General features: G+C 45.0%; 1 protein-coding gene across 1 annotated transcript; it reads right to left on the bottom strand.

The window, feature by feature from the left end:
* Window positions 1–1,729: 1,729 nt before the first annotated feature.
* LOC147736646 (collagen alpha-1(XII) chain-like) lies at window positions 1,730–78,134 on the bottom strand. The gene is made up of 5 exons (XM_086953410.1): window positions 78,077–78,134; window positions 69,873–69,968; window positions 67,832–68,023; window positions 52,050–52,196; window positions 1,730–2,376 (listed from the first exon to the last, which is right to left on the bottom strand). Exons 1-5 carry the CDS (start codon window positions 78,120–78,122, stop codon window positions 1,772–1,774), a joined length of 1,086 nt encoding a protein of 361 aa, XP_086809536.1. The 5' UTR covers window positions 78,123–78,134; the 3' UTR covers window positions 1,730–1,771.
* Window positions 78,135–144,179: the final 66,045 nt, after the last annotated feature.

Here is a 144,179-nt window from a genome sequence, read left to right on the forward strand (position 1 = left end):
TTGAAGATTTTGCTTAATTCTTTATTAAACAGCCTTCAGCTGGCGCATATTCAGAAATAGACACTGAAATGCAACAAAGCAGAAATATAGGTGGATTGCAAAAAAAATATAAAATGGCAGGAGTACAAAAATGGGAGAGGAAAACTCAAAGGTAAATTACAAAAAAGCAGAATACGCGACCAATCAGGAAACAAGACACAACAGGGTGGTAAAAGTGTTCGGCCTCCAGATAGGCCCATTTTTACAAAGACACTTAAAATCCTAAATGGGGTCATTTTATTCTATTTCAATTTCTCAGTGGATGGTGTAAGGAGGGGGCATTATCTGCTGGTAAACAACAGGGAACACAGATCAGGAGATGCAGTTGATAAGTGAGAAGATTCTGGTTTCGGATTGGACAATCACTATTAGGGGTCACAGGTAGGGTGCCAAGTTAGGTTGTTCTGACTAAGTTTCATTTACTATTCTCGGTGCTGACATTAGGGTTGGGCATAACTCGTGTAACTCAATGCTGTGAAGTCACACAGAATGACCTCAAAGATTCCACAGGATTATGCAAAATGACACAAGAAAAGTAATTCTTTATTTAGTACTATTTTCTTAGAGTATATACCCGTTGCGTCCAAAATGAACGAGAGGCTGCATTTTGCCTCAAGAAATATTGCGGTATGCAACAGAACATGAATAGCAGTGCAAACAGCCACTCACGCTCGCTAAATGTGCTCTTGGGGTAAGATTTGCCACCAACTTTCTCCATACATCCTAAACCCTTAGGGCCCAATTCACAGAACTAACTTAAGACAAAACCCTAAACTTACTACCATTTTGGTATTCACAGAAGGCACTTACTCATTTTGGTATTCACAGAAGGAACGTACTCATTTCGGTATTCACAGAAGGAACTTACTCATTTTGGTATTCACAGAAGTTAGGATTCCTAACTTTAGGACTCCTAAATGCCTTCTGTGAATACCGAAAGTCTTAAAATTTGGATTTCTCTGAACTTTACTACTACGCCAGGTATAATGTATGCAAGGGGGGCGTATTGACGCAAGAAAGGGTCATGGAAGCGAAGCAGTGAAATCTATGAGATTTCACTGCGCCACTTCTAGGACTCAAATGCGTCAATTTCTTACGCCTGCCTCACAGCAGGCGTAAGACTGACGCAGGCCCTTTCACATGCGGCTTGCCCCATATGAAAGGACACAATGCTGGAGTTGCGTCACTTTTGTGACACACTCCAGCAATGCGTCACTTTTGCGCCATACAGATACGTCCGAAATACTGACGTATCTGTAACTCATTGCACCATGATGCGTCATACTATAAATATGAAGTATCATTGGTGTCGCAAGGAGGGTGCAGTGAAAAGCGACGCACCGTGCAGCGATGCGTCACTTTTCATAAATGAGGCCCTTAAAGTTCTGCAAACTCCCTGAAATTTGAAAAAGGCGCTAAGATCCCTTTTAAATCACATGCACACTGTTTTTTAAATGCGAGGAAGTGAGAGACAACTGCCTTCCATTATTCCTTCAGGCACCACCACCTGCCACCTTCCCCACTGCCGGAAGTCCGAGGGCGGGATTTCCGGCTGTGAAGAAAGTGAAAGACACCCAAGGGAGACTAGTGCGATTTACCCTTCTCCCTGTGCCTCGTCATGAAATGGTAAATATTAGCTGTGACACGTGTTCTGTCGCTTTTATTCTAAACTACAGAGCTCTACCTGGACCCCCACCTTGTGTCCCTTGAAAGAAGCGGGAGTGTCTCCCTTTTATACCCGCAGGTTGTGTTGTATAGTTTTCAGTTTGTACTGGACCCTGAGGCAGATGGACTCTGTCAGCTCCAGCAGCATTTGATGAAGCTCTTCAAAGTCGTCCCTCATGAACACGTGGGCTGCAGCCGGGGGGCTGGTGACGGCCTCCAGCTCAGTGCGGCTCCCACCCACAGCAAAGACCTCCACCCCCGCACCCCGGAGCTCCAGGGCCGGACCTGTGACATCATCCTCTGACCCCCGAGGTGTGATGAGGACCAGGACTCTGGGCACGTGGGCTCTGGCCCCCCCGCTCTCGACCAGCACCTCCCGTCCGACGAAAGAGAGGGCGCGCCCAATATAAACACGAGGGTCCATCCGTTCCAAGGTCCCCAGAGAGTCAATCAGGACACTGAAGTTGTGGGAGTCGCTGAAGGGGACCTCTATCCGGGCATCAAAGCCGAACAGGGCCAGGCTGAACCGCACCGAGTCCTGGGACACGTGGAAGCTTCTCAACAGATCTTCCAAGAAGGACCTCAGGAGGGGGAAACGCTCGATCTCTACAATGAAAAAATTATGGACTAAAAGCACCACGTCCGCCTTTATATCCATCCGACCAGAGCATTCTGTGGAAAGAAAAATAGAGACGGGTCAGAGAGGAGCGGACAACATGTGCAGAGGAAAACAGGGATGAGGCTGGGGGAGCCGGGATTCTGCCTCACAAAATATCCTGTGAAAACAATCACTGCACAACCTGTGCGCATGAATATAATAAACACACGCCAGCATCCACACTGCACTGTACCCAAATACACACCAGCATCCACACTGCGCTGTTACAAATACACACCAGCATCCACACTGCGCTGTTACAAATACACGCCAGAATCCATACTGTCCTGTACCCAAAAACACGCCAGCATCCACACTGCGCTGTTATAAACACACGCCAGCATCCACACTGCGCTGTTATAGACACACGCCAGAATCCACACTGCGCTGTACCCAAATACACGCCAGCATCCACTCTGAGCTGTACCCAAAAACACGCAAGCATCCACACTGCGCTGTACCCAAATACACACCAGCATCCACACTGCGCTGTTATAAACACACGCCAGCATCCACACTGCGCTGTTATAGACACACGCCAGAATCCACACTGCGCTGTACCCAAATACATGCCAGCATCCACACTGCGCTATACCCAAATACACGCCAGCATCCACTCTGAGCTGTACCCAAATACACACCAGCATCCACCCTGCGCTGTACCCAAATACACGCCAGCATCCACTCTGAGCTGTACCCAAATACACGCCAGCATCCACACTGCGCTGTACCCAAATACACACCAGCATCCACCCTGCGCTGTACCCAAATACACACCAGCATCCACCCTGCGCTGTACCCAAATACACGCCAGCATCCACTCTGAGCTGTACCCAAATACACGCCAGCATCCACACTGCGCTGTACCCAAATACACACCAGCATCCACCCTGCGCTGTACCCAAATACATGCCAGCATCCACACTGCGCTGTACCCAAATACACACCAGCATCCACCCTGCGCTGTACCCAAATACACACCAGCATCCACCCTGCGCTGTACCCAAATACACGCCAGCATCCACCCTGCACTGTACCCAAATACACACCAGCATCCACCCTGCGCTGTACCCAAATAAACGCCAGCATCCACACTGTCCTGTACCCAAAAACACGCCAGCATCCACACTGCGCTGTACCCAAATACACACCAGCATCCACACTGCGCTGTTATAAACACACGCCAGCATCCACACTGCGCTGTTATAGACACACCCCAGCATCCACACTGCGCTGTACCCAAATACATGCCAGCATCCACACTGCGCTGTACCCAAATACACACCATCATCCACACTGCACTGTACCCAAATACACAACAACATCCACACTGCGTTGTACCCAAATACATGCCAGCATCCACACTGCGCTGTACCCAAATACATGCCAGCATCCACACTGCCCTGTACCCAAATACACGCCAGCATCCACACTGCTCTGTACCCAAATACATGACAGCATCCACACTGCCCTGTACCCAAATACACACCAGCATCCACACTGCACTGTTACCAAATACACACCAGCATCCACACTGCGCTGTACCCAAATACACGCCAGCATCCACCCTGCACATTACCCAAATACACACCAGCATCCACCCTGCGCTGTACCCAAATACACGCCAGCATCCACCCTGCACTGTACCCAAATACACACCAGCATCCACCCTGCGCTGTACCCAAATAAACGCCAGCATCCACACTGTCCTGTACCCAAAAACACGCCAGCATCCACACTGCGCTGTACCCAAATACACACCAGCATCCACACTGCGCTGTTATAAACACACGCCAGCATCCACACTGTGCTTTTATAGACACACGCCAGCATCCACACTGCGCTGTACCCAAGTACATGCCAGCATCCACACTGCGCTGTACCCAAATACACACCATCATCCACACTGCACTGTACCCAAATACACAACAGCATCCACACTGCGTTGTACCCAAATGCATGCCAGCATCCACACTGCGCTGTGCCCAAATACATGCCAGCATCCACACTGCCCTGTACCCAAATACATGCCAGCATCCACACTGCGCTGTACCCAAATACATGCCAGCATCCACACTGCCCTGTACCCAAATACACACCATCATCCACACTGCACTGTTACAAATACACGCCAGCATCCACACTGTGCTGTTATAAACACACGCCAGCATCCACACTGCGCTGTACCCAAATACATGCCAGCATCCACACTGCGCTGTACCCAAATACATGCCAGCATCCACACTGCGCTGTACCCAAATACACGCCAGCATCCACACGGCGCTGTTACAAATACACACCAGCATCCTTACTGCCTTGTTACCAAATACACCCCAGCATCCATACTGCGCTGTTAACAAATACACGCCAGCATCCACACTGCGCTGTACCCAAATACACGCCAGCATCCACCCTGCGCTGTTACCAAATACACACCAGCATCCATACTGCGCTGTTGCCAAATACACACCAGCATCCACACTGAGCTGTTACCAAATACACGCCAGCATCCGCACTGCGCTGTTACCAAATACACACCAGCATCCATACTGTGCTGTTACCAAATACACACCAGCATCCATAATGTGCTGATACCACATACATACCAGTGTCCATACTCCACTGTTACCAAATATTTCCCAGCATTCATACTGCCCTGTGACCAAATACATGCAAGCATCCATACTGCGCTGTCACCAAATACACACCAGCATCCACTCTGCGCTGTTATCAAATGTAAGACGGCTGTGGAATCGCGTTAAATAAGCAACGGTTGTGCTGTCCTTGAAAAGGGATATAGTGAATGAAATACACATCCCCTGACATTGTGGGAGCTGGTACGCGGGCCCGTGGCTCCCACTTGTCACTCTATGTATACAGTCAGATGTCCAGTGAGGAGATCTATGACCTCGGAGCCCTGACAAATTTTCGGTATAGAAAAAAGGCAATTAAACATGTTGGCCTACTTAGAACGGGTATATAACATGCTTTGTTTTTAATATTGGGCAAGCTCACGATTTTGGATTAAAGGGTCTAATTGTGTATGTGAGTCTTAGCTCATTTTTATCTTGTTTGAGACAATTTGGTCTCTGCCACTTCACTGGGTCTTGTTTTCTTTTTTCTATTACTGATTCTCTCATTAGGCACACCTCTACACATTTATTTTACTGGACACTATACATATTTTTCACTCTATATGAGAAAGTTGCCGATGATGAATATGTGGGCAAGCTGGTGAGAACCTGCCACTAGTTCCTCTGGTGGTGCGCACGTGAGGCACTTTCTCTTTTTCACACACATTTTTGGTGGGACACATATTCTAATGTCAATTGGATGTGTTGTTGTGAGTGGTCTGACATACACCTGTTTTGTGATTCCTTTTTAAGTTAACCTAATATTCTGGGCATAGAGGACCGTACTAGACTGTGTAATTATTGAAACAATTGTTGGGTTGAGGTAAATACCCCCTGACTTCGGTCCTACTAAAAAGAGTGAGGAGTGCCCTGATAGCCAGATTCTTGTTGTTTGAATAATTGATGGGTGGAGGGTGATCTAGCTTAAAATTTTCCCTCTATAGCTCCTTGTTGTTTAGATGGAATCTAGGAATACCAGTGAGCATCCTGAAGAGCTGGTGGGGGAGGCAGAGAATTCAGTTGGGCAGCTTGAGGCGCCATTGGGCCCAACCGGGGAGAAATTACCTTCCAGGGTGGGCAGCCATGTTTCTTCCAAGGGCCTGTCCCCTTGAGGGCTGGAGGACACGGAGAGGGAGAGAGTGCATAAGTTGGAGCTAGCCATGCTCAAAATAGATGGTCAGAAGGACATAGAAGGCAAGAAAATAGAAGATGGGATGGAATTAAAAATGAAGAAGTTAGCCTTAGAGGAAAAGAAAATGCATTTTGAACATGAGAGAGTGTTGAGGGAATTGGAAAAGCTTAGAGGCCCCTCCCTCTGGTGGCAGCGCACCACTGGTGCCTGTAGAAACAAGGGCCTACATCCCCAAAGAAGTAGTTAAGGATTTCCACAAACATGAGGATATTGGTCAATGATTCAGGGTTTATGAAGCTGCAATGTTGGCTCAATGGGTCCCTGAGAAGGATTGGGGTGTGTTGTTATGAGGCCGCTTTGTTAGTGATGGGCGGCACACCTTGTTAGATTTACCTACAGAGGATAACGTGTCGGATGGCCACATGAAGGGAGCCCTAATGTCCAGAGATGCTTTGACCCCAGAGTTGTACAGACAAAGATTTAGGAATTGCAAGAAACTGGAGTCTACGTTTAAGGCTCTTTTTCCTAAACACTCTGTGCATTTGCTGCCCCTGTCTGTGCTCACCTTTGACCCTCCATTTTGTGATGTTGTTTTCCCCTGGTCCGCCCCTCCTCCCGCCACCGCCTCCCAGCTGCTGCCCCTCCCACGCTCCGCCCCTCCACCATCCATTTATGACCAATGACCTAACGCGCAGCGTCCACGCGCAGCGTTCGCGCCCCAGTCGCGCCGAAGGTGCGCCAAAGGTAAGCCCGTCTACGCCCGTCCGCGCCTGGACCGCGCCCAGCGCCAGAGCCCCTGGTCCTCGCAATGCCCAGCCCCCCCGCATTACTTACGGCGCCTCCACCCTCCTAGCCCTTAACCCCGGCTGACTCCCCAACTGCGTCCAAGCCGCTCCCGGACACCTCCATGGACCCTTCTCCTGCTACTCCTGCAAGTTCGACGGCACCAAGAACAACTCCTCATCTACGAACACACAACAGATATCCGACCCCACCCACCTACAATGCATCCTGCTCAACACCCGCTCGGTCCACAGGCACGCCATTGACCTCTGGAATCTACTAAACACCATCTCTCCGGACGTCGCCTTCCTAACAGAAACATGGATGAACGCCACATCAGCCCCAGACATCACCATTGTCATCCCGGAAGGCTATAAGATCATTCGCAAGGACCGTACCGGCCAAACAGGAGGAGGCATCGCTATCGCCCATAAGAAATCCATCCGCATCTCAACCAGCTCAGACGTCAATCTCGCCAACACTGAACACCTTCACTTCCAGATCCACATCGACCCCAAGACCACACTCAGAGGCACCCTCCTCTACAGGCCACCAGGACCCCGCGCACAATTTAGTGAAGACATCACGGCTTCGTCACTCCACACGCGCTCCCCTCCGAGGATTACATCCTTTTGGGAGACCTCAACTTTCACCTTGAAAAGTACAATGACCGCAACACCACCACCCTTTTGGACAACCTCGCCAACCTCGGACTTGCGCAACTTGTCACTACCCCCACCCACATCGCAGGTCACACACTCGACCCTATCTTCACCTCCAGCAAACATGTCTCCTTCAGCCACACCACTACTCTCCATTGGACGGACCACAGCTGCGTTCACTTTACCTACAACAAGACCCCTACCAACAACCATCCTCAACCCACTCTGCGTAGAAACTGGAACAAAATCACCATCGACCAGATCTCCTCATCGCTTCTTCAAAACCCCCCTGCCCACTCCTCAAACCCCGACCAAGCAGCCACTAACCTCACCCAATGGTTATCCAACAGCGCCGACATCCTAGCACCACTGAAAAAAACGACTTATCAAACTAGGCAGCAAGAAGGCCTCCTGGTTCAACGATGATCTTAAGAAATCCAAGAAACTCTGTCGCTCCCTTGAGAAGGCCTGGAAAAAAGACCCAAACACCAGCACCAAGGACACCTTCAAAAACGCCACCCGCATACACCACCAACTGATCCGGAATGCCAAGAAAGCCGCTTTCAAGGACCGACTAGATAGCAACGCCCACAACAGCAAGGAATTATTCAACATCGTCAAGGAATTTACCAACCCCTCAGCCAACTCCAACGACATCACCCCCTCTCAAGCCCTCTGAGACTCCCTAGCCTCATTCTTCCACAACAAAATTGCAGACATCCACAACAGCTTCGACAACCGACCCGAAGACCAACCCTCCCAACCCTCTGCAGGACCCCCACCCCCCTTGAACACCCTCAATGACTGGAACCCAATCTCCACTGAGGACACCATCCGTCTGATGAACTCTATCCACTCAGGATCCCCCACAGACCCATGCCCTCACCACATCTTCAACAAAGCTGATTCCATTATAGCTCCGCACCTCCGAGACGTCATCAACTGCTCCCTCAACTCCGCAACCTTCCCGGAAAGTTGGAAACATGCCGAACTCAGCGCACTCCTGAAGAAACCCACAGCTGACCCCACCGAACTCAAAAATTACCGCCCTATCTCGCTCCTTCCATTCCCGGCCAAAGTCATCGAGAAAGCGGTCAACAACCAGCTCGCCGCCTTCCTCGAAACCAACAAATCCCTCGACTCCTCACAGTCCGGCTTCCGAGCCAAACACAGCACTGAAACCGCCCTCATCGCAGCAACAGACGACATTCGAACTCTACTGGACGATGGAGACACAGTCGCCCTCATCCTCCTCGACCTCTCCGCAGCCTTCGACACAGTCTGTCATAGCACCCTTCTACAGCGCCTCAGAAACGTCGGAATCCAAGGAAAAGCACTGGAATGGATCACCTCGTTCCTTACCGGAAGAACCCAGAGAGTCCGCCTTCCACCATTCAAGTCAGAGGCCACTGAAGTCATCTGCGGCGTACCACATGGATCTTCACTCAGCCCCACCCTCTTTAACGTATACATGAGCCCCCTCGCGGTCATCGCACGCCAACACAACCTCAACATCATCTCCTACGCCGATGACACTCAACTGATCCTATCACTCACCAGAGACCCTAACACTGCCAAAACCAACCTGCACGAAGGAATGAAAGAAGTAGCCGAATGGATGAAGCACAGCCGTCTGAAACTGAACTCAGACAAAACAGAAGTCCTCATCCTAGGCACCTCCCCCTCCGCCTGGGATGACTCTTGGTGGCCAGAGGCCCTTGGAAAAGCACCCATCCCGACGGACCACGCACGGAACCTGGGCGTCATCCTGGATTCCTCACTTTCGATGAACAGACAAGTCAACGCCGTTTCTTCATCTTGCTTCAACATTCTTCGCATGCTCAAAAAAACATTTCGCTGGATCCCCACCGAAACTATAAAAACGGTCACCCACGCACTGGCCACGAGCCGCCTGGACTACGGAAACACCCTATACGCCGGTACCACCGCAAAACTCCAGAAAAAACTCCAACGCATCCAGAACGCTTCAGCCAGGCTCATATTAGACATCCCACGTAAAGAACACATCTCTGGTCACCTGAAAAACCTCCACTGGCTCCCCGTCAATAAGAGGATTACTTTCCGCCTCCTAACCCACGCACACAAAGCACTTTATGAACTTGGACCCGAATGCCTCAACACACGACTGTCCTTCTACACCCCCTCCCGCCAGCTACGATCCTCCAACCAAGCCCTTGCCACTGTACCTCGCATCAACAAAACCACCATGGGAGGTAGATCCTTCTCCTACCTGGCAGCTAAAACCTGGAACTCACTTCCCACTCACCTTCGCCTTACTCAGAACCACCTAGCATTCAGAAAGCAACTTAAAACGTGGATATTCGACAAGTAACTCCCCACCCTTCTTCCAGCGCCTTGAAACCCTCTGGGTATGTAGCGCGCTATATAAATCTCTTGACTTGACTTGACTTGACCACATGGGTAGAATATGTGTCTTTCTTTTGCAGAGCTTTGGATGGTTGGGTGAAGGGTAGCAAAGTGGATAATTATGAGGCGCTCTATGATTTGTTTGCATGGGAGCACTTGTCCAATAATTGTATTCCAGAGCTACCCCAGCACCTGATTCATAGCAGGCTGACTATTCCTAGGAAGCTTGCTGAGGAGGTGGACTGCTGCGTGAGCATCCAGGTCCACAAGGGTCGCGTGGGAGACTCAGCCAAAGGTGGCAGGGTCCCCAGCAGAGGAGCGGTGGGTACAAGGGTAAACAGAGGGTGTTCCAGAAAGGGCCCCAAAGTAATCCCCAAGGGAAGGGTTTCTAGCCTCCCCCTGAGAGGAAGCCAGGGGCCCGACAGATAAACCTGTTTATAAGGGACCCCCAAAATGTTTTAAGTGTGGTGAGGCGGGCCACTGTTTCTATGATCCCAAGTGACCCCTGAGAGAAAAAAACAGCATCCATAGGTGCACCACCCCGGCAGATGACGAGTGTAGCCCTGGATGAGGAGATGGGTGCCCAAGGTGGCTGAGGTCCCGCAAAAATGTCCCTAAACGCTTTAGGAAACTCTAATTATGTTCAGTGTCCAGCACCTACCCCTTTTTAATGTAGATTGGAGTGGGAATAGTAACTTAATTAGGTTCAGTGTCCAGCACCTACCCCAATTTAATGTAGATTGGAGTGGAAATAGTAAATTAATTAGGCAGTGGGTGACATCAATGGCCATAGAGTGGAGGCTCTTAGAGACACCGGAGCCAGTGTGGAAGCTGTCAGGTGTAATACCACTACTCTTATCGTTTTTTCAATTACCCGGTGAGGCGAGCCCTGTGGGGCTCTCGCTTCAGGCTCCAAGCGCCCGGCGCCCGCTGGGCCAGACCCTCTCCGGGGACAGTGGCAGATGGGAAGTTTGACTAGGGCAGAAAACCTGTCAAACAATAACGCAGGTTTTCTTAGGCGAGCTCAGGGAGGAAAGAAACCTCCCGCTGAGCAGAAGGGCAAAGGCCAGCTTGATCTCTATTTTCAGAATGAATACAGACCGTGAAAGCGGGGCCTCACGATCCTTCTGACTTTTTTGGTTTCAAGCAGGAGGTGTCATAAAAGTTACCACAGGGATAACTGGCTTGTGGCGGCCAAGCATTCATAGCGACATCACTTTTTGATACTAAGTTGTTGGCTCTTCCTATCATTATGAAGCATAATTCACCAAGCGTTGGAATATCACCCACTAATAGGGAACGTGCGCTGGGTTTAGACCGTCGTGAGCCGGGTTAGTTTTACCCTACTGATGATGTAAGCCAGCCGAGGGTGCGGGTGCTGGGGAAGGCGTCCTCCGGGTACCGGAAGGCTCTCCCCGGCCTGGCTAGGGTTTGGAAGCTGGGACCAGGCCCGAGCTCGTGCTCTGTCCCAGTGTTCCAGGGTGCGGGAGCCCCCGTCCTGCAAGCCAGCTGAGGGTCCGGGCATTCATCGGGGCCCAGGGAGCCTCTCTCGTGCCTGGCTAGGGTTCGGAAGCTGGGCCCGGGCCTGGGGCTTGAGCTCTGTCCCAGGGTCCCAGGGTGCAGGAGCCTCCTGTCCTGCAAGCCAGCCGAGGGTCCGGGCGTTGGGGAAGGGGGTCCACAGGGGCTTGGGGAGCCTCTCCCCAGCCTGGCTAGGGTTCAGAAGCTGGGACCGGGCCCGGGGCTTGTGCTCCGTCCCAGGGTGCGGGAGCCCCCTGTCCTGCAAGCCAGCCAAGGGTCGGGGCACTGGGGACGGGGTCCACCGAGGCCCGGGGAGGCTTTCCCCGGCCTGGCTAGGGTTCGGAAGCTGGGACCGGGCCCAAGGCCTGTGCTTAATCCCAGGGTCCTAGGGTGCAGGAGCCCCCTGTCCTGCAAGCCAGATGAGGGTCCGGGTGCTGGGGAATGTGGCCCACTGGGGCCGGGGGAGGCTCTCCCCGGCCTGGCTAGGGTTTGGAAGCTGGGACCGGGACCTGGGCTTGAGCTCCGTCCGACAGGCCCCGGGGTGCAAGCCAGCCGAGGGTGCAGGTTCTCCCCTGCCTGGCTGCTTTCAGAAGCAGGTACCGGGCCGGGGAGCAGGGGTTGCTGGCCGCGGAGCGGAACAGAGTTTTCTGCCCACCCCTACTGATTACAGTATTGTGGATTTTTGTTGTTTGGTCTTGTGTTAAGTCTAGTAAAGATTACTTATTTTTGTAAACTGGTGTGGTGTCCATTTGTAGTGTTTTCGCTGTATTATGTATGTGTTCACAAATGCTTTACACACTGCCTCTGAGATAAGCCTGTCTGCTCGTGCCAAGCTACCAAGGGGTTAAGAAGGGGTTATCCAGGAGTGTACCCCCCCTTTCCTTGACTAGAAGCAAGGGTCCCTATTTGGTCAAAGTTACCTACCTCTGCCAACTATAGACCCCCAATTCTAACACTCTCTAGAGTTCCAAAACCTACTGATTAATTAATACGATATAGATCAAAACAGGTAACACTCGGTGAAGATGTATATGTGTGCCAATTTTACATAGGTTCTGGAATTGACAGCAGCCCAAAGGCGGATCATTCCAGTCTAACGGGTTCAGAGTTAGGAGATTTAGATTAACATAATCCCTGCGTATCATAGTTTAATTAGGAATCCTGAAAGATTTCTCCAGGTTGTGTTGAGGAAACACTTGTGGTCTAGAATGGACCTTTTATATCAAATCACTGAAGGTTAAAATTGACCAGTGAGGCAAAATAGGACCGATTGAATCGAAAGAAGCATTGGAGTAGCTTTCTTCCATAGTAAAGTGCAAATTGATGGCTCCAGCAGGATGTGTGTAGATTTGAGGGGCGTGAATATTAATATCTGGGTGGATTGGAATGCCGTAGTTAACAAACAGGAAATGCTACCTTTGTTGAACAAGGCACAGTAGTCTTCCACATTGTATTAAGCGGATTCCTATTGGTCTGGCATCAAGTTCAGTAATGTTTAGAGCTTGATTAGTTACAGTTTTCAAGGTAATTTGATGCTGACATTGTTCTTTGCTATGTTATCTGACACCAATGTTAGAAACTCTTCAAACTTCTAGTTCTTAATGTCATCAGCTAAACCAGAACTAGGAACAAAATGTAATGATGCAGTCATAGTGAAGTGAAAGCATCTTTATTGAAGTTTAAAGGAAATGTTTGAAAAATATACAGAAGCCAGGATTAAATCAAATCTAGATTACTAGGCTGGGTAAAAGGTGAGATTAATCACAAATATAAATGTCTATCAACCTACAGTATATAAAACGCTACAGAATTTAAGCATTGTTTTCTTTAAACCTAGAATTCAATACAACCTGTAACCATAAATGCTGGGTTTCCCAGTCATTGTATGTTTTATCCTACTTTTCACAGGTCTCTGCTGACATCTGCAAGGGGCACCTCGTCATAGCTTGACAGGTTTCAGAGGTTATGAAAGACTCCCAGTGTAAGGTACGGTGATCCTAAAGTGTCTAAGAAGAGGGGATGTGACCTTGTGGCTAGCTTTCTGAAATAGAAGCCTGGAAACATATGATCCTATTCCAGTTTTAGCACAAAAACATTGTAATTCCAGTCAAATCAATTTATAGCCCTGTTCCACCAATTGGAAATGTGTGTGTAAGAACCGGGACCACCAGCTCTCCAGGGGGTAGCATGGCTCGAGCGGGAAGGCAGCCAGGGGCTTGCGTGTAAAGCAGCTACTTAACACACTCATCCAATGAGACACACAGTGGGCGCAATAATGGAGACCACACCAGTAGTTGTATTTGTAAATCAAGTTCTTTTATATAGCCTTTGGATCAAGCAAGTAATGCATTTAGCAAATCATTGGTATTTCATTTACGCATTCCATTAGGCAGTTTCAGTAAAGACTTGTCATTAAAGTAATAACCAGCTCATCTGAGCAATGAAACATTAAATAACACAGCCTGTCGCAGCATACTCTTCAGCAGGCAAAGAGGGTACTTTCATAAACCTGGAGGATCCTACAAGAAGCGACCATAGCATTGCAGTAAAGTACCACATTAAACCTCCTGTGGATGCCTTCTAAACTGTACTTCATAGGAAGTGATAAAACATTTCATCAGGTACTTACAGTACAACAGATAACTTCAAAGAACACAGCCACAAGCATTTCTTCTTGTGAATACTGATCGTTTTGCGACCCAGAATCCGATCATCAGAATACCATTAGAATTAATCAATACACATCACAGTTTGATCCCTTCAGGAGCTGTAGAAGCCCGCCCCTGTAAGAAATTCAGTACAATTGAGTAAATCACCCTTCCATTAATAGGCTTGTAAATAGGGTGTAACCATGAACTTTTCAGACTGGATACCTGCATGCAAAACGATATAGGGGGGAAAGTGTCTATCCCCAGACCACCTAGTTCTCGAGGCACAATGGAGGGGGGGGGGGGGACAACGGGGCCCAGTCTTAGTTCACCCCGGGGGAGGGGCGACCTCGGGCCTCCTGGGGACTACCGCCCTCCTCCCCGGGGGTTACCTGATGTTCTTCGGCCCTCCGGGGCCCTTGCGAAGTCTCCGCTTTCAGGGAGGGGTCTGCGACCCTCCGGGGGTCTCGCTCGGCCCGGCGCGGTGCAGGGTGGCTTCTGGGCACCGGGGCCCGGGCAAGGGTGAGATGTGGGGCTGAAAGGAGGGGGCACTCAGGCTCCACGGCCCCCTCCGCGTTGTTTATGGGTCATCTCAGGGCCCACCGGCCAGGTTCTGAGGCCGGGGCTGAGAGGATCGTGGCCGGGGCGGCTCCAACCAACCGCGTAGCCCGCCTCGAGGGCGCACCTGCCTGAGCCAATGGCAGCGCGGCGCCCGGGGGCGGGGCAGAGAAGCTCCCCGGTCACGTGACACGGGCACAGCTTGTCTTCGGGCCTACCGCGGCCCAACGTGTGGAGAACGGCAGACCTCTCCTCACATACGGGGGCCGCCGTGGGGGCAATTAAAGCTGGCGCAGGTCGCCACAGGGGAGTCCCGTCGGCCGCGACGAACGCGCGACCTCCTCGGGTGCCTCGGACGGCACGGCAGCCCCGGGCAGCGGCGGTGAGTGGGGATAACAACAGCGCCTCGCGGCGGCGATGACAGGCTCCGCAGCGCTACTCTTGGGGCCCAAATCAGTCAGCTCAGGAGAGCGCTTGGTGTTCCGGACAGTTAGGAACCAGTGCTTGACGGTGAGGGGAATCAGGCAACAGCGCGGGTGGAGAATTCCAGTCAGAAATGCCACTTGCTCAGTCAGAACAGCGCTGGGGCACAAAGGGAGTAGATTATAGCGCTTTCTACACAGCTTGGCAAGAACTGTAGGCTGGATGGGTAGTAAAGCAGTTCAGTCAGGGGGAGACCAGGGGGGCAAGGTGGGCCCACTGCACGCAGGGGGTGAGCAGGGCAGCACAGTCCAGTACCTGGTCGGTCCTCCAGCAGTCTCTGGTCACAGGAAAGCAGTTTTCTTGGCGCTTGGATGGTTCTGCGCCCTTAGTTGCTTGTTTCTTGAAGTTGCTGAGGAGAGGAGGGGGTTTGAGTTGAAAGCTTGAAGAGTTTCTCCTCAGTCACTGCAGATGGACCCTGGGGTTCCCTACCACTGGGCCAGATCAGGGGGCTAGCTTGGGACACCTCACCCAGCTTAAGAGGCAGCACCTAAATCCTGTCACTCCCAGTGGCATAGGTTCCTCACTAGGCCCTCCCGCCTAAAACTCCTGCGTGGGTTCCCCAGGTCAGTGATGCTCCAACTAACTAGAAAATGTTCCCTTCCTTGCTTATATAGCGTCAGTTGGCAGTTGGAATTGGCAGTTGGTGTCACCTCCCCTGATCTGGAAGGTTCCAGGAGCTTCTAGGGTGTTCGACCATTCTGGCTATGGGCAGGCTGCAATGGCAACATTGTTGGGAGTCCCTGCCAGCTCCTGGCAACTAGAATGCGCATTAACAAGACCACACTGCAGTAGCAGGTGCCTATGGCAGCCATGTTGAGGGAAGAGGGCACCTGTACCTATCATTGATTTCAATATTACACAGGGCATTACAACCTCGCAGGGCCTATACAATTACATTATAAAGGGGGCACATCCTGAATTAGGGGAAGCAAAAAGCAAAACATTTCTGTGAAAAGGGCCAAGTCCAACACATCTCCCCCCCAGCCAAAAGCCAGGGTAGACCAATCATCACCTTGATTGTCTTCCCTGCTTGGGGCGGAAAAAGGTGGACGCAGGCCCGTTACTTCCATGGCATCTGCCAGATCTTCACCATTCAAACCATCCCACTGGTGTTCCCTAGTGGGATGTGGCCAGGACTGGCCTCTAGACAGTCCAAAAGTCTCTGGCCCTAACTCTCTCTCAGAGTGGGGGACAGTAGCCCCAGGCCCGTAGTACCATTTGACCACTCTCCTTCTCCTCCTTACAGCTCCAAACTGCCACTTCTCGTCCCACCTGGAGTCCAAACCCTCAGGTTGAACTGGTGACAGGGGCGAGTCCTCCCTCCCCCTGCACTCCCTCCCAGAGTTCCGCACCCTCCTACCCGGAGAAGTACCCCTGATAGTCACATCCGGGGGACTCTGATTACAGATGTCCCACCTGCCAGGTCCGGAAAATCCTCGACCTGGCCCCCCAAACCGGGATCTGCGCCCTGTGGCTGAGCCGGAGACGGAGGAGAGTCCTTCCTCCCTCCGCATCCCCTTCCAGAGTTCCGCACTCTCCCACCGGGAGAAGTACCCCGGGAAGTCAATTCAGTAGGGACCTGGATTACAGGTACCCCACCCTCCAGGTCAGGAACTCCTGAACCTGGAACCCCAGTCCAGGATCTAAACCCTGCGACTGGTCCGAACCCCGAACCACTGGAGCTCGGATTACGGATGCTCCGGGTTCTACTGGCATGAGGGGATCCCTTTTACTAGAAGGCACGTCAGGACAGCCTAGGTTCCCAACCTGGGGTCCCCTTATGGAACTCTCCAGGCCCTGTGACTGCGGTTGGGGCACCTCGGGACACCTTCCCGTCTCACTCCCTCCTGTAGATGGGATGTGAGGCCCTACAACCCTCTCACTTTCCTGGGACCTAGCTGGGCTTCTCCTCACCTCTCCCGCCTCGCTGGGTCGGAAGATCCCGGCACCACTCCCTTCAGGATCACTCCCACGAACCTCGGGTACGCTGCCACCATTAGGAGTTTCTGATGCACTTAATTGTAAAGCTTTCAGCTCCAACTCCTTGAGCTGAAGCTCGTGCGCCATCCTCCTCTCCTCCATTGCTAATCTCTCTCTTTCCATAGAAAACTCTCTATCTTCCCTTTCTCTCTCCCTCTCGTGCTCCAGCTTAGCAAGCTCCAATCTCAATCGCCTCTCCCTCCTCCTGTCCTCATACACCTTTGACGACGCACTCCCCCTAGATACACTACTCCCCGCACCGGAACGTCTTCCTGGCAATACATTGTCTGACATGTCAATGTTGAGTAGGCCTGGGTCTTCCTGAGTGTCCGCCTCCCCGTGTGTGACCTGTTCCCCATCCTCTTCATCCTCTTCTGGGTGGGCCCTTACCCATGCCCTCAAGGCGGCACGGAGCTCTTCTTTAACAGCTCTCGTCCCCACAGGCACCCCCATCCCCTGACAAAACTCCCTTAACCGCACTACAGTGTACCTATCAAGGTCAGCCAGCGGGAACTCCATTTTGCCAGACAACCTGATAGAAAAATTCTATGACGTAGGCAATAATGCTGAGTCAACACCGGTTCCTACACACTTTGCAGACTTAGACAGTGGTGGACAATTAGGTTTGCTTGCAGCACCACAGGTGTCCACTTAATTGCAGCGCACTCTGTCCCACTGGAGGGTGTTAAGTAGCTACAGGTCCTGGATCCCACCGCTCGCCACCAATGTAAGAACCGGGACCACCAGCTCTCCAGGGGTTGCATGGCTCGAGCAGGAAGGCAGCCAGGGGCTTGCGTGTAAAGCAGCTTCTTAACACACTCATCCAATGAGACACACAGTGGGCGCAATAATGGAGACCACACCAGTAGTTGTATTTGCAAATCAAGTTCTTTTATATAGCCTTTGGATCAAGCAAGTAATGCATTTAGCAAATCATTGGTATTTCATTTACGCATTTCATTAGGCAGTGTCAGTAAGACTTGTCATTAAAGTAATAACCAGCTCATCTGAGCAATGAAACATTAAATAACACAGCCTGTCGCATCATACTCTTCAGCAGGCAAAGAGGGTACTTTCATAAACCTGGAGGATCCTACAAGAAGCGACCATAGCATTGCATTAAAGTACCACATTAAACCTCCTGTGGATGCCTTCTAAACTGTACTTCATAGGAAGTGATAAAACATTTCATCAAGTACCTTCAGTACAACAGATAACTTCAAAGAACACAGCCACAAGCTTTTCTTCTTGTGAATTCCGATCGTTTTGCGACCCCAGGATCAGATCATCAGAATACCATTAGGATGAATCAAAACACATCGCAGTTTGATCCCTTCAGGAGCTGTAGAAGCTCGCCCCTGTAAGAAATTCAGTACAATAAAGTAAATCACCCTTCCATTAATAGGCTTGTAAATAGGGTGTAACCATGAACACTTCAGGCTGGATACCTGCATGCAAAACAATATAGGGGGGGAAAGTGTCTATCCCCAGACCTCTTAGTTCTCGAGGCACAATGGAGGGGGGGCCAACGGGGCCCAGTCTTAGTTTACCCTGGGGGAGGGGCGACCTCGGGCCTCCTGGGGACTACCGCCCTCCTCCCCGGGGGTTACCTGATGTTCTTCGGCCCTCCGGGGCCCTTGCGAAGTCTCCGCTTTCAGGGAGGGGTCTGCGACCCTCAGGGGGTCTCGCTCGGCCCTGCGCGGTGCAGGGTGGCTTCTGGGCACCGGCGCCGGGACCCGGGCAAGGGCGAGATGTGGGGCTGAAAGGAGGGGGCACTCAGGCTCCACGGCCCCCTCCGCGTTGGTTATGGGTCGTCTAGGGGCCCACCGGCCAGGTTCTGAGGCCGGGGCCGGGAGGATCGTGGCCGGGGCGGCTCAAACCAACCGCGTATCCCGCCTCGAGGGCGTGCCTGCCTGAGCCAATGGCAGCTCTGCGCCCGGGGGTGGGGCAGAGGAGCTCCCCGGTCACGTGACACGGGCACAGCTTGGCTTCGGGCCTACCACGGCCCAACGTGTGGAGAACGGCGGCCCTCTCCTCATATACGGGGGCCGCCGCGGGGGCAATAGAAGCTGGCGCAGGTCGCCACAGGGGTGTCACGTGGGCCGCAACGAACGCCAGACCTCCTCGGGAGCCTCGGACGGCACGGCAGCCCCGGGCTGCGGCGGTGAGTGGGGATAACAACAGCGCCTCGCGGCGGCGATGACAGACTCCGCAGCGCTACTCTTGGGGTCCAAATCAGTCAGCTCAGGAGAGCGCTTGGTGTTCCGGGCAGTTAGGAACCAGCACTTGACAGTGAGGGGAATCAGGCAACAACGCGGGTGGAGAATTCCAGTCAGGAATGCCACTTGCTCAGTCAGAACAGCGCTGGGGACAAAGGGAGCAGATTATAGCGCTTTCTACACAGCTTGGCAAGAACTGTAGGCTGGATGGGTAGTAAAGCAGTTCAGTCAGGGGGAGACCAGGCGGGCAAGGTGGGCCCACTGCAGGCAGGGGGTGCGCAGGGCAGCACAGTCCAGTACCTGGTCGGTCCCCCAGCAGTCTCTGGTCACAGGAAAGCAGTTTTCTTGGCGCTTGGATGGTTCTGCGCCCTTAGTTGCTTGTTTCTTGAGGTTGCTGAGGAGAGGAGGGGGTTTGAGTTGAAAGCTTGAAGAGTTTCTCCTCAGTCACTGCAGATGGACCCTGGGGTTCCCTACCACTGGGCCAGATCAGGGGGCTAGCTTGGGACACCTCACCCAGCTTAAGAGGCAGCACCTAAATCCTGTCACTCCCAGTAGCATAGGTTCCTCACTAGGCCCTCCCTCCTAAAACTCCTGCGTGGGTTCCCCAGGTCAGTGATGCCCCAACTGACTAGAAAAAGTTCCCTCCCTTGCTTATATAGCGTCAGTTGGCAGTTGGAAGTGGCAGTTGGTGTCACCTCCCCTGTTCTGGAAGGTTCCAGGAGCTTCTAGGAGGTTCCAGCATTCTGGCTATGGGCAGGCTGGAATGGCAACATTGTTGGGAGTCCCTGCCAGCTCCTGGCAACTAGAATGCGCCTTAACAAGTCCACACTGCAGTAGCAGGGGCCTATGGCAGCCATGTTGAGGGAAGAGGGCACCTGTACCTATCATTGATTTCAATAATACACAGGGCATTACAACCTTGCAGGGCCTATACAATTACATTATAAAGGGGAGACATCCTGAATTAGGGGAAGCAAAAAGCAAAACATTTCTGTGAAAAGGGCCAAGTCCAACAGTGTATAATGTGAAAATGTTTATTGCAAAAATGTAAAACCCATACCTTGAATCCCAGCTGGATCCCCACTAGGTCTTTGTTTCAGTGTATGCAAATTAGGGGTAAAATAAAATCGTGAATCCAGTATTTGTAAAGCGCAAACTACTCACCCTTATGGGTCCCAAGGCGCTGGGGTCCATCGTAGAAATTAAGTGAGCTATTGCCCAGAGTCACAAGGTGCTGGCTGATCCGCCGCCGGAGCCAGGGATCGAACCATGAGCTCTTTGCTCTGAAGTTAGCTGCCCTGACCACTGCACCACACCTCCCCATGAGGGGCACAACTAGCAGAGTTACGGAAAACTCCATGACATTCCACAGAATTCTGCCGATAGGTGTAAAATATGCAGCTCGCACTATAATTTACCACCGGTAACGTGAGCAGCGCTAAAAATCAGCACAAACTGCACCGTGTGTTGCGCAAGAGCACTCGGTTATTCGTGGTGATGTTGCTGGTGCTCAGTAGAAAATCTACTTGAGTGGCAGCAAATCTACTCCAATGGTAGCCCTCTGGCCACAACTGCTCGCAAGCGCCAGCAATCACCTACGTTAGAAAATTGTGCTAGGAGATGCCAATTCTCACTCACTCTCAGCAGCTCGCATATTCTGGAGCCTCAAATGAGTAAAAGTCAGCCTGATAGCCATTGCCGGAATTTGGACAGAACTCTGTGTTGAAGAGTAACCCGAAGTGGCCACAATTCTGTCAATTCCACGGGTGGAACAGAATATTTCGCCCACCCCTAATGTAAATGCATTTCATATAGTTATCTTATGATATAATGGCTTGAGTGTATGTAAAGGTATCACATGTAGTTATCCTATTATAGCAATGTTTGAGTGAATGTAAAGGTATCTCATGTAGTTATCCCATGATATAATGGATTGAGTGTATGTAAAGGTAATTCATGTAGTTATCATATGATATAATGGTTTGAGTGTATGTAAAGGTATCTCATGTAGTTATCATATGATATAATGGCTTGCGTGTATGTAAAGGTATCTCATGTAGTTATCCCATGATATAATGGCTTGAGTGTATGTAAAGGTATCTCATGTAGTTATCCCATGATATAATGGTGTGAGTGTATGTAAAGGTATCTCATGTAGTTATCCCATGATATAATGGCTTGCGTGTATGTAAAGGTATCTCATGTAGTTATCATATGATATAATGGCTTGCGTGTATGTAAAGGTATCTCATGTAGTTATCCCATGATATATTGGTGTGAGTGTATGTAAAGGTATCTCTTTTTTTTAAAAATATTTTTTATTCCACAGTTGGAGCAAGTTGACAACACAAGGAAAAAATTAACAAATTATATAGTTAAAAGTTAACACAATTAACACTAGTAACACTTCGCTATGTCACGTATCTAAATGTTCATTAATTACACCCCAGATCAACATGCCAAGTCTCCGTTTTTTTACCCCTTTTATGGCATAAAGACTCCATTCTAATTCATACTGATTATATAATTTGGCTCGCCAAAATTCGAATGCTGGAGGTTCCACTTGTAACCAATCTGATGCGATACACAAACGTGCTGCAGTTATAGCTACAAATAAAAAATGCCTATATTTATATAAAGCAGTTCCATTTCCCACATTTTGCCCTACACCTAATAACATAAGTGCTGGGGAAATCTTAACAGTAGTATGAATAATCGTAGTGAGAAACTTTTCTCTGCTAGTCAAAAATTGATGCAGTTTGCTACAACTAAAAAATATGTGCTATCGGCGCTATCACTCCCACATCGAAAGCATCATATAGTGTGCCCCATTTAATTATCCGCTCTGGAGTATAATATAATCTAAATACGGTCTTAAAGAATTGAGCATTTAAATTAGCAGACAGAAAAGCTTTTTTAGACATCAAAATCGCATCTTCTATTGACGAATCCGGTTCCCTCAGCTGAGCCTGCCAATATATGTTATGTTTCTGTAAATCATCTGGTCTATAATGCATCAATATGTTATATAAAATACCAATTTTTTTCCGAGATTGGATAGCCTCGACTAGGGCATTAGAGACTGGTTGAATGTGCTTTCGGGTTAAAAAATCCCGAACTTGAAGGTATTTAAAAAAGGAAGTATTAGTCAGTTGGTATTTTAGTACCAAATTCTCATATGTTAATATGAGCCCAGTTGGTTCAAACAAATCCCCAATTTGCGTTATGCCACCCGATGCCAAAAAACAGAAGGGAGTATTTTATCTGCATTAAAGGGTGTATAATATGCGAACTTCCCTCGCTTTATCATTCTGGATACCTTCCTCCAGACTTTAAAAGCTGATTCCAAAACTTTAAATCGAGTTCTTTTATAGTAGTTACCTTCAAGTTCTTTATATAAACAACTCCTGGCTTGGTTCCCTAGAAGTAAATAAAATATAGATGGTGCTTCAGCCACTTCCTCTACCTGCTTCCCAGTTAATGGTAAATGCATTCTTTGCAAAAAGCATACATAAAAATACAACAAAAAGTCAGGAATAGCTCGACCGCCTCTTTCAATAGGAAGAGTCATCAATCTCATCGCCCGACGGGATTTCCCCGGGGCCCAGAGAAATCTCGCACATAAATATAGTAGTTGTTGCGAGTAGTTTAAAGGAATCTCAAAGGGGATGGCTCTAAATAAATATAATGCTTTTGATAAAATACTCATCTTAATGATATTACCTCTTCCAATTATTGTTAACTGAAGACGTCCCCATCGATCTAGAGATTCTTTTATATGTTGTAGTGTGGTGGCCCAGTTAACATCTACTATGTCTTTCATAGATGTCTTTATTTTAATACCCAAATACATTACTTCCGAGACAACTCTGGGGTCCGTGATTTGTATGTTGTCCGTGCATAAAACTTGTGTTTTTGAGGAATTTAATTTGTATTCTGAGACTTGACCGAATTCATAGGCCAGCCGCTCAATCTCCACTAAAGCCTCAACCGGATTCACTGTCGCCACCGCAATATTATCCGCATATGCGAATACTGAGTGCAAGATATTTTGCACATTGAATGGTTTGATATGCGGACTGTTAGATAGTCTATTTAAAAAGGGATTTATAAATAAAGCAAAGAGCAACAGGGAGCAAGGACACCCTTGCCTAGTCCCTCTTGTAATTTTAATCATTGCCGATTTCTTACCCATAGCAGCTATTCTTGCGTTTGGAGCAGAGTATAACACCTGGATTGCTGTTAAAAATGTTACTCCAAACCCTGCTCTATGCATAACCTCCCATAAATGATCGAACGCTTTCTAGGTGTCTAATAAAATCAGTCCTAGTTCTCGTTTTTCTGCTTGAGCAATATCAAATAAGGTGATGACTTTGTTTATGAGTGTGACAGTTCCTCTATTAGGAATGAATCTGTGTTGATTTAATGAGACTAACAGAGTAATAACTTTAGAAATGCGATTAGCAAGAATTTTAGAGTAGAGTTTACTATCACAGTTGAGTAGGGAAATCGGGCGGTATGAACCAGGCATCTCTGGGGGCTTACCCTTTTTATTAAAAACAATGGTGGCGTCATCCCATGATTTCGGTGCCTTACGGAGTTGTGCTGCTCTGAAAGTATCAAGCATAATATATTTTAGTTGGCCAAAAAAGAGTTTATAACTTCTCCCGAAATATAGTCCGGGCCTGCAGCCTTCCCATTTGCCAAGCTTTTTATGGCAAGTTCTAATACTTCCATAGTAAAAGGGCTGTCCAGCCATTCCTTATCGCTTTCACTTAGTTGTTTAAAACTCCCTAGGCCTGGTGATAAATCTGCTCCCAAAGCTTGCTGCTGCATATATAATTCTGTGTAGAATTGGTGCAGAATATCAAGTATTTTCTCTGCATCGTGATGTAAATTACCATTACCATCTTTTAAATTGTATGTAAAGGTATCTCATGTAGTTATCCATTGGTATAATTGTTTGAGGGCATGTAAAGGTATCTCATGTAGTTATCCTATGGAATAATAGTTTGAGTGTATGTAAAGGTATCTCATATAGTTATCCTATAGAATAACGGTTTGAGTGTATGTAAAGGTATCTCATGTAGTTATCATATGATATAATGACTTGCGTGTATGTAAAGGTATCTCGTAGTTATCCCATGACATAATGGTGTGAGTGCATGTAAAGGTATATCATGTAGTTATGTTTTGGAATAAGGGTTTGAGTGTATGTAAAGGTATCTCATGTATTTATCCTATGGTATAATGGTTTGAGTGTATGTAAAGGTATCTCATGTAGTTATCCTATGGTATAATGGTTTGAGTGTATGTAAAGGTATCTCATGTATTTATCCTATGGTATAATGGTTTGAGTGTATGTAAAGGTATCTCATGTAGTTATCCTGTGGTATAATGGTTTGAGTGTATGTAAAGGTATCTCGTGTAGTTATCCTATGGTATAATGGTTTGAGTGTATGTAAAGGTATCTCATGTAGTTATCCTATGGTATAATGGTTTGAGTGTATGTAAAGGTATCTCATGTAGTTATCCTATGGTATAATGGTTTGAGTGTATGTAAAGGTATCTCATGTATTTATCCTATGGTATAATGGTTTGAGTGTATGTAAAGGTATCTCAAGTAGTTATCTATGGTATAATGGTTTGAGTGCATGTAAAGGTACCTCATATAGTTATCCTATGGTATAACGGTTTGAGTGCATGTAAAGGTATCTCAAGTAGTTATCTATGGTATAATGGTTTGAGTGCATGTAAAGGTACCTCATATAGTTATCCTATGGTATAACGGTTTGAGTATATGTAAAGGTATATCATGTAGTTATGTTTTGGAATAATGGTTTGAGTGTATGTAAAGGTATCTCATGTATTTATCCTATGGTATAATGGTTTGAGTGTATGTAAAGGTATCTCATGTAGTTATCCTATGGTATAATGGTTTGAGTGTATTTAAAGGTATCTCATGTATTTATCCTATGGTATAATGGTTTGAGTGTATGTAAAGGTATCTCATGTATTTATCCTATGGTATAATGGTTTGAGTGTATGTAAAGGTATCTCGTGTAGTTATCCTATGGTATAATGGTTTGAGTGTATGTAAAGGTACCTCATGTAGTTATCCTACGGTATAATGGTTTGAGTGCATGTAAAGGTATCTCATGTATTTATCCTATGGTATAATGGTTTGAGTGTATGTAAAGGTACCTCATGTAGTTATCCTACGGTATAATGGTTTGAGTATATGTAAAGGTATATCATGTAGTTATGTTTTGGAATAATGGTTTGAGTGCATGTAAAGGTACCTCATATAGTTATCCTATGGTATAACGGTTTGAGTATATGTAAAGGTATCTCATGTAGTTATCCTAACGTATTATAGTGAAGGCAGGGCCTTGATTGCGCACATTGCTATGTTAGCATAGGCTTACTAGAAGTGTAAATGCCTTTTTACCTTTTTGCTGCTTTTGCACACAACACTTCATGTAACTGTTATTGTAAGATACCTTTCCCCATCGGGGACAGAAGCCTGGCAATACCTTCTACACGTTGCCTCTGACTACTGGGCTTCTATTTCTCCTAGCACCTGAGGCGGAAGCCGGGTGACAGCCTACTTGTGTAATTTTAATAATCTCACTGTTACAATTGTTTATTATTTGCGGCGTAATTTAGCGTTTTAAACTTGATTTTGTTTAAACTCTCACCGCACTGTCAGCGCGTGTTCTCCGTGCTCACAGACGATTAGGCTCTGTGGCAGGAGACGCATCTTTAGCCCCCGCTCGCTCTCCAGGTCCATAAACTACAACTCCCAGCGCCCTTGCGCGATCGTAGGGACTACAAAGGGAGGAGTCGCCCTCTGGTTGCGAGATACCTTTCCCCATCGGCGACAGAAGCCTGGCAATACCTTCTACACGTTGCCTCTGACTACTGCGCTTCTATTTCTCCTAGCACCTGAGGCGGAAGCCGGGTGACAGCCTACTTGTGTAATTTTAAAAATCTCACTGTCACAATTGTTTATTATTTGCGGCGTAATTTAGCGTTTTAAACTTGTTTTTGTTTAAACTCTCACCGCACTGTCAGCGCGTGTTCTCCGTGCTCACAGACGATTAGACTCTGTGGCAGGAGACCCGTCTTTAGCCCCCGCTCGCTCTCCAGGTCCATAAACTACAACTCTCAGTGCCCTTGCGCGATCGTAGGGACTACAAAGGAAGATGGTTACCACTTCGTGCAGCGAACGCAAACAGCGACCGCGCCATTGTCGCGCCGGAGTCGCGCCAGAATCTAGCCCGTCTGCGCTCGTCCGCGTCTCGGAAGCGGACGGCGCGGCGAGAGAGGCTGGCTCTAGGCTCATGTATTCGGCTGCTGACCTCCATTCCCTTAGGAAAGGTAGGGGTGTGTGTAATGTGATCTTTCCTGGGTGATGGCGAGGCAAAAGGCGATGCCAGGGATGCGGGTGGATACCAGGGAACTCCCCGGTGATGGGGGCTTTTAGCCCTAAGGCCAATGTGAATTATAGATGTCTTTTACTTAATACTCGCTCGTTGAGCAAACATGCTCTTGATATATATGAGCTTTTGACTGTTGAAAAACCTGTCTGCCTTATGCTTACTGAAACTTGGCTAGGGGAGACTTCCAATCCGGACATTGCGACAGCTATACCTCCTGATTATGTAATATTTAGACATGACAGACTTAACGGGAGGGGTGGAGGGGTGGCGATTGTGGTCCAGAGATCTATCTCATGTGTGGTTATCCCTATGGAAACCATTTTCGGCTGTGAGTCCCTGGCCTTTTCCATAGCCCTATCTCCCCATCAAGCTTTCTCTGGGCTCCTGGTCTATAGACCACCGTGCCAGATGGGCTCCTTTTATGAGGAGTTGCAGGTGCTGGCCTCGGCACTTTGTATGAAGACAGAACACTGTATTGTGCTTGGGGATTTTAATATACATATGGATGTGGAGATGGATGGTGATACGATTAAAATCAACGATATCACAGCCCCTTTGGGACTCATCCCCCAGTTGGCTGTCCCGACTCCTAACAAGGGCCATACCCTTGATCAAGTGTTCTCTACCATTCCACTTGCTATGACCAGCCCTGTTCCTGTCCTCTGGTCGGACCATTTTCTGATTAGCTTTCAGATCCTGGGCACCAGTAAATTTTCCTGCGCAACGTCGAGCTATCCTAGGCGGACTGGCCGGGCATACCATTGGGTGACCCCTGATGCTTTGGCCCAGGCCTGCCTGGATCATCCTTGCCCCTTATCAGGAGACCTAGAGAGAGATCTCGACTTTCTGCAGAAATGGCTAATGGAGCGATTAGACGAACTAGCACCAGCCATTGCTCCCCGGACAACCTTTAGGTGGGCCTCCGCTCCTTGGTTCACTGAGGCTTTGGCGCTGTCCCGGCGCAATTGCAAGGTAGCAGAGAGGCTCTGGCGACAGCCGTATGATCCTAGGGCCAAGGCTGCCTATAGGGCTACCATTAAGATCTATCAAGCTGACATTCTGGCCGAAAAAAAGAACTATTTCTCAGCGAGAATTGAGACTGCTTCTAGTAGCTGCAGGGACATTTTTACTGTTGTAAAGGAGTTTATAACTCCTAAGGCAAATGCGTCGCAGCATGAGTTTTCTGAGCCGTGGGTGACCTCGCTAGCTAGCTTTTTCACAACTAAAATCAAGCAGATTCAGGACTCTTTTTCATCCTTGGGCCCGAGTGTTGTCACTACTCCTGGGGACCAGTTGACTTTGATAGCTGGAACTGGGCCCTCTCTCTCGGAGTTTCCATCTCTCTCTGTCTCTGCCTCCCCGGATCTCTTAATTAAGCTTAAGTCAGGCTCACCCTCTGACCCTTGCCCCGCTAAATTTCTGGCTAGGGTTGCAGAGGTTTTAAATCCGCTAATTAATCCCATACTTAACCTATCTTTGACTAGTGGTGTGGTTCCCGCGGTTAGGAAACAGGCGATGGTTGTTCCACTCCTTAAAAAATCGGGTCTTGACCCTGAGCTCCACGCCAACTATAGGCCGATTTCCCTCCTGCCTGCTCTCGCAAAGATAGCGGAAAAGCATGTGCACACTGTGCTTTCTACTTTCCTTGAAACCCATAGCCTGCTGCACTCCACCCAGTCTGGCTTTCGGTCTAACCTAAGCACCGAGACGGCGCTTCTGGAGGTCAATGAGGCCATTAAAGAAGTGCTGGATGCAGGAGGAAGGGCCATGTTGGTAATGTTGGACCTGTCGGCAGCTTTCGACACCGTCCCCCATGAGGGTCTTCTCAGCAGGCTCCATGAGATCGGCCTGAGGGGGACTGTGTTGAGCTGGTTTCGTTCCATTCTAGCCGGACGCCGGCAGGTGGTCTGGGCCCCCCCTTACTCAGCCGAAGTACCGCCTCTGGAGGTCGGAGTTCCACAGGGCTCGGTTCTGAGCCCGACTCTATTTAATATCTTTCTGACCCCTTTGGCGGTGCTGGTGGAGTCCTTTGGGGCCCAGATCGTGTCATATGCCAATGACACCCAGCTCCTTTTTTTCTTGTGGGAAGGGGGCTGAGTTTGACGGAGAGAGCATCCGTGGGTGTCTTGGGGCTGTTTTCGAATGGTTTCAGTGAAACAGCCTCAAGTACAACCCAGATAAGTCAGAGGTGCTTTTTTTCGGGTGTCAGACTGACCCGAGCTGGCAGGATTGGTGGCTGGTGAACATGTTCCCTCCCGCTTCTTCCTCTCTGGCCGCTTAGAACTTGGGGGTCAAAATTGATAACAACTTGTCGCTTATGTCCCAGATCCTTGGTTTGTCCGGCACTTGTTTTGGCCTCCTCAAAATGCTGCGACAATTTCTTCCCCTGCTCCCGCTTGAGCATAGGAAAACCACGGTCCAGGCTCTGGTGTGTTCAAGGATGGATTATTCGAATGTCCTATATCTGGGGCTTCCCGAATATCTACTCCAAAGACTCCAGGAGGTCCAAAACTCGGCTGCACGGGCGATTTTTGGCCTACCGAGCCGAGCGAGAGCCTCAGATCTTCTACACTCTCTACACTGGCTACCTATTCGGAAGCGGATTGTTTTTAAAGCACTTACGCTGGCACATAAGGCACTCCATGCTATGGGAGCGAAATATCTTCAAAAACGTCTTGTTTTCTACAAGCCAACTAGATCCCTAAGATCGGAATCCCTCGGCCTTGCCGTTGTTCCTGCTGTCAAGAAAGCAAGGGCTGGGGGGCGTTATTTTAAACGCCTGGCGCCCCAGCTATGGAATACTCTTCCTTTGTCACTCCGCTGTACTTCGAACCTGCTGATCTTCAGAAAGGGTCTAAAGACGTGGCTTTATGCTCAGTAATCTACTTGATCTCTTTCCCCTTTTTTTGCCTGCCTTTTTGTAGTCGGTGTGGGTTTGAAAGCACCGGGACACTCCTTGAAGTAGCCGAGCGCTATATAAGGCACCCATAACATTAACATTAAGTTAGGCTGCGAGAATTTCTTCGCATGAGAATGTCTTATTTTCCACGCCCCTAGACTTACATTTCGACCTTAGTCTGCACAGTGAGTGTTGATGCCTCCAAGGTTATCATAACAATGTTAGGTGTTGTTCGGTCGGATCGGCTCATGCTCTAGAGACTACATGCACGCAGCTGCAGCTAGCTGAAATTCTGGTGCCTTTAATATTACACTGCATACATGATTTTAGACACTTGGAGAAAAATCCGTTACCAGAGAGCGAGAGCTTTCACAGATCCTGATGTGATTCACCTATGCTGATCTTGGAGGTATGGGGTCCCCTATTTAAGCCTTAGAGTACTTCTTTATTTTATAAAACACTAGCAGCCCGTCCCGACGTTGTCCGGGTATGAATTGCTGCCGGCCAGTAGTATATTGTTTTGTAGGATTTCGTTTTGATAGCATTTCTTATCTGTGACAGGCCTGTGAAACGCTCCGATTCACAGTGCACTGCTGATGCACTTAAGAGTGCGCGTTCAGTAGTGTGTGAACTCGAGTTTCCCTACTTTATTTTTCCTTACAACATTATATAGCGCGAACTCGACAACATGGCACAAGCACAATTTACATTACAGAAGAACACATTCATTTGTGGTACACACGGGGAGACAAAGCGATTTGCCTGGAATCACAGGATGTTGAGCTGATGCCGAGATTTGAGCTCCCCAGCTCTAAAGTTCGCAATTCTAGAACTTGTGGCGGGAGGTGTATCTAAAAGTGTATGTCGGTGCTGGCCATCACTGAGAGAGACCTGTGCATTTTTCAAATCGGTGGTGAAAAAATATGAGTATGTTGCTGGAGATGTGGGCCGCCGTGCCACCAATGTACATACCGGGGGAGGGTAAATACCCATTATTCCGCAACTTTCTTTCCGCATACCATCACTCCGCATACTTTCATTATGAAAGCAGCATGACTCCGCAATGCCATTATAATTAGGGCTCCCGGTTTTATGGTATTTATTTTTTTGCCATTTCCGTCTGTATTTATCCATATTTATTTTGGGGGCATTTTTTCTGTATTTATCCACATTTATCTTTGTCACAAGCAAAGACTACGCTACACCTAGTATTTTTCCACATTTTTTTCAGTCCCCAAAAACACATGTGCAACTGCTTGTACACGGACACAAGAGCTGAGGGAACAACAAACCTCGCTGCCTTCCTCCTCACTAGCAGACTCTACTACCATCCTCCTTGCTGGCAGTCTCCTGACTAGATTTAAGTAGATTCAAATGCAAATCTGTCTTGAATCCTGTGCAATCCCGCTTGGCTTTCTTCTTTTCCCTCACAACAGACTCTTCTAGGAACTTTAACAAAAACATTTCAAAGCCCATAGGTTTAAATTAACTCAAGTCAAATACTGGTAGTGGCTCATCAGCAGCTGGAACCGTGGTCCCCGAGTCTGACTGAATAAAATCTTTATTCGGAGTGAACCATGAAAGACAATAAAAAGAGCACATATAATGCATAAAATAAATAAATAATGCTTTTCCAGCTAAAAAGTAAAATTGTTAAAATAGCATTACAGCGACCATTGTAGAACGTATGTGGTGTAGAGATGGCATAGTAATAAGACCCCTACAACATTCAATAAGTAAAAGTTTATGAATTATAAGAAGCTAAAATTATAAAATATCTATGCAACAGCTAGTTCGGAGCAGGGTTAATGCAACGATCACAGAAGGATGACCTCTTCCCTCTTTCTGATAATGAATGCCCTTCTCATAAAATGTAGCACCCCATAGCATGTTTCTTTTACAGAAATATTCTGTAGAAAAACTAGGCCTTCCCTATGGGTTCTCAATTCTACCCTCTGGAGAATGTTTGTGTGCACACCCCCATAGACCTGCTCCATATGACCCTGCAGAAATCCGATTGGTTTTGTACAAGTTAAGCAATTCTTTTGTTGATTCCTGTTCGAGCCTGTGGGGAAATCTGAAGATTGCCTCAATGTGCCTATTAAATTGTTGTGCTCTGGCGGTTAAAAGCGAGTTCCATGCAAGAGAAGAGCGGAAGAAGCGCCCTAAATAGTTAAAATAATTCTCTGTCTCCAAAGCTGATTTCCCCGTAAAAAAGGTTTTTGCTTTCGTACTGCGAGGTCTGCAAGTCATGATAAAAGACTTGGAATAGTTCACCCCAAGATTCAAATTGCAGAGCAGAGCTGAGGGCCGCTTAGAAGGGGTGAGAACACACAAGAAAGCCTCGTTAGCAAATAAATGGTCTTTTAACGACCTGTGAAGTACTCTGGTGCCACTGTGTGTGTGTTGCCGCGAAGCTGTCTCTGCCGGGCTGACACACACAGGATGGGGGGGGGGGGGGGGGGGGGGAGGGGAGTCAGGGGTGTCTGAAGCTCTTTAATCCCATGGGCGTAGCGCGCCATTAATCTGTCACCTGAGGCCACATAAATACGTGCCGAATTTAAAACAAAGGCTGGGGCAGCAACAAAAGGACCAGGCGCGTGGCATCTCTGGGCTGTAGCACTGCCGCCTGGCAAAATTTACTACTATTTTACCGTTTTTACATTTAAATACAGACAAAGGAAAAATTGTTTTCCGTCTGTATTTATATGTAAAAATCCGTTTAAACGGAAAACCGGGAGCCCTAATTATAATGCATGGCGTTACATTTTATATGCTTTTACCACGCATACATTTACAACGAAATTCGTTGTAAATGCATAAATGGTAAAAGCATGTTTTTTTTAAAATGTTTGGATAAGGTAAGTATGGGTATAGGGGTATATGTTTTGGGGTACTGAGGTATAAGTTTTGGGGTGTTTGGGTATTTTAAGGGTTCAGATGTAGTTTTGGGTTATGGGGTATAGGGGTAGTTTTAGGGTTTAGGGATAGGTATGGGTTTTGGGGTACAGGGGTATTTTTAGGGTTCAGGGCTAGGTTTGGGTTTTGGGGTATAGGGGTATTTTTAGGGTTCAGGGGTAGGTTTGGGTTTTGGGGTACAGGGGTACAGGGGTATTTTTAGGGTTCAGGGGTATGTTTGGGTTTTGGGGTGCAGGGGTATTTTAAGGGTTCAGGGCTAGGTTTGGGTTTTGGGGTATTGGGGTATTTTTAGGGTTCAAAGCTAGGTTTGGGTTTTGGTGTACAGGGGTATTTTAGAGTTCAGGGTAGGTTTGGATTTTGGGGTACAGGGTTATTTTTATGGTTCAGGGCCAGGTTTGGGTTTTGGGGTACAGGGATATTTTTAGGGTTCAGGGGTAGGTTTGGGTTTTGGGGTACAGGGGTATTTTAAGGGTTCAGGGCTAGGTTTGGGGTACAGGGGTATTTCTAGGGTTCAGGGGTAGGTTTGGGTTTTGGGGTAGACAGGTATTTTAAGGGTTCAGTGCTAGGTTTGGGTTTTGGGGTACAGTGGTATTTTATGGTTCAGGGCTAGGTTTGGGTTTTGGGGTACAGGGGTATTTTTAGGGTTCAGGGGTAGGTTTGGGTTTTGGGGTACAGGGGTATTTTAAGGGTTCAGGGCTAGGTTTGGGTTTTGGGGTACAGGGGTATTTTTAGGGTTCAGGGGTAGGTTTGGGTTTTGGGGTACAGGGGTATTTTAAGGGTTCAGTGGTAGGTTTGGGTTTTGAGGTACAAGGGTTTTTATAGGGTTCAGGGCTAGGTTTGGGGTTTGGGGTACAGGGGTATTTTTAGGGTTTAGGGATAGGTTTGGGTTTTGGGGTACAGGGATATTTTAGGGTTCAGGGATAGGTTTGGGTTTTGGGGTACAGGGGTATTTTTAGGGTTCAGGGCTAGGTTTGGGTTTTGGGGTGCAGGGGTATTTTTAGGGTTCAGAGGTAGGTTTGGGTTTTGGGGTACAGGGGTATTTTAAGGGTTCAGGGGTAGGTTTGGATTTTGGGGTATAGGGATATTTTTAGGTTTCAGGGCAAGGTTTGGGGTTTGGGGTACAGGGGTATTTCAGGGTTCAGGGTAGGTTTGGGTTTTGGGGTACAGGGTTACTTTTATGGTTCAGGGCTAGGTTTAGGTTTTGGGGTAGAGGGGTATTTTTAGGGTTCAGGGGTAGGTTTGGGTTTTGGGGTACCAGGGTATTTTAAGGGTTCAGGGCTAGGTTTGGGGTACACAGGTATTTTTAGGGTTCAGGGGTAGTATTGGGATTTGGGGTACACAGGTATTTGAAGGGTTCAGGGCTTGGTTTGGGTTTTGGGGTACAGGGGTATTTTATGGTTCAGGGCTAGGTTTGTGTTTTGGGGTACAGAGGTATTTTTATGGTTCAGGGGTAGGTTTGGGTTTTGGAGTACAGGGTATTTTTAGGGTTCAGGGCTAAGTTTGGGTTTTGGGGTACAGGGGTATTTTTAGGGTTATGGGGTAGGTTTGGGTTTTGAGGTACAGGGGTATTTATAGGGTTCAGGGCTAGGTTTGGGTTTTAGGGTACAGGGGTATTTTTAGGGTTTAGGGATAGGTATGGGTTTTGGTGTACAGGGGTATTTTTAGGGTTCAGGGCTAGGTTTGGGTTTTGGGGTATAGGGGTATTTTTAGGGTTCAGGGGTAGGTTTGGGTTTTGGGGTACAGGTGTATTTTTAGGGTTCAGGGGTAGGTTTGGGTTTGGAGGTACAGGGGTATTTTAAGGGTTCAGGGCTAGGTTTGGGTTTTGGGGTATAGGGGTATTTTTAGGGTCCAGGGCTGGTTTGGATTTTGGGGTGCAGGGGTATTTTAGGGTTCAGGGTAGGTTTGGGTTTTGGGGTAAATGGTTATTTTTATGGTTCAGGGCTAGGTTTGAGGTACAGGGGTATTTTTAGGTTTATGGGGTAGGTTTAGGTTTTGGGGTACACAGGTATTTTAAGGGTTCAAGGCTAGGTTTGGGTTTTGGGGTACAGGGGTATTTTATGGTTCAGGGCTAGGTTTGGGTTTTGGGGTACAGGGGTATTTTTAGGGTTCAGGGGTAGGTTTGGGTTTTGGGGTACAGGGGTATTTTAAGGGTTCAGGGCTAGGTTTGGGTTTTGGGGTACAGGGGTATTTTTAGGGTTCAGGGGTAGGTTTGGGTTTTGGGGTATAGGGGTATTTTTAGGGTTCAGGGCTAGGTTTGGGTTTTGGGGTACAGGGGTATTTTTAGGGTTCAGGGGTAGGTTTGGGTTTTGAGGTACAGGGGTATTTTTATGGTTCAGGGCTAGGTTTGGGTTTTGGGGTACAGGGGTATTTTTAGGCTTTAGGGATAGGTTTGGGTTTTGGGGTACAGGGTATATTCATAGGGTTACGATGGGTTAGTGTTTAAGGGTGTTGGGGTATTTTAAGGAGTAAGGGAGGGTTATGATTATGGGGTGCAGGGGTATTTAAAGGGAGCAGGATGGACACCCGAAGCTGGAATGTACAGAACCTGGGAAGAAAAAACAATGAAATATTGGGCACAACGCTCGCTTTTTTTCCCCATAATCCCGCGCCCCGCACACGCCCACGCCCCCAGCACATGCCCACAGCACAAGATATGAGACATGGCATGAAGGGCGGAACGTACCACACGCCCCCAGTGTTTGTCACGCCCCCAGCACACGCCCACAGCACAACGCAGACACGCCCACAAGGGACTACTTTGCTGGCACGGTTCTTTTACCTTTTAAATGTATATGGTGGTGGTCTGCATAGCCTATGTCCTTCTGCTGCAACTGTCCTTTCCAACGCTGTATGGGTGTTCTGATTGGTGCTGTGGTTACTGAGATTACCCGCCTCAAAGGTTTGGGCTCTCTCTTTATATTATTAGTATAGATAGTTCCTTTCTTGTGAGGCACTCGAGGACCTGTTTCCACCATCATTATAATATGATTTCTGTTTTTGTGTTTTATGGAATTGTAACAATGCTGATCGTATTATTTTTAATCATATGCCTGCTTATGTGAGCAAAAGTACTGCATCGTAGAGCACGTCATTAAAATAAACATTTAAAACTTTACAATGTCTCTTTTTTACCCATGTTGTGGACTGGTATGAGAATAGCAAACGAAAGAGTGTTCTTGAATCCCACCATTCCTCAGAGTAACCTATGTCGCATGTTCTGGGTTGTCTAATCATTGGTTACTTTGCTATAGGACGAAAAGCTAATGTGACACTGATGCTAGTCAGTTAAGGGTTCTATGTACTGAGGTGAGTTTTTCGTTCAGTGTAGGGGTTTGAGTGTATGTAAAGGTATCTCATGTAGTTATCCTTTGATAGAATTGTTTGAGTGTATGTTAAGGTATCTCATGTAGTTCCTATGGTATAATGGTTTGCGTGTATGTAAAGGTATCTCATGTAGTTATCCTATGATAGAATTGTTTGAGTGTATGTTAAGGTATCTCATGTAGTTCCTATGGTATAATGGTTTGCGTGTATGTAAAGGTATCTCATGTAGTTATCCTATGATAGAATTGTTTGAGGGTATGTTAAGGTATCTCATGTAGTTCCTATGGTATAATGGGTTGTGTGTTTGTAAAGGTATCTCATGTAGTTATCCTATGGTATAATTGTTTGAGTGCATGTAAAGGTATCTCATGTAGTTATCCTATGGTATAATAGTTTGAGTGTATCTAATGGTATCTCATGTAGTTATCCTATGGTATAATGGTTTGAGCTTATGTTAAGGTATCTCATGTAGTTATTCTATGGTATAATGGTTTGAGTGTATGTAAAGGTATCCCATGTAGTTATCCTATGGTCTCTGATCCACTGCCTCAAGATGGAATAAACCTTCCAAGCCATGGTTTTCAGATAAACTAAGGAAACAAAAACAGCTCTGTAGGAGAACAGAAAAACAATGGAGACAAAATTATAGTAAAGATTTGAAAAAGGAGTACCCACAGGTACTAGCCATCTATAAAAAACTAATTACTGAAAAAAAAGTAACTATTTCACCACGAAAATCCTGGCTTCAAAAAACTCAAGTAAAGAACTTTTTGCTACCGTCAGAAAATTGGCAAAACTGCAGACCAAAACTAAATCTGATAATAACCCAGATTTCTGCAACATGCTAGGCCAGGCTTTCGTGGATAAGGTGGAGTTTGTCTACAGAACTTTTTCCAACCTTCCCAATGAACCACCCTCTAGCAGGAGCAACCTGCGCTCAAGTTCACATTGCTTCTCCTTCTCGCTCCCAACCAGAGAACAGATCAATGAAATTATAATAGGCACTAAATGTGGGGCACCATCTGATCCTTGCCCTCCCCAAATTTTCCATCTTTTCCCAGAAAAACTGAGTTAAATGATCTATTCTCTGAGATCATACTTCACGGGAAGTTTCCTGAAGCATGGAAGACAGCATCTGTACTACCTTTGCTGAAAAAAACACACCTGGACCCAGCTGACCCCGGTAATTATCAACCAATCTCCAGAATCCCGTTTTGTTCTAAGGTTCTGGAGAAACTACTAAACATTCAGCATTCAGCCTCCACCTGCACCAATAATTTACTCGATCACTCACAATTCGGGTTTAGAGAGGGCCATGGAACCGAAACTGCCTTAATCACTGCAAGCGAAGAGCTTAGGAAGACACTGGATGAAGGCCGCCCTAATTTTCTTAGATCTGTCGGCGGCCTTCGACACCATCAATCATAAAATCTTAATCATCAAATTGTCTGATATTGGCATTCAAGACTCTGCCACAACTCTTTTAACATCCTATCTCACGGAGAGATCCTTTAGAGTCGAACTAAATGAATTCAGCTCTCAAACTTTAAATCTGCAATGTGGAGTACCGCAGGGCTCGCCCTTGAGCCCTACGTTATTTAACATTTACGTAACACCTTTGGCCGTTCTGATAAGACAGTAGGGGTTCTCTGTAGTATCATATGCAGACGACACGCAGGTAGTCGTCTCAGTAACAAATAATGTGGAGGAGACTGCCGATCGCTTCAACAACTGTATGCGCCATGTCAACTCTTGGATGCAATCCAACTGTCTTAAACTTAACGGCAATAAGACCGAAGTGTTGCTGCTGGGCGCCAACCCCCTAGCCTGGACTTCGAACTGGTGGCCTTCAGAGCCTGGTGATTGCCCAACACCCGTCTCAAAGGCAAAAAACCTTGGGATTATGTTTGACTGTAGGCTGATGTTTGACAGTCAAATCAATTGCCTTACTTCCAGTTTCTGCGCCATCCTCAAAATGATTAAGAAGATTTGTGCCTTCATTACTCCCGACGCGCTAAAGACAGTGGTGACTGGCCTTGCCATCTCCAGGTTGGACTACGGCAATGCACGTTACTTGGGGATCCAGACTCAATTCCTAAAAAAAACTACAACGACTGCAAAATGCAGCAGCAAGAATGATTCTGAATATCCCTAAACATGAGTCAGTCTCCCGGCAAATAGATGCATTGCACTGGTTACCGTATAAGAAAAGAATAGAATTTAAATCACTATGCAGTACCTTCAAAGCACTCCAGGGAAAGGGCCCCTCGTACTTGACATCGTGCTTAAATACTATGCACCATCTAGTAACCTCAGATCTGCACAACAAAACTGCTGCAAATTCCTGGGTTCAAACAAGCACGTTGGGGAGGTAGGAGTTTCTTGCTGAGATCTGCCAAATCCTGGAACCTTCTTCCAGTAGCAATTAAAAACAGCTCAGATCATAAAGCCTTCAGAAGGCGGTAAAAACATGGTTGTTCCAATCTGACCTCTAATGTTACTCAGATGCTAGCCTCACACGTTTCTGAGTCATCAGCGCCAAGACGCCTCCAGGCATTTCCTGCGCTCTATAAATCTAAACGTCAAATCAAAGCAAATTAAAATCATGGTATAATGGTTTGTGTGCATGTAAAGGCATCTCATGTAATTATCCAATGGTATAATGGTTTGAGTGCATGTAAAGGTATCTCATGTATTTATCCTATGATAGAATTGTTTGAGTGTATGTAAAGGTATCTTATGCAGTTATCCTATGGTATAATAGCTAGAGTGCATGTAAAGGTATCTCGTGTAGTTATCCTATGGTATAAGGGTTTGAGTGCATGTAAAGGTATCTCATGTAGTTATCCTATGGTATAATGGTTTGAGTGTATGTAAAGGTATCTCATGTAGTTATCCTATGGTATAATGGTTTGAGTGTATGTAAAGGTATCTCATGTAGTTATCCTATGGTATAATGGTTTGAGTGTATGTAAAGGTATCTCGTGTAGTTATCCTATGGTATAATGGTTTGAGTGTATGTAAAGGTATCTCATGTAGTTATCCTATGGTATAAGGGTTTGAGTGTATATAAAGGTATCTCATGTAGTTATCCTATGGTATAATGGTTTGAGTGTATGTAAAGGTATCTCATGATATTGGACCAGTGTTTCCTGGTGGCTACACCCATGCAAGCACGATCGGATCCTCGCTAGGCGTCGGAGCCCTCGTCGGAGCCTGTGAGCGGCAGCGGCTTTTCAGCTCAAAACTGCGGCGGTTCTTGAGCGGATTCTCATCGAGGAGCATTGCACCAGTCCGTTTTACCGGCTCGGCTCCAGTATCGACGTTGGCTGACTGCTCCTCTCTCGTCTGAGCACTCATTGGTGGGACTGCGGTGTCGGCGGCTAGCTGCTGGGGACGCTGGGGACGCTGGGGGATCGCTGGTTTCCTTTTGCGAGGTAAGGCGCGCTGGGTAGGCCTCTTCCCAGCTCGCGCTCGCATTTGAGCCTCTTCCCCCCTCAGCGTTCGTCCACCCACCACTACTGCTACGTTGAATTCTTAAAGCACATCTTCCCCATTGCTCATTGCTGGCCGTTGCTGGTCCCACTGTGCTATTGGGGGAGAGAAAGGGAGAGAAAGGAAAAATCTTGACTTTGATGCTAAACTTCTTGGCTACGGAGCTTGTTATCCCTCATTCCACCTGCACATGGAAAAACGGTAATTGGCATTGGTAACGGAGTTTGGGGAAGGGAAAAAAAAAAGCTGAGCCAGAAGTTTATTCTCTCTTCTCTGAGTGACTGAGTGACCGAGTAACCCTGCGCATAGTCGTGAACCCTGAGTATCAACATCCAAACATCCAACATATCTGGGACCCGTGCTTGTAATCTTGCTTGAAAAATTTGAATAAGGTAACACGTGTGTTGGAGAAACTCACATTTTATTGCATAACTCATTCTAGAGAATCTTCACAGGATCCTTTCTTATATGTATATGAATACATGCAGACAATTAAAAACAGCCATTGTGAGAAAGTCATACCTTTTGCCTTGAGCACCGCCATTCATTTTCCTGATACTGGTGGTTATTGACTTTGATTGTGCCCTGGGCTCTGTTAACAAGACCCATGCTCTTGCTCTGGCTAAAGTTTATATGGTAATTAGGTGTAATTACAATTAGTTTGATAACCTACCTGGTGCTCCAGCATTGCCCAAGTGACTCCTGTTGCCAGCGCTGACCCTCTTGACCAGCAGCCGGGCTTTGCTCCGCCATACCTCTGTCTGCAGCGACCGGCCGGGCTTGGCTCCGCCGGTCTGCCTACATCCCCCAGGATCCCACGGGGGGAAGTGACGACACCCAGGCGGCGCATAAAGCATTGTTAGGTCCCTCGTCCCGCGAGGACGCGCGCGGGACGCGCCGGACTAAGGCCGGACAAAGGGTGGACAGTCTAAGACTGGCCACGACTGGACTGGACCAGGACTCTTACAAATTCGTGCCGCGAGGTAATTGGCCTTTTGAGTCTTTGTTATTGACTATCTAAGGGACTAAGGGTTAATACATTGACACTTGCAAATTGCATTAGCTTGTTATACTTTATCTGGGCTTTTCTAGCTTTTAACATGTCGAAACAAAAAAACCCCATTGCTCCCGCCAACACCATGGACAACTATTTAGTGCAGGTGGTGGCAAAAATAAATAATGAACGGAGGTCCTCCTTGGGACTTAGTACCTCTCCAATATGTTCCCAAAGAGAGAAATTGGGTTTGACTGAAATGGATTCTGATATTACAAATGTCATAGAACTATCTACACATCACAATAATGATAGCCCATTGTTAAATGTCTCGACAGAATCGATGGTTTCAAATCTAGACACAAATGTTGACATAATAGTGGGGGATGATCTAAATATCTCCCAACATGAACAAGAGATAGTTGAGGAATTCATCTCTTCACCAATGCCTGTCCCTGCGCCAAGAGCAGCTAGAGGTGCCACTAAGATTCCCCCTAAAAGAGAAGGACTGCGGTCTAGTAGGAAAAGACCAGCAACCCCCCCAAAAAAAAGTGTCTCAGAAGGAAAAGGGGAGGAAGAAAATGGCAGTATAGGATGGGATGATGCCATTATGAATAAGCTCATGGGTATGCTAGACACTAAGTTGACTCGGATAATTAAACCTCTTCTATCTAAAATTGATCACCTCACTGATAAAGTCAACAAACTGGAGACCCTCCTAAAAACTACCAATGATAGTGTGGGGGAAATACCGAATCTGGTAATGGGTAAATTAGACGAAAAACAATCGGTGGGAAATATACCAGGGGGAACAGAAGATATACTAGCCCCTACTCAGTCAACTAGATTAAATCCTAATATGCAACCAAACAACCCTATAGTTGTGGGCCCCCCAATAATCCCAGGGAATACCATAGTTTCTGACTTTAATTTAGAAACAAGTCCTGTGGAGCTAATTGTAGAAGCCTCACCCCTGATCCTTGTTCTTGCTAATGTGCCAACACTGAATATAGGTCAGGTCGAGTCACCAGATTCCCTATTAAACAAAGCACTGCAATGGCTGAGCAATAATATGCACATATCTCCGTGGGGCAAACAAAAGCTGTCAGATGACTTGTTAACAGCAAGACGGGTGAAATGGATAGGGAATAAACCCAAGAAATTTGCAGGGGACTGTGTTGTACTAAACTTTAAGGGCCCTGAAGTACTACCGGATATCCTGCTTAACATATTCCCCCCCCCCCCCCCCCCCCAAGGCAGAACGGCAGAAATAATACCACTCACGTTGGACTTCTTCTACAGTAGAAGAGGACTCGTGGCAAAGCCAAGTATACTTAGGACTAAGTGGTCAGTTGTGGGAAATAGAAGGGCTAGGGATGGCCCTATCTGTGATTGGGGGCTGAATCTGGAAAATCGTTTTTCGGCTTTATCTAATTTAAACGAATGCGATTGACTCGCAAGGTGTAAATCTTTGTCTCCTAAAACACTGAGAATACAAACTAATAGATTGGCAGATAACATGGCTTGCACACAACCTAACAAGCAGAAAATAGGATACAGGGAATTTCGATCCTCAATTTCTGGAGAGCTAGACAAAGAACCAGAGGGTATAAATAGAAATAGGGAAGCGGCAGGGATTGAGGCAGCATTGACGGGCGGAGAAATAATAATTGCTGACCCTGATGTAAATATAGATAATGTGGAGAAGGGCCAGACAATGTCATATCAAGAAACATCATCTCTGTCCCTCGTCTCATGGAACATAGCAGGCGTAGCAAATAAGATTGCTACACCAGAATGGGTTGATTTCATTGACCAACAGGACATTATCATGTTACAAGAAACTTGGTCACTGAACCCAGTTTTTCGCCAGGGGTATCTAAATTTCCACATACCAGCAACTAGAAATCGTTTGGGACGCCCCTCTGGAGGCCTATTAATTTGGATCCGCCAGTCGCTGAATTGCTCAATAACGCAAAGATCTGTACCATCTAATGACATTTTAGCACTTAACGTTAGATGGGAAAATGGCCAAGAACTTGTCCTGTTTAATGTTTATGCCAGGGGGGTGGGTGGCGGTAAATCCTCAGAGGTAGTATCCATTTTAGAACAGAATATTGAAATGTTAACACTCCAATCCCACATTATTGTGGGCGGGGATTTTAATGCCACCTTTGAACCCTTGGGTGAAGAGGATAGGATTCTGTCCGAGGAGGAGGACACCAAGTGGGGAATACCCCAGTTGGAGGTGCCTGCTATTAAAAAATGGAGTGCGGTGGCAATTCAGCTAAAGAGTCTCTGCTTAGCAAGAGGACTGAGAGCGGTAAATGGGCGTTCGTCCTCTGATCTAAAAGGGAGCAATACGTTTGATAACGGCCGAGCAGCTAGTAGAATTGACTATTTGTTATTAGATGTAAGGGCCTGGAACAAATTGATAGATATGGTTGTGGAAGAAAGATTGGAAAGCGATCACAATCCCCTATGCATGACCCTTTACTCCTATTATGAGACATTGGAGCATACCAATCAAAATGAACGGGTGACGCAAGATGTTGTATGTTCAAACAATCAATGCCACCTGAAACGGAGAATGCTGATAGAAGATGTAGCAAAACTAGAGGTCCTTAAAAAAACAGTGATAGATGAACAACATCAAGTCCCATTATGGGAAGCTTAACTTCCAGGACTATATGATGGAGGTTCATAAAAACCTCTTCTGCAAACTCCAAAGCTTCTTCATTAAAACAGTAGATTTAAATAAAGTCAAAAGAGAACAACCAAGACAAGGATGGTATGACAAGAGCTGTAGGTTGGCACGTCTTAACTTAAGCACTGAATTGAGAACGGGCAATGCCATAGCAGTTAGAAAGGCGAGAGATAGCTATAGACAGACCAAAAAACAAGCTAGGAAACGTTGGGACGAGGAATGCTGGCACAAACTGAAACAGGCTTGCACAGCTAAGGATTCTAAGTTATTTTGGGCCACAGTAAAATGGGACAGGGGAGGGACAGCCGCGCAACCACAAAACTATGTTGCTAAAAATAAATGGACTGAGTTTTTCCAACCGCAGTATGCCCGAAATCCAGCCCATACTTCCGACCCCCCCCCCCCCCCTCCACCTGTCTTTTTCAAACATCAAATATTTAATGAAAAAGATGTCAGCATGGCCTTGGATTGTGTTGACCAAGTCTTTTACTTCATAGCCATCTATTGGAGAAATGTCACACTAAAAAAGGGGACATTGTATGCAGTTTTTGCGGACTTAAAAGCTGCTTTCGACCTGGTCCCAAGAGAAAAATGGTGGCAGACCTTGGCTGATGTAGGCTTAAGCCAGGAACTACTCACCCTGCTTGTGCGCCTCCATGAAAACAATTTTGCTAAAATTAGGTGGGGCAAGCAGGGAGAAGTAACTGAGCCCTTCCCGGTGGAGCGAGGGGTAAGGCAAGGGTGTGTCCTCGCCCCAACACTATTTTCAATCTATATAAATGGTATTGTTGATCATCTAAAGAAATCACCAAGTGACGACCGTATCCTATGGTAATGGAGGCATGGATCACTACCGTTAGGGGTATTTGTAGGCAAGTGGTCGTCTTCCATGAGCAAATCCTGCCCTGGGTGTGGTGCGTCCAAGGAGGATGAAATGCATATGCTCTTCTTCTGCCCTGCCTATAGAAAAGCTAGAAAGTACTGGATTGTACCGCTATGCAAGAACTTGGGTTTTGATAAATGCTCTGTTGCATTGAGAGTTCTCAAGACAGATACATCACCACATATAGTTTTTGCACTTTCAAAATTCCTTTTAGCAATGTGGTCCAAAAGATCCACTCTTATTACAGTGACACCCAAGGGTGATTTTATACAGTGACTGTGTACATTTCATGTCAAATTCATTTTATGTTTTTTATGTATACTGTTTTTACTGTAATCTTTTATGACTGAAAAATGTCGAAATAAAGATTTAATGAATGAATGAGATATCCTATGGTATAATGGTTTGAGTGTATGTAAAGGTATCTCATGTAGTTATCCTATGCTATAATGGTTTGAGTGTATGTAAAGGTATCTTATGTAGTTATCCTATGGTATAATGGTTAGAATGCATGTAAAGGTATCTTGTGTAGTTATCCTATGGTATAATAGGTTGAGTGTAAGTAAAGGTATCTCATATTGTTATCCTATGGTATAATGATTTGAGTGTATGTAAAGGTATCTCATGTAGTTATCCCATGATATAACGGTTTGAGTGTATGTAAAGGTATCTCATGTAGTTATCCTAAGATAGAATTGTTTGAGTGTATGTAAAGGTATCCCATGTATTTACCCTATGGTATAATGGTATGAGTGTATGTAAAGGTATCTCATGTAGTCATCCTGTGATAGAATTGTTTAAGTGTATGTCAAGTTATCTCATGCAGTTATCCTCTGATAGCATTGTTTGAGTATATGTTAAGGTATCTCAAGTAGTTATCTTGTGGTATAATGGTTTGAATGTATGTAAAGGTATCTCATGTAGTTATACTATGGTATAATTGTTTGAGTGTATGTAAAGGAATCTCATGTAGTTATCCTGTGGTATAATGGTTTGAGTGTATGTAAAGAAATCTCATGTAGTTAGCCTATGGTAGAATTGTTTGATTGTATGTTAAGGTATCTCATGTAGTTATCCTATGGTATAATGGTTTGAGTGTATGTAAAGGTATCTCGTGTAGTTATCCTATGGTATTGGGTTTGAGTGTATGTAAAGGTATCTCATGTAGTTATCCTAAGGTATAATGGTTTGAGAGTATGTAAATGTATCTCGTGTAGTTATCCTATGGTATAATGGTTTGAGTGCATGTAAAGGTATCTCATGTAGTTATCCTATGATAGAATTGTTTGAGTGTATGTTAAGGTATCTCATGTAGTTATCCTATGGTATAAGGGTTTGAGTGCATGTAAAGGTATTACATGTGGTTATGCTTTGGTATAATGGTTTGAGGGCATGTAAAGGTATCTCATTTAGTTATCCTGTGATAGGATTGTTTGAGTGTATGTAAAGGTATCTCATGTAGTTATCCTATGGTATAATGGTTTGAGGGCAGGTAAAGGTATCTCATGTAGTTATCCTATGATAAAATTGTTTGAGTTTATGTTAAGGTATCTCATGTAGTTATCCAATGGTATAATGGTTTGAGTGAATGTAAAGGTATCTTGTGTAGTTGTCCTATGGTATAAGGGTTTGAGTTTATGTTAAGGTATATCATGTAGTTATCCTATGGTATAGGGTTTGAGTGTATGTAAAGGTATCTCATGTAGTTATCCTATGCTATAATGGTTTGAGTGTATGTAAAGGTATCTTATGTAGTTATCCTATGGTATAATGGTTAGAATGCATGTAAAGGTATCTCGTGTAGTTATCCTATGGTATAATGGTTAGAGTGTAAGTAAAGGTATCTCATATTGTTATCCTATGGTATAATGATTTGAGTGTATGTAAAGGTATCTCATGTAGTTATCCCATGATATAACGGTTTGAGTGTATGTAAAGGTATCTCATGTAGTTATCCTAAGATAGAATTGTTTGAGTGTATGTAAAGGTATCCCATGTATTTACCCTATGGTATAATGGTATGAGTGTATGTAAAGGTATCTCATGTAGTCATCCTGTGATAGAATTGTTTAAGTGTATGTCAAGTTATCTCATGCAGTTATCCTCTGATAGCATTGTTTGAGTATATGTTAAGGTATCTCAAGTAGTTATCTTGTGGTATAATGGTTTGAATGTATGTAAAGGTATCTCATGTAGTTATACTATGGTATAATTGTTTGAGTGTATGTAAAGGAATCTCATGTAGTTATCCTGTGGTATAATGGTTTGAGTGTATGTAAAGAAATCTCATGTAGTTAGCCTATGGTAGAATTGTTTGATTGTATGTTAAGGTATCTCATGTAGTTATCCTATGGTATAATGGTTTGAGTGTATGTAAAGGTATCTCGTGTAGTTATCCTATGGTATTGGGTTTGAGTGTATGTAAAGGTATCTCATGTAGTTATCCTAAGGTATAATGGTTTGAGAGTATGTAAATGTATCTCGTGTAGTTATCCTATGGTATAATGGTTTGAGTGCATGTAAAGGTATCTCATGTAGTTATCCTATGATAGAATTGTTTGAGTGTATGTTAAGGTATCTCATGTAGTTATCCTATGGTATAAGGGTTTGAGTGCATGTAAAGGTATTACATGTGGTTATGCTTTGGTATAATGGTTTGAGGGCATGTAAAGGTATCTCATTTAGTTATCCTGTGATAGGATTGTTTGAGTGTATGTAAAGGTATCTCATGTAGTTATCCTATGGTATAATGGTTTGAGGGCAGGTAAAGGTATCTCATGTAGTTATCCTATGATAAAATTGTTTGAGTTTATGTTAAGGTATCTCATGTAGTTATCCAATGGTATAATGGTTTGAGTGAATGTAAAGGTATCTTGTGTAGTTGTCCTATGGTATAAGGGTTTGAGTTTATGTTAAGGTATATCATGTAGTTATCCTATGGTATAGGGTTTGAGTGTATGTTAAGGTATCTCATGTAGTTATCCTAAGGTATAATGGTTTGAGAGTATGTAAATGTATCTCGTGTAGTTATCCTATGGTATAATGGTTTGAGTGCATGTAAAGGTATCTCATGTAGTTATCCTATGATAGAATTGTTTGAGTGTATGTTAAGGTATCTCATGTAGTTATCCTATGGTATAAGGGTTTGAGTTTATGTAAAGGTATCTCGTGTAGTTATCCTATGGTATAGGGTTTGAGTGTATGTGTCTCATGTAGTTATCCTAAGGTATAATGGTTAGAGTGGATGTAAAGTTATCTCATGTAGTTAGCCTATGATAGAATTGTTTGATTGTATGTTAAGCTATCTCATGTAGTTATCCTATGGTATAATGGTTTGAGTGCATGTAAAGGTATCTCATGTAGTTATCCAATGGTATAATGGTTTGAGTGTAAGTAAAGGTATCTTATGTAGGTATTCTATGGTATAATGGTTAGAGTGCATGTAAAGGTATCTTGTGTAATTGTCCTATGGTATAAGGGTTTGAGTTTATGTTAAGGTATATCATGTAGTTATCCTATGGTATAGGGTTTGAGTGTATGTTAAGGCATCTCATGTAGTTATCCTAAGGTATAAGGGTTTGAGTGCATGTAAAGGTATTACATGTGGTTATCTTTGGTATAATGGTTTGAGGGCATGTAAAGGTATCTCATTTAGTTATCCTGTGATAGGATTGTTTGAGTGTATGCAAAGGTATCTCATGTAGTTATCCTATGGTATAATGGTTTGAGGGCAGGTAAAGGTATCTCATGTAGTTATCCTATGATAAAATTGTTTGAGTTTATGTTAAGGTATCTCATGTAGTTATCCAATGGTATAATGGTTTGAGTGTAAGTAAAGGTATCTTATGTAGGTATTCTATGGTATAATGGTTAGAGTGCATGTAAAGGTATCTTGTGTAGTTGTCCTATGGTGTAAGGGTTTGAGTGTATGTAAAGGTATCTTGTGTAGTTATCCTATGGTATAGGGTTTGAGTGTATGTAAAGGTATCTCATGTAGTTATCCTATGGTATAATGGTTAGAGTGGATGTAAAGTTATCTCATGTAGTTAGCCTATGATAGAATTGTTTGATTGTATGTTAAGCTATCTCATGTAGTTATCCTATGGTATAATGGTTTGAGTGTATGTAAAGGTATCTCGTGTAGTTATCCTATGGTATAGGGTTTGAGTGTATGTAAAGGTATCTCATGTAGTTATCCTAAGGTATAATGGTTTGAGAGTATGTAAATGTATCTCGTGTAGTTATCCTATGGTATAATGGTTTGAGTGCATGTAAAGGTATCTCATGTAGTTATCCTATGATAGAATTGTTTGAGTGTATTTTAAGGTATCTCATGGAGTTATCCTATGGTATAAGTGTTTGAGTGCATGTAAAGGTATTACATGTGGTTATCCTTTGGTATAATGGTTTGAGGGCATGTAAAGGTATCTCATTTAGTTATCCTGTGATAGGATTGTTTGAGTGTATGTAAAGGTATCTCATGTAGTTATCCTATGGTATAATGGTTTGAGGGCAGGTAAAGGTATCTCATGTAGTTATCCTATGATAAAATTGTTTGAGTTTATGTTAAGGTATCTCATGTAGTTATCCAATGGTATAATGGTTTGAGTGTAAGAAAGGTATCTTATGTAGGTATTCTATGGTATAATGGTTAGAGTGCATGTAAAGGTATCTTGTGTAGTTGTCCTATGGTATAAGGGTTTGAGTTTATGTTAAGGTATATCATGTAGTTATCCTATGGTATAGGGTTTGAGTGTATGTTAAGGTATCTCATGTAGTTATCCTAAGGTATAATGGTTTGAGAGTATGTAAATGTATCTCGTGTAGTTATCCTATGGTATAATGGTTTGAGTGCATGTAAAGGTATCTCATGTAGTTATCCTATGATAGAATTGTTTGAGTGTATGTTAAGGTATCTCATGTAGTTATTCTATGGTATAAGGGTTTGAGTGCATGTAAAGGTATTACATGTGGTTATCCTTTGGTATAATGGATTGAGGGCATGTAAAGGTATCTCATTTAGTTATCCTGTGATAGGATTGTTTGAGTGTATGTAAAGGTATCTCATGTAGTTATCCTATGATAAAATTGTTTGAGTTTATGTTAAGGTATCTCATGTAGTTATCCAATGGTATAATGGTTTGAGTGTAAGTAAAGGTATCTTATGTAGGTATTCTATGGTATAATGGTTAGAGTGCATGTAAAGGTATCTTGTGTAGTTGTCCTATGGTATAAGGGTTTGAGTTTATGTTAAGGTATATCATGTAGTTATCGTATGGTATAATGGTTTGAGTGTGTGTAAAGTCATCTCATGTAGTTATCCTATAATAGAATTTTGTGAGTATATGTTAAGGAATCTCATGTAGTTATCCTATGGTATAATGGTTTGAGTGTAAGTAAAGGTATCTCATATAGCTATCCTATGGTATAATGATGTGAGTGTATGTAAAGGTATCTCATGTAGTTATCCTACAATAGAATTGTGTGAGTGTATGTTAAGGTATCTCATGTAGTTATCCTATGGTATAATGGTTTGAGTGTGAGTAAAGGTATCTCATATTGTTATCCTATGGTATAATGATTTGAGTGTATGTAAAGGTATCTCATGTAGCTATCCCATGATATAATGGTTTGAGTGTATGTAAAGGTATCTCATGTAGTCATCCTCTGATAGAATTGTTTAAGTGTATGTCAAGTTATCTCATGTAGTTATCTTGTGGTATAATGGTGTGAGTGTATGTAAAGGTATCTCATGTAGTTATCCTATGGTATAATGCTTTTGAGTGTATGTAAATGTATCTCATGTAGTTAACCTATGATAGAATTGTTTGAGTGTCTGTTAAGGTATCTCATGTAGTTATCCTTTGGTGTAATGGTTTGAGTGTATGTTAAGGTATCTCATTTATTTATCCTATGGTATAATGGTTTTGAGTGTATGTAAAGGTATCTCATGTATTTATCCTATGGTATAATGATTTGAGTGTATGTAAAGGTATCTCATGTAGTTATCCTATAATAGAGTTGTGTGAGTGTATGTTAAGGTATCTCATGTAGTTATCCTAAGGTGTAAGGGTTTGAGTGTATGTTAAGGTATCTCATGTATTTATCCTATGGTATAATGATTTGAGTGTATGTAAAGGTATCTCATGTAGTTATCCTATAATAGAGTTGTGTGAGTGTATGTTAAGTTATCTCATGTAGTTATCCTAAGGTGTAAGAGTTTGAGTGTATGTAAAGGTATCTCATGTAGTTATCCTAAGATGGAATTGTTTGAGTGTATGTAAAGGTATCTCATGTATTTATCCTATGGTATGATGATTTGAGTGTATGTAAAGGTATCTCATGTAGTCATCCTATGGTATAATGATTTGAGTGTATGTAAAGGTATCTCATGTAGTTATCCTATGTTAGAATTGTTTGAGTGTATGTAAAGGTATCTCATGTAGTTATCCTATGGTATAATGCTTTTGAGTGTATGTAAATGTATCTAATGTAGTTAACCTATGATAGAATTGTTTGAGTGTCTGTTAAGGTATCTCATGTAGTTATCCTTTGGTGTAATGGTTTTGAGTGTATGTAAAGGTATCTCATGTATTTATCCTATGGTATAATGGTTTTGAGTGTATGTAAAGGTATCTCATGTATTTATCCTATGGTATAATGGTTTTGAGTGTATGTAAAGGTATCTCATGTAGTTAACCTATGATAGAATTGTTTGAGTGTCTGTTAAGGTATCTCATGTAGTTATCCTTTGGTGTAATGGTTTGAGTGAATGTAAAGGTATCTCATGTAGTTATCCTTTGGTATAATGGTTTTGAGTGTATGTAAAGGTATCTCATGTATTTATCCTATGGTATAATGGTTTTGAGTGTATGTAAAGGTATCTCATGTAGTTAACCTATGATAGAATTGTTTGAGTGTCTGTTAAGGTATCTCATGTAGTTATCCTTTGGTATAATGGTTTTGAGTGTATGTAAAGGTATCTCATGTATTTATCCTATGGTATAATGCTTTTGAGTGTATGTAAATGTATCTCATGTAGTTAACCTATGATAGAATTGTTTGAGTGTCTGTTAAGGTATCTCATGTAGTTATCCTTTGGTGTAATGGTTTGAGTGTATGTTAAGGTATCTCATGTATTTATCCTATGGTATAATGGTTTTGAGTTTATGTAAAGGTATCTCATGTATTTATCCTATGGTATAATGATTTGAGTGTATGTAAAGGTATCTCATGTAGTTATCCTATAATAGAGTTGTGTGAGTGTATGTTAAGGTATCTCATGTAGTTATCCTAAGGTGTAAGGGTTTGAGTGTATGTTAAGGTATCTCATGTATTTATCCTATGGTATAATGATTTGAGTGTATGTAAAGGTATCTCATGTAGTTATCCTATAATAGAGTTGTGTGAGTGTATGTTAAGGTATCTCATGTAGTTATCCTAAGGTGTAAGGGTTTGAGTGTATGTAAAGGTATCTCATGTAGTTATCCTAAGATAGCGTTGTTTGAGTGTATGTAAAGGTATCTCATGTATTTATCCTATGGTATGATGATTTGAGTGTATGTAAAGGTATCTCATGTAGTCATCCTATGGTATAATGATTTGAGTGTATGTAAAGGTATCTCATGTAGTTATCCTATGTTAGAATTGTTTGAGTGTATGTAAAGGTATCTCATGTAGTTATGCTGTGGAATAATGGTTTGAGTGTATGGTAAGGTATCTCATGTAGTTATCCTATGGTATGGATCCAGCCCTCTTGGACCTACATTGGATATCTCTGAGTCAGGGGTTTACAGTGTTTCTCCATTAGATATTCATGGTTTCTGTTATGCCACGTTATAGGGTTTCCAATCAATTTGAATATTTCCCTTCCTTTATTACATGTTCTCTTTGCCCTCTAGCTCACATTTCTCTGAGATCTTTTGTTCTGGACATTTCTCTCATTTCAATGGGGTTTTTGATATATAAAAGGCAGGAGACCTGTCATTAAAATATATTTTATATAAAGTCCACTTACCTGCGCGGAGACATAGTGTCTGTCTCAGGTAGGGCGATAAACCCATCCAGGAAGAGGAATCTTCAGTTCCAGGCTTGTGTCTTACACAAGTGTTGTCCTGTCCACCGGGTCCTCCTTGTTTGTCATGTTGGTCACACTGGGTCACTGCTGCAGGGGAAAAAAGAGAGGAACTGCTTTAAAGAGGAAGAGACCGAGAGAGAGAGAGAGAGAATGTGAGAGAAAGAGAGATGAAATTAGAGGTCTCGGAAGAAAGAGAGCTACAGGCAGAGAGAGCTAAAGAGAAAAGAAAAGAGAGTAAAAGAAAAGTGAAAGCAAGAGGGCCATAGGGGAAAGCTGAGTATAGAGAGAGAGAGAGAGAGAGAGAGAGAGAGAGAGAGAGAGAGAGAGAGAGGAGAGAGAGAGAGAGAGAGACAAAGAGTTGAGAGTAAGACAAGGAGAACATGAACGACAAAAAGCAACAGAACTGGCACACAGGGAGTGATAAGGGAGAATGAGTGAAATTCAGACAGAGTGAAATAAAGGGGTGAAATAGTGGAAACAAGAGAAAGAGGGACAAAGGTAGATCAAGAAATAGAGAGATAGAGGGGGAAGAGAGTGAGAGCAAAACTGAAAAAGAGTGAAGGAAAATGAAGTATGTAAAATATTACTCTTTTAGTATTATTCCATTATAAACTCAATTCTTCATAAATACTTTTGTAAATCAGCCCCAATGTGTTTTTGAATCCTGGCTATACTGTCCATATGCATAAGGTGGGAGGGAAAAGATAGAGAAGAGGTTAATGAGAGAAACAGAAAAAAGTAGAGAGAAGAAGAAACTTCAGAGTGAAAGAAAACAAGAATGGAGGAGAACCAGAGGCAGAATGAGAGAAAAAAAGAAACTAGAAAGACCGGAAGATATAGAGAAAAAGAGGCTGCGGTAGAGATAGAGAGAAGGAGGATGAAGAGTGAGAGAGATGGAGGAATCCAGAGAGAGATAAAGAGAGAGGGAAATATACAGGAAGAGTGAAGGAGGCAAGGACATTATTCAAGGCCAGCAAAGTGGCAACAATTCTAGAAAACGTTCATTGGCAAAGAGGGTATGAGATGCAATGTCCACACCTCACACAACGGCAGCGAAGCAGATAGAATTAAATGCCAGTTTTTGCTTGTGCATAAGTTGATATTCTGGTGATATTAATATTAACCCTATTATTATATTGAGAGTAGAGACCTCTTGTTGCCGTGCATCTTTGCCATAAGACACTTCTTCGGCTACAACACCTCTCTTCATCTGGGCAGAGAGTCCCTCTCAAAATGCAGGACTGATTTGCAAAGTTAACTTACACTTTCAAGTAAGTTTACACTTTTTAGTAAGTTACCTACTTTGTGGTATTCACAAACTGCACTTTTGTAATAACTTACACTTTTGTAGTAACTTACACTTTTGTAGTATATCCAGCACTACTGACGGCCAACCACTGGTATTGCAACACCCTTCCATAGTAAATTCAATCCCATAGGAAAAAATATTAAATGATTTTAAATAGATACAAATATAATAAAATATACATTAATGTTAACATATGTGGAGTAATGCATATTTGTTATTTAATTGTACAATATTTAGGATATTAAATACTGATATTTAAATACAAATTAAATAAATGAAAATATGTACCAACTTCCAGAAAACAAAATAAAGAAAACAACCCTAACTTTAAAAAGGTTGCTTGCAGAGCTGCCATTTTCAGCGAATGAGATTAATGCACCAGCATTAACTGTCTCAGTACATATAAGCCGTGCCCTCAGGATATATTTGGGCAGTACATGATCTAGTTCTTGAGGTTGGGGCGGGGTTACTGGAACTTCTTTACCCATAAAATGAACTCCTTAGCACAGTGCTCCAATGGGAAGCCATCTACACCCGTCTGCAACCAGAATATATCCAGAACAGCTACTTTGCCGGTAGGAAGGTAGGATCTGCTTTCATGGTCACCCCCCCTTTTTGCTGGTGTTCCTCTGTTTTGTGAAGAGTTTGATTGGGATCCTACCAATCAGGCCCTCAGCCACTGTGCGTCCTCCCTAAATTTGACAATGGTAAGTACTTTGGCACCTTCCCAGTTGGCTACTACTGGTGTACCCATGTAAGTCCCTAGTATATGGTACTGAGGTACCCATGGCATAGGTGCACCAGGGGTCTCCTGTGGGCTGCAACAAGCAATGTGACACCCATGGGAGTCCACTTAAACTGTGACTACAGGCCTGCCATTGCAGCCTGTGTACGTCGGTGCTAGCACCACTCACAACAGATATCATTTTCCTTATATCTGAAGTCAATAGACTAAAAACCTATGCCACCCTTAAAGCAGGCCTTTTGCCCTGAAGAGAGGGTGCTAGGTTATAAGTGTGAGGGTGCCCTGTATGAGCAGGACACCCCCTACAATCCCTGGAGTCTATTCTCCAGGCTTTGTAAGTGGGGTCAGCCATTTAATACACACAGTGAACATCAAGTCAAATACGAGATGACTAACTATATACTGGCTGCAACGAAACCGGTCATGTTTGGTATCAAACATGTTGGAATACTGCCCAACACCAATTCCAGTGTGGATGTAGGATCCCATGTACTGGGGGGCTCCCCTTGGGTGCCTCCCTGTATTCAAATTACCAACCTTTCAGGGTCTAACAGCAAGCTAGTGCTGCTTCCGACCTCAGGCACGATTCTGTCCTCCTGCTGCTAAGCTGAGCTTGAGCAGGGAAAGGTAGAACAAAAGGTGTCCTGTCACAGAGAGGTGTGACCACCTCCTGTTGCAAGGATCCTGCTCATACACAGAACTGTGCACTGAGACCCAGAGCATCAGTGAGTTGTGGTGTACCAGAAACTCACCTCAGTACCTAGAAAAACCCCAACCAGCTAGCATCAGTGTCACATTAGCTCTTCGTCCTATAGCAAAGTAACCAATGATTAGACAACCTAGAACATGCGACTTAGAACAAACTCAGGAATGGTGGGAAGTGAGAACACTCTTTCGTTATACTCTCATACCAGTCGACAACAGGAGTAAATTAGAGACAAGGGTAAGGTTAAAATATTTATTTTAACAACGTGATCTCAGTTGCAGTATCTTAGCCAACATAAGCAGACATATGATTAGAAATAATATGCTCAGCATTGTTACAATTCCATAAAATACAAAAGGAGAAATCATATTACAATGATTGTGAAAACGGGTCTTATAGCGCCTAGTTTTAACACCCTCCCTATATAGGAACTATGTTTATAAAACTAAAGAAGGTCTCTTAGGCTTGTTTGGGGACCCCTTTACCTTTCCGCTCATTAAGAGTAAATCACATCAGGATCAGCAAAAGCTCTCTGCACCCCTAGAACATAACATGCGTGCAAAGCAGGCCTTAGGCCACACAACACTCCCAGACAGGACTTAGTGTATTGGGCTGGGGAGGGGGCGATTGCCAGCACCACCAGTCTGCTTTGAAGGGCACATTTGGCGCCCACCTTGCATACTCCATTTTGAGCCAGTCCATGGAGCCATTGGCACCTGCTCTGGCACAAAACTTTCCTCTGGGAAGGATCCCTGACTCGTCCCAACCCTTTCCTTAGGGTATTTAAGGGCTTACCTGTGGGTGGCTCTTCATATTCGTCATGGGACAAGATTCAAATCTGAAACCACTTCAACTTCAGCCGTCTGGGCACCTTGGACTTCATTGGACTTCGCCTAGAACTGAGACTGCATCAAAGAAGACTCCTGCTGCTCCTGGTCTCGTCATCCTGCCAGTCTTCTGCTTTGCCTGTGCCTGTGCTTCATCCAGATTCTTCTCCAGGCCTGTGGGCATCAAAGACATCCAAAGTAATCTTTCTTGGAGTGAAGGAGTCACTCCCCCTCATCTGCAGGTACTGCAACAAGGCTGACCGGTCTGCTGCTCCTCCTGCTGGACTCCGAAAGGCTCAGGAACACAGGTGGTGCTTCTGCAACTCCCTCAAGGCCTGTACTGTCTTCGCAGCAAGTTTGAGGCCAATATCCCTGGTCGGAACCGCTGGAAAAGGGCCCCAGTGCATCACATCAACTTACCGTTGCCAAGGCTTGTTGACTCTGTCCTCCAGTGCTCTTCGAGCTACAAGAAGCACCAGCCTCCAGCATCTCTGCCTGAAAAGATCTTTGTCCTCACCACATCTTCTGCACCCTGGGCTTGTATCTTTGTTGAGCTGCTTGAGGTCCTCCTGCGACTCCTGTGCCTTCGGCCTGTGGGTCCTCTTGAGGGTCTTTCCTTTGGCTTCAGTGGGCTCCTCTGCTCGCTCTGGCCTGGACCAACTCTCTTGCACCTGGTGAGTCCCTTGGACCTTGCTGGTCCCAATGCTGCACCTTTTTCATTTACCATGTCTGTTGCTGCTGCCAAGACTTGTGTTTCTAAATTTGTATTTTTTTTATTGCGTTTCAGTTAAATGCACATAACAAAACAGTTAACATGAATTGCCCACTGATATTGATACATGTGCAGATAACATGACTTATGGTGATACACTTTTCACATGGAACCAATGTTGCTCATCACAGTATACTACAGTCTTTGTTCAGCCGGGGATCAATCCGGAAGGGCAAGGAGGTACGTCGCCATCGGTGCCCAGATGTTTTTGGTCTGGAGGCGCTCGGCAATTCCTCTGCATATGTTTTCATTTGGTCTCTACAATACGCTATGTCCTTATATTCCCCCTCTAACTTAGGATATGTTCTTTGACCCCAATGTTTTGCAACCCCTCTTTTAGCCAGAAGGAGACTAACCGCCATGCGCTTAGGACAAGCCATTTTCTGTGCTTTCACGTATCCAAGTAGACATATTTTTGGAGTACATTGATCTGTTTCAGACACCACCTCAGTAAGGATGTGTGCAACCTGCTCACCGTAGTGGATTATCCGGGGGCAGTCCCAAGCTAAATGTAGAAAATCAGCCCCTGGGGAGCCACATCAACTAAAATTATCATCCTTCCTAAGGCTATGTCTCTGAAGTCTGAGTGGTGTGTGGTACAACTGATGGAGAAACTTAGGGGCCCATTAGGATGTCGGGTGCATGGCGTTGGCGATCCGCCCGACATCCTTGTCCGCCCGCCAACCATTTACCACGCCATGTTACTATGGCGGAGGGGACTGCGGTGGACGGAAACACCGTCTGCCGCTTTTCTGCCCCGGTCGCCTTGCGACCGGGGCAGAAAAGGGTTTATATGGTGGTGGTGTCTATCAGACACCGCCAGCCATATCAGGATGGGCTTTGTCAGATGCCTTTCCGTGGCAGCAATGCCGCCACGGAAAAGCATGCGGTCTATACTTGGTCATGGTGAAGGCGAGGTGGGGGGTGCACATTATGGGTACCTGTGGTACCCCCCTGCATTTGCATACACAATGTGGCAGGCACCGCGCAGTGCCTGCTGCTTTGTGTATGCAAATGCATAACATGAATTTCTAATATTGCGGCGGGTGCTGGTGTAAACACCGCCCGCCGCAATTTTAAACATGCATGATGCGCCTGCCAGCGTGTCCTCCACTGTGGATATACGTTGCTCGGCCTTCATTATCCTGGACGATTGCTTGTCCAGTTGAGTCGCCATGTGGTCAATGCGTAGGTTGATCACATCAATTTTGGTGTCTATAGATTGAAGGCTCTGCTGTATCGCCACCAGCGTGGAAACCAACGCCGCAGATCCATTGGGCCGAACAACCTGCTCTGAATCAGACATCGCCTCTCCACTGGGTTTGGCCACCCTCTTGGCCTCAAATGTGAGATTGATGCTTGTCCGTTGTGCCCATGTTTCACTGATTAAGGCATCCAGTGGCCTGGCTGCATAGCAGTGAAGGAGTATCAGTGTCCTTGTCGGAGAGAGAATGCCCATCCATGTTACCGCACACACTCCAGGTCTCCGTGTAGTTTTGATGTTGTCCATGACTGCCAGCACACACAGTGTGCTTTAAAGATTTTGACTGCAATGACAACAGGGTTGTCTTCGGTATTTTACTGCTGAGGTCAGCTCTCACTCTGCTGCTACATTGGCGTGTTACTCCGAGATGGCCACAGAGAGAGCCTTAGTCTGGGGTTATGTCACTGAAATGGGTTCTCTATTGGACTGTGGCTTGTGAAAGAAATAAGGGCGAGAACAAAATGGAGACTGTCTCACTCAAGGGCCCTCCCCTCTTGTATGTCTATTTGCAAAAAGCCGGAGACCCCTGAGATAGCCCCGTTCCTTGCATGTCGTTAATGTCCGTGCCACTCACAGTAGGCGTTCAGATATCCGTTTCTATAATCCGTTGGCTCCGCATATATCTCCTTCAGCTAATGCAGGTATATAGTTCTCACCATGTTTGAACTCACTTTCTCTGTGTGTAAGAAAGTAGGGTCTGCTTTCATGGTTACCCCCTCTCCCCTTCTGCTGGTGTCATACTGTGTTTCTGGCTACTCTGACTGGGATCCTGCTAATCAGGGCACCCGTCACTGTGCTTCCTCCCTAAATTGGTACTAAGGTACCTAGGGCCTAGTACGCCAGGGGTCCCCATGGGCTGCAGCATCTATTATGCCACCCATGAGGGACGCTTCAAACTTGGACTACAGGCCTGCCATTGTAGCCTGTGTGAGTTGGTGCTTGCACCTCTCATGAAAGATATACCTATCCTTAAATCTAACATCACTGCACTTAAAACCTCTAAGGCACCCCTTTAGTAGGCCTTTCAGACCCAAAGGCAGGGTGCTCGGTTCTAAGTGTGAGAGTACCCCAGCATGAGCAGGACACCCCTGCAACCTTCATTCCAGTCCATTCTCCTGGGTTGTCCGTGCATCAGCCCTTACGATGTATAGAGTGGCCATTCGTCATTACACGATGACCATCTCTAAACTGGCTGTAACGAACCCTGTCATGTTTGGTATCACACATGTTGGAAACATACGATGTGGGAGGCATGATTCCATGCACTGTAAATCTCCTTCAGGGGCCCTCAGTGCTCCTGGTACCAGTCATCCAGAACCAGACAGCAAGCTAAGGCAGCTGCCGACCTGAGACTCGATTCTGGCCTCCTGCTGCTGAGCCAACCTCATGCAGGGAAAGGCAGAACAAGAGATGTCCTGTCACAGTTAGGTATGACCACCTCCCAGACAGGGGCAGGGTGAGGAGGTTACCAGAGCCACTCAGGCTTACACTTGGTGCCCTCTTTGCATACTCCAGCTCAAACCAGTTCAGGGAACTGTTGCCACCTGTTCTGGTTTGAAACTGAACAAAGGACATGGGAGTATCCTCCCCGCTGTCAAGCCAGTCCTTGGGAGGGACCCCTGAAACATCCCAACCTTTTGCTTAGTGTACTTAAGGGCTTACCTGAGGGTGGGTCCCTACATTTGTCATGGGATTCGATTCAGATATAACTCTGTGTCCCCTTCAACCGTCTGGCCATTCTGACTGAGTCGTACTGACCGCGTCGGACTGACCGCATCGAACTTCACTTTAGGCACCAAGACTGTGACCGGGAAGACTCCTTCTACTCCAGATCTCTTCGTTCTGCAAGCCAGCTGGACTGTCAGTGTCCATGCTCCATACAGGTTCCATCCAGGGCCTATGGACATCCAAAGACCCCTGAAGGAATCTCCCTTGAAGACTGACCTCCTCATGGTCTGTCCAGGGCAGATTCTTCCATAAAGGGCTGGTCAACTCATTATTTAACTTGTCACTCATGCAAGGAAACTATTTCAATGTCTGGAAAAAAGCACTAGTGGGACCTTTACTCAAAAAGACAAGTGCAGGTCTATTAATGATGAGTGATGCAAAGTAGTTGCCTTCAGGCAAACTCAAGTAATTCGGAAATTTTAATGTTTGGAAACGTATCCCCTCTGGACATTATAAGCATCAATCAATCAATCAATCAATCAATCATTGTACTTATAAAGCGCGCTACTTACCCGTGAGGCCTTTAGAATTGATAGTTGCCCTGATGCCAACCTCAGTAGCCAGAAATGTGGGGGTTAAACTTGACGCAGAACTATTCTTCCAACCACAGGTGCAAGCTGCTGTTGCAGTTGACTTTCCTTCATTAAAGGCCTTAAGAACAATTCTACAATTTCTTCCAGCTGAAGCACGGAAAGATATTGTACATGCCCAAGCAACTTCTAGGCTGGATTATGCACATGTCCTGTATTTGGGACAACCAGTCCGACTGTTAAATAGATTACAAAGAGTGCATTAATATTCTAGGAATAGTACTTAATATTCCTACAATACCCAGGAGTGGATCAGGGGTAGTTCTTTCTCTTTCCAGGCAGCTAAACTATGGAACTCTTTGCGGGGCCAGCCTCGCTGTCTTGAAATAGAGCCAGTCTTCAAGGCTAACCTCAAAACCTGCCTTTCAAAGGAATATAGATAGCTAGAAGGGTTGACTGTGCTTTCCTTGTCATTATTGATTCTCTGCGTAGCGCCAAGACACTCTCTTTTGCAGCAGCTGTTTTTTGCGATAGAAATACATTTTCATATATTAATAAGTTAATGAACAAAACGTTTGCACATTACAACCTTTTGTACATCCCGCATCGCACTCTGGTGCAGGGTGGATCCTTTGTCCTGTGGCTCCAGAACCAGCCGTGTAATGACAAACACACTATGCCCACCCCCCACAACCCCCCAGACTGCTGAACACTGCAGTGGACAGTGCACAGTGGGTCTGGGTGTTGTCCATGGCTGCTCTCCGTGCCATCTCACCAACTGCCACACAGACCTCTGCCTGCCCTCAGTACCCACCCCCAATGGCCCCACAGACCGCTGAACACTCCAGCGTACAGTACTGAGTGGCCACTAGTGGCCCTCTGTACCCACGCCCCATGGCCCCACAGACCGCTGAACACTCCGCGTACAGTACTGAGTGGCTTCGGGAGTGGCCACTGGCTGGCCTCTGTACCCCAGCCCCATGGCCCCACAGACCGCTGAACATTCCAGCGTACAGTACTGAGTGGCTCCGGGAGTGGCCACTGGCCACCCTCTGTACCCACCCCCCAAGGCCCCACAGACCGCTGAACACTCCAGCATACGTTACTGAGTGGCTCCGGGAGTGGCCACCGGCCGCCCTCTGTACCCACCCCCCATGGCCCCACTGACCGCTGAACACTCCAGCGTACAGTACTGAGTGGCTCCGGGAGTGGCCACTGGCCGCCCTCTGTACCCATGCCCCTTGGCCCCACAGACCGCTGAACACTCCAGCGTACTGTACTGAGTGGCTCCAGGAGTGGCCACTGGCCGGCCTCTGTACCCCAGCCCCATGGCCCCACAGACCGCTGAACACTCCAGCGTACAGTACTGAGTGGCTCCCGGAGTGGCTATAGGCCACCCTCTGTACCCACCCCCCAAGGCCCCACAGACCGCTGAACACTCCAGCATACAGTACTGAGTGGCTCCGGGAGTGGCCACTGGCCCCCCTCTGTACCCACCCCCCATGGCCCCACTGAACGCTGAACACTCCAGCATACAGTACTGAGTGGCTCCGGGAGTGGCCACTGGTTGCCCTCTGTACCCACGCCCCATGGCTTCAGAGTCCGCTGCCCAGGGCGCTTCATTTACTTTATTATTTATAAAGTCTAACGATAACCTTTGGGTATCTAAGTTTTTATTTTATTTGTTAGAAGAGTTTTATAGGATGTATGATGTTACAACGTGATCAAAATATTCGCGGTACATCACAACGCAACTTTTACAACGCAATTGTTACCACGTCTTGCGCTGTAGGGTGCTGGACTTAGGAATAGTAAGATTTACTATTCCAACTCCAGCCTACGTACAGTAGTGAAGGTGTTGGAATAGTAAATCTACTATTCCTTAGTCTAGAGCGCCCTCTAGCGCAAGTCGTGGTAACAACTTACGTTGTAAAAGACGCGTCGTAATAGCACTGCGGTGTTTTGACCACGTTGTAAAGGATGTTTACCAGTTTTATATCGCGCTGGCTAGACCCGGAGGTATCAGAGGGCTTTACATGTGGATCAGTGAGTTACAAATTACAGGTTACATCTGTTACAATAGCATAGTCAAACATAGGACAAAAAAGCAAAGTTACAGTAATTCGTCAGAAGCGGGAGGGAGAGGAAGGATACATAGCCGAGGGAGTGAACCAGGGCTGATCTCCTCTCCAGCTGTGTAAGCACCTCCACCGGGCATTGGCCATATTGCCCCAATCCACTGTCAGGATAAATATCGGGGTTAAAGTAAGTGATGGTCGAGGGGTGAACAAGGGCCGATCTCCTCTATAGTGACACAATACACTGAGTATATACAAAACACTGAATACCTTTTTTACACTCTACCTAGAACAGAAAATAAATAACATAAAAGCGTTTCAGCATAACAGCTACATTTCGAGCACTTTTCTGTATGTTGGATGGTCAGTGAGAGAAGGCAGAGAGATGGAGCGGTGATGTCATATTGGAGGATGACAGAAACCCAGGGCTCAGTCACCTGAAAGGACCTTGGAACCCTCAAGGCACCTGAGGCAGGAATAAGATACACAATTGAAGTGAATGAGGGGTCTGATGGATACTGCATACATGTATCCATGTACAGTGAAAGGTATGCCGTTCCTGACAGAAGAGGTCAGATCCTACTTGTGGATACAGATCGTGGGGTCTGATCCCCCAGGAGCGAGGGCCCTCACACCCCCGTGGGGTGTCATGCTTCATCATCAGAAGCTCCTCGTTCGGCCGGCGCTGCAATGCCCAACGGGCCCTCACACCCCCGAGGGGTGTCATGCTTCATCATCAGACAGATCCTCGTTGGTTCGGCGCTGCAATGCCCAACGGGCCCTCACACCCCCGAGGGGTGTCATGCTTCATCATCAGACAGATCCTCGTTGGTTCGGCGCTGCAATGCCCAACGGGCCCTCACCCCCCTGAGGTGTGTCATGCTTCATCATTGGGCAGCTCCTTGTTGGGCCGACGCTGCAATGCCCAACGGGCCCTCACGCCCGAGGGGTGTCATGCTTCATCATTGGGCAGCTCCTTGTTGGGCCGGCACTGCAATACCCAACGGGCCCTCACACCCCCGAGGGGTGTCATGCTTCATCGTCGGGCAGCTCCTCATTGGGCCGGCACTGCAATACCCAACGGGCCCTCACCCCGAGGGGTGTCATGCTTCATCATCGGGCAGCTCCTCGTTGGGCCGGCACTGCAATACCCAATGGGCCCTCACACCCCGAGGGGTGTCATGCTTCATGGTCGGGCAGCTCCTCATTGGGCCGGCACTGCAATACCCAACGGGCCCTCACCCTGAGGGGTGTCATGCTTCATCATCAGGCAGCTCCTTGTTGGGCCGGCACGGCAATACCCAACGTGCCCTCACCCCTGAGGGGTGTCATGCTTCATCATCGGGCAGCTCCTTGTTCGGCCGGCGCTGTAATGCCCAGAGGGCCCAGCAGGGGGGCTGTTTGCAGGAGTTCTTTTGTTTTCTGCCGATGTGAAGAGTGAAGTGTAGAGTGGATGTGATAATGTGAGTAGACTAGTGTAGAGATGAGGTAAAAATAACTTGGAAAACCCTAGGTAATTTTAATAACTGTGCTCCCTTGTTATGATTAAAATCTGACAGGCTAGAAATGGATGCAATGGTCCGATCAAGCACAAGGTGATGTTTTAAGAGAAGCTCAACGTTTTTCTTGCCTAATAACTGTCGAAAACATCATACCACTTCATCAGGACCAGCACCCTAATCTACTCGTGTGAGGGTCGGTGACAAGTGTCTGTGAGTTATGCCGCACCCTACAAAATATCACACTAGTATTCAGTATACCTTCAGGATAAAAGCTGACCTAAAGAAGTAGATAAAACAAAGAAAATGAACAGGACAAAGAATAGCATGCTGTGCATTGAGAACAAGTGCATGCTGAGGCCGTCAACGCCCTTATATTGCAGGTGTGGAACGCACTAGTTTAAGCATGATTCATGCAAAGATACCACACACTGACAAGACAGACATGTAACACTCAGCGTAAGCCCCGAAGTATAGCATGGGGACAGAAGTGGAGGCGAAAGCCCCTGTCCCAAGTAAGAAGGCTTACCAAGTATGGGGAAAACTGCACCACAACAATGAATGGTACTTTGGGGGGACAATATGGAAAGAATCAAATGATTGTGAGCACCAGAAACAAGTAATGCTAGTGGGGCAGGTCCAGTGGAGCCGGTCTGGGGGGTGGGGGGAGGTGTATAGTCACGATATGCTTCTACTCCTTTGAATTTTTATTTTTTTGTTCTTGTTTCATTTATTAAACTAAGAGTTATTTTTCTAATTTTGCGTGGAATCTTTTTCGGTGGTGTTTTCACTGTTTTACTGTTTGATGTGTTGCACAAATACCTTACACATTGCCTCTAAGTTAAGCCTGGCAGCTCTGTGCTAAGCTAGCAGAGGGTGAGCACAGTTTAATTTAGGGTGTGTTTGTGACTTTCCCTGACTAGGATTGTGGTTACTGTTTGACCAGCGCTTTCACCCCAATCAACCAGAAACCCACTTTCTATCAGCAGCCATTAAGGTACTCCGTTAGCTTTCAATGAAGTTACAGATCAAAATCAAGAGTCTTTCTCCCATCCACGCTTCCTCCAGGATGAAAGGTCCCACTGCTAACAAAGCTGGGCTGACACTGCACTTGTACCAGGATCCCACAATCATCTTAGTAGCTTGAACAATCAGAATTTAAAAAAACTGGTGGGAGATCTGTGGTCATTGATTCTAGACCACCTCAAACCCTACCATAAAACAAAAAGCCACTTGCCTCTAATACAGGAATATGAAGCATTTATGCTACAGGATACGAACGATTGTGCCATTTCTGAAAGCAAAAATGCTTTTACAAATGAACGTTACACAAATTGTGATTCCGTAACATGTTACTTAATCGCAATTTGTGTTTGCAATTCAGTATTTGGAAGGGTAAGTTTATATCGTCCTTTCCAAATACTGAGGCTGAAAGGGATATATGAATGTTTTGTAAATTGCGGTTGCAAAACATTCCTATTTCACCCGCGCCTTGAAGGAGGTGGTAATACCATTCTCAAATCGGAAGTGCTCCCCATAGGACTGTTTCCCCTTTAGGATTTTTAAGAGCAGGCAGTGGTCCCGTAGCCTACTCTTAAAATTAACCTACAAAGTTTCACTTTTTTTTTAAAAAAGCATCTTGCTTTACTTTAAGGAAGACTGGGTGCATAAAAAAAATTGCTTTATCAAAAAGCAATCGCAGACATGGTGGTCTGCTGACCCTTGCAGGCCACCATCTCTGTGATGACTGTGAATCCTAATGGGTCAAAATTGCAACCTTCCTCATTAATATGCATGAGGTAGATCAATTTGCAACCCACAAGGAATCCCTAAATGAAACGCAATGACTTTCATACATTAGGAACACCAAGGGCCTTATGTATGAAGGTCTTGCGCCGCTGGTGCGTAACTTTTAAAAGGGGAAAAAGTGACGTACCAGTGGCGCAACGCCTTCATAAATGAAGCCCTGAGTTCTTATTTGCGAGAACTGAGAGAATCGCAAATTGGAAATCGGCATTCCTAACGTTTGTACATCTGGCCCTTAATCCTTTAGACCGGTGGTCTGCCAAAGGATGGTGAGAGCACGGATAGCGAACAAGGCACACGGGTTTGAGATCTATGCGGCATTCAGATCGGATTGATTCTAAATACCTTGGACTGTGTTGGCAGCTCTCAGGATCTCGCTTTATTTCCTGACTTCATATTGGAGAACAGGGGCTTTGAGGAGACACATTTAACTCTACAAACATACTATGTAAATAAGTTTAGGTTTACACATATTTTTTTTTGCCTGTGTTACAGAGGGCACTAAGGTGTACAAGGATGTGGGGGTGTATAAATTCACTGAAAAAATAAGGGATACTATGAGGGTATTCGCAAGTCTTCCTATGATAAATAAGCTGACGTTTAAAACCAATCACTGAAATTCACAAGTTATACATCACTGACACAAGTGTAACTTGTACATCATGGATTGGAGATGTCATCAGTGATGTGATACGTGTGGTCATAAGCAGTGCATCATAGCGGTGCAAGTTATAGTTATGTCAGGTACGTATATCTGGTGAATATCAGTGTTTTTTTGTTTTTTAACATTAGTTTTTGTTATCATTAGAAGACCTACCTATAACTCCACTTTAACCTTTGCTCTTTTCAGTGAATTTCCATGGTTTCTATAATATAACGTAATATCTGATTATGATATGTCTGAATTTGAGGCTGGTTCTAGTGTTGTGGATGTAGCTAACTTACCTTGAACCCACAGTTCTACTGATTCCGCCTCACACCTTCATAAGCCACTGATCCCTGGTGCACACTGACATCCCTCCCTTGTGATGCACTGATCCCTGGTGCACACTGACATCCCTCCCGTGTAATGCACTGATCCCTGGTGCACACTGACATCCCTCCCTTGTTATGCACTGATCCCTGGTGAACACTGACATCCCTCCCTTGTTATGCACTGATCCCTGGTGCACACTGACATCCCTCCCTTGTTATGCACTGATCCCTGGTGCACACTGACATCCCTCCCTTGTTATGCACTGATCCCTGGTGCACACTGACATCCCTCCCTTGTTATGCACTGATCCCTGGTGCACACTGACATCCCTCCCTTGTTATGCACTGATCCCTGGTGCACACTGACATCCCTCCCTTGTTATGCACTCATCCCTGGTGCACACTGACATCCCTCCCTTGTTATGCACTGATCCCTGGTGCACACTGACATCCCTCCCTTGTTATGCACTCATCCCTGGTGCACACTGACATCCCTCCCTTGTGATGCACTGATCCCTGGTGCACACTGACATCCCTCCCGTGTTATGCACTGATCCCTGGTGTACACTGACATCCCTCCCTTGTAATGCACTGATCCCTGGTGCACACTGACATCCCTCCCTTGTTATGCACTGATCCCTGGTGCACACTGACATCCCTCCCGTGTTATGCACTGATCCCTGGTGTACACTGACATCCCTCCCTTGTAATGCACTCATCCCTGGTGCACACTGACATCCCTCCCTTGTAATGCACTGATCCCTGGGGCACACTGACGTCCCTCCCTTGCTATGCACTGATCCCTGGTGCACAATCACATATCTCACTTGTTATGCACTGATCCCTGGTGCACACTGACATCCCTCCCTCTTAATGCACTGATCCCTGGTGCACACTGACATCCCTCCCTTGTTATGCACTGATCCCTGGTGCTCACTGACATCCCTCCCTTGTTATGCACTGATCCCTGGGGCACACTGACATCCCTCCCGTGTTATGCACTGATCCCTGGTGTACACTGACATCCCTCCCTTGTAATGCACTGATCCCTGGTGCACACTGACATCCCTCCCTTGTAATGCACTAATCCCTGGTGCACACTGACATCCCTCCCTTGTGATGCACTGATCCCTGGTGCACACTGACATCCCTCCCGTGTTATGCACTGATCCCTGGTGTACACTGACATCCCTCCCTTGTAATGGACTGATCCCTGGTGCACACTGACATCCCTCCCTTGTAATGCAATGATCCCTGGTGCACACAGACATCCCTCCCTTGTGATGCACTGATCCCTGGTGCACACTGACAGCCCTCCCTTGTCATGCACTGATCCCTGGTGTACACTGACATCCCTCCCTTGTAATGCACTGATCCCTGGTGCACACTGACATCCCTCCCTTGTTATGCACTGATCCATGGTGCACACTGACATCCCTCCCTTGTTATGCACACACATTACAGATACTTTACCAGTACATACCTTTTTGAAATAGTATATGATTCTTTTCAGCTGGTCGAAGGCATTGAGTGGGTTTCAGAAGAGAGGCTACAGAAGTCTGGAATGACCGGTCCTCATGTTGAAAGGCTTGTTGAAGACCAGCACAGCTCTTTCCATTATGATGGAGATCAGCAGAGCTCCTTGCTTTGGGATTGTAAAATATTTCTCGCTCTACTGCAAGACAGAAGGACCAGGAGAGACAGAGTGGGTACAGACTGGAAGAATAAACAACTATGAGACTGAGCGAGGAGCTAAGGTACTCTTCAGCAACACTGACATAGGTCTACATTGTTTACAGTAATAACAACAAGCACTCAAGAGGCACTTTACACTGTCAATGTAAACATTGGTAAAGTGTGAGAATTGACTGACTCAATTGATATAACAATACAAGAGAATGACCATGATAATTAGGATCTACACTAGACACAAGACAAACAATGCTGATTGGTCAACGGCATCTAATGTGGCCATTATTCATGTCTTGATTTCAATAATTTTGTAACAAGATCACAGAAAAAGCAGACAACGCCCAACTCCAAGATCAACACCAACCATCCCCTGCCTGACTATTGATCTGCAGTCCATCGTCCTGCAGCACAGAGACAACAAACCTACAAATCATAGACTGTGTCCTTCTGATTACTCATAGAGATGACCTTTGTCTCCTGTTATTACTGAACCTTCCAGCTTCCTTCAACACTAGTGAGCACCTCATCCTTATTGACACCGTTTATTCTCAAATGGGTTTCCATGGAGACGCCATTCATTGGTTCTCCGCCTGCCTTTCCAACTAACATGAGTTGATTCACATGGGCACCTGCTGGCCCCCAAAGATGTGGCTCACCTGTGGAGTACCCCAGTGTTTCATATTGTCCTGAATCATCTTCAGCCACAACAGGGAGCTCCTTCTGGCTCTACTCACAGATAACATGAAAGGACACCACTACACTCATGACTCAAAGCTGTATTTGAAGGTCACCCCTGTGACAAACACCCAATTCTTAATGTGCCTCTTGTACTTCGTCGAGACCGGGATGTACAGCACCTACCTGAAGTTTAATCTGACCAAACTAGAAATCCTGCTGTTCCCCAAGAACAACATCCAACAACTAGTCATGCCTGGCTCAAAGACAAAGAACCTGGATGGATTTAAACACAAATTTACACCAGGTGCCATCTCACTCTAGACACAAATCTCATCTTTAAGGAACACATTACAAGAAAAGTAAGAGGGCCGGAGGCCAGTCCTTTCTACTAACTGAGACTAACTAGAAAGAAACGTTAGGCCCACCATTCATCTGCTTGGTAGCAATGCTCTGCTTCACAAGCTTCTTCTTAAGAGCATTCTTCACACAGCAGTGCAGCAGGACGGCCAATGATGGACCTGAAGAACTAAGACCAATGACCCCACCCTGATGGATCTCCACTGATTGCACCTCACAGCCTGTAGCATCATCAAAACCAGCTGTATCATCTACAAAGCCTTTATGATTGGCGACCCCGCATATCTAGCTAATAAGCCAACCATCCACAGAGATATGTGTTTCAGATCAGGGTCTCTTACATAATTTGAGAAACACAGGAATTCCATAGAAAATTAATCTGTGTAAAGAAAAAGAATGAGAAATGTTAAAAGGAAATTGTGTAAACTGCGACTTCCTTTTTTTGTTATTTCCTGTTCTATGTATTTTTAATCAATGTTTTTTGAAGTGATCTAGAATGGGTTATGTATGTGGTAATTATGTCAACCGAAATTGAGCACTGCAAGCACCAAGCACTTTATTTTATTTTGTATATGTGTGTCATACTATGAATTGAACTCTCAGTTAAAAAAAAAAATTTGCATTACCTTTCGCAAACCAGTCGGTGGGCAACTGCACATCCCTAGTTTGTGAATGGGAATAGTAAATCCAATTCCACATCCTTGCTACCGGCTCCTAACAAAACTATCTATGTTTGTAGCTGTATTGATGGGCCATAGACCGGTCCGGTGTGTGAAGATCTGTTCACTGCTGCTTACCCAGACGGTAAAGAACGATGGTTATGAAGGTGCTCACTGCTGTCATCACTCCCAGGGCTATAGCTTGTCTCCTCACGCGACGGAGCTCTAAGAGAACTGCAAATAAAATAATACATGATTATTAATTGCTAGAGGTATTCACCTTTCAATATCTGAAGCACACCCTCAGTAAAGATGCACAGCCCAGTCCTTGCAAGTGTCTTTGAGTGTGTATCAGGACTAGCCAGTGACGCTGTGTGTGCGAGGTCCAGTAAGTGCATCTGTGTGTGCCAGGTCCAGTAAGTGTCTCTGTGTGTGCCAGGTCTAGCATGTGCCTCTGTGTTCGCCAGGTCCAGTAAGTCACTCTGTGTGTGTGCCAGGTCCAGCAAGCGACTCTGTGTGTGTGCCAGGTCCGGTAAGTGCCTCTGTGTGTGCCAGGTCTAGCAAGTGCCTCTGTGTGTGTGCCAGGTCCAGTAAGTGCATCTGTGTGTGCACCAGGTCCAGTAAGTGACTGTGTGTGTGCCTGGTCCAGTAAATGACTCTGTATGTGTGTCAGGTCCAGCACGTGCCTCTGTGTGTGTGCCAGGTCCAGTAAGTGAATCTGAGTGTGCGCCAAGTCCAGTAAGTGACTGGGTGTTTGCCAAGTCCAGTAAGTGACTGTGTGTGCCAGGTCCAGTAATTGCCTCAGTGTGTGCACCAGGTCCAGCAAGTGCCTCTGTGTGTGTGCCAGGTCCAGTAAGTGACTCTGTGTGTGCCAGGTCCAGTAAATGACTGTGTGTGTGTCAGGTCCAGTAAGTGACTCTGTGTGTGTGCCAGGTCCAGTAAGTGACTCTTTGTGTGCCAGGTCCAGTAAGTGACTGTGTGTGTGTCGGATCACTGACATAATATCGACAGTCAAAATATAGAATGCCAAAATATCCACTTCCTATCTACAAACAGGTAAGTACAAAAATATCGACTTCACAATATCAATAGGAAAAAATATAGACAGTCAAAATATCGATTTTTAAAATATCTTAAAAGTAATTTTAAAGTACTATAATAATAAATATAATTAATTCAAACATACTTAAAATACTTAAATAAACTTAAAATTAATAAATAATTATTGTAACTTAAAAGCAAATATATATATATTTTTAAATATATATATATATATATATATATATTCACTGAAAAAACCATAGGTTATAGACCATATATAGTTAGGGATTAGCATTTAAAAAACCTTATTTTATTTGCACAAAACCATTGAAATTCCATATATAGTTAGTTGCACTAACTATATATCGCGGACCCGCAATCCACTGCTAATGATGTCACATATTACATCATTCATGACATGGTCAGTGACATCACTGATGACATCACTGATGACATCTCAAATGACATCACTGATGACATCACTGATGACATCTCAAATGACATCACTGATGACATCACTGACATCTCATTTGACATTACTGATTACATCACTGATGATATCATTTATGTGATAATACATCTTCAGACTCTAATATAACCTTAGATACACTCAGTGTAAACAGGCACTCACAGACTGTCACACATCCATGGAGTTACTCACACACCTAGTCAGTCATGCAAAGAATCAATCACATCTCCATTTCCTCAACTATACAGTTATACACACCTTACTTATTCAAACGTATAGTAATACATATTTACTCTCTTATACAATCCTTGATACAAGTTCACAATGATTCATACAGCCACTCACACATTCACTGGCTCTTATGTTCAGTTATTTATATATGTCAACTCTCACATGGAGTGTGTTTTACATATGTACTTACTTTGACATGTAGCACTGAGATATCCATTCACTCACCAATATACTCATGCACACAGTCAACTGTCCATACAGCTGTTTCTACATGCACTTTTGAACCCATACACCTAGGGAATCAACTGCTCACACATCTATGCACAGAGTTATACACCTCCCAGCCACCCACACACATACTCAGTCTCCCATACAAATACTTGGGCAACCATTCAATAACCCATATAGTTACTGATATAGCTACTGATTTAAACATGTAGCAGTTTACAGAACAACATAAATAATGATTGCCAAATTAAGACACTTTAATCACTAACCCATACACTCAGTGAGACACATTTAATCATTCTCTCATACAGTCAGTCATGCACCTACTAAATCCTTCATCCAGACACTTATACATCCACTCATTCTTCAATATGTAAGACATATTTTAACTTTACAGAAACATACAGTCACTGGGTGTTGTCATCAGTGTTGTCATCAGTGATGTCATTTGAGATGTCATCAGTGATGTCATCAGTGATGTCACTGACTATGTCATGAATGATGTAATATGTGACATCATTAGCAGTGGATTGCGGGTCCGCGATATATAGTTAGTGCAACTAACTATATATGGAATTTCAATGGTTTTGTGCAAATAAAATAAGGTTTTTTAAATGCTAATCCCTAACTATATATGGTCTATAACCTATGGTTTTTTCAGTGAATTTTCAAGGTTTTGTAAATGCAAATTCCTAACTATATATGGTCTATAACCTATGGTTTTTTCTGTGAATTTCATTGGTTTTTTAAAAGCTAATATCTATAGCTGTAAAATATATTCTTTATTAAGTGACGTATCACGTAGCCCGTGAGACGCCTCATGATGCATCGCATAACCGTGACGTATCGTCTCTGCAGCGCAAACCAAACCCAAAACGTAAGCGCGCCAGAACATGCTTAAAGATATATATATATTTTTTTAACCTTAATTAGACAAAATCCACACGTGCACATATCACAAACGTTCAAAAAACACAATATGTCGGACTCCCGTTACGCTGCCGGTTAGCTGCCCGGTTAACGTACCAGGAAGCACCTTTACCGCGAAAAATCTCAATTTTTTTTTCTTTTGCCCCGCAGGGAACTTTAATAGCCCCCTCATCAATCCTAGGGGTTCAGGAGGGGTCTGCCTTACCCCTTTCATTCATTTACACCTTTTTTTTTTCCACCTCTTGTCTCTCGATCCTACCGAGAGACAAGATGGCGGCCGCTCTGGACTGTTTACAATGTTGACAGCCAATCAGCTACTCCTCAGGATTTTTTTTTTTTTTGGGCCCGCGTGGTTTTATAATATCCCCCTCATCAATCCTATGGGGTCAGAAGGGGTCTACCTTGCCCTCTTTCCTTCATTTCCCCCTTTGTTTTGGTCTCCTCTTGTCTCTTGATCCTACCGAGAGACAAGATGGCGGCCGCTCCGGACTGTTTACAATGTTGACAGCCAATCAGCTGCTCCTCAGACTCCCGTTACACTGCCGGTTAGCTTCCCGGTTAGCTGCCCGGTTAGCTGCCCGGTTCGCTTACCAAGACGCGTCTCTACGGCGAAAAAATCGGATTTTTTTTTTTTTGGGGCCCCGCGTGGCTCTATAATATCCCCCTCATCAATCCTAGGGGGTCAGAAGGGGTCTACCTTGCCCCCTTTCCTTCATTTCCCCCTTTGTTTTGGCCTCCTCTTGTCTCTCAATCCTACCGAGAGACAAGATGGCGGCCGCTCCGGACTGTTTAGAATGTTGACAGACACCGGAGGGCCAATCAGCTACGCATCGCAAAGTTCCGATACGCGAAAAGTTCGCTAACCGGATCGCTGCCCGGAGCGCTGTTACAGATATATATCTTGATTTAAACGTTAATTTCTCAAAATCCACTGAAGCACATATATTGAGACCTAGCAAAGGCACATCGGGCTAACAGTCCCTACAATTTTGCCAAGTTTCGTGGAAATCCATTCAGCCGTTCGGGCTAAAAGTGAGTCCAACCGCCCTATGGAAATTAACATGGGAAAAACGCGTTTTGGGACCCCCCTTTTTTCTCGGCCCCCCCTTGACGAACCCCCCCCAAATTTCCAGGAGCTGCTCAGAAACAAAATGTGCCATTTTCCTGAAAATTTCAGCCGATTCCGTCCACAAACGCCAAAGTTATTAGACATAGAATTTTCAGAAATGCCATAGGGAAAAAATCCTAACTATATATACCTACTGGCGACCGCCAGTAGGTAATATATATATATATATCTATATATACATATTATTAACAAAACATACAATATTTTTTCCGTAGGATAGCGAAAGGTTTAAATTTACTATTCCCACTCCAGTGAGAGCAACTGTAGGGAAAGCGTTGGATAGCGTAGGGGCTAAAAATAACTATTCCTATTCCAGAGAGTACAACAGTAGAGAAAGCTTTGTAAAGCATAGGGGTAAAAATTACTATTCCAACTCCAGCGAGTGCAACAGAAGGGAAAGCGTTGGATAGCGTAGGGGTAAAAATTACTATTCCAACTCCAGAGAGAGCAACAGTAGGGAAAGCGTTGGATAGCGTAGGGGTAAAAATTACTATTCCCACTCCAAAGAGCGCAACAGTAGGGAAAGCGTTCGATAGCGTAGGGGTAAAAATTACGAATCCAACTCCAGCGAGTGCAACTGTAGGGAAAACGTTGGATAGCGTAGGGGTAAAAATTACTATTCCCACTCCAAAGAGTGCAACAGTAGGGAAAGCGTTGGATAGCGTAGGGGTAAAAATACTATTCCAACTCCAGTGAGTGCAACAGTAGGGAAAGCATTGGATAGCATAGAGGTAAAAATTACTATTCCCACTCCAGCGAGTGCAACAGTAGGGAAAGCATTGGATAGCGTAGGGGTAACATTTACTATTCCAACTCCAGAGAGTGCAACAGTAGGGAAAGCGTTGGATAGCGTAGGGGTAAAAATTACTATTCCAGCTCGAGCGAGTGCAACAGTAGGGAAAGCGTTGGACCAAAGAGTGCAACAGTGGGGAAAGCGTTGGATAGCGTAGGGGTAAAGATTACTATTCCAACTCCAGCAAGTGCAACAGTAGGGAAAACTTTGGATAGCGTAGGGGTAAAAATTACTATTCCCACTCCAAAGAGTGCAACAGTAGGGAAAGCGTTGGATAGCGTAGGGGTACAAATTGTTATTCCAACTCCAGTGAGTGCAACAGTAGGGAAAGCATTGGATAGCGTAGAGGTAGAAAATTACTATTCCCACTCCAGCAAGTGCAACAGTAGGGAAAGCATTGGATAGCGTAGGGGTAAAATTTACTATTCCAACTCCAGAAAGTGCAACAGTAGGGAAAGCGTTGCATAGTGTAGGGGTAAAAATTACTATTCCAACTCCAGTGAGTGCAACAGTAGGGAAAGCATTGGATAGCGTAGAGGTAAAAAAATTACTATTCCCACTCCAGAGAGTGCAACAGTAGGGAAAGCATTGTATAGCGTAGGGGTAAAATTTACTATTCCAACTCCAGAGAGTGCAACAGTAGGGAAAGCGTTGGATAGCGTAGGGGTAAAAATTACTATTCCCACTCCAGAGAGTGCAACAGTAGGGAAAGCGTTGGATTGCGTAGGGGTAAAAATTACTATTCCCACTCCAGAGACTGTAACAGTAGGGAAAACGTTGGATAGCATAGGGGTAAATTTTAGTATCCCCACTGTAGTGAAAATAAATTAATATAAATCACATAATTATAAAGTAATCAATTAATACATTTTAATTACCAATTAAGAATTAATTACCAATAAAAAATGTATTAACAATGTATTTTGAAAAAATACCAATTAATTATCATGTTTAATTAATTATATTAAATTACTTCCCACCCTATTCCCCTATAAACCAACAACCAACTACTAAAAATAAAATAACATTATTCTCATAATTATCAATTAATCAATTAATAAAAATTAATTATCAATTAAAAATTAATTAATTACCAATTAAAAATTAATTGACAATTTATTCTAAATAAATACCAATCAATTAATTAATTAACATATTTAATTAATTATAATTAAATTACTTCCCACCCTATTCCCCTATAAACCCACAACCCGCTACAGAAAAAAAAATATTATTCACATAATTGTCAATTAAACAATTAATTAAAATTAATTATCAATTAACAGTTCATTAATTATCTATTAAAAATTAATTAGCAATTAATTCAAAATAATTACCAATTAATTATTAACATATTTAATTAATTATAATTAAATTACTTCCCACCCTATTCCCCAATAAACCCACAACCCGCTACAGAAAATAAATTACTAAAATAAAATATTCATCAATTAATCAATTAAAATTAATTACCAATTATATTTTAATTAATTACCAATTAATAATTAATTAACAATTAATTCTAAATAAATAACAATAAATAAATTAACATATTTAATTAATTATAATTAAATTACTTCCCACCCTATTCCCCTATAAACCCACAACCCGCTACAGAATTATATTACACAAAAAATAAAAATTAATATTATATTACCTAAAATTCTATATTTTTGTTGTCTATATTATGTCTAGTCGATATTATGTCCATTCTATATTTTTGATTCGATATTATGTCCATTCTATTCGATATTAAAATATTCTAGTCGATATTTTGGTAGTCTATATTATGTCTAGTCGATATTATGTCTATTCTATATTTTTGACTCAATATTATGTCTAGTCGATAATAAAAACTCGATATTTAGACTGGTTACTGTGTGTGCCAGTTCCAGTAAGTGAGTCTTTGTGTGCCAGGTCCAGGAAGTGCCTCTGTGTGTGTGCCAGGTGCAGTAAGTGACTGTGTGTGTGCCAGGTCCAGTAAGTGACTCTGTGTGTGCCGCCAGGTCCAGTAAGTGCGTCTGTGTGTGTGCCAGGTGCAGTAAGTGACTGTGTGTGTGCCAGGTCCAGTAAGTGACTCTGTGTGTGTGTCAGGTCCAGTAAGTGACTCTTTGTGTGCCAGGTCCAGTAAGTGCCTCTGTGTGTGTGCCCGGTCCAGTAATTGATTGTGTGTGTGCCAGGTCCAGTAAGTGACTCTTTGTGTGCCGCCAGGTCCAGTAAATGAACCTGTGTGTGTGCCAGGTCCAGTAAATGACTCTGTGTGTGTGCCAGGTGCAGTAAGTGACTCTGTGTGTGTGCCAGGTCCGGTAAGTGACTCTGTGTGTGTGCCAGGTCCAGTAAGTGCCTCTGTGTGTGTGCCAGGTGCAGTAAGTAACTGTGTGTGTGCCAGGTCCAGTAAGTGACTCTGTGTGTGCCGCCAGGTCCAGTAAGTGCCTCTGTGTGTGTTCCAGGTCCAGTAAATGAACCTGTGTTTGTGCCAGGTCCAGTGAGTGACTCTGTGTGTGTGCCAGGTCCGGTAAGTGACTCTGTGTGTGTTCCAGGTCCAGTAAATGAACCTGTGTGTGTGCCAGGTCCAGTAAGTGCCTCTGTGTGTGTGCCAGGTCCGGTAAGTGACTCTGTGTGTGTCAGGTCCAATCAGTGACTCTGTGTGTGTGCCCGGACCAGTAAGTGACTCTGAGTGTGTGTGTGCCAGGACTAGTCAGTGACCCTGTGTGTGTGCCAGGTCCAGTGAGTGACTCTGAGTGTGTGTGCCAGGACTAGTCAGTGACCCTGTGTTTGTGTCAGGCCCAGTCAATGACAGTGAGTGTGTACCAGGAAAAGACACTGAGCGTTTGCCACAACTGTTAGAGTATTTTAGTTTGTGCTAGGGTAACCAGTGCCTCCCATCTGTGCCAACATTAGTCAATGACTTTCAGAATCTGCCAAGACCACCACAGATTGCTGGTGTGTACCAAAGTGTAATACTGGCTCTCAGTGTGTGCTGACTTAGACAGCAATTCCTTGTGTGTGACAGGTCTAGTTATCAATTTTCAATGTGTGTCAAAACTGTCCATTGACTCTCAGCGTGTTTGCAGTCCGGCCGGTGACTCTGTCTGTGCCAAACCCAGACCATGATTGTCTGTGTGTACCAGGTGTACCCAGTAACTCCTAGTGTCCACCAGGGCTAGCTTCTGAGTCTCAATGAGTACTGTGGTCTTTGACTCAGTGATTCCCAAGATGGGACACTGAATAACAGCGTGCGACAACACTAGCAGGTCAGTTCAATGTATCCAAGACTAGTCAGTAAATATCAGTGTGCATCATTCATGGTCAGTGACTCCGAGTGAGCTCCATGGCTAGCCTGTGAGTCTCAGTGAGCGCCATAATTGGAGCTCTGGCTCTCAGTGAATGCCAAGATGAGACACTGACTATCAGTTAGAGACAACACAGTGTATTCCATGACTGTTGAGTAAATCCCAGTGTGAGTGGAGAGCTGACCCCGTCACTCCGTATCCTCATAGCATCTCGAAGGGCGGCCTTACCTGAGGGTGAAGGTTCACCCCTCCTCGGAGCACTGGTTGACGCCATTTGATCCTCTGCAATCCACAGGGCTCTGTGAAGAGAAGAGCTTGAAGACAGGTGGTTTTGACCTAAAACAGACACAGGAAACAGCCTAGAAAGTGCTGATGCATCTCTCCATGATGCACACCGTGGGCGAGGGAAGAAGGTGCGGAGGATCAGATACAATCTTGATACTGCTGCAGTTTGTTTGAGATGGAGAGATGCTGAGAGTCAAGATAAGAGGCAGCATCACCAACACCTATCTTCAGTGGTGCGTAGTAGGGAGGTGGGTGGGAGAGAGAAAGTGAGAGAGAGAGACGGAGAGGGAGGGATGGAGCGAGAGAAAGAGAGAAAAGAGTGCAAGAGACAGTGCTGTGAATAGAGAAAAAGGTAAATATGCCCCAAAGTCTGGAGAGAACCCTGAGCTAATCCTCGTTCACCTAATTGGGGACACTATGGGACATATTTACAAGGGAATTACACCACCGATGTTCCAGTAGCACAATGTCCTGCTCCATATTTACAAAGAGGCGTTAAGCCACTTTTTGAGGCTTAACACTGCTTTGAACACATGGTTCCTTTTCACACAGGTATCTGCGTGAAAGGGGCGTGCAGTGGGTGTTGCTTTGGGCGTTCCACCTCAACACCATTGCTTTTGACGCTGCTCCAGATGTACAAGGATCTGTAAATCTGAGGCAGCGCCAAAAACAAATGCCATTGAAAAACGGGCGCTATAGTGGCGCAACGCTGAGAAATATTTTTATTTCTCCTTGTTTTTGCTTTGAAAGTGTTCCTTCTTGCAGATGAGAAACCCTTAAATTAACCCTGGGCAATGAACTCTGCTCCACTGACGGAAGTTGCAGAGATTTGGTAACTACGCATTTCATTGAAAACATGGAATTCATGCAATAATTCCCACTCTGCTGCGCAATGGAGTTACACACTGTACCCGCAACCCTTTGATAAATCAACTTTATCTTTACATGCTAAAAAAAAACATATAACCAATTCACAAAAGTGAACTTTGAAAGTCATGAGGCAATAAGAGAGGTGATCATTTTGGGGTCACCCCTTACCTAGGGGGAGGGCAAGCAGATGCCTTGAACACAAAGAGCATATCATGCTGAACAACGGTGGTTGTCCCATCCTCCTAGTTATGGGCAAAAATACAGTGCCAACCAACAGTCCAGCAAAGCATTATGGGACGTGATTCTAGAGTTTAGTGAATATTATAGTATTAGCTCTCAGCTGAGCCCAAAAGTCTGCCCCTTGAGGAATATTTTGATATTGGATACTATAATATTCACTGCACCCTAGAATATTCCCATAATGCTTTGCAGGGCCTTTGGTTGGAATTGTATTTTTTGCCCATAATTGTGCTTGGGGTGGTCCTAAGAGGATGGGACCACCACCAATCGTTCAGCAAGAAGTGCTCCTTGTTTTCAAGGCATCTGCTCGGTTCTCTCCCTAGGTTAGTGAGGAAATCAAAACCATCACCTCTCTCACTGCTTGCCGTATTCTCATTTTCACTTTTGTGAGACGATTATATGCATTTTTAGCTCATAATATTAGAGTTGCTTCTCTTTACCACTGGTATGTGAGGTTTCTGTTTTATTAATTGTGGTGAGACGGAATGGAGTTGTGGAGCGGAATTACCTGTGTTTTTGATCGATTCCGCAGAATTCCATGTGGTGGTACTCTGTGAACCACGCCCACCCTTACATCCCTGCGTTTTGGAAATGGCGGACCGTGGGAATGCAAGATTTGCTGCATCTCCCTCTCCTTCATTTCTTGTAAATATGCCCCATGACTCTCTCATGCCCTCTAAAGACAATATGTTGATTTGGATATTTTTAACAGTTGATCTAGAAAGTATATCACTCAAATTAGCTACCAATCATACAGCTCACACATTTTTGTCTGCACACCACCAAAACTGGGGGCACCTTATGTACTGTGATTTCTGTTACTATTTAAATGCTCAGTTCTTGCAAGATACATAATAAGGATACTCCTGTATTTGAGATGTATGACTAATGTATTTGAGTTTTGTTTATTTCTGACGTTCGTAAAGATCCTTGTGTTTATGTTAATATCTGAATAATAAAGTAAATTGTCCTCATCCACTTTCAGTTGCTGCTACCTTAAGGTCCTGAAACAGAAGCATCAAGGGCAGGATACCACGAGCATGCTAGTGCAGTCGCCGTGACCCTTAATTGATGTCCATAGATGAAGTCAGAACCCTTCTACTGTACTCAGCATTGGTTGGTCCACACCAAAGAGCTGCTCTTGACGTTATTCTCAGCAGATGCGCCCACAGGCAGGCTCACTCTAACGCACCACTGATCTGATCAGACCAATCTCTTACCTCTTACTCTTTGGATCCACCAGAACAATTTACTCTGATCCATTCCCCTAGTATCCCACCCTTAAAAAGAACGCACCCGTTGAATAGCAGCAGTAATCTGGAGAAGTGTGGCTCGCTGGTTAGAGGAGGCAGACCTGGGACCAGGGTTCAATTCCCGGCTCGGCCGGGTCTTGAGTCCTAATATGTCCATTGACTCGACAATTCTCGCTCCGGTGCCTACTCGATTAATGGGTTCACACTCTGCGACTCTGGGCAATAGCTTGCTTAATCTCCACAACGGCCCCTCGAGGCAGGATGCCTGGCTTTCACCTTGCGGATACCCTGCCGGGGTTATCTCACCGGGGAATACCAGGACGGGTTCCCTAAGCAAGCGCTTAGAAACCAGTGGTGATTTGCGCTATATAAATTCATGTACATTTACATTTACATCTCATCAGACCAATCTCTTAACTCTTACTCTTTGGATCCACCAGAACAATTTACTCTGATCCATTCCCCTAGTATCCCACCCTTAAAAAGAACACAGCCCTTGAGTAAAGAAGACCACCTCAAACAACCTGCCTCTATGCTCCTGACTTATATGATTTGATGAGAACCTGCAAAAATAAGCCGCCTTTGAGCCTCTTGGTTCCTTTCTATATAATTTTATTGGCAAACTCAGATTCATTTTATTTAGCATGCTCCAAATAATAAAAATATTATAAATATAAAATAGTATTTTTTAAGTAAAAAGGTGATAACATACATTTACTGTGTCAGTTTAATACATAGATAGAAGTTGGCGGAATTTGCAGAGTTTAATTCTACAGGATACAGATGAGTTACATTAAAATTCCATGAGAATCTGCTGAATTCCATGACGGGCATTTGGCGCTATTTTCATAGCACAAAAAGCACCCTTGCGTCAAAAAATGGATGCAAGAATGCATTTTGTGCTAAGAAAATAGTGCAGTGAACCACGCTTGGCACACTTACATACTCTGCAGTGATTATAGTGCAGAGTATGTAAGGCACTGACTCCGAGTGGTACGCCATGGTTTCTTAACTTTAGAAACTACTGCATATGACTCTGCAATGCTCACCCCTCAGCATCCTTGCACACTGCGGTGATTATTAGAGTATGTAAGGGTGCCGATGGGTGCACACTGCAGTGATTATACTGCAGAGGATGTCAGAGTGCAGAGGGGTGTGCACTGCAGTGGTTATCCTTCAGAGTATGTAAAGGGTCTGAGGGGTGTACACTGCAGTGATTATTCTGCAGAGTATGTAAGGGCACCAAGGGGTTTGCACCACAGTGATTACTGCAGAGTATGTAAGGGCGCTGAGGGGTGTGCACTGCAGTGGTTATCCTTCAGAGTATGTAAAGGGTCTGATGGGTGCGCACTGCAGTGATTATACTGCAGAGGATGCAAGGGCGTCGAGGGGTGTGCACTGCAGTGATTATACTGCAGAGGATGTCAGAGTGCAGAGGGGTGTGCACTGCAGTGGTTATCCTTCAGAGTATGTAAGGGTGCCGAGGGATGTGCACTGCAGTGATTACTGCTGTGTATGTAAGGGCACTGAGGGGTGTGCACTGCAGTGATTATACTGCAGAGTGTGTAAGGGCACTGAGGGGTGTGCACTGCAGTGATTATACTGCAGAGAATGCGAAGGCACCAAGGGGTGGGCACTGCAGTGATTATACTGTAGAGTATGTAAGGGCTCCATGGGTTGTACACTGCAGTGATTATACTGCAGAGTATGTAAGGGCACTGAGGGGTTTGCACTGCAGGGATTACTGCAGAGTATGTAAGGGCACTGAGGGGTTTGCACTGCAGGGATTACTGCTGAGTATGGAAGGGTGCTGAAGTTTCACCGCAGTGATCACTAAACAGAGCGGAAAGAGGGAGCTTGCATTGAAGTGTTTTGAAGTTATCAGACTCTTAAGTCAGTGCTTCAAATAAAGTTAAATGCACGCGGTGTGTAAATATGATTACATGTCCAAGTTTATGTAGTAATTTGGAGAGTTTATATCCATCATTCATGGTTTTTGGTTCATCAAAGAAAAAAAAGTTTGCAACATCTAAGGCTCAGCAAGTGTATTATTATTTCAAGAGGCAAGAGTGTGGGCTTAGACTTCTGTAGACAATGTCACTGATTCCTAACCCAGCCACCCCCTCAAGGGAGAAAGGTTTCACCACTGATAGATAATGTTTCTTTAGTTATCAAAGGTCTATCAAGTAGATCCCAGAACTTCACATGGGCAGAATGAAGCCTTTTCCCAATGCCTCTCTGAGATTCTCTTCACACCCCTAATAGAACTAAAGGGGGTGAAGAATTTCCCAGGGGGGAAAAGGGGATAGGGATAGAGAAGAGACGGCCTTGTCTTCTTCTTAAGGTGTCTTCTACTACTACTTCTAGAGTTTCTTGTTTTATATTTTAGAACACTGTAAAACAAATGAACATATTACTTCACACTTGAATACTCTCTAAACTTATCATGCTTATTATGCTTGGTATTTTACTCTTCTTGAAAGAACACACCCTTAATAAGACAGGCTACTGCTCCTCTTCTGTTTATGATTCTCTTGTGTTGAGTTGAGTATGTATTTCTCATATGTTATTTAGATACTCCTAATAACTATCCTTTTTTTGCAAGTGGAAATTGTTTAAAAGAGGCTTTTACATGTATTATTGTAAACATTCCTATTCAGAATTTATAATAAGTTCTGTACCACTTAAATGTTTTAAATCCTTTTCTTAAGTTTTTCTCTATAGGTACTTGCATGAACTGGCACAGTATGACACTGAAGAAAATACAGTGAGTGACAACCTTCACCCTTGGACTCTCTGTGAAGAGTGAGACGCTATTGATACCTCTTCAGTCTTTTTCTTTTTCTTTTTTCCTTGTAGGCTCCTCCTTGAAGCTGGAATCACACCTGACGAGAGACGGAACACTAACACTACAGACGGGCATGCACAAATCAGAACTAAGCTACACTATCCTAATCACTGGTACGCAGGGACAAAACACGCCACTACTCTCCTGACTAAACTCAGTGAAGTGCGCTGTTGGGAGGGTACTATATAAGCAGCAACAAACACTATACATTATGGGTTAATTAAAGCTAAGAGTTTAGCAGCCTAAACCCTTGACAAGGCATTGACCTCAAATGGTCAGAAGCAACAAGACACCCCAATGAGCCCTGGCCAGTCGATGAGGTTTTGATGCACTGCTACTGAACATGTTCCTTGGCGCTACGATTGGTATTAAATGCCATACCTAAATAGATACATTTCTGAATTATATACATTATTGCTTTATGAGAAACTCATAATATAGTTATTTTATCACATATTATTCTGAAGACTATGATTTTTATTATTGAAATATTTATTTAGCAGCAGCATTTCTTTACACATTGCTACACAGTTGCCACTTTACTCTGGAGACCTTTGAGAGTAAGATCACACTTCATAATAATGTTAACATGTTTTAATAAAATATTTAGTTCATAGCCCAATTGTGGGGGGAAAAATCATATGCAATTAGTTTTGCTGTTAAATCGACAAAATACAGAGAAAAAAAACAAAGCCTTTGTGTTGGACCTGTCAGCCTTAAGGTGGTCCGCCCCTACCTTTTTGCCCTTGAGCCTCCCATTTTTACTGTACCTTTTTGTTGGACCTAAGACTCTGGGCACCTCACCACTGCTAAACAGTGCTGAGGTGTAGGTGCTCTCGCCCTAAAATCTTGTGACGCTGGCATATCTGACACAAGCCCCTGCTACTGCAGTAAGGCTTAACTCTCCATAGGCTAGCATTGGGACCCCCCTTATGGGATAATTTCTGACAGGGACCTCATAAGTCTGTCATGTTTGGTCTTGTTTGGGCACTACTACGTTAGGGATCCCACTTTTAGAAAGTGGACCTTTTCCTGCCTACACTTAGACTGGGCACTGCAGACTCCCCCCTCCCCCCTGCATACTGATAGCTGCCTGGGTTGGGAGGTGGGAGTGGTGAATCACACCTTCTCCCCATGGATGGGCTGTGATGGGCTGCCAATTCTAGCCCCTAGGCTATAGGATGTATATAAGGGAGGGTCCGGGCCTCACTTCTTTGTTACACTGCTGGACTATGGGGAATCTCTACTGGAGTGAGGCCGGCTGCGCCAGGAAGGATTGCCACTTGGGAGGAGGCTGTCTGCTCCAAGGAACTGCTGCCCCTACTTGCTGAGCTGCCCTACTGCCTGCTGATCCTGCCTTGCCAGAGAGACTGGAAATAACATCCCCCAGAGGGTCTCCACCATATTCAAGAGCTGCCTTTATGGGACTCCACACCTTTGTCTAAAAGCTGCCTCTGCATAACTTTAAGGACGACAGCGTTTTCTTTTAACTGCGAACTGCCTCTGCAGAATCTATAAGGGCAACAATGGTCTCCCTCTGCAAATAACTTCCCCTGTAACATTCACCAGGGCAGCGACGCTGCTTGCCTCCAAAGCCTGCCTCAGCAACACCGAGAGCGTGTGAGGGAACCTTTCTATGGCCCTTTGAAGCACCGCCGCCGCCCGAGGGGAGCGCGCCCTGCAGACCACCTAGCTGGGCGCTAGTTTGATTACTCTAGGAGACACCACCGTGGGCCGAGCTCAAAACCCCTTGAAAACTCCCAACATCATCACCACTGGCCCCGACTCTGCAAGGAGTTACATTTTGCTAACTGGGATGCCGTGCGGGATCCAGCGTCATCCAGCAAGCAAGACGCGATTGAAGCGCACCCCCGCTGACCCAGCGTGTCGCCAGCATCCAGCTGAAGGGAGGCGCTGTGGGTGCCCTTTCACCACACGTCTATTCACACAAACGGGGGAAATCGTGTGTGGGGAACTTCTTGGCCTGACTGCCAAGCTCTGCTCTGCCTGAGTGGTGCAACCTTAAAAAGGCTGGGAACAACGTCCAAAACTGCCGCATTTGGGGAACTGGTTGCTGCCAAGGTTTGTCCTTTGAGAAACCGTCTGCACCCACATTAGAGACTGGTTCTAACCCCCGAGGACTGAAGGAGGACCCCCTGGGCCCACAAGTGCATTCCTGTGACAGTTTCCCCAAGAGACCTTTCATTGGACCTTTTAATGGTGCACATTGAGCTCCTGCCATGTTTTGGAACTTGCACAATCCCTAGAGAAAGTTAGCTGTACTTTCCCTCTATGAAACTGGATTCATTCTTATTATTGATTAAGCCTGGAAGCTGTGTTCGTTTCTATTACTGATCTTGCCTGGAAACTAGATTTATTTCAATATTAGTCAGCCTGAAACTAAGATAAAGACACTTTTATTTTTTATAAATCATTGGTGTAGTGTTTTCTTGTGCGTGTTTTACTGTGTTACTACTGGTGTGTGTCACACAAATACTTTACACATTGCCTCTGAAGCTAGGCCGTTCCGCTCTGCGCCAGGCTACCCTGTCGGAAGCGGTGGTCCCTATTTGGACTAGGGTGCACACCCCGGCCAACTACAGACCCCAGTTCTAAAACTTTATCAATGAAAATCTCTTTTTTACAGGAATAGTACAGAGAATGAATGTGTGGCACCAAGTTGTGCCCTATTCCAGTGTCCTGCGTGTAGCTTCTTGAAAGAATTAAATAAGTGTAAGAGTAGAGCCCATTCTTCCAACTCATCCCACAGTGAAGGACAATCAACTTTACTGAAAAAGGAAGACAAATCAGTAAAGGCAGGAGACAGAGGCTACTTACTGTTAATAGGATATTTTTTAGCTAAGAACCTAAGGGACATCAAGTTTACGCAGTCCTATATTTTATGACCACAGTCTACACAGAGGTAGTAAGGATTTACGACAGTTTAGTGACTGTGTGAATAGTGTTATGGGCCTGTGGTTGGAGAGGGGATGAGGGTTAACTTGGTACTCAGATAAGGTGGATTTAACTAACATTCACCTTTTGCTGCTGACACACTTAAGGCAACTAAAAAAAACAGGAAATCTACTTTAGTCAGATGTAAAGTTTCATTCGAGGAAGGTTTACCAGTAGAGGGGGCAGCAATAACACTCTGTGGACTTCCAGAATGGTCTGATCAAGGCTTAAGATGGTAAAAGCTCATAGCTCAGGGATGTTGCAAAGGGCTCTGGCTGGCATTATGGTAATCCTGGTGCGCAAGTCTCTCTTATCAGCATTATTCCTAGAATATGCAAGGGGCTCTTGTTCTCATGCTGCGGGCAGGCAGCTAAATCTGTGTCCCTGTTAAAAATGGGGGTCTCTAGTTGGCAACAGTTTGCACTTTTATCCAAATGGGGACCCTTCCTTCTAGTCAGGATGAGGGGGTTACACTTCTAAAATAACCCCCGCTCACCTCCTTGGTAGCTTGGCATGAGCCGTCAAGCTTATCTCAGAGGCACTGCGTAAAGCATTTGCACATAACACACGGTAACACAGTGAATACATTACAAAAGGACACCACACCAGTTTTAAAAACATAACCAATATTTATCTGTGCAAACAAGACCAAAAATGATAAAAAATAATCCAATATAGAGTAATCAAAAATATGCACTTTGCAAGAATGACTTTAAAATGCAGTTCTTTGAAGTCAGTAGCTCCGTCGAGGGCTACCGCGTTGCTGAAAACAACAGAAACCAACAGTTCAGACCGGCCGCATCAGTGTGAACTGGTGTTGGCGACAGCAGACTTGTAAACAGTACCTTAGGTTGCGGGCGATCACGTTGGTGCGGGCTGGGTGCAGTGACCGTCGTGGTTACGATGTGAAGCGATGCAGTGCGCGCTGCCCTCAAGTCACTGTGCAGGCAGCGGCTTGGTGACGGTCATCCAGCGGTGTCGGTGAGGCCAGGGCTGCGGCGCGAGGTGAGGCAGTGCTCGTTGTGGTACTGACAGGTCACGGTGCAAGCCAGACTGCCAGTTAATGCAGCTGGCTTCGGTAAGCCCAGACTGCGGTGTGGGATGGGGTGGGGCGTCGTTCGACTTATTAGCGGTGCCCCCAATCCATGGTGCAGACATGGGTGTTGAGGTCAGTGGACAGCAACGCCGTCAGTGAGACCAGGTCGGTGAAGTGAAGCGAGGCGGTGCAGAGTGCAATGCCCACGGAACACGGTACAAGCAGCGGCTCAGTGGTGGCGACATTTGTTGTCATCGGTGAGACTAGGGTTGCTGTACAAAGTGCGGCAGTGCCCTCTGCGGTGCCTTCAGGACATGGAGTGTTGTCGGTGACAGTGTTGGCTGCTTTCCCCCTCTGTCACAAATGAAACCCACGGTTCCAGAGGTGGTACCCAGAGGTAAGTAAAGTCTTTGCAGTCCCTGAGACTTTGTGAACAGGAGGCAAGCTCAATCTCAAATCCATGGAGATACTCAGCAACAAGTGAAGAAAGTTTAGTCCTGTCCTTTCACTGCCAAGGCAGAAGGAGCGACTTCAGGCCAACCCAGCAAAGCAACAACACAGCAAAGGGGCAGCACTCCTCCTGGCAGTTCTTCCAGCTATTCCTCTTGACAAGAACCTTTATCCATGCGAGTTCTAAAGTTCTCGGGTATGGGCCCCAATATTTATGCTCTTGGGCAGAGAGTGTCGTTGCTCAGTCCAAACCAGTTCAGTTCTCTCTGGCCCAGCTTCCTGACAGGAGGTGGAGACAGCATTGTCCAAGGCAGACTAGGTCCATTCAGGTGCAAGGAAATCAGATAGAGTTTTCTCCCACTATGCTAATTTCAGCCCAGGTCTATTCAGCTCAGCCCTGACTCATCCAGGAAAAGCAGGACACACCTCAACCCCCCCTCTCGCCCCCCAGTGACTGTCTGAAGAGAATGCACATCCCCAGCTCCTGGCACTCCAAAGTCAGACTGTCGATCCACAAACCCAACAGAGGCACATAGGATGGCTAAGCAAAACAATATTTACTTCCTAAAAGTGGTATTTTCAAACACACAACATAAAAATCATCTTTACTAAAGAGGCATTTTTACAGGCATGCTAAACTCCATTTCTCTATCTTGTCCCAATGGGAAGTTATGCTTGTAAGGTGTTACAAAGTATCCCCCCATTCTATCCTGTGGGGCAGAAAGCCTTTCCATAGTGAAAAAAAAATACACTATATTTCACTATAAGGGAATGTCACTCAAACCAGTACATGTCCTAGTTCTCACGTACACTGAACCCTGCCCATAGGGGTACCTCGGGACTACCATGGGGGGACTTACATGTAATGAAAGGGAAGGTTAGGGCTTGGCACGTGGGTGCACTAGCCAAGTCAACATGGCAGTAAAAACTGTGGGCAGACACTGCAGTGGCAGGACTAAGCTACCTTTACATTTATAAGCCCTGGCGCTGCACCTGCACTTTACTAAGGACTTCAATTTTGAAAGAAGGGATATCTACCAAACCAATATGCTTGCTATGCGCAGAGACAAAACTAAGTAAGTAAAAAAACCAATAGCAAGCTTCTATATAACCGCATGAAAAAATTCTAGGTAAAAAAAAACAGTAACCATATTACATACCATACAATAAATAATCCCTTGGTATTAAAGAAATATATAGTTTTGTTTATTTAAATCTCTTTTTAATTCATTTAATTAAATTTAGTTTACAAAGAATATATATTAGCAAAAAATGACACAAACATCAGTGAATGAATCCATACTAATATAATAAAGAGAGAGCCCAAACCTTTGAGGCGGGTACTCTCAGGAACCACAGCACCAATCACAATACCCAATACAGCGTTGGAAAGGGCAGTTGCAGCAAAAGGACATAGGCTATGCAGACGCCCACCATATACATTTAAACGGTAAAAGAACCGTGCCACCAAAGTAGTTCCTTGTGGGCGTATCTGCGCTGTGCTGTGGGCGTGTGCTGGGGCGTGACAAACGCTGAGGCGAGTGGTACGTTCCGCCCTTCATGCCATTGTGTGCTAATCCCACCATGCTCCCTTTAAATACCCCTGCAACCCATAATCATAACCCACCCTTACTCCTTAAAATACCCCAACACCCTTAAACACTAACCCATCTTAAACCTATAAATATACCCTGTACCCCAAAACCCAAACCTATCCCTAAACCCTAAAAATACCCCTGTACCCCAAAACCCAAACCTAGCCCTGAACCCTATAAATATACCTGTACCTCAAAACCCAAACCTACCCCTGAACCCTAAAAATACCCCTGTACCCCAAAACCCAAACCTATCCCTGAACCCTAAAAATACCACTGTACACCAAAACCCAAATCTACCCCTGAACCCTAAAATACCCCTGTACCCCAAAATCCAAACCTAGCCCTGAACCCTTAAAATACCCCTGTACCTCAAAACCCAAACCTATCCCTAAACCCTAAAAATACCCCTGTACCCCAAAACCCAAATCTAGCCCTGAACCCTATAAATATCCCTGTACCTCAAAACCCAAACCTACCCCTGAACCCTAAAAATACCCCTGTACCCCAAAACCCAAACCTACCCCTGAACCCTAAAAATACCCCTGTACCCCAAAACCCAAACCTACCCATGAACCCTAAAATACCCCTGCACCCCAAAACCCAAACCTAGCCCTGAACCCTACAAAATACCCCTGTACCCCAAAACCCAAACCTAGCCCTGAACCCTTAAAATACCCCTGTACCCCAAAACCCAAACCTACCCCTGAACCCTAAAAATACCCCCATACCCCAAAACCCTACCCTAGCCCTGAACCCTAAAAATACCCTTGTACCCCAAAACCTATACCTATCCCTAAACCCTAAAACTACCCCTGTATCCCATAACCCAAAGCTATATCTGAACCCTTAAAAAACCCAAACACCCCGAAATATATACCTCAGTACCCCAAAACATATACCCCTATACCCATACTTACCTTATCCAAACATTTTTAAAAAAACATGCTTTTACCATTCATGCATTTACAACGAATTTCGTTGTAAATGTATGCGTGGTAAAAGCATATAAAATGTAATGCCATGCGTTATAATGGCATTGCGGAGTCATGGTACTTTCGTAATGAAAGTATGCGGAGTGATGGTATGCGGAAAGAAAGTTGCGGAATAATGGGTGTTTACCCTCCCTCGGTAAGTACATTGGTGGCACGGCGGCCCACATCTCCAGCAACATACTCATATTTTTTCACGACCCATTTGAAAAATGCACAGGTCTCTCTCATTGATGGCCAGCACTGATATACACTTTTAGACACACCTCCCGCCACAAGTTCTAGAATTGCGAACTTTAGAGCTGGGGAGCTACGTTCGAATCTCGGCATCAGCTCAACATCCTGTGATTCCAGGCAAATCGCTTTGTCTCCCTGTGCCTACCACAAATGAATGTGTTCTTCTGTAATGTAAACTGTGCTCATGCCATGTTGTCGAGTTCGCTCTATATAATATTGCAAGGAAAAATAAAGTAGGGAAACTCGAGTTCACACACTACTGAACGCGCACTCTTTAGTGCAACAGCAGTGCACTGTGAATCGGAGCATTTCACAGGCCTGTCACAGATAAGAAATGCTATCAAAACGAAATCCTACAAAACAATATACTACTTGTTAGGGGTGGTCGCATTAGACCCTAATCATAAGTGTTCAAGATTACTTCCACAGGGCGTAGAATGCGCAAGTACAGAAGCCCTCTTGTGTTCCTACCAGACTTTTGTCCCTTTCCCTAAAACCTCTTACTGAGTAGTCATGGTATTTTGAGACGCTCCCTAGGTAGCTGAAAAGGGAAGCTCACCCGCGAATCATTGCATGGCTTACTGTTTGGTTAGTGACCACGCCCCCTCTACTCAGCGTCCTGCTCCGTGAGGTTCCCGTTGTGTTTTGAGATCTTGCTGATTCCTTTTGCTCCCGTTTGTGCTCTTTTCCAGCTCCTGAGAATTCTGCCTTTGGGTCACGGTATTTTCTGTTCCAGTTCTGTGTTCTGTCTGCTGTTTTTCCTCCCGCCCTGCTCCGTTACCTTTTCTTGTCTCGGCACGCCCTTCCCCGGTGCCTAGCGGCCCCTCCCGCCTGAATTCCCCGTCTGCCTTTCTCCCCTCCTTGGTGTCAGTTCCGAACTGGCAATTCATCACTGTGTTTAGACTCCGCGGTCATTTTTGTGATCGAAGGGGTTTTTGTGTATGTTTGTGTTTGCGCTCTACTCCGTCTTAAGTTTACGAGTAGGGTGTGTCTGGCTAACACGTCTTGTTGTTGTTACTCCCACTCCGTTCTGATCCTCAGCTCTCATTCAGACGGGATGTGTCTATTGTCCGCGTTTTATGTTGTTTGTCTCCTTTCTCCACTTTGTCTTAAGTTTATAAGTCGGAGGAAGGAATTGTATGTGTTATATGTTTGTCACTCGCTCCACGCTGGCTTAAGTTTATGCGCTGGAGTGAGAATATCTGTATCACTTTGTCTTTAGCTTTATGAGTGATACTATTGTCATCAGCTGCACTTTTGGCACCCAGTCCTGCTCTGTCTTAAGTTTATGAGTAGACCTGGCATTGGTGCATTTTACCTTGGAGATATCCTGGCTAGTTGTCCTCCAGATTCGCTGCTGTATCTCCTGGTTCTTGCCTGGACTTCTAGCTTAAAGCCCTGATACTCACCTATGTGGTAAGTGGAATGTTATGTTGAACACTAGTGTATCAGCCTTGTAAAGTATAGGTGAGGTTAGTATTGTTGTCTATTTATTTTCCAGTCTCCTGCCATCAAGACTGCAGCTACTCCACCTTGCTGGGGGAGAGTGGTATACTCCCTGGGAAAATTCCCCCCACACTTTTAGGTTGCAGCTGCCTGTTAGCGAAGTTATACCTTCTCGCTGGGGTAGTTGTGGTCTGGAAGTGTGTGGGACATTCATCTTTGCTCCTGTGGACGAACTACCTCCTCTCACGAAGGGGAGCCTTGACAGAAAGCCAAGCCCAAGTATAACTAGTTCACCCGAGCAAAGATGAATGTGGACCCAAGTGTGGGTTCTACTGAACATATTCCTTCAATGGAGGAGATTAACACTATAGTTACCAGCTTACAACATGAAGTGGCAATGTTAAGAACAGAAAACCTGAAGTTACAGACAGAGGTAGCCCATTTACAAGCTCAAGATACAGGGGCTGTGGGTGGGACTACTACAGGAGCAGTACCCAAGAGAAATTATATCCAACCCGCCAGGTTTTCTGTACAAGCACCCACTGTTAGTTCCCCAATTGAAGCAGCAAACGTAGGCCATCCTGTACAAGTCACGGTGCACACACCTAGTCCTGTTCCTTTAGCCATGCCAGAGAGATTTACAGGAGATAGTGCCAAGTTTAATAGTTTTATGACTCAGTGTCATCTGCAATTTAAATGTAAGCCGGCAGCTTTTCCAGATGATGCATCAAAAGTGGCGTTTATTCTGTCCTACTTAGGAGGAAATGCTTCAGAATGGGCTGTTCCTTTGGTTGAAACAGATGATCCCTTGTTGTATAATTACAATGACTTTCAGCTGAAGTTTAGAAGCCTGTTTGCTAAGCATGCTTATATGCAAGCCAGTGATAATGCCCTGCTTAGTCTTAAACAGGGGTCCAAAGATCTCCTCACATATATAACTCAGTTTAATAGGCTACTGGCTGAAACCTATTGGCCTGAAGACAAGAGAACATCTTTATTCTATAGAGGGCTGTCAGATGAGTTAAAGGATATCCTAGCTCACATAGTTAATCCGCCTGAAGATTGTCCCTCATTCATTGAACTCACTGTCAAACTCAATCATAGACTACAAGAGAGACGAGGAGAAAAGAATCGTATTGGATTCCCCAGGTGGGTCCTACAGAAAAATGAGAAAACGGAAAGCAAATATGTACCTGAACCTATGCAAATTGGGGGAGTGAGGGGACCTATATCAGACGAGGAAAAAACTAGAAGAAGGAAGAATAATTTATGTCTATACTGTGGCAAGAGTGGCCATTATGCCAGAGACTGTCCCAACCGTCCTTCTACTACTTCCAAGAAAATTGCTGGTGTTAAGGAAAACTATCAAGCTTGATGAATGAAGAGATTGATTCTTCAAGTACCAGCCTTTGTCAGATCTCTCAAAACCAAAAAACCTTGTTGAGACCGGTGAAACATTTTTTATTGAATATCACCTTAGTGGTCAGCAATCAAGATAGACATCATATGACACTTCTTTTAGATTCTGGAGCCACTGGCAATTTCCTTGACATACAACTAGCTCAGAAGATGAACATACCTTTTGTGGCAAAAGAGAAACCTGAACCTGTCAAGTCGGTAGACGGCTCTGAACTATCATCTGGATTGATCAGTCATCAAACACCTCCCCTGCTCCTGGTCTGTGGCAACGGGCATTCCGAACAAATCATTTTTGATCTGATAGATACACCTAATTTTGGTGCAATATTAGGAGTTCCTTGGCTACAAATCCATAATCCAAAGATTGATTGGGCAGACAGAACTGTGACGCTTAAGTCACCCCATTGCATGATTCATTGCTACCAAGAAGCAAGTGACAGTTTACACCCTTTATGTTGCTCAATTCAGGCAGCAGCCGGGGATTCCGAGATGCCAGACAGCTATGCTGAATTCCAGTCTGTCTTTGATGAGAAAGAAGCTACTCAATTGCCCCCACATCGATCCTACGACTGCCGCATTGATTTATTACCTGGATCTGAACTTCCTAACAGTAGGATATATGCACTGACTGCAGCAGAAACCGAATATCTAAAGAACTATCTAGATGACATGTTACAAAAAGGGTTTATCAGACATTCAACGTCCCCAGTATCCTCGCCCCTCTTTTTTATACCAAAAAGGGAAGGGGGCTTGAGAGCATGCCTGGACTATAGGGCATTAAACAAGATCACGATAAAGAACAAATATCCCTTACCGCTCATCCCTGTGTTATTGGATCAAGTAAGAGGAGCCAAGATTTTTACAAAGATTGACTTAAGAGGAGCCTATCATCTCATCAGGATTAAAGAAGGTGACGAATGGAAGACGGCGTTTCGCACAAAATTCGGGTTATATGAATATTGCGTGATGCCCTTTGGGTTATGCAACGCGCCTGCAGCCTTTCACTACTTCATCAATGAAGTGCTTCGAGAATACCTTGATGTGTTTGTCATCGTATATATTGATGACATTTTAATTTTCTCTCAAACAGAAGAAGAACATGTGGTACATGTTAAAAGGGTGTTGCAGAAATTGCAAGAAAATGACTTGTTTGCCAAATTGGATAAAACCACCTTTCACACAGATACCATTGATTTTTTGGGGTATGTGATTTCTCCTAAGGGGATACTTATGGACCCTAAGAAGACAAAGGCGTTGATGGATTGGCCTAGCCCTACCACGGTCAAGGAAGTACAGTCCTTTCTCGGATTCTCCAACTTCTATAGGAGATTCATCGATCATTTTTCAGAAACCATCCTTCCTATAACCAAGTTACTCAAGAAAGGAAGCAAGTTCAGTTGGAATGAAGAAGCAGAACAGGCGTTTTGCAATCTCAAAAAGAAATTTATGTCTGCCCCCATTATTCGGCATGCGGATAAAACTTTGCCATTTTTTCTGGAAGCTGATGCTTCACAAGCAGCTGTTGGTGCAGTCTTGTCACAGAGAGACGCAGTAACCGGACAATTGCATCCGGTGGCCTACTTTTCTAAGACGCTACTCCCTGCCGAACAAAATTACACAATAGGCGAACGAGAACTCCTTGCAATTAAACTATCCTTTCAGGAATGGAGACACTATTTATTGGGATCTCCACATGTAATCACTATATTTTCTGACCATCGGAATCTACAGTTCTTTAAATCTGCAAAAGCTCTGACCCCAAGACAGATGCGTTGGGTATCCTTTTTTAGTGAATATGATTTCATAATCACATATAGACCTGCTGCCCAACATGGCAAAGCTGATGCTCTCTCTAGAATTAACAACTCTAGCATGGAAAACTCGATCAGCACACTTCCTATCATTCCAGACCATAAAATCATCTGTGCCGAAGAACAGCTTGTTCATTCCTTTTTGGATATGCTAAGAGAACAGTATGCCGCAATAGACAACCAAGAATGGATAAAGAATCCGTTGAATACTGTCAAAGAAGATCTATTGTTTCATGACAATCGCTTGTACATACCTTGTCCCCCCTTACATGCACAGGTATTAAACTGGTGTCACAATAGTGTACTCGCCGGACATCCTGGAGTAGCAAAGACAGTTAGTCTCTGTCAGAGATGGTTTTGGTGGGATACTATCATCAAAGACACTACGAATTTTGTGAAAGCCTGTTCTGTATGTGCTAGACAAAAGTCTTCACATTGCGCCCCCACAGGGTTACTGAAGATCATACCAGCTCCTCCCAAACCATGGCATACCATTAGCATGGATTTTATTACCGAACTGCCAAATGCTAAAGGGTACAACACTATACTAGTAGTGGTGGACATGCTGTCCAAAATGGCTCATTTTGTTCCGCTTAAAAAGATTCCAACAGCACAAGAATTGGTACACATTTTCCTAGAGCAGGTAATCCGTTTACATGGTACTCCAGCAGTAATCTTTTCTGATAGAGGACCTCAATTTGTTTCCAAATTCTGGAGAGGAGTCTGTTCAGTGTTACAAATGGATCATAGATTGTCCACTGCATACCATCCTCAAACGGATGGTCAAACAGAAAGGACCAATCAAACACTAGAACAGTATCTGCGTTGCTTATTGACCAATTTATCCTCCACTTGGGTGGAAGCATTACCTTTGGCAGAATTTGCGTATAATAACTCAACACATTCAGCCATAGGAGTGTCCCCTTTTTACTTCAATCAGGGTCAACATCCCGGGTTCCTTCCTATTCCCTTCCCTACTGATCTAGACAAGATACCTGCACTAAAGGAGCATCATCAACAGTTAAAGGTTGTTTGGGAAAAGGCCATTCAAGAACTGAAGAAAGCCAAAGAAACTATGAAATATCAAGCAGATAAACACCGCAGGGAGGAACCTCCGTACACTGTAGTTGAAAAAGTATGGTTATCCACCAAGAATCTCAAACTCCCCGGGTCCAAGAAATTACAGCCTCGCTTCATAGGTCCCTATCCCATTCTGAACATAACTCCAGTGACTCTTAAATTGCAGTTACCTTCGCACATCAAAATCCATCCTGTGTTTCATTGTTCCCTTCTCAAGAAATACCTTCCCCCTTTAACCCCTGAACCACCACCTCCTCCTGTAGTGATTAAAGGCGAAGAAGAGTTTGAGGTACAGCAGATCCTAGACTCTAGAAGGTATAGAGGCAAACTCCAATACCTTATAGATTGGGTAGGATATCCCCCCGAAGACAGAACTTGGGAACCAGCTGAAGATGTACATGCTCCTAGATTGATCAGAAGGTTCCATAGACTACATCCAAGGAAACCTGGCCCCGGCCCCGGGAGGGGGGTTTTGAGGGGGAGAACTGTTAGGGGTGGTCGCATTAGACCCTAATCATAAGTGTTCAAGATTACTTCCACAGGGCGTAGAATGCACAAGTATAGAAGCCCTCTTGTGTTCCTACCAGACTTTTGTCCCTTTCCCTAAAACCTCTTACTGAGTAGTCATGGTATTATGAGACGCTCCCTAGGTAGCTGAAAAGGGAAGCTCACCCGCGAATCATTGCTTGGCTTACTGTTTGGTTAGTGACCACGCCCCCTCTACTCAGCGTCCTGCTCCGTGAGGTTCCCGTTGTGTTTTGAGATCTTGCTGATTCCTTTTGCTCCCGTTTGTGCTCTTTTCCAGCTCCTGAGAATTCTGCCTTTGGGTCACAGTATTTTCTGTTCCAGTTCTGTGTTCTGTCTGCTGTTTTTCCTCCCGCCCTGCTCCGTTACCTTTTCTTGTCTCGGCACGCCCTTCCCCGGTGCCTAGCGGCCCCTCCCGCCTGAATTCCCTGTCTGCCTTTCACCCCTCCTTGGTGTCAGTTCCGAACTGGCAATTCATCACTGTGTTTAGACTCCGCGGTCATTTTTGTGATCGAAGGGGTTTTTGTGAATGTTTGTGTTTGCGCTCTACTCTGTCTTAAGTTTACGAGTAGGGTGTGTCTGGCTAACACGTCTTGCTGTAGTTACTCCCACTCCGTTCTGATCCTCAGCTCTCATTCAGACGGGGTGTGTCTATTGTCCGCGTTTTATGTTGTTTGTCTCCTTTCTCCACTTTGTCTTAAGTTTATAAGTCGGAGGAAGGAATTGTATGTGTTATATGTTTGTCACTCGCTCCACGCTGTCTTAAGTTTATGCGCTGGAGTGAGAATATCTGTATCACTTTGTCTTTAGCTTTATGAGTGATACTATTGTCATCAGCTGCACTTTTGGTGCCCAGTCCTGCTCTGTCTTAAGTTTATGAGTAGACCTGGCATTGGTGCATTTTACCTTGGAGATATCCTGGCTAGTTGTCCTCCAGATTCGCTGCTGTATCTCCTGGTTCTTGCCTGGACTTCTAGCTTAAAGCCCTGATACTCACCTATGTGGTAAGTGGAATGTTATGTTGAACACTAGAGTATCAGCCTTGTAAAGTATAGGTGAGATTAGTATTGTTGTCTATTTATTTTCCAGTCTCCTGCCATCAAGACTGCAGCTACGCCACCTTGCTGGGGGAGAGTGGTATACTCCCTGGGAACATTCCCCCCACACTTTTAGGTTGCAGCTGCCTGTTAGCGAAGTTATACCTTCTCGCTGGGGTAGTTGTGGTCTGGAAGTGTGTGGGACATTCATCTTTGCTCCTGTGGACGAACTACCTCCTCTCACGAAGGGGAGCCTTGACACTACTGGCCGGCAGCAATTCATACCCGGACAACATCGGGACGGGCTGCTAGTAAATTATATACAAGGATGAAATGAAGAAAAATATATTATCAAATTGATGCAATCAATACTCATTTCCAAATACTTGGCATATTAAATAGGACAAGCAGTGGCTGAAAACGTAATGGAGGCAAGCGGTAGACGAAAACTACGCGTGTTTCGGCATTACTGCCTTCATCAGGGAACCGTCTATTGCTAAAACATCTTATGATTGAATACTTGAGCAGCGAAAAATTGTCGAAAGCAAATACCCAAATAGGCGCCAAAGATTAATGAAAGAAGAATCTCTCACTCCTGCAGGTGGCTCTCTATGTTGGTCATAAACGATAAACACAGCCCATGAATACTGTAAGTCAACTTGGTACTGTAGAGTTCAAGAAGAAAATATCTCCAGCTCCTGTGGATGGCTCTATATGCTGATTATAGGGTTGGGACAACATTCATAATACTAAACAAGATATTCACTCAATTACTAAATCCAAAGCCAATTTATAAAAAGTAATACTTGGTTATATTGTTTTTGCAGAACCACAAAACTTTGTCTTCGGTAAATACGTTATGCAATGTTAACCTAGGGGAGGAAGAAAACATTCAGAATACATATAGGTAGCACGGACTTACAAGACTAGTCTGTGGGAGTTAAGGTCAGTATTGGGCAAGGACACTACACCACCAATGGCACATGGGTGGCTGGGTGCAGGGTGCAAATATGATGTTGGGCGCCCAATACAACTCAATGAAGAAGGAGGCAATCGGACAGAGACTGGTAACAGGTATGTAGCAGCACTTGGAGACCAGTCTCCAGCGGTTGAAGAAAGCACTGGATTGGGCCTAAAGCAGCACCAATACTACACCACTGGTGACATAGGGCCATCCGGGTGCAAGGTGCCAACATGGTGTCAGTCCCCATTGTTAAGCAATGGAGAAAGGCCAATTCGGAAAAGGTCTGCATGCTCAGCCCAGGAGGCTGGTCGGAAGAAACCAATAACTGTAAAGGGGGAGACCTTACTCTTATCAGGAGCAGCGGAGCAAACCCGACCTGTGCAAACCCGACTTGTGCCCACTACGAGGCCTTCTACACACCGGTCGAGCGCAGGAGCGCTGTAGGACGCCCACACCACTCTCACCAACCGCGCCGCCGCTCCGGGACCACAAATCCCGGCAGCCTTTGCGGCGGCGCGCAGCCCTGACGCGAGTCGAGCGCCAGGAGGGGCTACAAAGCCATCGAGCCCTCGGTGGAGTGGGGGAGACCTTACTCTTATCAGGAGCAGCGGAGCAAACCCGACCTGTGCAAACCTGACTTGTGCCTACTACGAGGCCTTCTACACACCGGTCGAGCGCAGGAGCGCTGTAGGACGCCCACACCACTCTCACCAACCGCGCCGCCGCTCCGGGACCACAAATCCCGGCAGCCTTTGCGGCGGCGCGCAGCCCTGACGCGAGTCGAGTGCCAGGAGGGGCTACAAAGCTATCGAGCCCTCGGTGGAGTGGGGGAGACCTTACTCTTATCAGGAGCAGCGGAGCAAACCCGACCTGTGCAAACCCGACTTGTGCCTACTACGAGGCCTTCTACACACCGGTTGAGCGCAGGAGCGCTGTAGGATGCCCACACCACTCTCACCAACCGCGCCGCCGCTCCGGGACCACAAATCCCGGCAGCCTTTGCGGCGGCACGCAGCCCTGACGCGAGTCGAGTGCCAGGAGGGGCTACAAAGCCATCGAGCCCTCAGTGTAGTGGGGGAGACCTTACTCTTATCAGGAGCAGCGGAGCAAACCCGACCTGTGAAAACCCGACTTGTGCCCACTACGAGGCCTTCTACACACCGGTCGAGCGCAGGAGTGCTGTAGGACACCCACACCACTCTCACCAACCGCGCCGCCGCTCCAGGACCACAAATCCCGGCAGCCTTTGCAGCGGCGAGCAGCCCTGACGCGAGTCGAGCGCCAGGAGGGGCTACAAAGCCATCGAGCCCTCGGTGGAGTGGGGGAGACCTTACTCTTATCAGGAGCAGCGGAGCAAACCCAACCTGTGCAAACCCGACTTGTGCCCACTACGAGGCCTTCTACACACCGGTCGAGCGCAGGAGCGCTGTAGGACGCCCACACCACTCTCACCAACCGCGCCGCCGCTCCGGGACCACAAATCCCGGCAGCCTTTGCGGCGGCGCGCAGCCCTGACGCGAGTTGAGCGCCAGGAGGGGCTACAAAGCCATCGAGCCCCCAGGGTCGTGGGACGCACGCGGGACGCCCGGGGCGAAGCCCGGGCAAAGGGCGGGCGCTCTACGGCCCTCCGAGGCCAGAAGAGGCTGGGCTGGGCCACCCCCCCTAACTCCATTTTTGCAACTGAGCAGGTAAAATCTTATTGCTGCACTACTTTTTTTTCCAATCCTAAGTGAGTAGACACCTTCAGGAACTAAACCCAATTATACTCCTTCTTAAGTACCACGCTTACTACCCTGACCCAAGGTAGTATGAGGAAGGGCCTAAAAACTGTAGGATGCCTACCCTTCGATCCAATAACAAACATAAGGAGGCTACCCCTCAAGCTGTTCCCACTCTCACAGCAATTGATATCATGCTGCAACAGACCATAGGGGCTGTATCCACTGCCATAGCCAACACAGAAAGGAGGATTTCCTTGCCCCCCATTACACTTCTGCATGACTCGCAGGATGCTGTAGATGTTCCTTTGGCAAGAACTCTTGACATCACCAACGAGTCAGACCTAAGTCTTGGGGTTACTGCATCCTTTGCTGCGCTCCTGTGTGCTCAGCCTCATATTGAGGTAACGGGGATCTAGAAAACATCCAGCCAGATTTAAGTCCTGCGTGGGATTGTGGAATGGCGAATTCAAGCAATCCAGTCTCTGAAAAAGGTAGTGCACTTAGTACACACAAGAAGAAGAAAAAAGCCAAACTCAACAAGGTAAACCACAACCTAGTGACCCCAATTACTAATTCCTCATTAGGCATACCTTGCTGGGTAGCGAACATGGTGGCAGACCTCAAAGCAGATCTGGAGGACACGATTATCGCCCATATTAAGCCACTCATGTCAAAAATTGACAGACTGACATCCCTAATAAATACCAAAGGGTTGGGTCCAAACAAGCAAGTGGGTAATGATGGCACACTAACTAAAGAGGGCACACTACCAAAAGGTGGGTCTAAAGCGGGCTCAAAAGGGGGAACCGCCAGCAATCCAACTAAAGATAATGCAGTACATTCCAACTTGACCCCAGCAAACAAAGTTATGCAACATTCGGTCCAACCTGGGAAGAAAGCTGTTGCAGCCCTGAACGATAATACTGCTAGCACCAGTCTGCAGGCTCACCACAATTCAGGAAATAGAAATCCCCCAAATTCCGTTGATAAAGATGGTCAAAGCGCTAAAAAAAAAAAAGCACAAGCATTGCTACTCCCCTAATGAAAAATCAAGAGGCCAATGCAAAACCAATGCGTTTTAAGACAATTAACCTGCCACCTGAAGCCTCGCCCTTTGTGGTCGTACTAACAGGAGTGCCACCTATGAAGGAGGGAAAGAGGGAAACCCAAATGGAGCTTAGAAATAAATGTGCGCAATGGTTACAGCTAAACAGACCTTTACCTCTTAACATCTCTGGGGAAATTCTTGCGGTTAGAAGAGGGGAATGGATAGGCAGAAACATAAAAACAATAGCAGGGGATATCATAACTATTAATTTTAGAGATACAGCGGCAGTCAATTACATATGTAATGCACCTCCTAGTGGAATTAATACACAGACCCACCCTGTCCATCTCTCGTACTTCTACCCGTCCCAACCCCAAAGACAAATTGTGAGAAACAGAATACCCATAAGCAGGGCTTACCAACAAGTTCCCCAACAGAGCTTCGAGCATTGGCAACTACCCTGGCAGGCCGCCCTTGAGCTTGATCCCTTTACATCTCAGTTTGCACACTGGAATAGGTTCTGTGCTCTAGATGGGGTGGACTGACTCTTACCTGAGGAAATTACCATCTCACCATTGAACACGAGACAGGGGGGGGAGGGGCACATGCTGAAGGAAACTCCAGTCTTGTGCCCCTCCCCTGCCCCTGTAGTAGAGCCCAGAAAAATCCTGCCAACACCCCTAATTGCTCCCCTGCCGCTAGTAGACTGCCTGGGCCCCCAAAACAACAATAACTACAATGGTCACGACTCCAAGGGCTCGCTGAAGATTCTCAGTTGGAACCTAGCAGGTATACATATGAACCTGGCATCACCGGAGTGGAATGATCTAGTGGAGGCACACAAAATCTGCTTGTTCCAGGAGACCTGGAGCCTAGAACCACTCCATCGAGCTGGTTACGTTACATACTTTGTGTACGGGAAGGGTCGCCCCTCGGGGGCTTGCTCATTTGGGTAAGCATTTCCCTTAACTGCCGTATAACACCCAAACAGGTCAATAGCCTTGATATCTTAGGAATTTCCTTGAGAGGCCCTGGAAGGGGGATAACCCTTGCCTTGTACAATGTTTATAACAGAGGCACTAAACATGGGTCTTTGTCTCCGATAGTAACCACCCTCGAAGCAGAACTCACAGAAAATGCTAAGGGCGCTCAAACTTTGGTTGCGGGGGATTTTAATTGCACTTATGAGCCACTCCCTATGGATGATAGTATGGACCTAGGTGAGGATGATGTTAGATGGGGTATTCCAGCTTTAACCATCTCCCCGATTAAAAGATGAACCCATAGTGCAATCCAGTTAAATGCTCCGACATTGGAGTTTGGCTTAAGAGCTACAAATGGCCGCACAATTTCAGACCATTTAGGAGCTGCTACCTTCAACAGAGTTGATCATTCTTCAAGGATTGACTACATTCTGTTGGACTTTAAACTATGGGGATTAGTGCAGGATATGGTAGTTTTACCCACTGTGGAAAACAATCATAATTCGCTCTCCCTATCCCTAATAGACCCCTGGCCCAACAACTCATCTGTAGTACCCCCTAAACAAACTCACAAAATCTCTGTTTCCTCCTGTGGCAGACGCCTGAAGTGGAATAAAATCTCTACTGACGAAACTAAACTTGCCACCATCAATGATCTACTCATGGCCTCACAAACGGACCTGGATACTACCAATCCGGCTTCGCTAATTGAACGAGCAACACCTATCTTTGAGGCAACACTCAGGTCCACAGGGGATGTATTCCTGAAAAAGGGCAGCACAGAGAAGAATGTGGTACCTCGGAATCTTAGGGGCAAGCATGATTGGTACACATCCACATGCAGAAAGGCAAAGTCACTCCTGATTAAGACTATTAGAGGCAAATCCCAAACGTCGATTCAGATAGCCAGGAAAGAGCACAAGCGAACATTGGCATGTGCAAAAAAAGAGTGGGAAGAAGAGTACTGGCGCACTCTAAAAGAGGCGAGCCTAAAAAAAGATCCAAAGTGCTTTTGGGACACAATCAGAGCCAGAAATAGACCAGACAGTGACCTTATTACCTGCAACATTTCCAGCCAAGCGTGGGTTGACCACTTTTCAAAACTATACACTCGCCAATTAACCCTTAACACCATAGATGAACCTAACAATGATGAGGGATGGGAGACGGCCTTAACTACAATCCAAACGGTCCGGGAGATTCATTCAGTAGAGTTTGACTTTACAGTAAAGGAAGTGGATCATGCCCCAAAAGGCGGCTGGTCCGGATGGCATTCCTGGAGACCTGCTGAGGTCAGACATTCCTAAATGGGGGAAATGTAAACATTGCCTGCTTATTGCCATCTGCAGGGGTGCTTTGATTCCCACATCTTGGAAAGGGGCGGAGGTCGTCCCCAACTTTAAAAAAGGTGCTAGGGATGACCCGTCCAACTACAGACCCATAAGTCTGCTGGATATCAGTCAAAAAGTAGTTGGTAAGGTCCTATTGGTTAGAATATTGGAGTGGATTAATGAAAACAAAATTCTCTCTGATTACCAGGCAGGTTTCAGAGCAGGCACTGGCACAATCGAACAAGCCTTTAGATTGATGCTGGTGTACTGGAAGGTGGTGGTCATAGGCAAGGGCAGTCTTTATCTCGCTTTTATCGATTTAAAGACTGCCTTTGACCTAGTACCCAGGGAAACCCTATGGAAAGTTCTTGCTGAGATGGGGATGCCATACTACATTCTTTCGCTACTCATAAGGCTTCACGAAAACAGCTTTGCCCAGATTAGATGGGGCACAGATGGTCAAAAAACTAGTAGTATCCCGGTCGAGAGAGGGGTCCGCCAGGGCTGTGTTTTAGCTCCCACTCTTTTTTCTTTATATATCAACGGAGTGGTTGAGCACCTTCGGAAAGATCCTTCAGATGAACCATCCCTGGCGGGGGAGCGTATACCTACCCTTCTCTTTGCCGATGATACGCTTTAGATATCCAAAACCCCAATGGGCCTCCAAAAACTTCTTAATAATTTTCAGTCTTTCTGCTCTGAACGGGGCCTAGTAATCAATACCAACAAAACTAAATACCTTGTTATGAATCCCCCCAAAAAATTTGTATGTCCCCCGAAACTGAACGCTGTACCTTTGGGGAGGGTAGAAGTATTTGATTACCTAGGCATCCGTTTGTCGCATAACATGCAGTGGGCCCCCCACCAAGACAAAATGTTGCTAGCCCACAAGAGGGTAACAGGAGCTCGCCTGAAAGAACAGTGTTCCTGTGCAATTAGACCCATAGCCCCAGTTATTGAAATTTACACAGCAAAGGGGGTTAGCTCAGCTCTTTATGGGGCAGAACTATGGGGCTCATATATGACTAACGAACTGCCAAAATCTGAGAGGAAGTTCTGGAGGGCCATCATGTCACTCCCCCAAGGTACTCCCATGGTTCCACTCATCCTTGATCTAGGATGCCGACCCATTGAGGATCTAGCCAAGTTCCGGCCTCTTCTGCTTTGGGCCCGTTTGTGGCGAGTTCCGGAGCTTGCTAAATATGCGCAAGGGCTTCTAGAAATAATGGAATTACCAGGATGGCATAGAATCAAATGGCTTGGAGATATGAAATCCCTCTTGTTCAACTTGGGTCTAAGCGAAGCCTGGGCAAACAGATCTTCTCCTCCAAAGGCAACGCTCAAAAACCTCTATTGGAACTGGATCATGTCCCTACGGAGCACTAATTGCTCCCTGGGTAGACTCACAGAGGATTTCCTGAAATTTAAGGACCTACCACTTCGGGAACTCTATTTAGACACTATTGAGAAACCATTTGATAGGGCCCTTTATTTCAAATTTAGAACAGGAACCCTCCCATTGCATGCCTTTACATCCCGGTAGAAACCGCCAGTTCAAACTACAGAGTACTGCCTAGCGTGCATATCCAGACCAGAGACAGTGGCGCACTTTCTGTTTGAATGCCGGCAGTATGCCCTACCGAGGAAAAAATGGCTCAAGCATCTGTGCCGCCTGTTGGGGACAAGGCGCCATGAGGAGGCACTGCGTATATTAATGTCAGACTGTCGCACCTTATACGTTTGCTCTCTTTCTAAATTTTTATCCTGGGCATGGTCTATTAGAAGCAAAAGGCTTAAAGCAATTGTTTAATCTCTTTTTAATTAACTATATATGAAATGCTTCTTTTAAATTTAAATGAAATCGAAACTTTTTAATATTGTTTTCAATTAAATTGCTGTATTTTTTTTAACTATTTTGATCAAATGAAATTATGTATTCTTATTGTGAAGCTTTTATGATAACTTTTATCGAAATAAAGCCTTTTGACTTGAATAACTGTAAAGGTATGTTGCGATGCTCGGGGATGTATAGACACTTTTGGTCTTTTTCACCAAGACCCAGGGCTGATGGGTGCAGGGTTGTCTTTTGCCACTGGATACGGCTTACTGGAGCAGATTGTGGTTGAGGGGGTCTCCGTGCAGAGGCTGCAGGCGACATCGAGGAGTCTGGAAAGGGTCAACCCATGGTGGACTCGGACTCTGGAGCACTGGGGAACCTCACTGGGACCAGTGAGTCATTTGGACTCAGGCCAGAGGCATTGGGTGCAGAGGTGGAACTTGGAGGAGGGTTTTGCGGTTCTTCAGGTCACAGAGTCTTTGTATGAAGATGGTTGCTTTTGAACAGGTCTGCTGTTCTGGGGAGATCTTGATCTTTATCGAAGGCAGGCAGTACTCAAAAGGCTTTGGAAGACCCTGGGTTGCAGGACGAGTTGTCTTTTGGTGCAGGATTGTCGAGGGCTGCAGACAAGCCGGGAGGGCCTGGGACAAGTCAGTTGTTCTCTGCAGTCTTCTCTGCTTGTGCGACTCCTTGGTGTCCGGCTCTTCTTAGGTGATCAGGAACTGAAGTTCAGGGTCAGGGGAGCTATGTAAATGCTACATTTAAGGGCGTTCAAAGGGAGTGTGTTATATCCTGCCTTTGTTGTTATGCATGCAATCTCTTGTTCTGCCAGTGGAATGTTCCTCCAATGATGTATTATAGAATTTTGGGAGCCAGAGATGTCAGTTGAGAAGGGCTGAGCACCATCCTGGCTGCTCCTGGTGGGGTCTTGTACTGGTCTTATGTTGGATTTAACAGGATGACCTGTAACTAACTACAAATAAACATCTAAAGATCCTCTACAAGTCTGGATTTAGTTACTACAGAGTGCCAGGTAGTAGCCAACGGGCTACTTAGCTTAAGGGTGACTACACTTTCTAAGTGTTCACCCCCACATGGAGGGTGGGCATATCCCTGATCCTGGTTGGCTAGTTCGCCTCCATTCAAGATGGAGGGAAGTGAAATAGGGAGTGGACACACCTCTTGTTCTCACTATTTTTCCCGCCTTTCTTGCCACCAAAAAGTGGGGCATGGACAGGGGGCAGGAAACTCCACTAGTTGGAGTTTCCAATGTGTGCATAACAGAGGACGGGAATCCTTTGAGTGTTCACTGCCCTACTATGCTGTACCTGCAGAGGGCAGGTGTGAAGTACCTTTGCCCAGAGCAGGCCTTGTTTCTGGCCCACAAGAGCACAAGACTCTCCTCTCAAGGGGTCAGCAACATATCTAGAGATGGCAGGCTGGTGGGGACCAGTCAGGCGTACACTAGTGGGTTGGTAAGTGTCAGGGGACCCCTCTAAGGTGTCCTGTTCAAGCAAAATTTAATAAATCTGACTCTGGAATTAGTGCAGGTTTATTACAACATGTTTGGCACCAAACATCACATAATTCAGTGAATTCATCGTGGAGCTGGGGAACTCGTCTTGATGAGTGTCCAGCCCATGCAGTCACTATGGCCTCCATGTTTACTTACAATAGCCAGAAATTGACATGGATATTACAGGGGTGTATCTGCTTATGTAGATATGTCCTCACTGGATATAGTGCTCTCTGCCTTAGGGCTAAGGCCTGCTAGACGGTTGTCTTACCTATATCCCATGCAGCATCTGTGGGCATGGCACACAGGGATGTATGCCATGTCGACTCCACGGTTTTGTCTGCACCCAAGGCATGCAGTCTGCAATGGAAGAGTGCAGGGCCTTGGTGAGGGGACCCTACAGTGGGAAAATTCATACTGCAGCCCTTGGTGTCGCTCCTCAATGCCAATGCCCTAGGTACCAGGGGTACCATCAGGTAGGGACTTACAAGGTGCACTGAAGTTGTGCCAAATGGGAAATAAAAGTTACAGATTTTATATAAAGAACGCTGGCACTGGGAACCTGGTAAGCAGGGACCCAGTGCACTACAGACAAAGTTGCATCAAAAAACAGGCACAAAAGTGAGGGGACTACTGCTACAAAAACCCAGTTTCCCACATTGTTTATGTGAAAAATGTTATGGAGGCCTGAACTTGAACTAATCCTAAAAGACAAAAAAAGGCTTAGCACTGGGCGGATGCCTAGCAGTTAATGGATGCAATGATTAGACACCAGCAGAGGAGAGAAAAAAGGAGGCACTGGGAACACACTTAATGAAGTGAAATTCATGTTACTCAGGCCTGGATAAACGTTCAGCTAACTTGCATCAAAATGGATTCAGTTAGCATCAATAAACAAAGTGATACCTTTCAGATATATGGGTGGCTCTTCTTTAAGATAAGTGAAGCCACCTACTGTTGATAAATGAATACACTGCACATGGATTAACATGATTAGCTAATAATGTGTATATAACGCACAAAAATGACTCTGGACCAATTGTTAGTTAGTCTGTCAAATAAGCAGACTAAATGCACAAATTACATCAACTTTACTAGATACACAAGTATGAAATCCACATCTTCATATTGATATTAGAGAGCCTTAGAGAGTCCTGGTTTTCACAGTTAAGTAAATGAGAATTACTTCAGGCTTCTCTCTAAATTGTGTATGTGAGACTTCATTTAGAAAAATAAAGTGCTGATGATACACAAACACATCTGTACATCGTCAGCACAGATGATAAGAGAAGCTGATTTTTCAGTGGAAAAATGCGATGTGTCCATGTTGCGTTTTGGGCGTTTTCATGTTGCGGGCACTAGGCCTACCCACACAAGTGAAGTACCATTTGTATCAGAAGACTTAGGGGGCTGCTGGGTGTGAGGTAGTCTGTGGATCACAAAACGTGCTCCTAATGGATCATTAGTTGCATCCCCTTCAGGCACACAAACTTGGGTTCCTCCGTCAGAATTGAGGACTCCGCAGAGTTTAATCAATTCTTACAATCTTTTCTTTTTATTCAAATATTGTGGTTCATGAATAATTTGCTTGAATGAAATTAATTTGTCATTCCAAGCCTGAAGGGGATGCAACTAATGATCCATTAGGAGCACATTTTGTTTACATGTTTATGATGTCTGAGATGGAAGAAGCCAACCTTGGAGCACCACATAACGAATTTATCTTTAATTAAAAAACATTTTTGAAGAAAAAGAACACGTAGGCTGTGCACCTGCTTCAAATTTTGTAGTCTGTGGATCCCCACAGATTCCAGGACTTTCCATTACAGAAATGTGAGGAAAATGTGGTTTTAATAAAGATTTGAGGTTTGCAATGGAGTCTGGATAAAACCAACCATTGAGAGCCACACAAGTCACCCCATCCTGTATTGCCCCAGGTGTCTAATGTTAAAAAATGTTTAACATTGTACAGGTTTTCTAGGTTCTCCCTAGGTGTCTGCTGTGCTTGAGCCCACAATTCACAGCTAGGAACTTTGAAAAAACCCAGTATGTTTTCAGTGGATAAAGGTGTTGTGTCCATGTTGCGTTTTGGTCCCTTTCCTGTCACGGGTACTAGCCCTTCCCACTCGAGTGAGGTACCATTTTTATTGAGAGACTTAGGGAAATACAGAATAGTTGAACAGGTGTTATTACCGATTCTTTTTCTCTGTGTTTCTCCCTTCCAAATGTTAGCCAGTGTGTAAGAAAGAAGACATTTTGGTAAAAAGTTGCTTTTTATATTCAAGTCTGCCTGTTCCTGAAACCTGGAAAGTTGGTTTTAGCAGTACAAAAATATCCGCTGATGCCATTTGCAAGAGAAAAACAAGATGCTTTTGTCTGCTGCGTTTTTTTAACCATTTTACCAAAATGTAGCTATATTTGGCTATTTCTTCTGTCCCCTCAAGGGGAATCCACAAATCTTGCATACCATTAGAATCCCCAGGATTTTGACGAAGCAGGACACCAATTTGGCATGGATAGGCTTTGTGAAAACATGTTTTGGAGGCCTAAGCGTCAACTATCCCGAAAAGCCAAATTTAGGCTGAGCACTGAGGGGAGGGGGAAAAGGCCTAGCAGAGAAAGGGTTAATGAATGCAATGATAAGACACCTACAGGGGAGTGAAAAAAACCAGGAACTGGCAAGACATTCAATAAAATGAAATTGATGTTACTCTGCCCTGGTTAAACTTTAGGCTAACTTGCATCAAAACGGATTCCAAACAAGTACAGTTAGCATCAATAAACAAAGTGATACATTTCAGATATATGTGTGGCTCTTACTTAAGATAAATGAAGACAGCTACCGTTGATAAGTTAGGATTAATATGATTATAGGAAATGTGTACATAACGCCCAAGTGCATAAGGCACTAAAATGACGCTGAAGCAATTGGTAGTTAGTCTGCCTAATAAACATACTGAATGCACAAATTACATCAACCATACTTGATAAACTAGTAAAAAATCCACATTAACATATTACTAGTAAAGGGCATCGGGTAATCATGGTGTTCACAGTTAAGTAAATTAATATTACTTGAGGCTAATTTCTGAAAATTTGAACGTGAGACTTTAACTTCATTTAGAAAAGTTATCGGCTTCTCTTTATCTCTGTGCTGACGATACACAAATACATATGTGCATCGTCAGCAGAGATGATAAGAGAAGCTGAAAACAAAGAGGATATCTCCAATAGATGTACTGTTTGAAAGAAAAAAAACTGGTAGACTTTGACAGTGATGAACATCATGAGATGGACAAAGGTTCTTAAGAAACCGAAACATAATTAGCATAATTTGGGGGAACAGGAAAAGCGTAAGGAATAACAGAGAAAAAAATATAGAGCACCATACAAAGTTAGTAGAGTCCTAGAAAGATGCCCAAACCTATGAAAACTGGCCTTATGACTCAGAAATATATTTTAAAATGATTCATATTGGCCAATTGAAATACTGATTATGATACATCAAAGTTTATCATTTTGACAACAACCTCAGAAACACACACAAGCCAAGTTCACTCAAGTAACAAGCCACACAAGTCACCCCATCCTGGATTTCCCTAGGTGTTGAGTTTTCAACAATGCACAGGTTTGCTAAGTTTTCCTATGTACTGGCTGAGCTAGGGACAAAAATCTACACATAAAACACTTTGCAAAAAATTGACCAGTTTTGAGTGGAAAAATATGATGTTTTCATGATGCATTTTTGGCCATTTCCAGTCGTGGGCACTAGGTCTCACCCACACAAGTGAGGTATCATTCATATCAGAAGAGGTAAGGCATCGTTGTGTGGAAGGTACTTTGTGGCTACCCACAGATTCCAGAACTTTCCATTACAGAAATATAAGATGTGTTTCTTTAGTCAAAGATTTAGGTTTGCATGGGATGCTGGGTGAAACAACTTGGTGAGAGCCATGCAAGTCACCCCATCCTGGATTTCGACAGGTATCTAGTTTCCAAAGTATACAGATTTGCTAGGTCTCCGTAGGTGCTGGCTGAGCTAGGGCCCAAAATCCACAGCTAGGTACTTTGGAAAAAAATTATACTTTTTCAGTGAAAAAAATGTGATATGTTGATGGTGCATTTTGGTGCCTTTCCTGTCACGGGTACAAGCCCTACCGCCACAAATGAGGTACCATTTGTATCGAGAGACTTAGGGGAACACAGAGTAGTAGAACAGGTGTTATTACCTATTCTATTTCTCTGTGTTTCTGCCTTCCGAATGTAAGCTAGTGTGTAAGAAAGAAAACATTTTGTGAAATACCCTACAATTCACTAGGTAGTATGAAAACCCAGAAATTCCAAGATGTGCAAATAACCACTGCCCCTGGCCTAAACTCCATATCTTGTGCCCATTTCAGAAATCTATTTATCACTTATATATTTTACCACATTAATTGCTCTATACCCAGTACACAATGAAAAACCATTGCAAGGTGTTGTTCAGTTATTGGCTACCTAAAGTTCTTTGAGAGCCCACACGCCTGTTATGGCAGGGTTTTTGGCTTTATTTAGCAGTGATATAGATCATTATTCTTGCTCGCATCTAGTATAGGTATTCTTAGCCTGTGTTGGCCCTTTTAAGCCCTTTTTCCAGACCTAGAAGAGGATAGCTGCTTAATATGCCTTTACTCTTGACTTTAACCTGTCTATTGCCTATTGGCTTTGACATATTAGACATATTGGTATGGTTTATGTAGGTATTCTGACAGAGCTAAGGAGCATTTCACCCCTTTCAGGCCTAAAGCTAGAGAGACTCCATCTTGATGGAAGCAGAGAGGCTTTTTAGGGCAAAGGCAATGTTTTCAGTTAAGGCTGTTGTGCTGGAGGGAAAATCCAGTTAGGACTGCTTCTTATCCGAGAAATGTGTTTTTCTCTTGGGCCCAGACGTAACATGCAGAGGCGCACTGCGGTTGCGTGGAAGCCTGGGAGCTGGCACAGGAATTCGGTAGGAGACAGCCCTCCTGTGGAAATTTCCATGAGGGGAGAGGAATCCATATTAGCGAGCTACAGGAGAGGAGGAGTGTTCATTCCAGCTTGTGTGCAGGTCAGTTCAGTTTTGGAAGTCAGTGCAGCGTGGTGTGCAGTTCAGCGTGGTGCTCAGACCAGCTTGGAGCACAGGACTGCTGGGAGCCCAGAACAACTTGGAGCTCCGAATAGCTTGCAGAGAGAGATAGGATGTCTGCTGGGAGCTGCAGAATAGAGTGCAGTTCTTGAATGGAGAAAGAAGGCAGACGATTACTGAAGATGAGGAGAGAGGAAGCAGTGAAGGCTGTCAGCTGGAGCAACTGAACCAGAGGCGTGGTGATGTGGTGAAGGAGGGAGAGACAGAGAGAGCCCTAATCCCACCAGAGGCAGAGAGAGAGAGCCCTAATCCCACCAGAGGCAGAGAGAGAAATCTTCCTTCTAATAGGTGAGGTAGTCTGAATTAGTTACACTTACACTTTCTAATCTTTTCCTTTTCAGTGGAGTGTTCCTGTTATGTTTAATCCTTCTCTTTCAAGCGGTGTGTTCTACCTATAGTCTTTGTCAGTTACATATTTGTATATGTGTATTTTATTAGTGTAATAATAAACATCCCCATAACTACAGTGCTTGAGTTCTTTCATGATAAAGTTATCCTGGCTTCAAGCCAGTTGCCGTTGAGCCACTGATGGATCAAAAAAAGGGGGGTAGGAGCGCTTAAATCAAGAGACAACTCAGACAAACTGGTGTGTAGCCCCTATTCTTGTTCACTAAAGGTAAACATAGCTCCTAGGTGAGCGCTAGATATGTGAATGGATGAGTAATCCCAATCAGGTAGGTGGTGATCACATAAATAGGGAGTGAGTGAACCTTTGATGCCAAGAGCAGAGAGTACACTATACAATCCGGACCCACATTCAAAGTTATTATTGTAGTTTCATCCCGAGTAGACAGCGGAGATAATATCCCAATATATATATATATATGTATAGGTGTTCATAGGAATGTGGTCGTCGTTGATATGCGGCGTTAATGAGAACACTGGGTGGGAGACCAGTGTGTAAATCCACCAGATTGTGGCTTAAATAAGTGAGAACGCCAGGGAGGATACTGGCGCTTAGTTTCGCAGGATCGCGAACAATTGGAAAAGGGAGCATTGGGTTCTGCAGGCCCGTGTGTAGACGCACCAGATTGTGTGTCAGATCTGCCCTAGGGTAGAACGGTCTGGGTCGGGGTGACCGCGAGGCCAACTGATGTAAATAAGTGTGGTGTAGGGTATGGATATCCCTAGTAATCAGTGAGTATTCTTAGTATCCCTATAGATTTAGTGGTGTTTTTGATAATATGAGCTTGTATATTGCGAGTTCCCTATCCTCAGGTAGGTACCAGGTGCCTGGATAGGTGGTCCTGAGGACGGAAGGTGAGTACGTTTTGGCTGGGTCATAGGGGCCCCTGGGGGCTGATCCCATCTAAACAGAAAATCCGGCCATTACATTTTGGCGTAGTCGGACAGTTTACGAACTCTGTGTGCCTGGCCATGTGTTTAGAGAGGTTCCCATGTGTTTTGAGTGAGTGCCATGAACGCCATTACATCTGGCGTCTACGAACAGTTTACGAAACCTTTGTGCCTGGCCATGTGTTTAGATTGTCTCCCATGTGTTGTGTGGGAGTGCCCTGAACGCCAATTACATTTTGGCGTAGTCGTCATCTTACGAAGCCTGTGTGTCTGGCCATGTGCTTAGAGAGTTGCCCATGTGTTCTGAGGGAGTGCCCTGCACGCTAGTTCCATCTGGCGTAATGTTGCAGTTTATGTAGCCTGTTAGACCTATTGGCTTGAACAGTTGCAGCGTGAGGAGATTGCATTACATCATGGCATTTGGTTTATTCAGGGTGGAAGGAATGGTTTTCATCTTGGTGTTTAAACTGTCAAAGTTGAAGGATGGCATTACATGAGGAAGTCAGTTACATCTTTGTGATGGTCCAATTGTATAAATGTGTGTAAAAAGTGCTTTTAAATTGCCTATTAAATTGCTTGCTGCATCTGCTTATGCTGTGCAATGTGAAATGTGTTCATTTTAATATGATCTGTGGAGTTTTTAGAATATAGCTCCTTGTAAATATGACTTGTGAATAGCGCCATTTTTATGTGCCTTATGAGGTGCATGTTCTCATGTTGATCTGTTGTGTTGCTTGTGAATGGTGCTTTGAATATATTCCTTGTGAACAGCGTGTCATTTTTTGAGTTTGTTTATTGTCTTGTAAATATGGCTTTAGAATAGTGTCATTTTATTGTGGCTTATGAGGTGCATGTTCTCATGCTGATCTGCTGTGTTGCTTGTGAATGGTGCTTTGGATATATTCCTTGTGAAAAGCGTGTCGTTTTTTGAGTTTGTTTACTGTCTTGTAAATATGGCTTTAGAATAGTGCCATTTTAATGTGGCTTGTGAGGTGCATGTTCTTATGTTAATTTGTTGTGTTCCTTGTGCATTGCGCCTTGGAAATGTTGTTTGTGAAAGGTTTGTCTTTTAAATATGGCTTGTGAATAGCGCCATGTGGTCATGGCTTGGACAGGGCATGTTCTCATTACGTTTGGCAGGAGAGAGCTGGATCTCTCTCGGGTGCTTGGGGATAACGTTTTTGAAAATATGTGTACGTGTCAATTGTAAACGTGAAGAAATGTGCTAATGATTTTCCCATGTATAAATGGACGCTGGGAAATGTTTCTATTTGAGCTGCCAAAGGGTTAATATCTTGAGTTGAGATGGCAGCCTTTATTTTTTACATGCTGTCAACATGCATGGTTATTTGACCTGACTATAAAAGTCAGTGGATTTTTTGATGGTTTGATTTTGACTTTTTTTTTCTTTTTGGTTCCTTGGTCAGCCTACGTGCTTTGTCAGTTTCTTGACGGAAAGGTAACATCTTGTGTTTTGAGGAGGGTTCTGTTCATTTCACATTCCTTTTGAAATGCGTCTACGAATTTGTGTGGGTTCACCTTGGAATTGATGTGGTTCTAAATCAACCTTACGGAGAAAGCTGTGTTCTTTTAAAATGAGTGAAATGTTAAAAAGATGGCCCGTTAGAATGCATGCTACGGGCTGTTTTCATTAATTATTTCTGTGAGGGGTTTCCATCTAGACAGGAATGTGATGGTTGCAATAATAATAGGTTTAGAATAATAAATCTTGCCCGACAGTGCGTGGTAACATGTGCTTTTAATTAGTGTGAGGCAACCATGTGCTTTTGAATGAAAAAAGTTAAAATGTGACATTATTATTTTCCCAAATGTGAATTAAAATGTATGCTTTTATAAATGTGAACTTAAATACAATGTTGAAATGTATCTGCATTTTATGTTGTTTTACAAATTATTTCTCTTTGACAAATAGACCCTACATAAGTGCTCATATTTTACATGTCTTGCCTTTAGTTGAATTAGTTGGACAAACGTCTTTTTTTTTAAAAAAAAAATTGGAGCTTTTTTAATTGGCAATGCACTGTAACAGAATTGTTTTTTTTTATTAATATTAGCCTCCGTTAGTTTGAGAATCAGGCCATGAGAACAGGCAAAAGGAATTTGTTTTTTGACCTTGGCAGACCAGCTGGTCTGTGCAGACGAGTTTCTTCCCTTCATTCTGCTAGTTTCGATCACGTCCCAGTGTGTTATGATTGGCTACAGTTCAATTTTCTTCCGCGCACGGCTTGTTTATTTAAGGGCGGGGTGGCCTGGCTCTTCCCTTGGTGTTAGTTATTGTAGGGAGCCTGGGCGGGCTTCTTTAATATGGAAAACTGGGAGGCTTGCAGTGCCCTGCTGATGCTGTCATCATTTGGCAGTATTACAATTTTTTTTCACATTGTAAGCATGGCTCTTGCCCTTAAGGGTGGGACTGGCTTAGTTAGGATTAGGGTATGTTAGGCCCCACTCAATGTTACTAAAAGTTAAATTTTGAATATTTTTAATTAATTAGGATATTTTCTTTTCAATAATGAAAGGCACCCGGGGTGCTTTTTAAATGGAAAATTTTATTTTACAAGAATAATGATACTTCTTCTCTTGTTTCTAGGATTGCTGCAGTTGGGGTGCCTGCGTGCGTCTGCCCACTCCCCTCCCACTCCCTTTATTTGTTTTAGCTTTTTATTTTCATGTTATTATTTTAGTTTATTGTTTTTGGATGATGGAACCAGACCAGACCAGACCAGACCGGGTGATGGATGGCCGCATTGGAGGATGCAGGGTGGTGGCCTACACTGAAGACTTTTGGACAGAATTTTAAAAAAAATGGACTGTGTTATTAATACCTTGGCCTGCGTCTTTTTATGGACATCTCTACGAGCAGGCCCCACTTTTTAAAAAAAAAAATATATAATACACATATGTTTTATTTGGGACAGAATTATACATGTATTTTGATGAATAATCCCTTGGACAATCAAGCCCCACTTTTAAAGAACAAAAAAGTAAAAAATGTTTTATTTGTAACAGTATTATAAAAGAATTCGGACTTTGAATAATCCCTTGGACAAGCAGGCCCCACTTTTAAAAAGAAATGAAACCCAAAAATGCTTTATTTGTTACAGGATTATAAAAGGACTTGATCCATACTCCCTTGTACAAGCAGGCCCCACTTTTTAAAGCAAAAAACGTGTCACCTATTATGACTAAGTTATTTAATTCCCTGGCCTGCAATTTTGACATCACTACAAGCAGGCCCCACTTTTAAAAAAAAAATATGTCACCTATTATAGTTTTTCCAAATGAAGGACTTTTTTGAATGATGGCGCACACATGTGCTCCACTGTGTGATTTAAGCTTGATGTTACACTAGTTATCTTGTAGATTGGGGTTGTAGTTTTTTTTACTGTTCTTGCATTTTCACCTTGATTGATCAAAGGGTGGTTACCTTACAATTTAGATGGTTCTGGGTGGTGTGTCTTTTAGTATGATTATGTGTTAATGTTTATCCAGACCTTGCAACAGTTTGTCATGTTTATTTCTCAGATTTCACTTTAAATTGACTAATGTCAGCAGGTAGGCCTCATTTAGGCCTATTGTTATTTTCATCTCACATATTAGCCCCTACACCAATAGTTTCATGATTCATCATTAGCTTAACTTGCCTATAGTAGGTAGAGCTCATTTAGGCCCTTTCTTGTTTTCTCATTAGAAGTTGAAACACATTTAGCCTTAAGTTGTCCGAAGTAGGCCCATTTAGGCCCCTTGCTGTTTTCATTCCACATAAGTCCCTACATCATTAGATTTCACCAGTTATCATTAGAAGTTGAGGAACATTTAGTTTGAGGATGCTTTGGTTAGTTTCTGTTGTTATCAGATCCAATCTCAGATATGTTTCAGCATTCAGGTCAAGGGTGCTTTGATTTGTTTTTAGGTTTCTATTCCCTACAATTGAGTTTTAGGTGGAATTTCCTTAAATTGTCATTGTTTTTAGGGAGTTTTTTAGGTTTTGATTTGTTGATAGATTGTGTTGACGTTTGTTTATTTAGATGTTATTGTTTGTTAGATGTTCGCAAGATAGGGATCTAAGGGTGGATGGCAGAGTTTTTTGGGCTTTATTTAGCAGTGATATAGATCTTAATCTTGTTCACATCTAGGATAGGTATTTTTAGCCTATGTTGGATAGATTATGTTGATGTTTGTTTAGATGGTTGTTGTTGTTTATAAGATGCTCGCAAGATAAGGATCTAGGGTGCAATGTTATGGCAGGGTTTTTGGCTTTATTTAGCAGTGATATAGATCATTATTCTTGCTCGCATCTAGTATAGGTATTCTTAGCCTGTGTTGGCCCTTTTAAGCCCTTTTTCCAGACCTAGAAGAGGATAGCTGCTTAATATGCCTTTATTCTTGACTTTAACCTGTCTATTGCCTATTGGCTTTGACATATTAGACATATTGGTATGGTTTATGTAGGTATTCTGACAGAGCTAAGGAGCATTTCACCCCTTTCAGGCCTAAAGCTAGAGAGACTCCATCTTGATGGAAGCAGAGAGGCTTTTTAGGGCAAAGGCAATGTTTTCAGTTAAGGCTGTTGTGCTGGAGGGAAAATCCAGTTAGGACTGCTTCTTATCCGAGAAATGTGTTTTTCTCTTGGGCCCAGACGTAACATGCAGAGGCGCACTGCGGTTGCGTGGAAGCCTGGGAGCTGGCACAGGAATTCGGTAGGAGACAGCCCTCCTGTGGAAATTTCCATGAGGGGAGAGGAATCCATATTAGCGAGCTACAGGAGAGGAGGAGTGTTCATTCCAGCTTGTGTGCAGGTCAGTTCAGTTTTGGAAGTCAGTGCAGCGTGGTGTGCAGTTCAGCGTGGTGCTCAGACCAGCTTGGAGCACAGGACTGCTGGGAGCCCAGAACAACTTGGAGCTCCGAATAGCTTGCAGAGAGAGAGAGGATGTCTGCTGGGAGCTGCAGAATAGAGTGCAGTTCTTGAATGGAGAAAGAAGGCAGACGATTACTGAAGATGAGGAGAGAGGAAGCAGTGAAGGCTGTCAGCTGGAGCAACTGAACCAGAGGCGTGGTGATGTGGTGAAGGAGGGAGAGACAGAGAGAGCCCTAATCCCACCAGAGGCAGAGAGAGAGAGCCCTAATCCCACCAGAGGCAGAGAGAGAAATCTTCCTTCTAATAGGTGAGGTAGTCTGAATTAGTTACACTTACACTTTCTAATCTTTTCCTTTTCAGTGGAGTGTTCCTGTTATGTTTAATCCTTCTCTTTCAAGCGGTGTGTTCTACCTATAGTCTTTGTCAGTTACATATTTGTATATGTGTATTTTATTAGTGTAATAATAAACATCCCCATAACTACAGTGCTTGAGTTCTTTCATGATAAAGTTATCCTGGCTTCAAGCCAGTTGCCGTTGAGCCACTGATGGATCAAAAAAAGGGGGGTAGGAGCGCTTAAATCAAGAGACAACTCAGACAAACTGGTGTGTAGCCCCTATTCTTGTTCACTAAAGGTAAACATAGCTCCTAGGTGAGCGCTAGATATGTGAATGGATGAGTAATCCCAATCAGGTAGGTGGTGATCACATAAATAGGGAGTGAGTGAACCTTTGATGCCAAGAGCAGAGAGTACACTATACAATCCGGACCCACATTCAAAGTTATTATTGTAGTTTCATCCCGAGTAGACAGCGGAGATAATATCCCAATATATATATATATGTATAGGTGTTCATAGGAATGTGGTCGTCGTTGATATGCGGCGTTAATGAGAACACTGGGTGGGAGACCAGTGTGTAAATCCACCAGATTGTGGCTTAAATAAGTGAGAACGCCAGGGAGGATACTGGCGCTTAGTTTCGCAGGATCGCGAACAATTGGAAAAGGGAGCATTGGGTTCTGCAGGCCCGTGTGTAGACGCACCAGATTGTGTGTCAGATCTGCCCTAGGGTAGAACGGTCTGGGTCGGGGTGACCGCGAGGCCAACTGATGTAAATAAGTGTGGTGTAGGGTATGGATATCCCTAGTAATCAGTGAGTATTCTTAGTATCCCTATAGATTTAGTGGTGTTTTTGATAATATGAGCTTGTATATTGCGAGTTCCCTATCCTCAGGTAGGTACCAGGTGCCTGGATAGGTGGTCCTGAGGACGGAAGGTGAGTACGTTTTGGCTGGGTCATAGGGGCCCCTGGGGGCTGATCCCATCTAAACAGAAAATCCGGCCATTACAACGCCCTACATGTATATCCCGGCAATCAGACATGTAATGATATATTGCTTTATTAAATCGGCCAAGAAGTTACAAATGAAAACATCAATCAATCAATCAATGCACTTGTAAAGCGCGCTATATACCCGTGAGGGTCTCAAGGCGCTGGAGGGGGGCCGCTACTGATCGAAGAGCCAGGTCTTGAGAAGTCTTCTGAAGGCCAGCAGGTCCTGGGTCTGTCGTAGGTTGGTAGGGAGAGTGTTCCAGGTCTTGGCGGTGAGGTAGGAGAAGGATCTGCCACCGGTGGTGGTTTTCCGGATGCGGGGGACTGTGGCGAGGGTAAGGTTGGCAGAGCAGAGGCTTTGTGTGAGGGTGTAGAAGCTGAGTCGGCCGTTGAGGTATGTTGGTCCGGTGTTGTGTAGGGCTTTGTGTGCTTGGATGAGGAGTTTGAATGTGATCCTCTTGTTGATGGGGAGCCAGTGCAGGTCTCTCAGGTGGGGTGTGATGTGGCTGTGTGGGGGGACGTCGAGGATCAGTCGTGCCGAGGCATTCTGGATACGATGCAGCCGTCTCAGGAGCTTGGTTGTTGTTCCTGGCTAGAGGGCGTTCCCGTTGTCCAGTCTGCTGGTGACGAGGGCCTGGGTGACGGTTTTTCTCGTGTCGGGGGGATTCATTTGAAGATCCTGCGGAGCATTCGGAGGGTGTTGAAGCAGGACGCGGAGATGGCGTTGACTTGCTTGGTCATGGAGAGGGCAGAGTCGAGGATGATCCCCAGGTTGCGTGCGTGGTCGGTGGGTTCTGGGGCTGGTCCTAGCGATGTTGGCGACCAGGAGTCATCCCAGACTGGTGGGTGGGGCCGAGGATGAGGACCTCCATCTTGTCTGAGTTCAGCTTCAGCCTGCTGTCCTTCATCCAATTGGCGATGGCCTTCATTCCTCTGTGGAGGTGGGCTTTGGCGGTGTGGGGGTCTTCGGTGAGGGATATGATGAGCTGGGTGTCGTCTGCGTAGGAGATGATGTTGAGGTTGTGTTGTCGTGCGACGTGGGCGAGAGGTGCCATGTAGATATTGAACAGCGTCGGGCTGATGGAAAATACCTGTGGGACGCCGCAGATGATCTCGGTGGTCTTGGAGCGGAAGGGTGGGAGGTGGACGCTCTGGGTTCTGCCGGAGAGGAAGGATGTGGTCCAGGCCGGGGAATTCTCTTGGATTCCGGCATTATGGAAGCGTGTGTAGGAGAGTAGGGTCTGCTTTCCTATGGTCACCCCATTTTTTGCTTTTTGCTTCACTGGTTTTCGACTTAATGTGGCTGTGGGCCTGCTAATCAGACCCACAGCCCTGCTGTTCTCTCTCTAAACATCACACCATGTACTTTAGGTACATCACCAATTGGGATTTGGGTCACTCTTATGAGCCCCTGTACAGTGTACCATAGGTACCCAGGGCATAGGTGCACCCAAGGCCTACCAGGGGCTGCAGCATATCTTTTGCCACCCCTGGCTGGCCATCCAAACTGACACAACTGGCTGATCACTCAGCTAGGGCAAGGTTGTGTAGTCACCCCTTGCTTAGATATAGTATTCCTATGTCTAAACCTATATCTGGACACATTTGCACCTATAAGTCACTCCTATGGCAGGCCTTAACAATCCTGAAGGCAGAGTGCTTGGTTTAATGTGAGATGGTGCTTTAGCATGAGCTGAGCCTGTCTGAAGCTTTCGGAACCATGTCCGTATAGCTGTTCTAGGATAATACCATACCACATGCTCTTAAGTGCATTATGAACCTCGCGGTTAAATGCTATCTTTAGTTTGGCTTTATCAAAACATGTTGTGTCAGGTGACATACGCTTTGGAATACTAACCCCTCACAAATTATGGTGACGGGGGTAGCATTCCACCCTTCTAGAGGGAGAAGACATGTTACTTCCATTAATCCCGGTTAAAGTTAACCAGAGTCTCAGCATCACAAAATGGATGCTGCTGCCACAGACACAAGTCTGACCTCCTTCTGCTGGGAGTCCTTCCAGCGAGGGAGGCTTAGACAATAGGTTTCCTGTCACAGGGAGGTGCTAGCACCCCCCCAGACAGGAGATAGTGTATTGGGGCAGGTAGGGCTGAATGAAATGAGACACTGCCTGGGGCACACAAGGTGTCCCATGCATAGGCCAGTTCAAACCGGTGCTGGGGCATTCCAGCCCCAGCTCTGGTGCAAAACTGGACAAAGGGAAAGGGGTGTAACCAGCCCATTCCTGGGTCCCACCCATAGGAGGGACCTAGCAGGTAATCCAGCCCCTAGATTTGGTATATAGGTAGGAGCTGAGTCCCGAGACTTTAGATAATCCTGACTGAAACTCTGATACAAAACTCTGGACCCTTCGACATCCTACTCGACGTAGGAGACTGAAGAATCTCCCTTGTGGACAAGGAGTGACCCCCCTTTGCAAGCAGGCACCATCAAGCGCTCAAAGGTTTGCTTTGTTGTTGCTCCCGCCGGAGCTCGAACACAGAGCCTGACAAGAACCGGACTTCCAGACATCCAACAGCCCGATCCACAGCCACAGCAAAGCTGAGACCCGTGGAAGCGACGAGAGACGTGGGACCGGCCATCTTGGAAAGTCAGCAAATTGCTTTCCATGCAACTTCTGAGGCACCCTCGAAGTTGTGCATTGGGGATTGAGAACCCCCATCCCCGAGCACTAACTGCACTGAAGATCACCTCTCCACACTCACCGAGTGCTGCGTGGGGCCCTTTTGCATTTTCCAGCTCAACGCGTCTGTCCGGTCACTTGCCTGGTGGCTAGTGGCCTCTGTGACGACAAAACCTTGACATTCCAATGCTGGTCTGGTTGCTTCAGACTGGCCCTTGCTCCCCTGAAAAGGAGCAGCCCATCAAACTTTGCTGGTCTGATCCAGAAGCCATCTTCAATTCCTACGTGGGTTGCATTTGCCAAGGCCTGTTGATTCCGAATCGAAAACCGACACTGCCAACAGCGACGTGCCCAGCTCCTGGTTGTCGTCAACACCTCCTGGTCCACGTGGCAGCGGAGACAAACTTCACGACAGCACCTGATCACTTCCCGACATCGCCTGGTTCCTTCCTGGTTCCATCCTGGTCACTGGCTAGTGACCCAGACTCTGTCCCCTCTGCTTTCAGGTACTCTTCATCCTCGATCCGCCCTTGGATCCAACCGGACTCTTCTCTCCTGGTCGCCTGCAGCATCTTTTCTCCAAGGCTCCATAGAACTCCATGACGAAACCCGACACACTTTGACACCTATGCACCCGCTTCCTGTGGGTGAGGTAACGCGAGTACTACGGTGCTCCTGTAAAGGTTTACACTCCTAGTGTCCTAGTTTCCAGTGGTTAGTTTCTAGTCCAGTCGGAAGACTCCTAAATCTTTAACTTTCTAACTTTACGTACCCATTGACTTCCATGTGTACATGCGCGTGCATTTAGACACTGCACCCGCATCCCGTGGGCTTCCTGCTCCCTAACAACTGTTAGTCCAGTGTAGCCCCAGTGATTCCCAAGGCCCTCGGCCTTACCATTGTTCGTGATGTGGTTCTTATACCACTATTTTAGTATATGGTTTTACGGGCCACCAGGGCCTATCCAAATTTGTGCAACTTTTGTATGTTATATTAAGTTACTTGTTATGCGCTTGTGCTTCTGTGCTCATAAAGAGTTCAGAGGGTTGTTTTAGAAATAAATACATATATATTTTGAATATATAACCTGTGTGGTGTCCTTTCATTTGTTATTAAAAGGTTTGCATGTGGTAAAACAGCTGGCTTCACATGCCCTCTTGAGTTTAGCCTAAGACTGCTTTTGTCCATGCTAACCCTAGGATAGCTGGTCTATAAGGTTGACTTTACAACCATCACCATGAGGGTCGTTTGGACTGGTGCAAGGTGCTCACTAGAATAGTGAGCATCATATACCAGGCCAACTTCTCACATTGGTGTGCAGCGGTTGGCATTTGAGCTTGCTGTTGTTTTACCAATTGTAATCTTTGCAATATCATTTGACAGATCATACAGGTACCTATAGGTACATATAACAAGACTAAGAATACTTAAGTTCTACTGAACTTAGTTGTTGTAGACCAAAGGGCCTAGAACACCCTGACTACAACTCCTAGGGAGGTTTAGTAGGAAAACACTTAGTGTAGGTAGGTGCACACTTCACACCTCACTAGATCATGTCTGGCACAGGTGAACCATCTGGATCTCTACCTGTGGTGAGTGACCCTCTCAGGGCACCCTCCAGATATGAAATCCTCTGCTTTCGAGAATTGAGACAGGGTTCTAACCCTACCCTTCAGCACCTGATGGAACTCCTAGATGAGAATGATAGACTCAAGGCCTCTGGCACAGAGCCTACAGGGAGAACAGGTGAGGGCATACCCTCCATAGAAGATGAGGCCGCTGATCCTACTGTCATAGATGGTGAGGAGGAAGAAGAGGAGGAGGAAGATTCTGAGGAAGAGGTAGACAGCCAGGCCCAAGTTAGGAGACTTAGCCAGGCTAACCTAAGCCTACATGCGGCTGGAGAATGGCTAGCCCTTCCCAGACCCCACAGTGGACTTAACCAGAGGTATAGGAGGGACAGATCTCACCCAGGTGAATCTCTCCACTCCAATGGCTCTAGAGGTTCTCAGAGGGGGATGACTTCCTCTCAAAGGAGAGAACATGAGGCTAGGATGAGGGAGGTCCAACTCAGATAGAGAAGGAAGAGCTTGCCCTAGCCCAAGCAAAACTTGCTTTGGCAAGGGAGCAAAAGTTAAGTGGATTAGATTCCACTGGTGGCAGCAATATCCCTAAGGATAAAGACAGGTCCCATGAGAATTCTAGGCACCTGAGTAAGATAGTGCCCCCCTACAAAGTTGGGGGTGACATCCACAAGTGGATAACTGCTTTAGAGTGGGCCTGCAAAGTACAGCAGGTCCCCCAAAGTCAGTGGGCAGCTATCTTGAGCCTCTCCTTTGAAGAGAAAGGCAGAGATAAGCTCCTCACAGTTAGCGATGAAGATGCTAATAACTACCCTGTCCTGAAGAGTGCTCTAATTGATGGGTTTGGCTTAACCACTGAACAGTACAGGTTGTTTTTCAGAGATACCCAGAAGACACAGACTCAGGACTGGACTGATTTTGTTGATTGTGCCACTACGGCTCTGGAAGGTTGGTTACTGGGAAGTAAGGGTAAGGACTATACAGGATTGTACAATTTGATCATGAGAGAACAAATCCTTAATAATTGTCAGAACCAGTTGTTGCACCAACAACTGATTGACTCAGATCTGACCTCTCCCCAAGAATTGGGAAAGAAGGCAGACAGATGGGTCAGAACCAGGGTTAAGCAGAAGCCTCAGAACCAAGGTGGTGACCAGAAGAAGGCAGACCAAAAGGGTGGAGATCAAAAACAAAAAGGACAGAAGTCTTCGTCAGGCCCCCAAAAATACTGCTAATGAGGGGGGGTCCCAAAATTTCAAGAAAAAGAAGAAAGAAGGTCCAAAGAAACCTTGGTGTAATTACTGTAAAACTGCCTCTCACTGGTTTAGTGAGTGCACCAAGAAAGGTACATCCCCTACCACTGCAGCCCCTAAGGCAACTGCACCCCCTAGTACAGTCAACAGTGGTAGTTCCCAACCCAAAGGTATAGTGGGGTTAACCATGGGTACTGAGGTGGATCCTGGCCTAGTCAGGATTCCAACTCAGGCTGTCCTGATCTGTGATGTGGACATGGCTATGTCCACTACTGTGAGTCCCAATACTTTGGGCAAGTACAGACAGACACCTTTGATTAATGATAAAGTGGCTCAGGCCTACAGGGACACATGTGCCAGTGTCACTATGGTGACACCTAACTTTGTGGACCCTGGACAGATTGTACTGGGTGATAATTACCTGGTGACCAATGCTAGCAATATCACTACTACACATAATGTGGCACTTGTTAATTTCCCCTGGGGAGGGGTAACTGGCCTCAAAAGAGTTGTGGTAAGTGCAGACCTCCCCGTTGAATGTCTTTTGGGCAATGATCCAGACAACTCAGTATGGTCAGAAGTGGAGTACAGGACTCATGCAGAGATGTTAGGTATTTCAGCACATGTCCTTGCTGTGACCAGGTCACAGGCCAAAAAGTGCCCACCTGAACCAGTGCTGGATCTTGAAACAATAGACCAGACACTACCCAGGAGAAAGAGCAAGAGGGTTAAGGCAGTGCCTTCCCCTTGCCTCAGGTTGAGGATCAGCGCTCCGAGGAGGATGATTCTGTGATCCAAGAAGGAACTGCCCCAGAAGAGCTTGAGCCTGAACAGGTTGAGTTTCTTGGGACAGGTGGACCCTCCAGGGCAGATCTGAGGCAGGCTCAGTTAACTTGCCCTTCTCTTAAAACCCCTCAGACAGCAAGCTGCTGCTGAGGCTGCAGGCAATACTCAAGGTACCCATAGAGTGTATTGGGTTGATGGGCTCCTTTATTCAGAGGCTAGAGACCCTAAGCCTGGTGCTACCAGAAGGTTGGTTATACCTCTGCAAGTTAGGGGCTTCCTTCTCACCTTGACCCATGATATTCCCCTTGCAGGACACTTAGGCCAGAACAAGACTTGGGACAGGCTTGTCCCTCACTTTCACTGGCCTCACCTGTCAGAGGATACTAAGGAGTTTTGTCGCTCCTGTGACACCTGCCAAGCCAGTGGCAAGTCAGGTGGTACCACAAAGGCCCCACTTATACCACTACCTGTGGTGGGGGTGCCCTTTGAGAGAGTTGGGATAGACATTGTTGGACCAATGGATCCCCAAACAGCATCTGGACACAGGTTTATCCTGGTGGTAGTGGATCATGCCACCAGGTACCTAAAGGCAATTCCCCTGAGGACCACAACAGCTCCTGTTGTGGCAAGGGCCCTACTTGGAGTATTCTCCAGAGTGGGCTTTCCAAAGGAGGTCCTTTCAGACAGAGGTACCAAATTCATGTCTGGATACTTAAAAGCAATGTGGAAACAGTATGGAGTAAACTATAAGTTTACCACACCCTACCATCCACAGTGCAATAGGCTTGTTGAAAGGTTCAACAAGACCCTAAAGGGTTACCTGAAAAGCTTAGGCGAAGATGGGACATCATTTTACCCTGCTTGCTCTTTGCTTACATAGAGGTCCCACAGAAGGGGGTTGGCTACAGCCCTGTTCAACTATTGTTTGGCCACCCTGTGAGGGGTCCATTGTGTCTTGTGAAGGAAGGATGGGAGTTACCTCTCAAAAAGCCTAAGCTTGATATTGTGGACTATGTACTTGGTCTCCGCTCCGGGATGGCTGAGTACATGGAGAGAGCATCCAAAAACCTGGAGGCCAGCCAAGAAATACAGAAAGCTTGGCATGACCAAAGGCTGTTCTGACTGAGTACCAGCCAGGGCAGAAGGTGCGGGTGTTGGATCCAGTGGCCCCAGCAGCTCTCCAAGACAAATGGTCTGGACCCCACACCATACTTGAGAAAAAGGGAGAGGTCACCTACTTGGTGAACCTTGGCACCCCTAGGAGCCCCCACAGGGTGCTTCATGTAAACAGATTGAAGGCATATGTGGATAGGGCAGACATGGGTTTACTCATGGCTACAGATGGGTAACAGGAGGAAGAGAGTGACCCTCTCCCAGACTTGTTATCCCAAAACCCTGATGATGGTTCAGTGGATGGAGTAGCCTTTGCAGGCAGCCTCTCTGAACAGCAGCAATGGGACTTCAGACAAGTGTTGCAGGCTCATAGACATATGTTTTCTCTTACACCCAGTCAAACTAACTGGTGCACCCATGAGGTGGACACTGGTGACAGTCTGCCTGTGAAGAATAAAATCTAAAGGCAACCTGACCATGTCAGGAATTGTATAAAGGCTGAGGTGCAGAAAATGCTTGAACTTGGAGTTATTGAGCCATCAGAGAGCCCGTGGGCCAGCCCAGTAGTCCTTGTGCCAAAACCTCATACCCAAGATGGAAAGAGAGAAATGAGATTTTGTGTGGACTATAGAGTTCTCGATGCTGTCACTAATACAGATGCTCATCCTATTCCAAGGGCAGATGAGCTCATAGATATGTTGGCTTCTGCCAAATTTCTGAGCACATTTGATCTTACAGCTGGCTATTGGCAAATCAGGTTAGCTGAGGAGTCCAAGGCCAAAACAGCATTCTCTACCCCCAGTGGACATTATCAGTTTGTGGTGATGCCCTTTGGTATGAAGAATGCACCTGCCACTCCTTGCTGGGTTGGATGACTTTTGTGCAGCATATCTAGATGATATTGCTGTCTTCAGCTCCACCTGGGAGGATCACCTGATCCACCTGAAGAAAGTTCTGGAGGCCCTGCAAAAGGCAGGCCTGACTATCAAGGCTACTAAGTGCCAGATAGGGCAGAGCGAGGTTGTGTACCTGGGCCACCTAGTAGGTGGGGGTCAGGTTCAACCATTGGAGAGCAAGATACAGGCCATACAGGACTGGGCTCCTCCAACTACCCAGACACAAGTCAGGGCCTTCTTGGGCCTGACTGGGTATTACACGGAAATTTGTGAGGAACTTTGGGTCCATTGTGACACCATTGAATGATCTGACATCCAAGAAGATGCCTAAAAAGGTTCCGTGGACAGTTAGCTGTCAAAAGGCATTTGATGACCTGAAGAAGGCCATGTGCTCTGCACCTATCCTGAAGAGTCCTGACTACTCCAAAGAGTTCATTGTCCAAACAGATGCTTCTGAATTGGGGGTGGGAGCTGTGATTTCACAACTTAATGTAGATGGTCAAGACCAGCCCATTGCTTTCATTAGCAGAAGGCTGACCCCTAAAGAGAAACGTTGGTCAGCCATTGAGAGGGAGGCCTTTGCTGTGGTTTGGGCCCTGAAGAAGTTGAGACCATACTTGTTTGGCACTCACTTCCTAATTCAGACAGACCATAAGCCCCTCTTGTGGCTTAATCAGATGAAGGGTGAAAATCCCAAACTGTTCAGGTGGTCCATTTCCCTACAGGGGATAGACTTTGCAGTGGAGCACAGACCAGGGCCTGACCATGGCAATGCAGATGGTCTCTCCAGGTATTTCCACTTAAAACATGAAGACTTATCTGGTCATGGTTAAGTTTAATATCCCTGCGTTTGGGGGGGGGGGGGGTTGTGTAGGAGAGTAGGGTCTGCTATCCTATGGTCACCCCAATTTTTGCTTTTTGCTTCACTGGTTTTCGACTTAATGTGGCTGTGGGCCTGCTAATCAGACCCACAGCTTGCTGTTCTCTCTCTAAATTACTATCCATGTTCTATAGGTACATCACCAATTTGGTACTGGACACCTTATCAGCCCCTGTACCATGCACTATAGGTGCTCAGGGCATAGGTGCATCCAAGGCCTACCAGGGGCTGCAGCATATCTTTTGCCACCCCTGGCTGGCCATTCAAATCGACACAACTGGCTGAACACTCAGTTGGCGCATCCCTATTTGGATATAGTATACCTGTATCTAAACCTATATCTGGACACATATATACCTATCAGTCACTCCTATGGCAGGCCTTAACAATCCTGGAGGCAGAGTGCTTGGTGTTATGTGAGATGGTGCTCTAGCATGAGCTGAGCCTGCCTGCAGAGGTCGGAACAATTTCCTTACTGCTGTTCCAGGATACTACCATACCATATACTCTTAAGTGCATTATAATCCTCGCGGTTATTGCTAACTTTGGTTTGGCTTTATCAAAACATGTCGTGTAAGGTGTCATACACTTTGGAATACCACCCTATCGCAGTTCTGGCGACGGGGGTAGCATTCCACCCTTCTAGAGGGAGAAGACATGTTACTTTACTTTAAACACGGTTAATCCTAACCAGAGCCTCAGCATCACAAAATGGATGCTGCTGCCCCGACACAAGTCTGACCTCCTGCTGCTGACCGAAACTTGGCAGGGGAGGCCTGGACTAAAGGTTTCCTGTCACAGGGAGGTGCTACACCACCCCAGACAGGAGATAGTGGATTGGAGCAGGGAGGGTTGAAAGAAACTAGACACTGCCTGGGGCACACAAGGTGTCCCATGCAAAATCCAGCCAAACTGGTTCTGGGGCACTCCAGCCCCAGTCCTGGCGTGAAACTGGACAAAGGAAAAGGGGTGTAACCACCCCTTTCCTGGGTCCCACCCATAGGAGGGACCTAGCAGGTAATCCAGCCCCTTGATTTGGAATAAAGGTAGGAGCTGTGCCAATGCACATCAGATTATCCTGACTGAAACTTATGAAACAAAACTCTGGACCCTTCGACATCCCACTAGACGTGGAAGACTGAAGAATCTCCCTTGTGGTCAAGGAGTGACCACCCTGTGCAAACAGGTACCATCCAGCGCCTCACCGTTTGCTTTGTTGCAGTTACCGCCAGAACTCGAGCAACAGAGATCAACAAGACCCAGCTTTCCTGCCTTCCAACAGCCCCATCCACAGTCCCAGTGAATCTGAGACCCGTGGAGGCGACCTGAAGCATGGGGCCGGCCATCTTGAAAAGACCACAAAGTGCTGACCGTGCAGCTCCCGAGGCTCTCTCGAAGCTGTGCATTGGGGTTTGAGAAGCCCCAGCCCTGAGCAGCTTTTGCACCGATGTTCTCCCCTCCACACTCACCGAGTGCTGCGTGGGGCCCTTTTGCATTTTTCTGCTCAACGCATTGGTCCGGTCGCTTGCCCGTTGGCTATTGGCCCCAGTACTGACGAACCCTTCAATTTACACCATCATCATCATCATATAACTTTATTCGGTTATTTGTAGTAACAACCATAAAAGCATATTTCATAAAACATACATTAGCACATACAGTCAAAAAGATTTTTAAAAGGTTTTTAAAAACAACATAGAGCGAAAAAGACACAAGCAGAATATACTATAAAAAGGAATATAAATAATTATTATTAGCTAAAAATATGTCTATCAATAACACCGTTACCCCTCCATGCTTTTTCTAAATTTAAGTGCTAGTTTTAAAAAGCTGCATACAAATAAAGTGCAGTCGCAACTTAACAGCTGAAGGTAATAAAGTGCGGGTCTGATTTGTGCAAAGTTCAGTTTTTTGAGGCAAGGTTTTAAGTATAGCCTCCGTGGTACAGTGTAATAGGGGCAAATAAAAAGAAAGTGTGCCTGATCTTGCGGAGACTTATTGTCACAGCCGCAAGCCGGCAACACTTGACCACGGTGGGTCCCCTTGGGTACAACTAATGATAGGTGGAATAGGTCCAGGCGGAACCTCGTCAGCAAGAAACGGTCGTAACCTGACATGGGCCAAGACAGGTATGGTTCCATGAACAAAGAGGTTTTTAGTAGCACGTGTTTCCGTACACTGACTTTCTTTAATTCACCATCCTCCCGAGCTTAATTCCTAGATGTAATAAAGATCTTCTTCACATTAATAACATCCAATTTCGTAATGGATTCTGGGTTTGAAAAAAGTTCGGGCCGCCCTAATTCAGTAAAACAGTTACTTAAGTACTTAAGCCAGGGAACTTTAAGCCTATTTTCCCATGTTAATGCTTCCCTCAAGATTTGCTGGGTAAGGGGTAGGTCACTGTTTAACCAGCAGTTTAGCCAGCAAAGTAAAGGGTTTACGGCTATTTTGTCACATAGATAGGGCATACCCAACTCTTCGTGTACAGAAAAGTTTGCTGTTCCCCTTGGAACCCTCAATACCTGTTTTAGAAAGTTATTTTCTACTACCTCCAGGTCTCCTAGTGGGGCGTACCCCCATAGCTCGCTACCATAGCATGCGATGGCAACGCTCTTGGCCTGGTAGAGTTGGAGCAGTGCAGCCACCGGGCTGTTTCCCATTTTTCTTGCAAAATCAAGTATTGCTGCATTTGCCCGGGTTACCTCCCCCTTTTTCTTTTGTACCGCCGTTCCCCAGTTCAGTTTGTGATCAATCAGTACACCGAGGTAAGAAAATGTTTTTGTTACTGGGATTTTTTCCCCGTTAACATTGAGGGAGTTTGGCTTTTTATTACCTAGGCCTACCTTCATTGCGTAGGATTTGGAGTTGTTAATGCCCAGATCTCGAGACTTCATAAACGCAAAGGAGTTTAACAATGTTTGAAGACCAATTGCAGTCCTGGATAACAGGACTGCGTCATCCGCATAGAGCAGAACCGGCAGACCTTTCCGTCTGACATAGGGGTAATCTGCTCCCGTATTTAGAAGATGCTCTTCCAGATCATTTATATATAAATTGAAGAGGAACGGGGCTAGAATGCACCCTTGCCGGACACCCCGACGCACTCCAAAGTCTCTCGTTACTTTTAGATCTTGTGTGTACCGGACATTTGCTCTTGTGACGGAATGCATATCTGCTAACAGGTTAATTAGGTTCTGCTCTACACCCATTTTGGCCATGGCGTCCCAGAGCCTACCGCGGTTTACACAGTTGAAAGCCGACGATAGGTCCATGAACGCCATGTGAATTGTACCTTGCCGGGCCATGGTGTATTTCCCTATGATCATATACAGGTTCGAACACTGGGTGACCGTAGAATGACCGGGCCTGAAGCCATATTGGATTGGGGATATTACTTTGTTTTCATCTGCCCATGCTACTAACCTGTTTAAAATTACTCCCCCCACTACTTTGACCACAGAATTAATTAAAGATATTGGTCTGTAGCAGAGGGGGCTATTGCGGTCTCCCTTCTTAAACACGGGTACTATGGTAGAGACCCCCCACGACTTTGGACAACCAGAGACCGCTGCTGCATTCATTACAGCGGTAAGAACAGGAGCCCATAGCGATGTACAAGATTTAAAAAGGTCTGGAGGGAGGCCATCTGGACCTGGGGCCTTATTACTTGTTAGCCCTTGGATTCCTTTTTCAACCTCTTTTATTGAAAAGAGCAAATAGTTCTCCTTGGGAACAACAAAACTATATTCTGCTTCAGACTCATTACTTTTAAAAATCGAACTAAAGTGGTTGACCCACTCCTCCTCTGGGATGTTTGTGCCAAGGACAAAATTACTTGGTTGGTCAAACAAGGGTTTATTTATAATTTCCCAGAACTTGGCGCTATTTCCCAAGGTTTTAGTGTCTAAAAGAGTCTCCCAAACACTTGCCTTTACCTCTTTCTTTCGTATAGCAAGAGACTTGTTATACCTGGTGCGCATGGCCTTAATACGAACCGGGTCTCTGGGTTTTGTTTTCAGGGCCATCTTAAGGTCTCGGCTGGCCTTAGAGCAGGAATTGTTAAACCATTTTGGGTTACTGTCGGCTTTCCCTTTAACTTCCACCATTAACAACGACCGCATGTCGTGTATGGGCACAGCACCCTCTGCTTCGCCATGCAAGCGGCCCGCGAACACACAAAAAGCCCAGCGAACACGCAAAAAACCCTGCGAACATGCAAAAAACCAAAAATCCGCAAATTCGCACGAATTCGCGGATTTTGCGGATTGCGAATTCGATTTCGTGCAAATTTGCAGAATGCAAATTCGCAAATTTCACCCATACTTACTCATGATCGCCGGTGCTCCTGTAGTGGTCTACACCTCTAGGGTCTAAGTCTAAAGTTTGGTAATTCTAGTCCAGTTGGAAGACTCCTAAAACTGTAACTCGATCACTTTCACGCACCATTGCCTTTGCATTGGTGCATGCGTGTGCTTTTAGCGCTGCACCCGAATCCCACGGGCTACTCCCGTCCTAACTGCTGTTAGTCCAGTGTAGTCCCAGCTATTCCCAAGGCCCTAGGCCTTACCACTGTTCGTAGAGTGATACTTATACCACTTTTTTAATATATGGTTACCTCCAGTACTTTTCTTTGCACTTCGAAGGCATTATGTGATTGATTTTTTTCAACTTAAACTATTTGATCATTATGATCATATTCTAAATAATGTAATAAACACTGGATGTTAAAAATAAAGTTAATACATAAGAACTATGCTATATTTTACTACTAAAAATGCAGCCACAATTGCAGTAACCTTGCAGTTAAAAGGGACTTGATTTGAATGGTGCCTCCGGTGCAGTGGCACCGGTGCCAAAAGCTCCAGGGACTCCACTAAACCTAGAGTATTGCAAATATTTAAAACTAAATAGGCAGTCACAATTGCAGTTACCTTGAATGTGAAAGGGTCTTGGTTTAAATAGTGCAGCAGGTGCAGTGCCACCCCGGCCAAAAGTTGTCATAACTCCACTAAACACCAAATATTGCTATATTTTATTACTAAACAGGCAGTCACACGTGCAGTTATCTAGCAAGCACTGGGGCCATGATTTCAATAGTGCAGCAGGTGCAATGGCATCAGGAGCTCCAGGCACCCTACTAAACACCAAGTATTGCTATATGTTATTCCTAAACAGGCAACCACAAGTGCAGTTAGCTTGCAGGCAACAGGGTCATCATTTCAAGGGTACAGCAGGTGTAGTGACACCGGGTTCCAAAGCTCTAGGAACCCCTCTAAATATTGCAATATTTTATTACTAAACAGGCAGTCACAAGTACAGCTACCTTACCGGCAATAGGGTCATGATTTGAATGGTGCAGCAGGTCCAGTGGCACCGGGGCTAAAAGTTGTCAGAACTCCTCTAACATCAAATATTGCTATGTTTAACTACTAAATAAGCAGTCACAAGTGATGTTACCTTGCAGGCATTAGGGGCATGACTTGAATGGTGCAGCAGGTGCAGTGGCACCGGGCCCAAATGTTGTCAGAACTTTAATAAACACATAATATTGCTATTACATCAATTCATTCTATTATTTCCCTCTTTCCTTTTTCAAAAGTTTGCTATTGATTACCAGCACTAAACCACTAGTAACAGCACAATATTTTGCTTTTTTTGTACATAAATGAGTCATAACACTTTAACAGTTTCTGTAACTTTTATTGTACAACTACTCAGCAACCTACAACTCACAACAAAAACCAGCCTATTATTGATCACATAGGTGAAACCTAATGTGTTTACCAATGCTTGTAGGAGTAATCTGCTCTGGAAACTAACAAAAAAACTACTGATTTCCTAACTTCTTGTGTATGGCAAAGGTTTACGCATTACTATTCCAGATATATTGACAATACATCCGCATATTGACAATGAAAACAAGGAACGTTACACAACCATAGGAGGGGGGAAAACATGGCGGCCGGCTAGGAAGCGGGTCGCGGATGTCCGGAGCAGTGGTGATTTCGATGTGAGAGGAGCGGTCGGTTGTCGGTGATTTGGAAGGTAGCACGTACCTTGATGTGAGCGGTGACTGTGTGGACACCACGGCGAGCTATCGGCTGATTCTGGAGGCCGTTTGTCGGCTGGATTCGGGAGACCCGCAGCGGATGGCGGAGAACTCGGCTTTGCAAACCGCTGAGAGTGAGGGGGCGGAGTCGCGTCATTCGCCGGCTGGGAGCTGGGAGCGAGCGGCGCAAGGAGTCAGCAGAGGACGCCGAGTGCTGGCGAAAATCGGGACACCAACAAGCGGAGGTAGGGGGCGAGGAGTGGAAGCTCTCACGTACATTCCCCCCAGTATACTGCAGAGGAGCAGCAATATCCGCACTGAGGAACCTAAACAGCAAGTTCAGGGCACCGGCACAGAGCAAGTAAGCAAGGGGCTGAAAGAGGGCGGTAAAACAAGATACCAATTGAGAAGTAGCAGACCAGAGGGACAGGACATTTTGGTGGGGGTGAATAATTTTGATAAAACACAAGGGGGCTTGATCTCTTATTCAGTAGAGGCTAAGAAGGGTGCTAAAAACGATGTGACAAAGGAAGAAGCATTTTCTAAGCCCACTTCTTGCAAACCTAAGGTCTCTCCTTCAAAGAAAGAAAGAAAAAAAAGGCAAAAAAAAGAAAAAGCTGGATTTAAGGCCCCAATAACCCCTTCACTCAACTCATATTTTAAGCCAGTCCCAAAAGTTTTGGTGTTGAAACCTGACTCTATCCCCCAATCTCAACTTAGGGCTGAGGAGGCAGTAGAGCTGGACGAGAAAGTTGATCATTCATTGAGTATTATTGAAGAGGAACGCGAACAGGACTGGTCAACCCTCTTAACACCAAACCCCTTTCAGGTTTTGGATATAGAGATGGAGGCAGATAAGGTCATTAGTCTTGACGCAGGGGCGTCCATTGAGCAATTATTCCAAACTACTACATCAGACTCATTAGCGGAAAGTTCAACTGTTGTCTCTGTGGAGCCAATAGAGAATGCGGGAGAGGACATATTTACAAGGCAGGATGAAACTCTGACTAATGGGAAAACGTTGATTCCCTCAGAAGAATTTGGCCCAAGTCAGCAAGAGAAATTTGCCTCAACAGATGTGTCGGTTATGCAATTGCTAAGGAAATTGGAACAGGATATTCATCTAGGTTTTGAAGCCTCTAAAAAGAATCAAGAGCGCATAAGTGCCACATGTACATTGCTAGAAGACAAGATTGATAAATTAACTATACGTGCAGGAGAGATGGAATCCGAGATGAAAGTTGTACAGGGAAGAGTTCTGGATAACCGCAAAGAGATAGAGACATTATATTCTAAAGATAGAGAATTAGATGAAAGAGTAGAAAGATTGGAAAACATGCAAAGGCGCAACAACCTAAAAATTCTTAAACTTCCAGAAGGAAAAAAGGGGACGGACATAAAGACTTTTGTTGTACAGTTGCTGAAGAAAGAACTATCACTAGTTGAAACTGAGGAAATGTTGGCCCGAGATATTCAACGAATACATCGTGATCCTTTTAGGCTAAATCCAGACCGTGCTAAGCCAAGAAAAATCCTGATCAATTTTGCGACATATTCGCTAAAAGAAAAAATACTGTCACTTGCTCTAAAGAAAAAGTCTATTATGATAGACGGAGTCACCAGCCACAGCAAATAGGCAATGGGAGATGGGAAAACGATTGATACCCTTAAGAGAGATAGGAGCCACGGCCCAGCTAAAATTTCCCGCTTTTTTAAAGGTTATGTGGCATAATAAGATGTATACATTTCGTACAGTTGACGAGGTAGATGCCTTTCTGGATGTTACTCAAGATGTATAGAAATAGAATACTGACCAAAGTATATATAAAATAATAATAAGAGACATCACCACTGAGACATCCACTGGCCTAGGCCATGGGAGTAATGGTTGGGTTTTCCGGGGAGGGAATTGAGTGTGAGGGGAGGGGAGGGAGAGGGTCAAGGGAGAAAATAAAAAAAAATATTCTTCATGAGCTGTCTTGCTGTGCTTTAATCAGAAGGAAAATTTGGGCACTACATGATAAGCATGACGAGCAGGGTTAAAATTAAGGAGCTAAGGTTCCTTACATGGAATGTTAATGGGCTTCGGGTTAAATCAAGGAGATTGCTAATTTTGAAATATTTAGAAGATTCACCAGCGCAGGTTATTATTTTGCAAGAAACACATTTAACACAAAAGGAAAGTAAAGAGATATTTAGTACTCAAAAGTGGATTGCAAATGCTATTTTTTTATCCCAAGACTTGGTTACAAAGGGAGTGGCTATTCTGATTAGAAGAGGATCTGACATAGTAGTAGAAAATAGTTCAGTAGACAGTAGAGGAAGATGGGTGATCTGTAAGTTACGACTGTCGGGTGAAGTGCTGGTAGTAGTCGGTTATTATGGCCCGAATGTAGACGATCCCACAATTTTAGAAAAAATTGAATTGGAGTTACTGGAATTTTCAGGTAAAATTATTATGGCAGGAGATTTCAATACAGTATTAGATGGCAAGCTGGATAGAACTGGTAATGTTAGGGCAATAATGAACAGTAAAATGACTGCTAAAGTAAAGTCAGTGATGGTTCAGCTAGGACTTTGTGATATTTGGAGACTTAAAGCAGCACAGCAGCTAGGATTTACTTTCTATAACAAAAAATACAAACATAATTCAAGGATAGATTTTTTCCTGATAGACACTAGGTTGAAAGAGCGAGTTATAAGTGTAGACCACATAGGGGCACATCTATCAGATCATTCTGCAGTGATTTTAAACCTAAGTTTGGAGTTAGAAGAGATGAGCTCTGTTTGGAGACTAGATCGTACAATTTTAGCTGATGAAGAAGTTTTAGAATCTCTCAAAGAAGAGATACAAGTTTTTTTAGAGGTAAATGTGGGTTCAGCTAAAGAGGAGATAGTGTGGGAAACATGCAAAGCATTCATGAGAGGTAGAATGGGGGTTCAAGGTGCAAAAAAACGAAGATTGTATTACAGCCGAGTTTCAAATTTAGAAAAAGAGATTCGAGAGTGTGAAATTAGTCGAATCCCCAGGGAGCTACTATTCCAGATGGTCCATGGGAGAAAAAACTTTTAGATATAAAGGTTCAACTCACTGCAATACTTACTCAAAGAGTTAAAGAGAGATGGGAAGCTAGTCAGTTGGCACACTTTTCATATGGAGAGGGATGTGGCAAGCTATTAGCATGGAAAGCCAAGAAAGATGTTATACGGAATCAAATTAAAGAGATTAAGAAACCGGGCACAGGACAAATTATAACAGAAAACAAACAGATTGTAGAAGCGTTTCAGGAATATTTTGCGAATGTCTATACAGAGGACCTTTGTCCAGAAAAGGCTGAGATTGAGACTTGGTTACCTTTAATGAAACCACTTGCAGCTAAGGATATGTTGGAGTTAAATAGGGAAATTACCCAAGAAGAAGTTATGAAAGTGATTAAGGAAAGTAAAAGAGGGAAAGCCCCTGGGCCAGACGGTCTACCCGCAGAAGTTTATAAAGCCCTAGGAAACACGATGGTCCCCACTTTGTGTCATCTGTATAATAAAATTTTTAACCCCTTCCATGCTGGTGACGAACCCTAGCCGTCACGCTCTGCGGCGCTCGTGTGCTGATGACGGCTGTGGTTCGTCACGGCCCCGCCCTGTTCTTTTGTTTACCGCACAGCGGCGGAAACGGCCCAGCATGGAAGGGGTTAAAGGGGAAGTGACAATTCCAAGCTCATGGAATGAGGCAACTATTGTCCTAATACTTAAACCAGGGAAATCTCCAAAAAAATATGGATGCGTATAGGCCGATCTCACTTTTAAATTGTGACTACAAATTCTTCTCTAAAATTCTAGCTGACAGGCTCGGTAAAATCATCCATAAATTGATCCATGAAGATCAAAGAGGTTTTATTAAGATGAGGTATCTAAAAGAACTCACTTACTCTTTGATAGGTATGATAGATTTAGCCTCTAAGTATGAATACCCCTTGGCAGTGATTGCGTTAGACGCTGCCAAGGCCTTCGACCGAGTTAATTTTGTATACTTAAAAGCTCTCCTGCACTATCTCAACCTAGGAGACAAATTTACGCAATCCATTTTTTCCTTGTATTGTGCACCGACATCGCGAGTACTTGTAAACGGAACTCTTACACTTCCTATTAGAGTAATGCGGGGTACCCGACAATGATGCCCCTTATCACCTTTGCTCTTTAATATATATATAGAGCCTCTTGCATGTAAAATTAGAGCTTCAGAAGAGATACCCCCCTTTGCTGTGATGGACTGGTCAAAGAAACTTGGGTTATATGCGGATGATATTGTTTATTCTTCTAATTTAGTTGGATCCTTGGAAAATTTAGTAAAGACAACAAAGGATTTTGGTAAGATTTCTGGATATCAGTTAAATCAAGAAAAAACTGAAATAATGACTTGGAATCTTAATACGGGAGGGATAAAAACTACAACCGAAATGAGGTACCTTGGAGTTAGGATCACTCAAAAAATTGAAGATTTGGCAAAAACTAATTTTGATAGAGTGAAGAAAGAGGTGGGCGACACGCTAAAAGGCTGGATGAATTTACCCCTGTCAATATATGGAAGATCTAATCTTGTAAAAATGGTGATTGTACCTAAAATTACTTTTTTGTTTGAGACTATTCCGTTGGGTTTTAATAAAGAATGGCTGGCGAAGCTACAGAGCATGATAACATCATTTATTTGGGTGTCAAAGGCCTCTCGAATCTCATGGAAGAAAATAAGGAGGAGAGTAAATAAAGGAGGGTTGGCGGCTCCAGATATACAAATTTATGCATGGGCTTTTTGTTTAAAAAACTGCAGGATGTTGTTGGGTACCCTTTTTAGTTCTCAGATCCGCGGACTATTTGGGATAATGCTGAAGAGATCAGGATATCATGAGTTTGGTTATTTATATAAGTTTGCAGACCCTAAATTTTTCAAAAAGGTGAGACTCAAAACTTTGAGAGACTTGGCCGAGATATGGTACAAAATCAGAAAAATATCTAAGCTCCCTTATTTTAGCTATATGGCTCCAATATGGGAATCTCCTGGAGCTCCTTCCTGGACAAGAGATGCGCTAGCATTAAATCTGAAAAAGGAACCTGCCTTGCAAAGGTGGAAAGATTTGTTTCAAGACGGCAATTTAATTTCTTGGGGTTCTTGTCAGCAAATGTGGGGCCCAGTTTTTTCGAAATACAAATACTTACAGATTCAAAGCTGGGCAAACCATTTGGAATCGGAGATTGGAATGGAAAATGATTTTGAGTCAAAGTTGGAGTCAGGGGCTTTCAAGAAGGAAGTAGCTTTCTGGTATTGGCGAATACTAGAAATGGAGGATGGATTATTCGATCTACCAGAGACCCTGTGGAAGGATAGCTTGCCAAGGATCGCGACAGAAGACCAATGGCAAGTAACTATGTGCATGCTATATAGAATTGTTAAACCTGCAAACCTAAGGCGAAACCTTTTATTTACCATTCACAGGGCATACTGGTCTCCGTATAGACTCTCTAAATTTAAGGATGGAGGGATTGTCGGATGTCCAAAATGTAAAGCTCCAAATGTTGATGACTTACACATGTTTGTATCTTGCCCAAATATCAAGCAATTTTGGATTGACGTGAGTAATTCTCTCTCCAAATCTTTGAACCAACGCATTGAGGTAAGCCCGGAACTAATTATTACTGGGAGATATGATTTACAAAATAGATTTTTGAATAACAATGTTAGACTTATTTTTTATGCTATGTTGCTAGCACGTCGAGAGATATGTAAACTATGGGTCTCACCACTTAGTCCCATCTTAATGGATTGGATTTTAGCCATGAGGTACATGGCTAAGCTTGATATGTTAGACCGCTCTAAAAGAAATAGAGGTTTTTGGGTACCCTTCCTGTTAAATTTTGGTTAAGTTATATTTATGTTAAAGTCCGATGATTAAGCCCGTGCCTGTCTCGCTGGTATATGGACTATCCTAGGACGATAAATAGAGATGGTGGAGGACACACATGTTGGGTTAGGTGGTCAAGAAGGATAGTTTAGAGCAAGGCCAGACTCAAAAATATGTGTTGTCTACGCCCCATTACTCTAATCCAGCCTAAAGAGACAATAACAGCCCAGTGGTGGATTAGAAAGAAGTTACGGGCGGCAAGACGGCAAATGAGGATAAAAAAAAGAAAGAAAAAAAAAACATACATCCCCATATTGAAATAGTCATGCTGTAAGTAATACAGCCAGAACCAATCCTAAGGTAATACATCCCCATCATGAAGTCATCATCGATTAGTACTCCCATTCTAAAGATAATTTGGTATCATCCTTGAGTAATACTGCCTCATTCTGAAGTCATTACAAGATCATTCTGTAATAATACAGCCCCATCCTGAAATACCCATAGGAGCATACTGGAGTAATCCAGACTAATCCTGAAATCATTCTGGGATCATCCTGCAGTGGTAAGGCATCATCACATATATGCCAATTAAATATTCAGGAACTCATCCTGGAGTAATCCAGACTATTCCTGAAATCATCATGGTATCATCCTGCAGTAGTACAAGATCATCACATCTTTTCCACTGCAGTAATCGGGCACTAATCCTGAAATAGTTTCTCGGATGACTCTAGATAAAGTCATCTCATTGAAATATTCTGCCCTGTGGGCATACTTCAGGCTGGTTTCGGATGACTTCCACAAATAATTGCAGGAATAGCCTGGCTGAAGTCATCGCCTAGGATGATCTTCCTTTTTGACTTGGGCCCTGCAGGGCAGCCTCGGAGCAGATCAGATTTCCCAGGGGGTCTGCGGCATCTCTGCAACCAAACACGAATCCTGCAGGAAGAAAGATTTATTGGAATCCCTGGTCTGCGAAGCAGCCACTTCCGTAAAGCAACGGGGAGTGAAGTGCAATCTCCTGAACCCCATTTTGAATCCCCATGAAAGGCGTTTGATTGTTGAAGTCCTCGGGCTCTGCTGGTCGAAGACTAGTAACAGGAGCATTGAGGCGCTTCATGAGGGCTGCGCCGGCGATGGGACAATCTGCGCTGTCGCCTACACCAGCTGACTGCAGCAGCGATGACATTAGCGCCGAAACACTAGCACCAAACGAGATTTTGCACCAGTGGTTTGATGTTAATGAAGGAGCAAAATTGCCTCACAGGAAGCAATATATTTAATTTGCCTCCGGTGACCCATTTAAATAAGTCAGAGCAGGGGAAGCTTCATTTACAATGTTTGCTAAAAACATTCAAGCTAGAAAGCTGACGCGCACCCCGACCATCACAAATTAACGTATTCATTCTCACCTCAAATTCGAGAGGATTTTGCTTTGTGCAGGTTCATTGCCTTAATGTGAGCGCTAGATGTTTGACCACCTTCAGTCAAGCTGTGGCTAGCGTGCTCCATTTCACAGCATTAGCTCGGCCAGAGCCAGATTGGCTTGATGACCCCAAGGCCACATTGTACCTACCAGGCCACATCTGGGGCACGTGGCTAGTAGTGCCTTACGTAACGTTGTATTCTCAAATGTTGTTGAAGTGGCGATGACCGCATTTTTATCTCTATAGTACGTTTTCGTGTGCATTGCTGGTGCATTTTTTTTCCTGCCATCTTTTAAGAGTTTGTAACCCAACCAACGGAACACATAGGGCCCGATTCACAGAATGAACTTAAGACTCAATCCTAAACTTACTACTATTTTGGTATTCACAGAATGCACTTACTACTTTTGGTATTCACAGAAGTTAGGATTTTGCCTTAAGTCTGTCTTAAGTTTGTCTTAAAACAAACTTAAGACAAAATCCTAACTTCTGTGAATACCAAAAGTAGTAAGTTCATTTTGTGAATTCCAAAAGTAGTAAGTACATTCTGTGAATACCAAAATAGTAGTAAGTTTAGGATTGAGTCTTAAGTTCATTCTGTGAATCGGGCCTGCTGGGTGCAACATGGCTCAGTGAGCTAAGCCCTGTGACCAGCGATAGACTTCTGATGGGGGCAGGAAATAGTATCGTAAAAATATGTAGAAGGAATGCGGAGACATGATGCAGTGAAAACTTTCCATTAAAAAACTAGGGGGCATATTAGCAACAATGTGGTGAAGAGAGGTGTTGGCCGCCTTGGCTTAACGCCTCTCTTCGCCACTTCGGAAACGCTAGGCTGCACCATATTACCAAGGATATGGTACAGCCTAGCGTTTCCCCCTGCGATGGCGATAAGTTTTGCAACTTAACGCCAGCGCAGGCAGGGAAGATTTGTTTATGTACAGGAAGGAGTTCCTTCTGGCAGATAAACAAAGCCTAAATGCTATTTTGTAATTTACATGTGTGCTGCTTTATGCAGCACACATGTAAATTACAAATTGGCATTTTTAAAAAGAGGTTTGTTTATGTACAGGAATGGACACCTTCCTGTACATAAACAAACTTTGGCATTTTGCTTTTTCCATGTGTGCTGTACAAGGCAGCACACATGGAAAAAGCAAAAACGGGGTGAAATGAAGCATTTCTCCTCGTTTCGCCACCTTAAGAACAGGTCTGACCTGTTCTTAAATTCGGCACTGCCACCTATTATCGCCAAGTTTGATAACAGGTGGCAGCGTCGAAGTGAATGTGGGTTGTGGTGGAAAGCCCAGCGCAACACCCACTGCACGCCCCCTTTCACGAGGAGTTAACGCTGCCTTGATAATAGGGCGATGCAGATATCGCTGCGTTATCGTCAGAAAAGTGCCGATAACGCGGAAATAAGGGGCTTGTTAATATGCCCCAACGTCTTTTCTTTTATAAGAGACCATGTATATATTGTGCATGTCACAGAGTTGTCTTTTAAAAGATAAAGGACATTCTTCATCAGCTAGCCAGAATTCAACTCTGTGACATACATGCTATGAGCACGTGTACTGCATGTGCAGTAATCCACTGAGCTGCCTTACTATAATGTTTTGGAAGATGCTTTCCTACAATAAAAGCAATGAATAGA

This window comes from Lissotriton vulgaris, chromosome 1_2 (assembly GCF_964263255.1).
Source record: "Lissotriton vulgaris chromosome 1_2, aLisVul1.2, whole genome shotgun sequence".
In the NCBI taxonomy this organism is placed as follows: Eukaryota; Metazoa; Chordata; class Amphibia; order Caudata; family Salamandridae; genus Lissotriton; species Lissotriton vulgaris.

Coding starts and splice junctions, on each gene's coding strand:
- LOC147736646 (XM_086953410.1), bottom strand. CDS start 78,122: ATGGCGTCAACCAGTGCTCCGAGGAGGGGTGAACCTTCACCCTCAG. Junction 52,197..67,831: donor TCATATACTATTTCAAAAAG/GTATGTACTGGT, acceptor TTTCCCCTGCAG/CAGTGACCCAGTGTGACCAA. Junction 2,377..52,049: donor GACACTATGTCTCCGCGCAG/GTAAGTGGACTT, acceptor TTCTTTCCACAG/AATGCTCTGGTCGGATGGAT.